Raw genomic sequence first — 144179 nt, 5'->3', positions numbered from 1 at the left:
GAGTGAGATGTCACACGTCCGATGCCAGTGATTAGGATTCGGATTGTTAGGTTCTGAACAAACAGAGTAAAAACTAAAACGGACGACTAGGAAAAGCTCAAATGAACTTTATTCAACCCACTGGGTCATACAGCTGCGAAGACAAGGTATGATTACACAAGCACATATATTTATAACCTCCTACTAGGAGGAGTAAACTCCTTACACATCTCGACAGCCAATACATCTCTGTTGCTAGGCAGGAACTTAATTGGTTCCTCTCACTGGTGTAGTCATGGCCCTGCCTGATGCTAGAATCTTCGTGGGCCTAGAAATGTATGTGTGTGAGATAGGACTGTAGTAGGAGGGTCATTGTGGGGGGTCCCTCTGGCCCCCTTCCCAGAGGTTTCTTCTCACTTCATCTGTTGACTTGACCTCGAGCCGAATTCCTCGCTCCTCCCTAGTTCCGCAGTCTGGCCTGCCTTATCAGAGACTAACTATTGCCCTTCGCCTCCCTCCTTAGAAACATGGAAAAGAATATGAACTTTCTGCACTTCCCCTTTTCTCACTCAGTAACTTTCCATACACCTAGTTCCTATCCACCCTTCATTGACCCCAACATATGCATTCCTTATACATGTAAAGTAAGCAATAAGTTCTAGTATGGTAGCATGAATAAGTATATTTCAAGCTAGAATCCAACAGGATCTGTGTGTAATGAATGTGTTTCATTTGTCAATGGGACTTAGACAGAGATAGCCCTGTGAAGCTGAGTATCTGGACACAGCTGCATCTGCCAACAAGAGCCCAGGATTTATTTGGACACACACGTGCAGGCACGTGCCTGATGCACGCACACACACACACACACACACACACACACACACACACACACACACACACACACACACACACACATACACCTACACCTACACCTACACCTACACACACACACACACACACACACACACCTACACACACACACACGCACGCACGCACGCATGCACGCATGCTTTTCCTGATTTACCACAGATGTTACTTAGATGTTTCCTAATAAATAGAGCCTGCAGGAAGGAGCCTGTTATAGGAGTTCAGCCCTGTCCTAATAAAAAGCCTGCAGGAGCCTGTTATAGGAGTTTAACCCTGTGCTAATAAATAGAGCCTGAATGGGCCTATTATAGGAGTTCAGCCCTGTCGTAATAAATAGAGCCTGCAGGAAGGAGCCTGTTATAGGAGTTCAGCCCTGTCCTAATAAAAAGCCTGCAGGAGCCTGTTATAGGAGTTTAACCCTGTGCTAATAAATAGAGCCTGAAGGAGCCTATTATAGGAGTTCAGCCCTGTCCTAATAAATAGAGCCTGAAGGAGCCTGTTATAGGAGTTCAGCCCTGTCCTAACAAATAGAGCCTGCAGGAAGGAGCCTGTTATAGGAGTTCAGCCCTGTCCTAATAAATAGAGCCTGCAGGAAGGAGCCTGTTATAGGAGTTCAGCCCTGTCCTAATAAATAGAGCCTGCAGGAAGGAGCCTGTTATAGGAGTTCAGCCCTGTCCTAATAAATAGAGCCTGCAGGAAGGAGCCTGTTATAGGAGTTCAGCCCTGCCCTAATCCTATTCTGCCTCAACGTTCCACCTCATTAATACTACTGAATTAATCATGTATTCAGCTCAACACTATTAAACACTCATTTAAGGTCTAATTGCTTTGTAATCAATCACTCAAGACCCTCAAACTTCCCTATCTTTTGTTTATAGATGAATGTGTGTGTCTGTGTGTCTGTGTGTGTGTCTGTGTGTATATTTCCACGTGTTGGCACGTGCCAGCATTGCTGTTCACATGCCATTATATTGCTGGCTTTTGTCCGATTAAAAAGCATAAAAGCAGACAAAAGGAACACGTCCTTTCTGGACTCTGGTCGTGCTGGGGCTACATTAGACTGGGTCTGATTTGGGCCAATAAGAGGGTTTGGAGGGTCTCCAAGCTTTTTCTTGAGATCAGCCGAGCAGGAGCACAGCTGACCTTACTTTACCTCTACTGTGTCTCACAGAATAACACACCAAACTCTGACAACTCACTTCTGCCCCTTTTGCTCCCATAATATGATGTTGGGTGTAATGGTGAGAGACACGCGTGTATTGGGGGTATGATATTTCTGTGTCTGTAACTTTCTTACTCATCATCATTCACGGTTCATTCAGGACTATCCGTAATCATGGTAGCATCCACATTAATGTAGAAGTGTTTAGAAACATATTCTATTGTTATTTACAATAAAAGTAACTCCAAATGACTCAATACATTATGTACCATTCATTTCTAATGGGCACAAAATCATCTGAAACACAAAAAATAAATAAAGCAAATGCATCCAACAAGTTTGTAGAGTCACAGGCTTGATGTAATCATTGTATGCTATGAATATGGGACCAAATACTTAACTTTTTACTACTTTAATACACATATAAGTGAATTTGTCCCAATACTTTTGGTCCCCTAAAATGGGGGGGACTATGTACAAAAGGTGCTGTAATTTCTAAACGGTTCACCCAATATGGATGAAAGTGCCCTCAAATTAAAGCTGTATCATTTCAAATCCAAAGTGCTGGAGTACAGAGCCAGAACAACAAAACGTGTCACTGTCCCAATTATTTCGGAGCTCACTGTATGTGTGTGTGTGTGCTCTGAGTCTATATACATGATGTAGTAATTTTGATATGCACCTGTACTCCTACTGTCTTGAATGCCTGTGTGTGTGTCTGTGTGTGTCTGTGTGTGTGTGTGTGTCTGTGTGTGTGTGTGTGTGTGTGTGTGTGTGTGAGAGAGTGTGTGTGTGTTTAACTATCCTTGTAGGTACCAGAAGTCGTCACAAGGATAGTAAAACAAGGAACATTCGGAGAAGGAGAAATTGTATTTTAGGCTTAGGGGTTAGGGTTAGGGTTAGAATTAGGGTTATGGTTAGAATTAAGGTTAAGATTAGGGGTTAGGGTTAGGTATAGTTTTAGGGTTAGGGTTTGGGGTTAAGGATAGGGTTAAGGTTAAATATATGGTTATGGTTAGGTTAATTGTTAGGGTTAGGGAAAATAGGATTTTGAAAGGGAATACAGTTTTGGGTCCCCACAGTTGTGTGTTGGTGTGTGTGTGTCCAGGCTCGTGTCCACGCTGGTGTGATTGTTTAGCATTGGCATTAGAACCTGATCCATGCTAATTCGGCCTGACAGAGAGCTGAGGCTAACCATCTGTGTTCAGTTGATAGCTGGCATTAGAACCTGATCCATGCTAATTCGGCCTGACAGAGAGCTGAGGCTAACCATCTGTGTTCAGTTGATAGCTGGCATTAGAACCTGATCCATGCTAATTTGGCCTGACAGAGAGCTGAGGCTAACCATCTGTGTTCAGTTGATAGCTGGCATTAGGCCCTGGTTTTGGACCAAATATTCAGCATCAAAAACACAACCCAGTGGGTCAACAACTACCTACTGAGCCCTATGGGACCATCCCAAATGGTACCCTATTCCTTATAGTGCGTTACCTTTGACCAGGCTCTGGAATAGTGTGCCATTTGGGATGCAACCTACGAAAGAAGAGAAAGGAATCATAATGAATCAGTTGTTTCACACCGCAAATAAATTATCTTACAGAAATACAGCAGAAAACATCCACATTAGAGGTGTATTCAGGAGAGAGAGAAAGTTCAGATATAAATGTTTGTTTGTAGACCAGACATGCTTCTCTGTGATGGAAAATTGGAAATAGTGTCAACTCTATATATTACATTTGTATCTGCAGTGATATGATTGAACGCCATTGAATAAGCAGCCTTGAGAGTTCAATGATGGTCAAGTCATCATGTTTTCTTCAGTCACTGTGGTAAAGTCATGTTGAGGTCTCAGGCTACCCCCACCCCCACCCCCCCCCCCCACACACACACACACACACACACACACACACACACACACACACACACACACACACACACACACACACACACACAACACACACACACACACACACACACACACACACACACACACACACACACACACACACACACGCACAGAACAAGCACACACACGCAGAATGTGCTTAGTCTGTCCTGTCATGCTTGACAGCCCATCCCATGAGCGCTGTGTGTGACGAACGTTTACAGCCTACAGGATTAACCTACATTTGCCTCTGATATTAAGGTGGGTGCATGTGAACGTCAATTTGCCCGACAGTTTTGATATCCGTTCATCATGATCCACTACACCTCATGGTACAACAAGCTGATGGTACAACAAGCTGCTTAATACTAATATAGAAATATACTTTTCTTTCTTCAAACATGCATACAACATTGTGTAAAGATATCATAACATCTTAAAATGTTGAATTACCCACAATCCTCTAAAAACGGAGCCACATTTTGCAAAAACTTACAATTCTTAAGTTGGAGTAAATTAAACATAATTTCCTTTGTAGTTGTTTTTACACACAAATAATCGTGCAGTATATTAAATTGAATTTACATTTTCGAATGTCATTCTTTTTCAACACATAAAAAGTAATAAGATATTAAAATATTGAAGTGAAACCAGAAACCTGCATTTTTATGTGAAAATCATAGATGTTTTCGCACACGCACGCACACACGCACACACGCACACACGCGCACACACACACATGCGCACACACACACACACCCCCTAGGCTAGATAAGATATGATCACATTCAAGGCAAGGCAGCAGATTCCTGTGCTGTGTTCTATAAGTGATAGTGTCTGAAAAAATCTTGCATACAGTGTGTACTGTAGAAATTCCGTTAGCGCTCATGGACTCCCATAGTGTTCCATCATCGCCATAGCAACATGGCATGACTCCTGTCAGGGCTTAGTAAAACGTTATTGATTACCCTTAGCTTCCTGAAACAGTCTGAATGACTCCCTGTGGACACACACACACCTAACTGCCTTACTCACACACACATTCATGCACGCGGAGACAGAATAACAACAAAATAATCCAGAAAAACGCATGTCAAAAATGTTATAAATTGATTTGCATTTTAATGAGGGAAATAAGTATTTGACCCCCTCTCAATCAGAAATATTTCTGGCTCCCAGGTGTCTTTTATACAGGTAACGAGCTGAGATTAGGAGCACACTATTAAAGGGAGTGCTCCTGATCTCAGTTTGTTACCTGTATAAAATACACCTGTCCACAGAAGCAAACAATCAGTCAGATTCCAAACTCTCCCCCATGGCCAAGATCAAAGAGCTCTCCAAGGATGTCAGGGACAAGATTGTAGACCTACACAAGGCTGGAATGGGCTACAAGACCATCGCCAAGCAGCTTGGTGAGAAGGTGACAACAGTTGGTGCGATTATTCGCAAATGGAAGAAACACAAAATAACTGTCAAATCTCCCTCGGCCTGGGGCTCCATGCAAGATCTCACCTCGTGGAGTTGCAATGATCATGAGAACGGTGAGGAATCAGCCCAGAACTACACGGGAGGATCTTGTCAATGATCTCAAGGCAGCTGGGACCAGTCACGAAGAAAACAATTGGTAACACACTACGCCGTGAAGGACTGAAATCCTGCAGTGCCCGCAAGTTCCCCCTGCTCAAGAAAGCACATATACAGGCCCATCTGAAGTTTGCCAATGAACATCTGAATGATTCAGAGGAGAACTGGGTGAAAGTTTTGGTCAGATGAGACCAAAATCGAGCTCTTTGGCATCAACTCAACTCGCCGTGTTTGGAGGAGTAGGAATGCTGCCTATGATCCCAAGAACACCATCCCCACAGTCAAACATGGAGGTGGAAACATTATGCTTTGGGGGTGTTTTTCTGCTAAGTGGACAGGACAACTTCACCGCATCAGAGGGACGATGGACAGGGCCATGTACCGTCAAATCTTTGGTGAGAACCTCCTTCCCTCAGCCAGGGCATTGAAAATGGGTCGTGGATGGGTTTTCCAGCATGACAATGACCCAAAACACACGGCCAAGGCAACAAAGGAGTGGCTCAAGAAGAAGCACATTAAGGTCCTGGACTGGCCTAGCCAGTCTCCAGACCTTAATCCCATAGAAAATCTGTGGAGGGAGCTGAAGGTTCGAGTTGCCAAACGTCAGCCTCGAAACCTTAATGACTTGGAGAAGATCTGCAAAGAGGAGTGGGACAAAATCCCTCCTGAGATGTCTGCAAACCTGGTGGCCAACTACAAGAAACGTCTGACCTCTGTGATTGCCAACAAGGGTTTCGCCACCAAGTACTAAGTCATGTTTTGCAGAGGGGGTCAAATACTTATTTCCCTCATTAAAATGCAAATCAATTTATAACATTTTTGACATGCGTTTTTCTGGATTTTATTGTTGTTATTCTGTCTCTCACTGATCAAATAAACCTACCATTAAAATTATAGACTGATCATGTCTTTGTCAGTGGGCAAACGTACAAAATCAGCATGTGATCAAATACTTTTTTCCCTCACTGTATGTTAATATTACATTTACATTTTAGTCATTTAGCAGACACTCTTATCCAGAGCGATTTACAGTTAGTGAGTGCATACATTTTCATACTGGCCCCCCGTGGGAAACAAACCCCCAACCCTGGCGTTGCAAGTGCCATGCTCTACCAACTGAGCTACAGGGGAGCCAGTATGATTCAGATCAAATGTCCCTATTGTGTCACATCTATTTAGAGGTGGCTTTACTTTAGTACTGACCAGCCAACATCTTTTCCAACCTGAAACTGTGCCACTATGTACGGTACAGTACAACTCATCAGAGCTGCTTCCTCCAAAATACAGCTTACACCCAAAGTCCCCAAACCAACTCTGAGAGTCAGGCGTTTGAGACGAAACTGGGTCGAGAATCCTCCAGAAAACAGAATGAGGTAAATTGGGTCTTTGACATTTCTGTGCGCACACAAGCATAAGCACAAGCACATGCGCAATTATGTGCAGACACACAGGCCCCCTGTAAGGCTAAATTGATATATGATTTCATCAAAGGAGTTGCAGCGTTTCCTGTGCTGTGTTCAAGTGGGGCTTCACACATTCAGATAGAGAGAGACAGAGACAGAAAGAGAGAGAGAGAGAGAGAGAGAGAGAGAGAGGAGAGAGAGAGCGATAGAGAGAGAGAGCGATAGAGAGAGAGCGATACAGAGAGAGTACACCTATAGCTCATCTCTTGGCAGTAGTACTGTAGACTACTTTATCACTGACCTCAACCCAGAGTCTCTCAGAGCATTCACAGTCAGCCCACTGACACCCCTATCAGACCACAGCAAAATCACAGTCTACTTGAACAGAGCAATACTCAATCATGAGGCATCAAAGCCAAAGGAACTGAATAATATTAAGAAATGTTATAGATGGAAGGAAAGTAGTGTTGAAACCTACCAAAAAACAATTAGGCAACAACAAATTCAATCCATTCTAGACAACTTCCTGGACAAAACGTTCCACTGTAATAGTGAAGGTGTAAACTTGGCAGTAGAAAACCTAAACAGTATATTTGACCTCTCAGCTTCCCTATCAAATCAAAAAATCTCTAACAGAAAACCAAAGAAAAGTAACAACAGTGATAAATGGTTTGATGAAGAATGCAAAAACCTAAGAAAGAAATGGAGAAACCTATCCAACCAAAAACATAGAGACCCAGAAAACCTGAGCCTACGCCTTCACTATGGTGAATCACTAAAACAATACAGAAATACACTACGGAAAAGAAGGAACAGCATGTCAGAAATCAGCTCAATGTAATTGAAGAATCCATAGACTCTAACCACTTCTGGGAAAATTGGAAAACACTAAACAAACAACAACACGAAGAGCTATCTATCCAAAATGGAGATGTATGGGTAAACCACTTCTTCAATCAATGTTCAAATGCAAATCTTAGAATCAACTATTAAAGACTACCAGAACCCACTGGATTCTCCAATTACATTGAATGAACTACAGGACAAAATACAAACCCTCCAACCGAAAAAGGCCTGTGGTGTTGATGGTATCCTCAATGAAATGATAAAATATACAGACCACAAATTTCAATTAGCTATACTTAAACTCTTTAACATCATCCTTAGCTCTGGCATCGTCCCCAATATTTGGAACCAAGGACTGATCACCCCAATCCACAAAAGTGGAGACAAATTTGACCCCAATAACTACCGTGGGCTATGCGTTAACAGCAACCTTGGGAAAATCCTCTGCATTATCATTAACAGCAGACTAGTTCATTTCCTCAGTGAAAACAATGTACTGAGCAAATGTCAAATTGGCTTTTTACCAAATTACCATACGACAGATCACGTATTCACCCTGCACACCCTAATTGACAAACAAACAAACCAAAACAAAGGTTTGTTGATTTCAAAAAAGCTTTTGACTCAATTTGGCATGAGGGTCTGCTATACAAATTGATGGAAAGTGGGGTTGGAGGAAAAACATGCAACATTATAAAATCCATGTACACAAACAACAAGTGTGCGGTTAAAATTGGCAAAAAACACACACATTTCTTTCCACAGGGCCGTGGGGTGAGACAGGGATGCAGTTTAAGCCCCACCCTCTTCAACATATATATCAACGAATTGGCGAGGGCACTAGAACAGTCTGCAGCACCCGGCCTCACCCTACTAGAATCTGAAGTCAAATATATTCTGTTTGCTGATGATCTGGTGCTTCTGTCCCCAACCAAGGAGGGCCTACAGCAGCACCTAGATCTTCTGCACAGATTCTGTCAGACCTGGGCCCTGACAGTAAATCTCAGTAAGACAAAAATAATGGTGTTCCAAAAAAGGTCCAGTTGCCAGGACCACAAATAAAAAAAAAAATCTAGACACCGTTGCCCTAGAGCTGGTGTTCCAAAAAAGGTCCAGTTGCCAGGACCACAAATAAAAAAAAAAATCTAGACACCGTTGCCCTAGAGCACACAAAAAACTATACATACCTCGGCCTAAACATCAGCGCCACAGGTAACTTCCACAAAGCTGTGAACGATCTGAGAGACAAGGCAAGAAGGGCCTTCTATGCCATCAAAAGGAACATAAAATTTGACATACCAATTAGGATCTGGCTAAAAATACTTAAATCAGTTATAGAACCCATTGCCCTTTATGGTTGTGAGGTCTGGGGTCCGCTCACCAACCAAGAATTCACAAAATGGGACAAACACCAAATTGAGACTCTGCATACAGAATTCTGCAAAAACATCCTCCGTGTACAACGTAAAACACCAAATAATGCATGCAGAGCAGAATTAGGCCAATACCTGCTAATTATCAAAATCCAGAAAAGAGCCGTTAAATTCTATAACCACTTAAAAGGAAGCGATTCCCAAACCTTCCATAACAAAGCCATCACCTACAGAGAGATGAACTTGGAGAAGAGTCCCCTAAGTAAGCTGGTCCTGGGGCTCTGTTCACAAACACAAACAGACACCACAGAGCCCCAGGACAACAACAACAACAACACAATTAGACCCAACCAAATCATGAGAAAACAAAAAGAGAATTACTTGACACATTGGAATGAACAAACAAAAAAACAGAGCAAACTAGAATGCTATTTGGCCCTAAACAGAGAGTACACAGTGGCAGAATACCTGACCACTGTGACTGACCCAAACTTAAGGAAAGCTTTGACTATGTACAGACTCAGTGAGCATAGCCTTGCTATTGAGAAAGGCCGCCGTAGGCAGACCTGGCTCTCAAGAGAAGACAGGCTATGTGCACACTGCCCACAAAATGAGGTGGAAACTGAGCTGCACTTCCTAACCTCCTGCCAAATGTATGACCATATTAGAGACACATATTTCCCTCAGATTACAGCGATCCACAAAGAATTCGAAAACAAACCCAATTTTGATAAACTCCCTTATTTACTGGGTGAAAAACCACAGTGTGCCATCACAGCTGCAATATTTGTGACCTGTTGCCACAAGAAAAGGGCAATCAGTGAAGAACAAACACCATTGTAAATACAACCCATATTTATGTTTATTTATTTGCACATTGTTACAACACTGTATATATACATAATATGACATTTGAAATGTCTTTATTCTTTTGAAACTTCTGAGTGTAATGTTTACTGTTAATATTTATTGTTTATTTCACTTTTGTTTACTATCTACTTCACTTACTTTGGCAATGTTAACATTCGTTTCCCATGCCAATAAAGCCCTTAAATTGAATTGAATTGAATTGAGAGAGAGAGAGAGAGAGAGAGAGAGAAAGAGAGAGAAAGAGAGAGTGATACAGAGAGAGAGCGCGATACAGAGAGAGAGAGAGAGAGAGAGAGAGAGAGAGAGAGAGAGAGAGAGAGAGAGAGAGAGAGAGAGAGAGAGAGAGAGAGAGAGAGAGAGAGAGATGTTTGCCAAGACTCTAAAGTGCGTGGCACTTGGTAGACAAACACTCCATGCCGCGCTGGATAGAGGACCACCCAGAGACCCCTACCAGACCACTGCAACACCAAGGAGCCCCAGGCCCCCTCAACGCCCCACCAGACCCAATGCACCCCACTGGCCCCACCCACCCCCAGAGCATCTCCATCGGCGCAGCCAGACTGGACCGGGCCCAGCCTACTACCCCACACCAGACCACCACCTCCACCAGACCAGACAGGCAGCCCCCGGCCCAGACCTGGCCCCCCTCCCCTCCACAGGGCCCAACAGCAGGACCAGCGCAGCTATGCGGAGGCCCTCAGAGGACAGGAGAACTCTGTAGGATTGAGTGAGATTAAACATCTCCTCCAATACATCTGCACACACACACACACACACACACACACACAACTATTGTACTAAACTTGTTCAATGAACAGGAAGAAGGAAAAAAAAGAGAACAGATGTTTGCTGTTATCCTGTTCATATCACTCTGAACAACTCAGTAGTTAGTAGTTACTGTTCATCTCACTCTGAACAACTCAGTAGTTAGTAGTTACTGTTTTTGTTACTGTGCTGTTCATCTCACTCTGAACAACTCTGTAGTTAGTAGTTACTGTTTTTGTGACTGTGCTGTTCATCTCACTCTGAACAACTCAGTAGTTAGTAGTTACTGCTGTTTTTGTGACTGTGCTGTTCATCTCACTCTGAACAACTCAGTAGTTAGTAGTTACTGTTTTTGTGACTGTTCTGTTCATCTCACTCTGAACAACTCAGTAGTTAGTGGTTACTGTTTTTGTGATTGTGCTATTCTTTGTTTTTGCAACATGAAATCGCTATCAGTTAGCATGTGGAACATTCAGAGCCTAAACTCATCAACCTTTGGACTGAGGAGTTTAGCACTGGAGTAAAAAAATAATCTTAAATAATTTGACGTCATCATTCTGCTGGAGACATGGTGTAAGGTAGACATTGTCACTCACTGTCCCACAGGTTACAGAGAGGTAATTGTGCCGTCACAGAAACACAGCTCTGTCAATAGACTGGAGGATTGATCATTTGGTACAACCCAACTACAAAATCGAATCGATCCCCTCAAAACTGGTAAATATCACATTTGGTTAAAACTGAAAAAAGAACTTGTACTGACAGAAAAAGATTCCTTTGTGCAATATATATCCCCCCTTCAGAATTCCCATTTTACTCAGAGGAGATATTCCCCACTCTTGAGGAAGAGACGTGCCATTTCCAGGCCAAGGGAAATGTGCTCATCTGTGGGGACACAAATACGCGCACAGGAACACTACCTGATCTAACACGAGGGGACAGCTTTATTACAGGCCATACTGTATCTAACTGTCTTAGTCTCCCCATAGAAACAACAGTGACAGCACCATCAACAAAAACGGAAGGGATCTGTTGCAGCTCTGTCGAAGCCTGGGTCTGTACTTTGTCAATGGTAGGTTACGGGGGACTCTTTGGGGAGATTCACCTATTGCTCACCCATTGCCCACAGCACAATAGAATATGTGATTACAGACATTGACCATTTCTCTCTTAGCTCATTCACGTCAAGCCACTAACACCTCTGTCTGATCATAGCCAAATTACCTTGTTCCTCAAAAGAACAGACATGGAAACAACCATATTCACAACCCAGTAAGCTGTACAACGTCAGAAATGCATACAAATGGGCCCAAAACAGCACAGAAGAATACCAGAAAGCAACCAGTAACCAAAAAATCCAAACACTCTTAGATAACTTTCTGGATATCAAATCCATTCACAGTAAAGAAGGCATCAATCTAGCAGTACAAAACATCAACAATATATTCAGGCAAACGGCAAAAGAAGCACAACTGAAATTGATTTTAAAAAACTAACCAAAGAAGACAACTAGTTTGATGCAGATTGTAAAATTATCAAAAAAAACGTATAACACTATCAAACCAAAAGCAGCTCAAATAATGGTGAATTACGCATTCATTACAGTGAGACTTGAAAACTCTATAAACGTACACTCAGAACCAAAGAAGCACATTACAACAGCAAGTAGCTGACACTAATTGGAAAAACCTAAAGAAAAACCAAAACTAGAGAAATTAGCGATACAAAATGGTGACATATGGACAACCCATTTAAAAACCCTCTACAACACCATTCAAATTGACACAAACACAGAACAATGCCAAATTCATGAGAAGTTGAATGGATTAGAAAAAGCTATAAAGGACAATCAAAATCTATTGGACTCCCCAATTACTGACCAGGAGCTATATAAGAAACTTCAGGCCCTCAAATTTAAAAAAGCATGCAGACCTGATGGCATCCCAAATAAGACGCTCAAATTCACTAGTGCAAAATTTCAATTGGCTATATTAAAACTGTTTAATTTCATCCTGAATGTAAGTTATTTCCCTGACATCTGGAATCAAGGACTCATAACCCCAATCTTTAAGAACGGAGACAAATTTGACCCTAACAATTACAGAGGCGTTTGTGTGAACAGTAACCTGGGGAAGGTTTTCTGTAGTATTATAAATGTAAGAGTCTAAACTTCCTTAATAAGCACAATGTCTTGAGTAAAAGCCACATTGGATTTATACCAAAACATTGCACGACCGATCATATTTACACCCTACACCCTGATAGATAAACATGTCCACCAAAATAATATCAAAATGTACGCTTGCTTTATCAACTTCCAAAAAGCATTTGATTCTATTTGGCATACAGGACTGTTCTACAAAGTTATTGAAAGTGGTGTAGGGGGTCAAACTTATTACATAATTAAATCAATGTATACTGGCAATACGTGCAGCATCAAAATTGGCAAGAAAATAATACAATTCTTTAACCAGGGGCAGGGCCTTCGCCAGGGTTGCAATCTGAGCCCTGCGCTCTTCAATATTTGCATCAACGAATTGGCCACTATTCTAGAAAAATCCTCAGCCCCTGGTGTTAGTCTCCACAATTCAGATGTTAAATGCCTGATCTTCACAGATGACCTGTGCCTGCGGTCACAGCAGAGCCCGGACCTGCTAGAGCAGTACTGCCAGACCTGGGCCCTGGCAGTAAACCCCAAAAATACAAAGATAATAATTTTCCAGAGAAGATCCAGATCTCAGGGAATTAGACCAAAGTTCTCAAATCGGTAGGAAATATATGGAGTACTTCACACACTACAACTACTTAGGTTTAGAAATAAGCTCAACTGGACACCTAAATGAGATAGTGATTGAACTGAGAGAGAAAGCATGCAGGGCATTCTACGCCATTAAAAACCAAATTCAAATTGAAATACCTATTAAAATTTGGCTAAAACTAATTGAATGTGTCATTGAACAAATTGCACTTTATGGCAGTGAGGTGTGGGTACACTTGCAAAAACAAGATTTCACCCAATGGGACAAACACCCCATTGAAATCCTGCATGCAGAGTTCTGTAAGATTATTCTACATGTCCAGAGGAAAACTACAAACAATGCATGCAGGGCAGAATTAGGCCAATATCCACTAACAATAAAAACTAAAAAAATAGCAATTCAGTTTTGGAAACATAAAAAATACAGTGACCCCCTCTCATATCATTACCAAGCCCTGCAATGCCAAGAGCTGAGCAAAGAAAAGAGTCCCCTCATCCAGCTGGTCCTGGGGCTGAGTTCACGAACCTCTTCTACTAACACACTGAGGCCTCAGGACCAGAACATCCAATCAATCAAAATAAACTAAATTACAGCACAGTCAAAACAAAACTACATTACCTATTGGGATACACAAGCAGAAGAGAGAGAATGAGAGAGAAAGAAAGACATATGCAGGGGATAGACAGAGATAGGTAGGAGAGAGAGAGAGGGGGCAGAAGAGAGAAAGAGGAAGAGAGAGAGAGAGCTGAACAGCGAGGCCTGATACGCTCTGCACTATTTATGCAGTATTCTGCACTATTTATGCAGTATTCTGCACTATTTAAACACTGTCTGGGACCATATGAAGTTCACATCTAGATCAGAACAGAGTGCTTTCAAAAAGAGAGGGCACATCTCTGAGCCTGAGAACATTTGATGTCTCTGCTCTCTTCAGTACATCAGACAGATAGACATAGAACATGCTGAGGCTCTGCTTGTGTGTGTGTGTGTGTGTGACATTTCCTCTCAGCTTTAACCCTGACGAGGACAGTATTAAAAATACACGCCTCGAGGAGAGTCGCCAACCTCTGCCGGCGAATGCTGTTCAGCCTGATGAATGGAAATAAATAGCATTCCAGATATTGAAATGGAGTACCTCTGAATAATTCAATAGGGCTTCCTCATCTCTCTCCCTGTGGGTTTAGAGGAGATATTGACGTAAAATATGCACAGATTACATGTCCAGCATCTGATGGGATATGCATACATGTTTCAATGAGGCACAGGGTTGCGTCCCAAATGGCACACTATTATCTATGTAGTCCACTACTTTTGACCACAGCCCTATGGTCTAAAGTAGTGCATAACATAGGGAATAGGATGCCATTTGGGACGCAAGCCAGGCCTTCTAAGTTTCTATGATGAAGTTGGTGACAGATGAGATAATGGCCATTGGCCAAATCTCATGACACCCTAGTCATTAGTGCACTGCTTTTGGCCAGAGCCTCATGTGGCCCTATGTGGATCTGGCCAAAGGTAGTGAACAGAGAGCCACATACCTTGAGTATACCAAACATTCGGAACACCTTCCTAATATTGAGTTGCACCACCTCTTTTTGCCCTCAGAACAACCTCATTTTGTCGGGGCATGGACTCTACAAGGTGTCAAAAGCGTTCCACAGGGATGTTGGCCCATGTTGACTCCACTGCTTCCCACAGTTATGTCAAGTTGGCTGGATGTCCTTTCGGTGGCGGACCATTCTTGATACACACGGGAAAGTGTTGAGCGTGAAAAAGCAGTTCTTGACATAAACTGGTGCGCCTGGCACCTACTACCATACCCCGTTCAAAGGCACTTACATCTTTTGTCTTGCCCATTCACCCTCTGAATGGCACACATACACAATCCATGTCTCAATTGTCTCAAGGCTTAAAAATTATTATTTAACCTGTCTCCTCCCCTTCATCTACACTGATTGAAGTGGAGTTAACAAGTGACATCAATAAGGGATCATAGCTTGGCTTAGATTGTTGACAAAATGTCAACTAAAGGGCAAAACAGACTGGGTTGACTTAGACTGTTGACATGTAAACTATATTTAGTCTCCAATGTTTATTGAAAACATAAATAGATTTGCACAATTAGATACATCGTTACAGTTGTTGGTTAGCTAGCTAGCAATGTTTTGCCATATTAGCATATCAATAATCAGATAAAACTAGCTGAAATGAGCCACCTACGATTCCCCACATGGCAGCTTCTTTGTCATTGTTGCTAGCTAACTGGACATCCAGAATCACAAGAACACACAGACTTCTGCCCCATTGAAGCGTGAGCATCGTTTTGGTGACGTTGTCAGCTAACCGGTCTATAGGGGTCTGACATAGTAGTCGTGCACTATATGGGGAATAGGGAGACATTTGAGACGAAACCTCTGCAATGTTGATCATGTTTTCTCTGATTTCCTCTCTGACTGTGTGTTAAAGTATGTGTCATCTGTTACAGATGAGATGTGTTATCAAAAGGATTATAGAAACTAGGCTGTGTTCTATTCTTCCCTCAGCAGCCCTTCCTGGGTGATACTCTGCTGGATATGAAACTGTGTCTGTGTCTGTGTGTGTGTGTATATGTGTGTGTGTGTATGTGTGTTCATGCCTACACACACACACACGCACACACAAACAAACACACACGCATACACACACACACACTCAGGTATTCTACTTGATAGCAATACTCTCAGCACTGCATGAAAGAGCGCCCTTCAGTGAGATTGTTTCGGTAGTGAACCCAGTTGCTGTGAGTCACCTTCACATCTGTTGAGATGAAATAATTGACACTTGGTGTGAACTACACTCTATGGTAGTCCTGGTGATTTAGGACAATAACAGAGATATTGTATGATATCCCTTTTATGGCCATCTCTCTTTCTCTGGCACACAAACGCACATAGACATGCACACACACACAGCCATGTTGTGGCCTCTGTATCCCTATCAGTGGCTGTATGGACACATATGAACACAGCCATCAGTCCTCCCTGCATGAATACTGCACTGCCAAGAGGCTGGCTGCTAGTGTGTGTGTGTGTGTGTGTGTGTGTGTGTGTGTGTGTGTGTGTGTGTGTGTGTGTGTGTGTGTGTGTGTGTGTGTGTGTGTGTGTGTGTGTGTGTGTGTGTGTGTGTGTGTGTGTGTGTGTGTGTGTGTGTGTGTGTGTGTGTGTGAGCGAGAGAGGGGACTGAGCTGCTGTGATACCGGACTGCCAACAGAGGGACCATCTGCAGAGCTGGAGTTACTGGTGAGCAGGGAAGAGGAGGAAGGAAGGAGAGGTATGGAGGAGGAGGGATGAGGCGGAGGAAGGGATGGAGGGACAGCCTCTGCAACAGCAGGATTTTATCACACAGGTAGGAGGGAGAGATGAAAAGATGGAAGGATAGAGGGAGGAAAGGGGGAGGGAGGGATGAAGAGAGGGAGAGATGGAGAGGGAGTTAGGATTGGGAGAGGTAGAGATGGAAGGAGGGAGGTAGAGAGAGAGAGAGAGAGAGAGAGAGAGAGAGAGAGAGAGAGAGAGAGAGAGAGAGAGAGAGAGAGAGAGAGAGAGAGAGAGAGAGCTTACGCATCTGCCTCTGATTCCAAAGGTTGCAAGTTCGAATCCTTAAGCCTGACCTAAACCATTCAGAGTTAATGTCTAACCTTAAGGTTAATGCCTAAACGTAATCTTAAACACTTGAGAAACATGGATGAACGTCTAATTCTGAAGTGACTGTGAGAGCTAGTTGGAAAATGTTACAGTTTCAAAGCAAGTTTTCTGCAATTCTACACATTTTGCCATGCGGAGGAGAGAAAACTTTGCAATTGTATAAAAAATGTCATGCAATTCTGCTCATTATGCCATGGGGTGGAGAGACATTTCTGCAGTTTGATAGCTAATTTCCAGCAATTCTACACATTTTGTAATAACTTATGACATGTAAATATAATATCTGAGTGAGAATGATTAACAAAATCAAAAGGTGGCCCCCTGTAGGTTAGGGACCCTAGGCATGTGCACTGCGTGCCCGGTCGGTATTCGGCCATGATTACTACAAATTTAAATAGTTTAGCCAGCTAACTACCAATCTGAAAATTAACTGACATGGCTAATTGAGCGACTGTCAGTGACTAATATAACAAGAGAAAAAACTGCTGACGCACAACCAAATTTCGAATTTGCACCTGGTGTATTATACTATTCTTACTCTCAAATAGTAACAATAAAAAACTAGCTGCCGGTGGCCCTAAGCAGCCAGGGGCCCTAAGCAGCCAGGTGCCCTAAGCTGCCGGTGGCCCTAAGCTGCCGGTGGCCCTAAGCAGCCAGGGGCCCTAAGCTGCCGGTGGCCCTAAGCAGCCGGTGGCCCTAAGCAGCCAGGGGCCCTAAGCAGCCAGGGGCCCTAAGCAGCCGGTGGCCCTAAGCAGCCGGGGGCCCTAAGCAGCCGGGAGCCCTAAGCAGCCGGGGGCCCTAAGCAGCCGGTGGCCCTAAGCAGCCAGGGGCCCTAAGCAGCCAGGAGCCCTAAGCAGCCAGGAGCCCTAAGCAGCCAGGGGCCTTAAGCAGCCAGGGGCCCTAAGCAGCCAGGGGCCCTAAGCAGCCAGGAGCCCTAAGCAGCCAGGAGCCCTAAGCAGCCAGGAGCCCTAAGCAGCCAGGGGCCCTAAGCAGCCAGGAACCCTAAGCAGCCAGGAGCCCTAAGCAGCCAGGAGCCCTAAGCAGCCAGGAGCCCTAAGCAGCCAGGAGCCCTAAGCAGCCAGGAACCCTAAGCAGCCAGGAACCCTAAGCAGCCAGGAGCCCTAAGCAGCCAGGAGCCCTAAGCAGCCAGGGGCCCTAAGCAGCCAGGGGCCCTAAGCAGCCAGGAGCCCTAAGCAGCCAGGGGCCCTAAGCAGCCGGTGGCCCTAAGCAGCCACTTATGCCACTTATGCCTGGAACCGGCCCTGCCCACCCACACACAGTCATTCAAGACAGTAGGAGTACAGGTACAGTGGGGAGAACAAGTATTTGATACACTGCCGATTTTGCAAGTTTTCCTACTTACAAAGCATGTAGAGGTCTGTAATTTTTATCATAGGTACACTTCAACTGTGAGAGACGGAATCTAAAACAAAAATCCAGAAAATCACATTGTATGATTTTTAAGTAATTAATTTGCATTTTATTGCATGACATACGTATTTGATACATCAGAAAAGCAGACCTTAATATTTGGTACAGAAACCTTTGTTTGCAATTACAGAGATCATACGTTTCCTGTAGGTCTTGACCAGGTTTGCACACACTGCAGCAGGGATTTTGGCCCACTCCTCCATACAGACCTTCTCCAGATCCTTCAGGTTTCGGGGCTGTCGCTGGGCAATACGGACTTTCAGCTCCCTCCAAAAATGTTCTATTGGGTTCAGGTCTGGAGACTGGCTAGGCCACTCCAGGACCTTGAGATGCTTCTTACGGAGCCACTCCTTAGTTGCCCTGGCTGTGTGTTTCGGGTCGTTGTCATGCTGGAAGACCCAGCCACGACCCATCTTCAATGCTCTTACTGAGGGAAGGAGGTTGTTGGCCAAGATCTTGCGATACATGGCCCCATCCATCCTCCTCTCAATACGGTGCAGTCGTCCTGTCCCCTTTGCAGAAAAGCATCCCCAAAGAATGATGTTTCCACCTCCATGCTTCAAGGTTGGGATGGTGTTCTTGGGGTTGTACTCATCCTTCTTCTTCCTCCAAACATGGCGAGTGGAGGTTAGACCAAAAAGCTCTATTTTTGTCTCATCAGACCACATGACCTTCTCCCATTCCTCCTCTGGATCATCCAGATGGTCATTGGCAAACTTCAGACGGGCCTGGACATGCGCTGGCTTGAGCAGGGGGACCTTGCGTGCGCTGCAGGATTTTAATCCATGACAGCGTAGTGTGTTACTAATGGTTTTCTTTGAGACTGTGGTCCCAGCTCTCTTCAGGTCATTGACCAGGTCCTGCCGTGTAGTTCTGGGCTGATCCCTCACCTTCCTCATGATCATTGATGCCCCACGAGGTGAGACCTTGCATGGAGCCCCAGACCGAGGGTGATGGACCATCATCTTGAACTTCTTCCATTTTCTAATAATTGTGCCAACAGTTGTTGCCTTCTCACCAAGCTGCTTGCCTATTGTCCTGTAGCCCATCCCAGCTTTGTGCAGGTCTACAATTTTATCCCTGATGTCCTTACACAGCTCTCTGGTCTTGGCCATTGTGGAGAGGTTGGAGTCTGTTTGATTGAGTGTGTGGACAGGTGTCATTTATACAGGTAACGAGTTCAAACAGGTGCAGTTAATACAGGTAATGAGTGGAGAACAGGAGGGCTTCTTAAAGAAAAACTAACAGGTCTGTGAGAGCCGGAATTCTTACTGGTTGGTAGGTGATCAAATACTTATGTCATGCAATAAAATGCAAATTAATTACTTAAAAATCATACAATGTGATTTTCTGGATTTTTGTTTTAGATTCCGTCTCTCACAGTTGAAGTGTACCTATGATAAAAATTACAGACCTCTACATGCTTTGTAAGTAGGAAACCCTGCAAAATCGGCAGTGTATCAAATACTTGTTCTCCCCACTGTACATATCAAAATGACTACAGAATGTATATAGACTCAGAGCTGCTTCTGAATTTCAATATAAGTGGGTGGCTTTTGCTAACAGTTCAAGAAATAACCTGTTTTGTATGCAGTGCTATTGTGCTTGTATCTCACCTTTAAAAGGCTGTAATGACTGTAATTGAAATGGTATTATGTTCTGTACTGACAAGCTGTGCATTGCTGGTATATTCATCTCAGAGGTACACACTCAGGTTGTATACTGACACAATGGTTGAGAGAACGCTGTCTTTTTTATCACACATCTCTACCTCTTTCCCTCTCTTTCTCTCTTCCTTTCTTTCCCTCTCCATCTGACCTGGCTTTCATCCTACCATTCGGAGTCGGGGCACGTTCTGTCTCAGACAGAGGGTGTGTGTGTGTGTGTGTGTGTGTGTGTGTACATGCCAGTGCTGACTAGCACTCACACCCCAGATTGCTTGTAAATCATCCCTCCTCCTCCATCCACATGGCATGGCTCAGAGAGCCAACCCCACCACCCCAACCTGTCCTAGACCCTCCCCCCAAACACATCCGTCCCCTTCACGCCCCACACCACCATCAAAAGTCTCACACACACTGTCGCATCCCACTTCCTGATGAGATTTCCATGGGCCACTGCCAGGCTCTGATTACATGTATGGGCACACAGTTGCATATGTGTGTGTGTGTATTTGTACATGTGTGCATGTGTGTGTGTGAGAGAGAGAGAGAGCGAGTTAAAGAATGGGGGAGGAGTATAAAGCAGACCCTCCAGGATTATTTTTGCAAAATCAACAATACCCTGCATATTATGCGAGGGGTTGAAAATTTACCAATCACTGCACTATTTCCGCATAAAACAGTCGAATCATGTCAGAATTGCCGCAGCAAAAGCCAGGATTTTTTCCCACAAGTATTACAAAAAATCACAGCGAAATCCTGGAGGGACTGATAAAGGCTGTAAGTGCAGAAATGCTGACAATGCTCACCAGACCAATGGATATAAATGATTGTTTTCTCCTAGTTGATTGAACTGTAGGTAATTTACCAAAAGGTGGGCTGGACTTCTTTGAAGTCACGTAGACAACATCTTTTTGTTTACAAAGCCCTGCTCCACAAGCTTCCAACTTACCTAACTTCACTGTTAAGATTTAAAATTACAATTATCAATCCCGTTCACAGGGTTGGTTAACTCTAGAGACTCCTTTGGTGTCTACAGAGTTAGATATGTCAGCCTTTAGTTGTCTTGCTCCACATGTTTGGAATGATCTCCAAAATACATTTAGAATAGATGCGTTAGTGTCCCTAAGGCAGTTCAGCCAGCGGACAGAGGATTTTTATAATGAAGAATGTGTTTGTTTTAGTTGACTGGGTTTAGTGTATATTGTGTATCACAGGCGGCCGGTGGAACCTTAAATGGGGAGGGCGGGCTTATAGTAATGTGGAATGGTATCAAATACATCAATCACATGGTTTCCATGTTTTTGATGCCATTCCATTTACTCCATTCCAGCCATTATTATGAGCCGTCTTCCCCTCAGCAGCCTCCTGTGTTTTGTGTATATTGCATATATTATTGTGTGTCTGTTCAATGTGTTGTGCTGTATTTCATTAGTTTATATTGTATTTGATTGTTGATGTATTTTATGACATTGTATATGCAGGGTTCCCTCGTAAAAGAGACACTGGTCTCAATGGTGACTCCCTGATTAAATAAATAAATAAATTGGATTTTGCGCTGAAGTTGAATGCTAGCTGAATTGTTCCAATACATGCAATATTTGGCAGGCTAAAAAGTAAGCCAACCACTTACTAATCAGGACAACCGTCACAGTGAAAGTGCTCTACAATAAATGTCCTACCCATAAGAGCCAATCAGCTTCAGACACAACAGTGTAACTCACCCTTTAGTGCAAATAATTGCAATGGCATGAAAACAATCTTTGTGCGGAAGTACACTCAAGTTGGATTCCACCCTATTCAGGAGATTTGCTGCGCTCAAATAGGAGGAGAGGAGAGGAGAGGAGAGGAGAGGAGAGGAGAGGAGAGGAGAGGATTGGGGAAGAAGAGAAAGAAATGCTGTTCAAAAGCAGCAGGCCAATCATTGGGGCAGGAGGTAGGGGGGCCTTCCAAAACATCAAATTGCCCTCAATGAAATGTTGTCTTTATAAAAGTTGCATGGTGCAGATTTAGGACCTGAATGTTACCCAGGCTAATAGAAACCGCAGTCTAGTAGCCCAGCTGGCCAGTACCCAGAATCCTTCAGTTCCATCCCACAAACCAAACTCTAGTCAGCTCTCCATCTCAAGACTGTTCAGTCCGTGCTGCTCCTGTTGCAAAATGAGATGTTCAGAATTATCATGCATATTCATGTCAGATTCATTGTGAATATACATTACAAAGTTAGTGTCCACAGTTATGAATTGATGAAGGCAGTACAGTCATTACTGACAGGTTGACTGGATGTGGGCACACCCGGCTTGAGTCCCGGGTGCAATCGCACATATTAAAATTAATAATTTAACAGGGGATAAAAGTGACTATTACCTCGTGTTAAATATTCATTCATTTGTTCATTCATTCACTTTTTCATACACATACATACCTACCTGTACATACTATGCATACATACATATGCCCATTAATTCATTCATTAATTCATTCATTAATCCATTCACTACATGTCCTTTCCTCTGCCTCAGATTCCAGGTGGGGGCAGGCCTGTACCAATGATTCCAGGTGGGGGCAGGCCTGTACCAATGATTCCAGGTGGGGGCAGGCCTGTACCAATGATTCCAGTTGGGGGCAGGCCTGTACCAATGATTCAAGGTGGGGGCAGGCCTGTACCAGTGATTCCAGGTGGGGGCAGGCCTGTACCAATGATTCAAGGTGGGGGCAGGCCTGTACCAGTGATTCCAGGTGGGGGCAGGCCTGTACCAATGATTCCAGGTGGGGGCAGGCCTGTACCAATGATTCAAGGTGGGGGCAGGCCTGTACCAGTGATTCCAGGTGGGGGCAGGCCTGTACCAATGATTCCAGAATATTATAACTTTTTCTCAGACCGTTAAATCTGTTCAGCCATTTTTCTCTGCTGCTCATGGCAGAGGGTGTGTCCCAAATAGTACCCTATTCACAATGGGCCTTGGTCAATGCCATTTGGGACGCAACCAGAGAGAATGGTAGTCTGCTCATACGTAAACCCTCAGAACAAATGTGTATGTCTGTGGAACGCCACTGAAAGCTCTGCAGTTCTGTATGTCTGTGTGTGCTACATCAGCCACTTGTCATTACTCAGCTCTACAGTGTGTGTGTGTGTGTGTGTGTGTGTGTGTGTATCACCATCAGTCCATTATCATTAGTCAGCTCTACAAGCACAACGCAACTTGGAAACCTGGTTATTGGACTATTATTCCTGTCCTACACACATACACACACACAACATTACAGGATCAATATTGTCACTGACTTGTAGGTATGGCAGCATTAGTAACAGAGTGAATAAACTGATACAGGGTCAGAAAGGTTTACACCGCCCTAATGGTTACGGTTAGCATTAGGGGTAGGATAATCTGATCCTAGATCTGTGTTTGGGGGAACGTACTTGACCCCATAGAGATAGAAAGAGGGTGGATGGATGGAACCTGTTTCAGCATGTACAGTGCCATTGTGTTCTTCCACCATTACGTGGCTTTATACCTTTCAGACTATACACACTCCAGCACAGTCAGTGGTGCTACACACCTTTTCAGTTTATTTACGAATTGCCAATTCACTCATAGAAGTAGAGGAAACATAATACTTTAAAGTGGAGATAGCTGCCCATGCTGTCACAGAAGATGTCATTTGCAAGGATAGAACGTGTGCTATCTTTCCATATCTATGCTGGAGCCTATGTTTAATGCTGCGCTCGTAACCGTGTGGAAGGTGGGAATTTACCATTTGTGAAGTCGTAAATACTAGTTGGATGCATGCATGTGCTTTGAACTCGTTGAGAATTTGATTTGATTTATTAGGATCCCCATTAGCCGACGCCAATGGCGACAGCTAGCCTTACTGGGGTCCGACATATTACAAAAAATACATTACAGACAAAAAGCTTCACGATTGACGTACATTTAAAAACATAAACATGTAGTGTGTGTGTGTGTGTGTGTGTGTGTGTGTGTGTGTGTGTGTGTGCATCTAGCAGTTACACAGACATGTCAGTACATACACACAACAAATAGGTAACATGGGGGAGAGGCGTTGTGCTGTGAGGTGTTGCTTTATTTGTTTTTTTAAACCAGGTTTGCTGTTCACTTGCGCTATATAAGATGGAAGGGAGTTCCATGCACTCATGGCTCTGTATAATACTGTACGTTTCCTTGAATTTGTTCTGGACATGGGTGCTGTGAAAAGACCCCTGGTGGCATGTCTGGTGGGGTAAGTGTGTGTGTGTCAGTGCTGTGTGTAAATTGACTATGCGAACAATTTGGAATTTCCAACATGTTTCTTATAAAAACAAGAAGTGACACAGTCGGTCTTTCCTAAACTCTTAGCCAAGACAGACTGCCATGCATAGTATCAATAATATATATTGATTACAATGAAGAGCAAGACGTGCCGCTCTGTTCTGGGCCAGCTGCAGCTTAACTAGATCTTTCTTTGCAGCACTTGAGCATATGACGATAATCAAGATAAGACAAAACTAGAGCCTGCAGAACTTGCTTTTTGGAGTGTGGTGTCTCTTTATTATGGACAGACCTCTCCCCATCTCTACAACCATTGAATATATATGTTTTGACCATGACAGTTTACAATCTAAGGTGACACCAAGTAATTTAGTCTCCTCAACTTGTTCAACAGCCACACCATTCATTACCAGATTCAGCTGAGGTCTAGAACTTAGGGAATGATTTGTACCAAATACAATGCTCTTAATTTTGGAGATGTTCAAGACCAGTTTATAACTGGCCACCATTCCAAAACAGACTGCAACTCTTTGTTAAAGGTTTCAGTGACTTCATTAGCTGTGGTTGCTGATCCGTATATGGTTGAGTCATCAGCATACATGGATAAACATGCTTTGTTTAATGCCAGTGGCAGGTCATTGGTAAAAATAGAAAAGAGTAGAGGGCCTAGGGAGCTGCCCTGCGGTACACCACACTTTACATGTTTGACATTAGAGAAGCTTCCATTAAAGAAAACCATCTGAGTTATATTAGATAGATAGCTCTGAATCCACAATATGGCCGATGTTTATGGTCAATAATATCAAAGGCTGCACTGAAATCTATCAGTACAGCTCCCACAATCAATTTCTTTCAACCAATCATCATTTATGTCAGTGCAGTACATGTTGATTGCCTTTCTCTATAAGCATGCTGAAAGTCAGTTGTTAATTTGTTTACGTTGAAGTAGCATTGTATTTGGTCAAACACCAGTTTTTGCCAATGAAGTAATCATTGAAATAATTGGCAACATAAAATGGTTTTGTGATGAAGCCATCTGATTCGATGAAAGATGGAGTTGAATTTGTCATTCTGATCATAATTTCATTTAAAGTACTCTACAGTTTTTTTCCCATCATTCTTTATATCAATGATCTTGGCTTCATAATATAGTTTATTCTTCTTGTTGTTGAGTTTAATCACATAATTTCTCAATTTGAAGTAAGTCAGCCAGTCAGACGTATTAGCCACTCCTTTTGCCCCATCTCTTTCAACCATACAAATCCATGGAGCCTTAACAGTTCTAACATTTACATTTTACATTTTTAGTCATTTAGCAGACGCTCTTAACCAGAGCGACTTACAGTTAGTGAGTGCATACATTTTACAGTCAGTTTCTTAACAGGTGCATGTTTATCATTAAATTCATCAAGCGCAGCATCTGGATACTCCTTATTAATCACATCAGACCAACAAATATTTTTTAACATCATCCACATAAGAGTCACAGCAAAATATTTTGTATGATCTCTTATATACTATTTTAGTCCCAGCTTTTGGAACTTTTGCTTTCCTGGATATAGCCACTATATTGTGATCACTGCATCCAATGGGTACGTATACAAACATGTGATCAATACATGTGGATGATCTTGTTCCTCTAGTGTTTGTAAACACCCTTGTAGGTTGATTAATAACCTGAACCAGATTACAGGCACTGGTTACAGTGAGAAGCTTCCTCTTGAGCAGACAGCTTGATGAAAACCAGTCAATATTCAGGTCCCCAAGAAAGTAGACCTCTCTGTTTACATCACATACACTATCAAGCATTTCACACATATTAATTTGATACTGACTGTTACAAAAAGTGTTAAGTAAAAAATAGATAAATAAAAAAATAACAAATAATTAAAGAGCAGCAATAAAATAAAATAACAGTAGGGAGGCTATATACAGGGGGTACAGAGTCAATGCAATTAGTCCGGGTAGCCATGATTAGCTGTTCAGGAGTCTTATGGCTTGGGGGTAGAAGCTGTTAAGAAGCCTTTTGGACCTAGACTTGGCGCTCCGGTACCGCTTGCCGTGCGGTGGTAGAGAGAACAGTCTATGACTAGGGTGGCTGGAGTCTTTGACAATTTTTAGGGCCTTCCTCAAACACTGCCTGGTATAGAGGTCCTGGATGGCAGGAAGCTTGGCCCCGGTGATGTACTGGGCCGTACGCACTACCCTTTGTAGTGCCTTGTGGTCGGAGGCTGAGCAGTTGCCATACCAGGCGGTGATGCAACCAGACAGGATGCTCTCGATGGTGCAGCTGTGGAACCTTTTGAGGATCTGAAGAACCATGCCAAATCTTTTCAGTCTCCTGAGGGGGAATAGGCTTTGTCGTGCCCTCTTCAAGACTGTCTTGGTGTGTTTGGACCATGATAGTTTGTTGGTGATGTGGACACCAAGGAACTTGAAGCTCTCAACCTGTTCCACTACAGCCTCGTCGATGAGAATGGGGGCGTGCTCAGTCCTCTTTTTTTTCTTGGCACCACACGGCCAGGTCTCTGACCTCCTCCCTATAGGCTGTCTCATCGTTGTCGGTGATCAAGCCTACCACTGTTGTGTCGTCAGCAAACTTAATGATGGTGTTGGAGTCGTGCCTGGCCATGCAGTCATGGGTGAACAGGGAGTACAGGAGGGGACTGAGCACACACCCCTGAGGGGCCCCCGTGTTGAGGATCAGCGTGGCAGATGTGTTGTTACCTACCCTTACCACCTGGGGTCGGCCCGTCAGGAAGTCCAGGATCCAGTTGCAGAGGGAGGTGTTTAGTCCTAGGGTCCTTAGCTTAGTGATGAGCTTTGAGGGCACTATGGTGTTGAACGCTGAGCTGTAGTCAATGAATAGCATTCTCACGTATGTGTTCCTCTTGTCCAGGTGGGAAAGGGCAGTGTGGAGTGCAATAGAGATTGCGTCATCTGTGGATCTGTTGGGGCGGTAATCAAACTGGAGTGGGTCTAGGGTTTCTGGGACAATTGTGTTGATGTGAGCCATGACCAGCCTTTCAAAGCACTTCATGGCTACAGACGTGAGTGCTACGGGTCGGTAGTCACTTAGGAAGGTTATCTTAGTGTTCTTGGGCACAGGGCTATGGTGGTCTGCTTGAAACATGTTGGTATTACAGACTCAGTCAGGGACATGTTGAAAATGTCAGTGTAGCAGCAGTACTAGATTTTTTGCACCAGCTGTTGTTTACAAATATACACAGACCGCCACCCCTTGTCTTACCGGAGTCAGCCGTTCTATCCTGCCGATGTAGCGTATATCCCGCCAGCTGTATGTTGTCCATGTCGTCGTTTAGCCACGACTCTGTGAAACATAAGATATTATAGTTTTTAATGTCCCGTTGGTAGGATATTCTTGATCTTAGGTCGTCCATTTTGTTTTCCAATGATTGTACATTGGCTAATAGGATTGATGGAAGAGGCAGATTACTCGCTCGTCGTTGGATCCTTACAAGGCACCCCGACCTACATCCACGATATCTCAGTCTCTTTGTCATGCGAATGATGGGGTTTTGGGCCTTGTCGGGTGTCTGTAGATATCCTTCGCATCCGACTTGTCAAATAAAAAACACTCGTCCAATACGAGGTGAGTAATCGCTGTCCTGATATCCAGAAGCTCTTTTTGGTCATAAGAGACTGTGGCAGAAACATTATGTACAGAATAAATTACAAATAACGCGAAAAAACACACATAATAGCACAATAGAATGGCGTCGGAGGAGATGGCTGCCGTGTTACGGCCCTCTAACCAATTGTGCTATTATGTGTGTTTTTTCGCGTTATTTGTAATTTATTCTGTACATAATGTTTCTGCCACTGTCTCCTATGACCAAAAAAGCTTCTGGATATCAGGACAGTGATTACTCACCTCGTATTAGACAAAGATTATTGATTTCTAAGGCTACATCTACATCTATTAATATGGGCTATTTTCAGCCCTTTCCTGGGTAGCATATTGGCTAATGGCCAACAAGCTGTGTCAACCATACACTAAAAGTACAGCTATCATGCTTGTAAACAAATTATATAGTTTAAAAAATATATTAATAGATTGCTTTTTATAAATAATGGTTTTTTAACTGCTGAAAATGCTGTTATCGATGTCATTTCCTTAGTGGGTGATGTCAGAGGTCAGCATATGGTAGAAGTTGGAGCTCAGGGAAGATTTCCCAATAGTAACCAGTTGGAGGGCTGTTCAAGTGGATCTTTCCCAGTATGTGGTAAATTCCCACTTCGTTACTAACGTAGCATAAGGCTCCAGCATAGATGCCATAAAGTAATTGCCTGGGGAATCACTCCAAAACAGAATCAAACATCAAAAATACTTTAGTAGGCCAATCTCTGTAAACTGAGAATCTAGTTCATGCATGAATTTCTATTTATAATCAAGCCTCATTTAGTTGATTATTCAACTGCAAGTAACTGTTGAAAACATCTCTGGTTTAATATCTACCATATAATTTCTTCAATCAATTTACCTAAGCGAGTTGGTTTAGTGAACTATGATGAGTAACCTTGCCTGAGACCTGAAGACTTGTGTTGGCTTCCTGGGATAATCTCATCAGAACCAGTGTAATTCTGAAGATTGTTAATTAAAGAAATGAGACCTACAGGGGTGAGTGTGCGCATGTTCACTTGGGGTGTGAAATCCAAACACAAGCTCATTTTCGGCGCAGTCCCCAGAGCAGAAACACTCTTCCCGTTCTCATTTAATATTGAAGAGCCCTCACTCTTGTGGTTCATTGGGAAGAGATCAACACACACACATGCACAGGGGAGAGACAAAACACACACACACACACATACATACACAGGGGATCAACAGGTTAAACACAAGGAGACTGCCAAATGACTGTGGAAGAGGGCAGTGAGAGGCCATTGGAGACTCCAGTTATGGAGCATTGAGGAAGTGTCTAAGATTGCGTCCCAAATGGCACTGCTTTTAACCAGAGTTCTATGAACCCAGATCAAGAATAGTGCACTATAAAGGGAATAGGGTGCTATTTGGGACACAACTTAACACTTTATTTATGGGTCTGATTTTGTTAAACATCTTTCCAGTTTGTTAGAACATGTATAAGGCCTGTTGTTCATTCTTTATATATGATTACATTCAGACTTAAAATGGTTTATACTGTTCATAAATATATAAATGGTATTTATGGATAGACTTACTTGTATTTCTGGATAAAAATAGATGTATATGTCATTTGTTGTAATGATTTACTGAGTTTTCTAGACTGTTGAGATGCACCCTCTGTATGTATCAAGCGTCTCAACGTCGGAGTGCTGATCTAGGATCAGGCCCCCCCTGTCCATGTATTCTTATTCATTGTGATCTAAAAGGCTAAACTGATCCTAAATCAGCACTCCTGCTCTGAGATGCTTGATACATACGGCCCCTGATCATGCTGAACGGGTGTGACATCAGAGCTACCTGCATCATCGTAGCCAGACCTGTCACCTGGTGGCTGTGTCACCTGACACTGACAGTCCTAATTTATATGTGCCCGTCCCACCTAACCGTGTTACCTCTCTGTAATGAGCAGCCATGCTGAGTACACACACCTGTAGATCTCATTTCTTTACTAAACCATCTTCACACAGGTTCTGATGAAGCAGGCAGCTTTAGCTCTCTGGGAGAGATTGAACAAGCAGAGAAAGAAAGGATGGAGAGAGTGATGAAGAGAAGGCAGTTGTAGGTGAAAAAGTGTGTGTGTTCTGTTCTATACAGCTGGAGAAAGACTTCCTCCCCACTATGGTAATAAACCAACTGCTGAGCGGGCGGGTGGACGGACGGACAGACAGACGGACAGACGGACAGAGCCTTTGATCTTTGATAGATGCGACTGTTTGGTAATTGGGGCTTTACAACAGAAACCAATGTTAAACACACAAAACGAATGCTATTAAAAGGCATAGAGGTACTGATGTGAAACCACTTTTGCTTTCAGCAGATGAATAAACTATAAACCAGCAGGGGGTTTAATGAGTGGGCAGCCCGTGGTGGAAGTACAGCCAAAATCTAAAATAATAAGATTGAGACGAGGTCTTTTGTCATCTCTCTTTTGTAGTTTTTCCCCTCACTCCTTTCATATTTTTTTAATGGTTCTTATTGAACAGAGGACAGCAGACAGAAGCCAGGAAAGACTGGAGGAGATCGAGTCAGAGGGCCAGATTTGAACCCATGTCGACTCTGGTATACGTGTACCAGGGTCAGTGGCACTATAATCACTGGACCACACAGGTCACGTAATCTTTCTGTCAGGTGCCTTTATTTGTCTTGTTTAGATCATGGATGGATGACTGTGGTTCTTAAGGGCTACTGTAGGAGTGTACATCCTTTTGTTACAGCCCAGGAACAAAAGTTTCCTGATGGATCTGCGGTGAGCCATTCAAGCTTTCTGTGATTCATGCTGCTGCACTTGGCAATGTCATATCGCTCAGTCTCAGTTTAAAACAGGCAAAACTTTGATAAGCAAAACATAAAAAGACTACCAGAAAAGTATGGATTCATTCCCAAAGGCATCACAGCAATTAGGCAAACAAGCGAGGCAGGCACTAGGCAGTTCATTAACATTCTGCCAGTCAAACACTCATTCTCAGCGTGCTCTCAGTCTCCTGTAATAATACTGTTATTCCTTTGTTAAGACAACAGAGAGTTTTGGATCCCACTTCTAACACCAAAACTATGCTAGCTAGCTTTGGTGAGCAATAAACAAGTGTGTACTCATTCAACAGTCTTTATTCCTAACCAAACCTCCTGTGTCCCCTGATGGCAGCATAATTGTCTCATTACAGAAGACGAGAAAGAACTGAATCACAGGAATCTTGAAATGGAAACAAGGTAGTGTCATCTGTAGAGAACCTAACAGTTTATTCCTCGCCAATTCAGGCACATTCTAAGACAACTTGTTTGACCATTATGATTACTAGGGGTCTTTAGCAAGCACTTAAGAGGGCCCAAGTCGAAACTGAACCCTGGCCCCTTACCTAAGCCCTTGTTGATGCCCCCACTAGAATATTTAAATGGATTGGATCAGTATTTAAACAAAAACATTGGAGTAAGGGCTAATGATCAGTTTGGAATTGGGCCACCAGGCTCAGCTCCACCACTGTCTTGTTGACTAGTTCACAGCTTCATGTCTTATCATAATATCATCATACCAAACAATATCATCACAGCTAGCACAGAACGTTCCCTAAAGGTTCTCTTTTGGTTGTTTGAAATAACTTTCTCACAATGTTCTGGGAACCTAAATCTGTTAGCTGGGATCACATAATATGATATAATGTGCTATATAATACCATTTCATCCACAGAAGGTTGGTGGCACCTTAATTGGGGAGGACGGGCTCGTGGTAATGGCTGGAGCGGAATCAGTGGAACACATGGTTTGATGCCATTCCATATGCTCCGTTCCAGCCATTATTATGAGCCGTCCTCCCCTCAGCAGCCTCCACTGATTTCATCATCAAACCATTGAAGTCCAGTTGACTAGTCACATCACAGTTAAAGGAGAATTTTCCTATTTCTGAAGTAGATCTATATTTCTGATGTAAATGGCATGTTATAGAAGGGTCGAGACACTTTTTGTGTGATTTGTCTTGTTTTTTAAACGTTTATCCCAGCCACGATACACTTCCTCATTGCTCGTTATGCAGTAGCAGGGCACACAAAAGACATGAACAAAAGCTCCAAAAACAACCAAATATGTCCTTTTAGAAACGGACACGCTTTCAGTATAGTGATGTAGGTCTTCAGATGTTGTACACATTAAATTGTGTCATTCCGAAATGTATCCGCAATGTTATAATCCATTTTGGTCGAGTTGCACTGTTTCCCCCCTGCAGCTGTGCAGGTTGAGCGTGTCCCTATCGTACACGGACACAGCCCGCGCAGCACAGCTGGTAGAAGAAACGTCTCCAGTCGCACAAAATGTAATATAACATTGTGGATAAAGTTCGTAATGACACAATTTAATGTGTACAACATATGAAGACCTACATCACTATACTGAAAGCGTGTCTGTTTCTAAAAGGACATATTTGGGTGTTTTCTTCATGTCTTTTGCGAGCCCTGATACTGCACAACGAGCAAGGAAGTGTATCACGGCTGGGGTACGTTTTCTCAAAAACAAGCCAAATAAACAAAAAAGGTGTCTGAACCCTTCTTTCACATTACATTTACATAAAAAATAGAGATTTACTTCAGAAATAGGATGATGTATGTGCCTTTTAACTAGTCCAGGACTTCATACAGGACCTCATCTATCAGCATGTCGTTGTTGTCTACAGGTATGTCCTGACACAGCTGTTCCCTGAAGGCCAGAGCGATGGCGTACGGCTTCCCCTTGGGGTGCTTCATACAGCGTTCCAGGTATGTGTCATAGAAGCCCTTCCCTCGGCCCAGCCGGTTCCCATTCCTGTCAAAACCCAGGCCTGGCATCAAGATCAGGTCAAGACCTCCTGTATAGGAGCAGGAGGAAGACATGAAAATACATTAATGAGAAGGCTTACTAGAATACCTTAAGAACGATTTATTTTAGTTTTCAGACAGCTGATGCCAATGGCCAGATGCCATCTCCCTTATGTGAGCACAATGTTTACTTGCAATCTGGGTAAGAGGTTTTACAGCAGTGGTGTCTGATGTTCAAACTGCAACCTTAATTGAATTTCAATAAATCTTGTTAAACAGTTGACCTACCCCCGTATGGTATTCAAAGCACAACACTATGAAAGGATTGGTTGGTTCAAGAACTTGAAAGGAGCTCCTCAAAGCTATAAAACAACGCTGCTTCATCCTATTTAAAACAGAAATACACTCCACCCTACAAAATAAATTTGGCAAAAAATGCTATTGTTGCTTCGTATTAGTGAACTGCAGGCCTGCTTCAATAAATGCCAGAACTAAAACATGCATTCCCAATTTCAGTTCCAATTCCCAATTTCTCATGAAAAAGAAACTTAGCAATTTTAGCAGTCACGTTCTACAGTCTCCAGCATGATCAATTCTTTAGAATTCCATCAGACCGAACAAGCTGCAGATTCTCTGTGAGTCAAAAGATGGATGGTGTTCGCTGCAAGACTTCACAAGCCCTTGGATTCATATTTCATAACATCCTGGTGCAACCATAGCATCAAGTGCTCGCTCACAACTCAAATAAATAACAGATGAGATAATTCACAGAATGTTTCTTAGAACATCTGATATCAGAGTGCTGATCTAGGATAAGTTTAGCCTTTTCGATCAAAATGAATAAAGGTTACATGGACAGGATGAACCTGATCCTAGATCAGCACTCTAACTCAGACGCTTTATGAATGCGGCCCCAGGTTTCTGGTGATGATGTGAACCTCCCACTCCATCCTCCTGTGTGTAGCTTGAGACTCTAATATCTAAAGCTTTTCCTGTTGTCACGTAACCATGACATTCATTAATCATTTATGCAGATTAAGCAGGGACATTATGCATACACGTTCCTCAAAACAGCAGCAGGTTGCGGATGTCATACTGTTGCGTTCTCTTTTCCGGCCCTCCAGACTGCATGGTAATAACATTGATCTATTATTGATGCATGTAGCCTACTGCTGTTCAGAAAACTAATCTGGCATCACATCATCTACTTTAATGGCAGTAAGGATTTAATGCTAACAATTGAACCCTGATAGTAAAACATTTTTTAAGCCTGACGCGCACGCTCGCACACTCCCACACCCTCCCTATGTGTAAATAACACAGAGCCAATCAAATATCTCGGTTTTTTATCTACTCCAGTCTGTTCTATTCCTAGCCAATAACAAAGATCTCGGTTGAATGTTAAATCATTCCCTTTCTGAAGGACATCTACTCCTGCTGTGCCAATTTGCCATTGCCCCTTCTCTCTCTCTCTCTCTCTGCTGTGTTCTCTCTATCCCCACATGTAAGTATCTGAACAAGAGGAAAATGATTTGAAGACGACTTTCAGACGCTCAGCAGGATGGCAATCCTGGCAGGTAGCAATTTGTGTTGTGTTGTCCACACACACACACACACACACACACACACACACACACACACACACACACCTCCTGACCTTTGCCGTCTATGCACCCCAGGACAAAGATACATTCTTTATGTGGATGGAACTGCTGTTATGAAAAGAGGGAACGATATTGTGGTCTAAAACCCTTCTGTAAGTCACTGGGAATATTCAAGGTACTTGGAATAAGGTGCCCTTGTTGCTAAGTAAAAACCCTGACGCTAATCAAAGCTAATCTGGTGGCACGGCAAGAGAGACCTTTTGTTTCCACTTCACATGTATTAACATTTGCATTGCATTATGGTCTATTGGTAGTTTCCTTGACAACAGCCATGACAAGTTCATGAGAGGTATTGAAGGCTGCAGGACTGAGTCAGAGTCGAGAGAAACACATCAAACAAACTGTTCACTGTCAGAGAAAAGACATGTGATTGATTGGTATACAGTGCCTATAGAAAGTCTACACCCCTTGAACTTTTTTTCACATTTTGTTGCGTTACTAAGTGGGATTGAAATAGATTTAATTGAATTTTTTTGTCATTGATCTACACAAAATACTCAATAATGTAAAGTGAAAATATATATTTTTATTTTTCAAATTAATAACAATTAAATAACTAAAATAGTCATTGCATAAGTATTCACCCTCTTTGTTTAGGCAAGCCTAACTTAGTTCAGAAGTAACATTTGGCTTAACAATTCACATAATAAGTTACATTGACTGTAAGGTCCCTCAGTCAAATATTGCATTTCTAGCACAGATTCAACTACAAAGACCAGGGAGCTTTTCGAAAGCCTCATAAAGGAGGGCAGTGATTGGTAGATGGTTACAATAACAAATGAGACATTGAATATCTCTTTAAGCATGGTCAAGGTAATAGTTACAGTGGGGAGAACAAGTATTTGATACACTGCCGATTTTGCAGGTTTTTCTACTTACAAAGCATGTAGAGGTCTGTAATTTTTATCATATGTACACTTCAACTGTGAGAGACGGAATCTAAAACAAAAATCCAGAAAATCACATTGTATGATTTTTAAGTAATTAATTTGCATTTTATTGCATGACATAAGTATTTGATACATCAGAAAAGCGGAACTTAATATTTGGTACAGAAACCTTTGTTTGCAATTACAGAGATCATACATTTCCTGTAGGTCTTGACCAGGTTTGCACACACTGCAGCAGGGATTTTGGCCCACTCCTCCATACAGACCTTCTCCAGATCCTTCAGGTTTCGGGGCTGTCGCTGAGCAATACAGACTTTCAGCTCCCTCCAAAGATTTTCTATTGGGTTCAGTTCCGGAGACTGGCTAGGCCACTCCAGGACCTTGAGATGCTTCTTACGGAGCCACTCCTTAGTTGCCCTGGCTGTGTGTTTCGGGTCATTGTCATGCTGGAAGACCCAGTCACGACCCATCTTCAATGCTCTTACTGAGGGAAGGAGATTGTTGGCCAAGATCTCGCGATACATGGCCCCATCCATCCTCCCCTCAATACGGTGCAGTCGTCCTGTCCCCTTTGCAGAAAAGCATCCCCAAAGAATGATGTTTCCACCTCCATGCTTCACGGTTGGGATGGTGTTCTTGGGGTTGTACTCATCCCCCTTCTTCCTCCAAACACGGCGAGTGGAGTTTAGACCAAAAAGCTCTATTTTTGTCTCATCAGACCACATGACCTTCTCCTATTCCTCCTCTGGATCATCCAGATGGTCATTGGCAAACTTCAGACGGGCCTGGACATGCGCTGGCTTGAGCAGGGGGACCTTGCGTGCGCTGCAGGATTTTAATCCATGACGGTTTAGTGTGTTACTAATGGTTTTCTTTGAGACTGTGGTCCCAGCTTTCTTCAGGTCATTGACCAGGTCCTGCTGTGTAGTTCTGGGCTGATCCCTCACCTTCCTCATGATCATTGATGCCCCACGAGGTGAGATCTTGCATGGAGCCCCAGACCGAGAGTGATTGACCGTCATCTTGAACTTCTTCCATTTTCTAATAATTGCACCAACAGTTGTTGCCTTCTCACCAAGCTGCTTGCCTCTTGTCCTGTAGCCCATCCTAGCCTTGTGCAGGTCTACAATTTTATCCCTGATGTCCTTACACAGCTCTCTGGTCTTGGCCATTGTGGAGAGGTTGGAGTCTGTTTGATTGAGTGTGTGGACAGGTGTCTTTTATACAGGTAACGAGTTCAAACAGGTGCAGTTAATACAGGTAATGAGTGGAGAACAGGAGGGCTTCTTAAAGAAAAACTAACAGGTCTGTGAGAGCCGGAATTCTTACTGGTTGGTAGGTGATCAAATACTTATGTCATGCAATAAAATGCAAATTAATTACTTAAAAATCATACAATGTGATTTTCTGGATTTTTGTTTTAGATTCCGTCTCTCACAGTTGAAGTGTACCTATGATAAAAATGACAGACCTCTACATGCTTTGTAAGTAGGAAAACCTGCAAAATCGGCAGTGTATCAAATACTTGTTCTCCCCACTGTATGTTGTGGATGATGTATTAAACCACCCAAACACATCAAAGATGCAGTCTTCGTTCTGAACTGAGCTGCAGGACAGGAAGGAAACTGCTTAGGGATGTCACCATGAGCCATTGGGGATTTTAAACCAGCTACAGAGTTCAATGGCTGTGATGGGAGAAAACTGAGGATGGATCAACAACATTGTAGTGACTCCACAATAATGACCTAAATGACAGAGTGAAAAGAAAAATACAAATATACAGAATATTCCTAAATATGCATCTTGTATGCAACAAAGCACTAAAGTAATACTGCAAAACAAAACAAGGCAAAGGAATACACTTTTTGGCCTAAATGCAAAGCCTTATGTTTGGGGCAAATCCAACACAACACATCACTGAGTAACTGCCTCCTTATTTTCAAGCACGGCAGCATCATGGTATGGGTATGCTTGACATCGGCAAAGACTGGGGAGTTTTTCAGGATGAAAAGAAACGGGATGGAGCTAAGCACAGGCACAATCCTAGAGGAAAACCTGCTTCAGTCTGCTTTGCACCAGACACTGGGAAAGGAATTGACCTTTCAGCAGAACAATAACCTACAACACAAAGCCAAATCTACACTAGAGTTGCTTACCAAGAACACAGTGACTGTTCCTGTGGCCAAGTTACAGTTTTGACTTAAATCTGCTTGAAGATCTATGGCAAGACTTGAAAATTGCTGTCTAGCCATGATCCCCAACACCTTGACAGATCTTGAATCATTTTCAAAAGAATAATGGGCAAATATTGCACAATACAGGTTTGCAAAGCTCTTAGAGACTTACCCAAGAAGACTCACAGCTGTAATCGCTGCCAAAGGTGTTTCTAACATGTATTGACTCAAAGGGGTGAATATTTATCTAATCAAGGTACTGTATTTTAGTGTTTTATTTTTCAATCATCTTTAAAAAATGTTTGAATTTTTCTTCCACTTTGACAGAGTATTTTGTGTAGATCTTTGACAAAAAAATGACTATTAAATCAATTTTTATCCCACTTTGGAAAGCAACAAAATGTGAAAACATTTAAAGGGGGTCTTTCCATAGGCACCAACGCCAAAAGTGAACCTGGTGTCTTGAGGTGGCGTGAGGTGAGAGGTGAGAGGTGAGAGGCGTGAGAGGTGAGAGGTGTGAGAGGTGAGAGGCGTGAGAGGTGAGTGAGTGAGTGAGATAATTAGAATTTACACAGGTTATTGCCAGACAGGAGTGCATTCAGACATACACAATGAACGAGCGTGGTTATGACCTGTTTGGTTCCATAAATCATGATGACATTATTTGAACAGCTCAAATAGACTCAGAGAATGCACCATAAACACATTTCCTCCCCAGGCGTCGGTATTTAATATCCTATCTAAAGATGAAAACTGTGACGGTCTGGATTAAAATAGTTGAGAGGTTGACAGTGCCTAAAAAAAAGAAACACCATCCAAGAGATTACAATGCTAATAACCATTATCAATATGACTTGTCTTCTTATTCAGCAGCAGCAGAGGTGATTAGAATAGAATTATGCAACTTCACCAATTATTCACAAGTGCTTATTTGGTGCTCAGGGTAGATGTTATCAGATCTAGGATCATCTTATCCTCCCCCTACCCCATGATTAACCTTTAGGGGGGGGGGGGGGGGGGGGGGAATGCCAAACTGACCTTAGATAGTATTTCGATTAAGTGTCACATGACAGGTTTGTGGCCAGATGTAAGATTGTTATTGCAGGAGACTACAATTTTGATGTCTCGATGATGGTGCTATACCACCATCTTGTGGAGGAAACCAAAACATGAACTTTGGTCTGACGCTAATATGGTGTTATTTGGGGGGTCACACGTTGGAGACTGTGAATGCATCCCAAATGGCACCCTTTTCCCTAAATAGTGCACTACTTCTAAACAAGGCACATGGGGGAACAAAGATGACCTGTGTATAAGGGAAGAAAGATTAACTTTGCAAGGCCATGCCAGGATTTAGGTAATTCAAACACATGTAGGTCATAAGTGTGTTATGATACACACAGCTGGTAATATACAACAGACAAACTAATAGGGCACCCTGTGTGTGTGTGTGTGTGTTTTCCTACCTTATCAGGCCCACAATGTCCTGACAAGTCACCAGAATGTCCTGACAAGTCACCACAATGTCCTGACAAGTCACCAGAATGTCCTGACAAGTCACTTGAATGTCCTGACAAGTCACCACAATGTCCTGACAAGTCACCACAATGTCCTGACAAGTCACCACAATGTCCTGACAAGTCACCAGAATGTCCTGACAAGTCACCACAATGTCCTGACAAGTCACCACAATGTCCTGACAAGTCACCAGAATGTCCTGACAAGGTAGGAAAACATGAATCATTTTGAAGAGTCAGGACTTTTTTCATGTCCTGAATTTGTTAAAATGTTATTTTAGGCTTAATGGTTAGGTTTAGGAGTTAGGTTTAGGTTAGGCATTTGGGTTAGAGTTAGGGTTTGAGTTAAAGGTTATGGGTTAGGGAAAATAGGCTTTGATTGGGAATACATTTTTACTCCCCGAAAATTCACGAAAACAAAGCTGTGTGTGTCTGGCCTTGTGTGCGTACTGAAAGAAGGTACCATCACGCTTACCTGACTCAGTAGGATATAAAGGATCTTTGGTTGTTGTGTAAAACCAATAAAGAGTTCACCAAGAAATAGGATAGGTTCTCACACAAAGTGGACGGACTCCAATATCTTCTTCTTTGTAATTTTGTATGTTTTAATTTTATTTTCTTGCAGCAGCAGGGCAAAAAGCTTTTGTTTGTGTGTGTGTGTGTGTGTGTGTTTGTAGGCTAACACTGACCTGTCTCCAAGGCCTCCTCTCTGGTGTTGTCTTCATCGGCGGGCTGTCTGATGTTCCAGGAAGTCAGAGGCAGTGACATCATATCCTCCATGCTGGTGAGCTTCACCATGTCCATGTGGTTACTGGTGCCCTGGGTCAAGTACTTGGGCATAAAGCAGGTCTTACCGTGCTTAAACACGTCCTGAATGATCTCCTCTGTTCTCACCTCGTCGTGCATGCTGAGGAACACAGCGATGCGCTCACAGCTAGCATACTTGGGGTGCTTGAAGAGCTGGTTGAGAGGAGAGAGTATAAGGGGTTAGGCCTAGTTTTTTAATTTCCCTGTCATTTACGGATCAAATTACATCAAATAATGCATGTAAATTAACCATTCAAAATGTGTTGTTAGGTATTGATGAAAGTAATTAGGTATGAGGTGTCAGACTGGTAATTATATGATTACAGCATTGAAGTATTGGCAGTTTAACACGCTAGGAGGCAGTATGGCCTATCAAAACCACGCAAGGTCATCAACTGGAAACATCTGAAAAATGAATTGTTTGATTTATTTGATTATTTTAAAAGCAATATTGTCTATCTGTTAGTAAAAGACAAGTTACATATAATTGAAAGGATTCATGGCTAGGTGTCTTCTGCTTGCGGGTATTGACAATACTAAATACAAAAGTAGCTATAGAGAGCAATAGTAATGGTGTGTTTTTGTAGGCACCAACTCCACCCTGGCTCACACTAAATCCAGTTTTTGCTCCACAGGTTGTCTAGCCGTGACCAGGGGATGGCTCCAGGGGCCCTTGGGGGTGTGCTGGGGGTCCATGGCCAGGTTGGGTGAGACTCCCTAGGGGGGCCAACACCCCCCCACCTGTGACCCGCCACAAGGGAGCGCCACTGGTCGTTTTAGGCCATTTTTAACCACGGCACCTGGGAACCATTGTACAAAGCCTATGGGGAAATTAATGGAATTTTTGTAGGGTTTTGAGATAAACGCCGAAAATGAGGTATGTGGTAAACACAGGCTTAGGAGATCTTATAAGTTTTGTTCTATGATATCATCTCCATCAGCTAGAGAGCGCAGTGGCGCAGTGGTCTAAGGCACTGCAGCGCAGTGGTAGCTGTGCCACTAGAGATCCTGGTTCGAATCCAGGCTCTGTCGTAGCCGGCGCGACCGGGAGACCCATGGGGCGGCGCACAATTGGCCCAGGGTAGGGGAGGGAATGGCCGGCAGGGATGTAGCTCAGTTGATAGAGCATGGTGTTTGTAACGCCAGGGTTGTGGGTTCGATTCCCACAGGGGGTAGGAAAGAATGTATGCATTCACTAACTGTAAGTCGCTCTGGATAAGAGCGTCTGCTAAATGACTAAAATGTAAAATGTAAATGTCTAACATCAAATAATAATAATAAAATAATCAGAAAAGCTTCATAATTCATAAAGGTCATGTTAACTGACTGATATCTTCTCATAGAACAAAACATACCAGATATCCTAATGCAACATTCAGAACAACTGGGATCTCTGAAATCTCCGACGACTTCTGAGCGTTCAAGACAACCAGGAACTCAGAAAAAACTAACTCTGACTGTAAAAAGTATTTTGAAAGGTCAACTGGAATTCCATGTCCGAAACTCTGCTATCTTTCTAGAGCTACGACCTGAAGCTCACCGACATCGTGATTTCACCTAGTTTTGTTTCTAGTTCCCATTTGTCTTGAAAGCACCATAAACCTTGTTAATCCCAGACCTTATTTTCGGCATTTATCCCAAAACCCTATTCTTTCCGCATTCATTTTCCCCATAGGAATGGCTGAACGAACCAGAGGTAACTCATTTCCGGTTTTTAGGACTACAAACTGGCGAGCTCTATTGGCCACGCGACGATGACATGTATACACAAAATGAGTTTGTAGCATTGTTTTTCACGAAACGTCATCCTCCATGCACATTGTAAATGTGATGGCCACTTTTTTGCTACATGATTGTTTATATCTCACTGCAGTTACCTTCTGCGAAATGACTCGAGACTGGCGAAGTTTCTCTTGATCGTCCAACGCTGCTACTCGTTTCTTTATTTCTCTCCTCAGAGCTTGTTTGGCTGCACGCAAGGCGGCCATACTGGCTAATGTAAAACTCGTGTCCAAAGATAAAACTGTTGCAATGTGTGTGAGTTCAGGGAAGGCAGCAATTTAGGCTGGCCTTGAAATTAGCAAATTCAACATTTGGGTTGGACTCAGCTAGCCACGTAATCGATTTGCCAATCAATCATTAAACAGACTGCAATAACATAATTCTCATCTATCTCGCTATCTATCACACACACTTAACTACCCACATTATTTGACAGCCCAGTGACGTGTATCGAGTTGTCTGTGACGTCACAACCAATTTTACAGTCGGAGTTTAAGTGAAAAAAGTAACAAAACAGGCAGTGTCTGGTTGGGGGTAGGGAAGAGGCGAGAAAAGACCGACCCAACAATACCGCGTTGAGTTAGCGAGCAAGCCTACAATCATTCGTTTTTCTTAGCTAGATATTATTTTCCGAAGTCCAAAAAAGTTGTCGTGGGGTAGCTAGCTACTTACGAGCAGAAGCGTAAACAGAGAAGGTAAGCAACGTGAGTTCAAACTAGCTAGCTACTGATAGGTCTGGGTGGGTAGCTAACGGACTAGCCAGTAGATATCGCACTAACTTTTAACGATGCTTTGGATCTTTATTTAGCTACAGCATCTATGTTCTGGTACAGCTAAGTTATCGAACATTAACTAGCTAACGTTAGTGTGACTAGATATACGATGTACTATCCTGCCAGTGCTACTAGTTAGTTAGCTAACCCCGTTAGCTACTGTAACTGTATGACCTCGGTCCTTAAACTAGGTTAGTGTCCACTGTCCACTTATCGAAGGACGGCTAGCCTGCACAAAACTTTAACACTTGATGCTAGCTAGCTACCTATCATTTTTTTTTTACATTCCCTGTTTTAAACTTAGATTTCACTATAAAAGGTCAGTAGACGAGTTGGAAAGCTAGTTAACTACATCATCATGTTGATGTCAGCAACTTCTTAGACGTACAGTAGATCACATTTGCTTAACGTTACACTGATAAATGGCAGCTAGTTAAGAGGCCGCTAACGTTACAATATTTTATTGTCAGTGACAATTTGTCACTATGCTTGTTTTTTGTCACTTTTATGGCGGGTGTATACTTTCACATTCCCTGTCCAACCAGCTGTGTTTTTAAAAGGCTGTAAATGATTGACGTTTAATTTGTGAAAGACGATAATATATATGGGCGTGGTTTACTAAACAAACAGCCAATGACAGTGGATTTTGTGTAGTCAGTAGAGTACGTTACGTTGTGGCATCATTCTGCGTATGATGTCGGATGTAATCTGCTGGTGTAGAGACGAAGAAATAGAGGAGTAGAAAGAGAGAGGTGGAATTTGAGACGATTCTTGAGGTTGGTCCAATACAAAGTTACATGATTGTGAAGGACACCCATTTCAGGTTTATTCTCAATCAACGTTATTTGTCTACCTAAATTGCCTGTTACAATGATGCACTTATTTGAACATTACTGTGCACTGTTGAGGCAGGCAATGAAACGATAATACAGGCTAGGCTGGGGATTTTCAACAACCTTTTTCACACAGTTCCGTGTGATTTTAATCGCAATTTACTACACTCACTGCAAGCTACTGTAAGAGCTCCTTACTAGGTTAATTGTTGCTAGTTTATATTGTCTGATTATATGTTTGGGTAATGTTATGTAGTTGATGGCAGCATTTGTTTTCCCAATTAGATATTGTAGCTAATGTGCCTGGGAGTAGGACAAACAAATAGCTTTTATGACGTTGTCGTACAATGCCCTTCACTTTGTTGCATCACAGAGCTAATATTGGACTATTTCGAGTCACAATGGAGGTAACAGACTGGACCCAAACCATGCTTCCTCTGTTGCTGCTAGGTCCATCCTTACTAGTAGAGACCCAGTGTTGCTGTATCTGTAGCAAGACAGGCAAACTCGCAGTAGCTGTTAAGTTAAAATGATAGCTCATTAGCTAAATAAACAAAGCCAATGGCAAATCATATGTAGACTAACACGTGATGTAATGTGAATGTAGGCTAGCCTATGGCTATGGGTTCCTGTGACTTGGATAGTGTTGGGCTATTCAAACAACACTAGTAGGCTATTACCCTAGCCTATAAGAACAGTTATTTAGTTACATTGGTCCCACAAACCACATTATGCCATTGAGATAAATGAAATCAGCTGACAATGACAAGTCCCTGGCCGATACCCTCATGACATCCTTGCTAGTAGAGGAGAGAGCTCTATCCGCAGCAGAGCTCTAGGTGAATGTGTCGGCCTATCTGTGTGAGAGTCAGCATGTAGCCTATAGTCATGTGTGACTGTGTGTCAGTCTCTGTTGAACTGGTTCACTGTGGTTTGAAAACATAGTTACACAACTAGGCCAATGACATAACACTGGCCTAGCCTATGGTGTGATGTGTGCAACAAGACTTCAGCTGGAGTTCATAAATTTGTTTTCCAGATTTCAGCTAAACTGAATGTGTAGGTCTACACAAATGTTTTGGCATTTAGATAGGCCTTATGTCTCTTACCTGTTAGTATGATTAGGGAAGTTGTTCAGGCTAGCCTACATATTGGATTGGATTCCTCACCATGTTCGTTAAAGACACGTTACTGTACTGTGTAACAATGACATGCCAGACATAGTTTCAGCTCCAGGTAGGTCTAATGCTTGTTGTGTTCTCCGACTCATTCACCTCTCATCAGGGCTGGGTCCTAAATGGCACCCTATTCCTTATATAGTGCACTACTTTTGACCAGGGCCCGTAGGGAATAATAATAATAATAATATGCCATTTAGCAGACGCTTTTATCCAAAGCGACTTACAGTCATGCGTGCATAAATTTTTGTGTATGGGTGGTCCCGGGGATCGAACCCACTACCTTGGCGTTACAATGGTGCCGTTGTTTTGGGCTGGAGCATCTCTCATTTGCCTGCAGTAAAGACAGTCCACATTGTTTCTATGTTCAACCTGAGAAAGTAGCCTTCTGTGTGTCAAGTCGCCACGTTTTATTGCTTCCACGTAGCCTACTCAAGCTGTGATCTGATTTCAGTCTATATGCATCGTTGACGTGTGTGTGAGTTTCTCTCTCCCTTATGTGCGTATTGTGTGTTTGTGTGGGATTGTTACTAGTGTAGATTTTAATGGCAGATTACATAACATAATCTAGACTAGAGGAGGCCATCATAAAATCTCACTGTAATTAATCTGGAGATCACCATCAGGCGGAGCCTAGGGGGTCAGGGGGAGAGAAAGGGGGCGATGATTGGTGCAAGGAAGGGCAGCGAGGAGGGACTTTAATTAAAGTGGCAGTAATATTGAGAAGGACAGAATGGAATGGTGCTGATCTTCTGAACCTGAGATCTGAGCCTGTATTTATCAAGCGTCTCTAAGTAGGAGTGTTGATCTAGGATCAGTTTAGCCTTTTAGATCATAATGAATCACATTATTATGGACAGGCAGGATCTGATCCTAGATCAGACGCTTCATAAATACGGGCTCTGGCTATATAACGTTTCAAGTTGTATTAGTCGTATGTACGGGATACACATGGTATACACTGTCCAACTAAATTCTTATTTAGGACCCCTGCATGTCTCTTCCCCCAGTAAGCTATTTCAGATCAAAGGAGAAAAATCACACAGGCACAGCCAAAGTTTTAATCGTGGCACAGGACCTGAGCAAAAAGAGAGCCTATAGGTGGTCTATCTTTTCAGGCTGTAGCAATAGAAAGAGAGTGAATCTCAGCTCACTGTTAGCATGATCTTCATTGAGTTAACCTGCTGTTGTATCGCTAGCTTTCTTTTCACCATGGTAATCTTGGTATTTCAGCCCCTCTGTGAGTGGTTGCTATCCACCCAGATTAAAGACAGTCCCTGAGATTACCACTGGATTATGCTCTCTCTCTGACTTTCAGTCAAATCACTCTGTTTATGTAAAAGATAGAATTAGGCTGGTGAAGTCCATGTCACGATGAAGTCATATGATGTCCTCTCCGTACTACCAAGGAGCCCACTACAATGCTGACGACACTTTGGCGTCACACGTCCACACTCACTAAAGCTTGTTATGCTTTCTGTATAGTTTTCATATGCATTCTCAGGGTAGTGAAGCAGCCCTCCCTATCCTGTCTCCCACAGACAAAATGATAGTGTACTAAACCATACACCAGATGTCCAACCCAGCAAATGCACCATTACATTACTACCAACCCAGCAAATGCACCATTACATTACTACCAACCCAGCAAATGCACCACTACATTACTACTACCCAGATCACTGTTACCATATCCAGGCTTAGGTTAGACTACGTCCCAAATGGCACCCTATTCCCTATATAGTGCACTACTTTTGAGCAGGGTCTAGTATAATGTCATTTGGGATGCATCCTTATGTAGCTTATACCACATTAGCAGTGATTTCATTTATCTGTGGCTTCTTTGATGTTTTGACATAGTAGCCTAACTGTTACGAAGAGCGTAGGCTATCGACATGGCTATGGAGCAGTAGACTGTATCGAATTAGGCCTAATGCTGTTCCCCGCACAGAAAATGAGGCCGTATAGAATGGATTAGGCCCAATTATATAGCCTAGTGCAGGGATCATCAACTAGATTCAGCCACAGGCTGATTCTTTTCTTGAGAGGATGGTCGGGGAGCCAGAACATAATTACAAATAATTTGTAAACTGCAAATTGACCGCAAGAAGCCCAAACATATATAATATTTGACTAAAACAGTCATTTCAAATCTTGCTTAGATTTGTATACGATCACATCTCTCTCTATGTGTGGAAATACTTTGGAAAAGATCTCCAAAATTATTTGGTGGTGTTTTTGCATTCTTTAGTGTCCCCCCAAATAAATTCAACTGTGGGCTGCCAGTTGGGGAACCCTGGCCTAGTGTATAACATAAAAGGTGAGCTGTAATTCAACAACATAAAGTTGTTGGCCTACGCCGAGGCTATATGTTACCTGTAGTTAGTCTCTATGTATAGGTCACTCATATCCAGTTCTACTGGTGACATAAGCAGCCTCATTCCTTACCCCTCTTCTTACCCTCTTCTCTCAAGTCTGTCACTTGTTATACAGGAGAGTGACTGTGAGGCTTAGATTCCTCGTCTGATTTTAATACAGCACATTTGAACTCTGCACATAGACTATATCTTGTTTTGACTGCCTTACAAGGGCAGGCTGGCCCAGAGAGAAGCAGAAGTGAGAGGGACATCATACACACTCAGCAGTCGGTTGGTCAGAGATTAGTGGTAGCTTTTATTATTACTTGTATTATCTGCTTTCAGCAATTCATCTACATAGGAGAGCTATGTGTTAATATCAGATAGCCTAAGTACCAGTGATTACACATTTTCAGCGCTTAGGTCATTGTGTTGCCATAGAATGCTCGGGCATTGTGATGCAACAAACAACTTCTAGAATTTTCTAGGGAATTATGACCAACTTGCTTAGGCTTACACCACGTTGAATGCTACAGCCAGCTGGCTAGAGATTAGAAGAGTAGAATCTTCTGGTCCTGTGTGTCTCATTTGGTAAGAGTATGGCACTAGCAACACCACAGTTGTGTGTTCAATTACCACAAGGATCACATACTTATTCTAAAAATGTACACTCTCACGGTACTAAAACTCACTTTGGATAAAAGTGTCTGCTAAGTGGCATAGCCTAGCCTATAGCCTTTTGCAACAGCACACTTGGCATCTCTCTTTTTTCAAGAAACTACCCTTTGGCTTTCACCAATACCTAAGCATGTTTTAGACCTAGGCAGCGTCCAATCCTGAAACGGCGTGATAGCCATATTGACCTTTGAACTCTCACCTCTTGACCTCAACAGGAGGGACATGGCCCAGGAGACCAACCAGAGCCAGGGGCCGCTGCTCTGCACCACGGGCTGTGGTTTCTACAGCAACCCGCGAAACAATGGCATGTGTTCGATGTGCTACAAGGACTTCCTCCAGAGACAAAACAACAATGGACGAGTCAGTCCACCAGGTGAGTAGGGAGGAAATACCACAGAGCTTTCAAATATCTTATTAATGATAATTGAGTTCATCAATCCAACAAGTCCTCTTAGACGAAAATATTGACACTGACCCATTTGACTTTTGACTGAGTGAGCACGATTGCTGATGTTTGGGACTTACTATTTCACAATGAAGAAGTCAGTTTACAAAAAAAAGGACTTAAGTTTGTTTGAAAGACTAATGATGATGACAGTAACTCCAGACAGTGACTGTAACTTTAGACAATGTCTCATTTGAGTGAGTGACTTTTGGCACAGATTATCCGTTATATTGAGCAGATACTCAATGAAAATAAATGTCTTTAAAAATGGAAGGCAGTCGGGAGGAGGCAAGATCAGATTGGACCATTCTATCCAATGAGAGGGCAGATACAGTGAGGGGAAAAAAGTATTTGATCCCCTGCTGATTTTGTACGTTTGCCCACTGACAAAGAAATTATCAGTCTATAATTTTAATGGTAGGTTTATTTGAACAATGAGAGACAGAATAACAATGAAAAAATCCAGAAAGAAAGCATGTCAAAAATGTTATAAATTGATTTGCATTTTAATGAGGGAAATAAGTATTTGACCCCCTCTCAATCAGAGATTTCTGGCTCCCAGGTGTCTTTTATACAGGTAACGAGCTGAGATTAGGAGCACACACTAAAGGGAGTGCTCCTAATCTCAGTTTGTTACCTGTATAAAAGACACCTGTCCACAGAAGCAATCAATCAATCAGATTCCAAACTCTCCACTATGGCCAAGACCAAAGAGCTCTCCAAGGATGTCAGGGGGAAGATTGTAGACCTACACAAGGCTGGAATGGACTACAAGACCATCGCCAAGCAGCTTGGTGAGAAGGTGACAATAGTTGGTGCGATTATTCGCAAATGGGAGAAACACAAAATAACTGTCAATCTCCCTCGGCCTGGGGCTCCATGCAAGATCTCACCTCGTGGAGTTGCAATGATCATGAGAATGGTGAGGAATCAGCCCAGAACTACACGGGAGGATCTTGTCAATGATCTCAAGGCAGCTGGGACCATAGTCACCAAGAAAACAATTGGTAACACACTACACCGTGAAGGACTGAAATCCTGCAGCGCCCGCAAGGTCCCCCTGCTCAAGAAAGCACATATACAGGGCCGTCTGAGGAGGAGGAGGAATGCTGCCTATGACCCCAAGAACACCACCCCCACCGTCAAACATGGAGGTGGAAACATTATGCTTTGGGGGTGTTTTTCTGCTAAGGGGACAGGGCAACTTCACTGCATCAAAGGGACGATGGACGGGGCCATGTGCCGTCAAATCTTGTGTGAGAACCTCCTTCCCTCAGCCAGGGCATTGGAAAGTGGGTCGTGGATGGGAATTCCAGCATGACAATGACCCAAAACACACGGCCAAGGCAACAAAGGAGTGGCTCAAGAAGAAGCACATTAAGGTCCTGGAGTGGCCTAGCCAGTCTCCAGACCTTAATCCCATAGAAAATCTGTGGAGGGAGCTGAAGGTTCAAGTTGCCAAACGTCAGCCTCGAAACCTTAATGACTTGGAGAAGATCTGCAAAGAGGAGTGGAACAAAATCCCTCCTGAGATGTGTGCAAACCTGGTGGCCAACTACAAGAAACGTCTGACCTCTGTGATTGCCAACAAGGGTTTTTTGCCACCAAGTACTAAGTCATGTTTTGCAGAGCGGTCAAATACTTATTTCCCTCATTAAAATGCAAATCAGTTTATAACATTTTTGACATGTGTTTTTCTGGATTTTTTTGTTGTTATTCTGTCTCTCACTGTTCAAATAAACCTACCATTAAAATTATAGACTGATCATGTCTTTGTCAGTGGGCAAACGTACAAAATCAGCAGGGGATCAAATACTTTTTTCCCTCACTGTACCTGTGTGAACAACAGGCACAACTCCGATATAAAGTTGTTTTTTTTCTCCCAAGTTTCCAGGATGTCCTACTTATATCAGTACACTCGTAACAACCTAAGCATTATAAAACGTATATTCGATCAAATAAGCCATCATATTTTTGGTTAATCAAATTCTACAATCATTGACCTAAATACAAAAACTCCTTGCTTGGTGAGCAAAATAAAAGAGGAAAACAACGCCACCTGCTGGCGAAGACAGATTTTGTGTCTAGTTATCACTCTCTGGCTTTGCCTCTTCCTCTCTGCTTTTGGGCTGCTCTGATTGAAGCGTGTGTTGTCGTTGCAGTGTCGTCCTCGGCGGCGGTTAGCAGCCTGGGAGAGTCCCTCCTAGCCCAGTGCTCAGAGAGCAGTACTGTAGACGTGCCGTCAGCCATGACCCACACAGACACAGCCACCGGGATGAACAGGTACAGTAGGTATACAGCTACTCTTCTCTGAAACACGCTATCGGCATGACCACACCACCACCACCACCACCATGTCAAGCCAGCCATACAACATACAGTATATGATACACAGCCCATGTGGAAATTAATTTAATAAACTAGCCTATGTGAAACGTAGGTACTCCAGATATACATACCCCTTTCTATAAAGACACATTTATGGCAACAAAAAACCCCAGCTAAATGGCGATCCTGCACACGTCTGTATTTTTGCTACGTAACTACGTTGAATCATTTTGCACCACTATTTGTAGTTCTTGCATTGCTTACTACGTAGGGTCAAGGCTAGTATTACAGTGGATTCCCAGGGTTTCATTATTATTTTAAACCTGGGTAATTTATTTCCTGTTACAAAATTAAAAGATGTTGTGTCATTTTAAAAAAGCGTGTCAATCGTTAAGGGGTTTCTCTGAGGAAGGGAAGGTTATTTTTGCACCATGGTCTTCCTGTACCCCATTGGAGTACAGTACAAGGAAGTCTATCATCTCTGGTTCTGTGTCTGAATAGTGTGATGTCATCTCCCTGGACGCTTCTGTCTCTTCTATGAGACAGATTCCACTTGACATGCCATGTCCGTTTCCCCAGCGTGTGCGTTAAGACAGACGAGACCTTCTGTGGTTATCTAATGAGCTCTCTTTGTCTATCTATCTGTACCATACCTAGCCCCGACCAAATCTACAGGGACACTGTTTTCTCAAACCCACAGAAAATATTTGAAATAAAAAAGAATTGTAAAATCACTGTATGTAATTTGAGTACTGCTCAATTCTATATAGTCGTTGCAGTTTTATCGATTTAATACACTTTTTATTGCTTCAACAGCTGCCACTAACTGTACGTCTCTCTGGATAAGATTGTCTGCTAAGTGACTCAAATGTAAATGTCAATGCCAATCATTCTGACTGTGTCTGACAGTGAGGTGAAATGCTTTGTAATATGATTGCCATAGTTGATGACAATGAGTCCCATGTCATTGGATTTTACAGTCTGTTTTCTTCCGTTCGGTGCATTTTCAGAAAAATTCCTGAATGGGATTACATTTGAAATCTTCAAGTGTATCATTTTCATAATACTGTATATAGCTAGTCTTCTAATCAAGACTACCAACTGATGGATCATGCTTTAGGCTAATTGAACACTTTTATTTATGTTTTTCAGTGTTGTATCTAGCCAGTCACTCTTAACGGCAGCACCAGCTACTCATTCAGAAGAGAAGAGTACAGCCACGTCTGAAGAAGACCTGAAAACAGAAGAGATACAGGGTGTGTATTACCAGCGTGTTTCCCACAAACCTTTTCTCATAGGGACGAGTCAATCCTCATTTGAGATCTGCGTGTGTAACTCACATTTCTGTGCAAAAATGTCATTGACATGAATGCACAATTTACACGTTGTGGTCTCATTGACATCAATGCATGGTTTACGTAAAATACTTGAGTTATGCAGGCAAATCTCAAGTTAGGATTCACACAATAGTGCTGTTGCCGTGCTACCCTTTCATGTTCCTGTGAATAGCCTGAGAGGCTGTGAGGTCTCTCTCTCACACACACACACACACACACACTGACCAACGCTGGCTCACTACCATGGAAACCCTTCACCTCATACCCTCTTGCAGTCAATCTCAGTCCGAGGGGTGGTTCTACACACAGACACACATTGTTGTCCCATCTCTGTTTGCTTAGAGATCGGTAGTAGAGAAAGCCCAAAGTTCAGCCTAGGAATTTCAGGAAGGATTTCAGACACAATCCTCTCCTGCTGGATTACAGTTACACTGGTTCTCTAGTGTTTCTGTCTACTGTCTTCTAGAACTGTTACACTGGTTCTCTAGTGTTTCTGTCTACTGTCTTCTAGAACTGTTACACTGGTTCTCTAGTGTTTCTGTCTACTGTCTTCTAGAACAGTTACACTGGTTCTCTAGTGTTTCTGTCTACTGTCTTCTAGAACAGTTACACTGGTTCTCTAGTGTTTCTGTCTACTGTCTTCTAGAACTGTTACACTGGTTCTCTAGTGTTTCTGTCTACTGTCTTCTAGAACTGTTACACTGGTTCTCTAGTGTTTCTGTCTACTGTCTTCTAGAACTGTTACACTGGTTCTCTAGTGTTTCTGTCTACTGTCTTCTAGAACAGTTACACTGGTTCTCTAGTGTTTCTGTCTACTGTCTTCTAGAACTGTTACACTGGTTCTCTAGTGTTTCTGTCTACTGTCTTCTAGAACAGTTACACTGGTTCTCTAGTGTTTCTGTCTACTGTCTTCTAGAACTGTTACACTGGTTCTCTAGTGTTTCTGTCTACTGTCTTCTAGAACTGTTACACTGGTTCTCTAGTGTTTCTGTCTACTGTCTTCTAGAACTGTTACACTGGTTCTCTAGTGTTTCTCTCTACTGTCTTCTAGAACTGTTACACTGGTTCTCTAGTGTTTCTGTCTACTGTCTTCTAGAACAGTTACACTGGTTCTCTAGTGTTTCTGTCTACTGTCTTCTAGAACAGTTACACTGGTTCTCTAGTGTTTCTGTCTACTGTCTTCTAGAACAGTTACACTGGTTCTCTAGTGTTTCTGTCTACTGTCTTCTAGAACAGTTACACTGGTTCTCTAGTGTTTCTGTCTACTGTCTTCTAGAACAGTTACACTGGTTCTCTAGTGTTTCTGTCTACTGTCTTCTAGAACTGTTACACTGGTTCTCTAGTGTTTCTGTCTACTGTCTTCTAGAACTGTTACACTGGTTCTCTAGTGTTTCTGTCTACTGTCTTCTAGAACTGTTACACTGGTTCTCTAGTGTTTCTGTCTACTGTCTTCTAGAACTGTTACACTGGTTCTCTAGTGTTTCTGTCTACTGTCTTCTAGAACTGTTACACTGGTTCTCTAGTGTTTCTGTCTACTGTCTTCTAGAACAGTTACACTGGTTCTCTAGTGTTTCTGTCTACTGTCTTCTAGAACAGTTACACTGGTTCTCTAGTGTTTCTGTCTACTGTCTTCTAGAACAGTTACACTGGTTCTCTAGTGTTTCTGTCTACTGTCTTCTAGAACAGTTACACTGGTTCTCTAGTGTTTCTGTCTACTGTCTTCTAGAACAGTTACAGTACATACACCCAATTCAACATTTGTTAAAGAGGAACATAGTTTTAGAATGGTAGAAAATACCCAAAAGTGTTTTAAGCTTTTAGTTTTGAATGACAAACCAGTTGCTAAAGTGTGTGTCTGTGTGTATGTCTATGTGTGCAGAGCGAGCACCATGTAGAGCAGCTGTAGATAGTGAACAGCAGGAGCCCAGCACAGCAGGTAGCTCAGGGACTCGCCCTGATAGACAGGCCAGTCAGCCAATGAGAAGCCAGGATGGCCAGGACAGGAAGTCAGTCAGTCGCAAGAGGAAGCTAGAGGAGCCAGATGGAGAGAAGGGTCAGTGAGGACAATCGAGACAAATGTCACCCTATTCCCTATGTAGTGCACTATTTCTGACCAAGGCCCATAGTGCTCTGGTCAAAAGTAGTGCACTTTATAGCACTATTTCTGACCATGGCCCACAGGGCTCTAGTCAAAAGTAGTGCACTGCTGTGTGTGCATATAGGGTGCCTTTTGGGACGCACACAGACAGAACAGACGGCTGTCAATGGTTAGGTCATCATGGCTTATAAGCTTTTACAGAGAGGGTTGAGTGAGTTCTAGAGATGGTGAGAGTCTGGACAGCTGCTAGCTGCTTCCCCTACAACAAGGGTGGCCAAAGCCTGGGTCGTATTCATAAGTGCACACCGTAGCAAAACAAGCATTTCTTAGTGGACAAGTTCAGGTACTCCCTCCCTGTTTCGGTCCATTTCCTTCCGTTTGGTTTCTACTGAATCCCAATGGCTACCTTGTCTCCTTTCCTCTACGACCGCTGGTCTTCCATGTCATGGTAGGTGAAAGGGGGTTGTAGAAACCCCATCCAGTACTGTACATAGGTAATGAAGGATAGGTCATGAAGAAAGGAGTACCGTATTTGAGAGTACCGGGACACAGTCCCAATCTTCAGGCACCTTCTAAAAATCGTCCCTTCATACATACCCATTTGGTCAAGACTGTACAACATGGGTTTTGTAAAAAACGTAAAAAGGACACGTATATAAAAATGTTTACTTTGTTAATAGGAGGAAAAAATATCAAGAAACGAACAATAAAGGAACTGGTTAGTATTTTAACACTTAATTCTTACAGTTCAATGTTTACTGTGTGTATACATTTACCCAAAGGCAAGTACGACTGGCATCCTGCAATAACCCAGTCACTTCTGTTCTGTTGTTTTCTGACTTATTTTCACCATTACTGGGAAAGGGCGCTGTATTTGTGCCAGATAAACTAAGCGTTTCTACCCATTATGGTCAAAAGGTGAATAAAAACCAAAGAAAAGCAAATGCGTCGTAAAAATGTCTGCATACTTTTTTCATCCCTTTTTATTTCCTACTGAAAATATGTTAAAAACAGTGGGAACAAGCATAGTAGGCCTAGTCTGTAGCACAGTGAAATGTAGTGCCATCACCTGAAAAGCATGGGTATTGGGGATTCCTATAAAGCTGCAGTAGTATTGATGCGCTGAGAAGGCGATACGGTAAAGTTGTTGTTCTGTGTGATCCCTCCAGTGTCTGTATCGGTATCCGAGGACACGGACCAGGCCTCTGTAGACGGACAGGACAAACCCTTGGACTCAGACAAACCCAAAGCCACCAAGAAGAATCGCTGCTTCTCCTGCCGCAAGAAAGTGGGCCTCACGGGTAAGGTTCTGACACACATTCTCCTGTTGGCTCAGTGCAGTGACTTAGTTGTTGCCCATTTTCTCTGTCTGTGTGTGTGTGTGTGTACTTGATATCCAGGAGACACATTTGGCGATCAGCCATTTTAATTTCTTTTACCTTCAAACTCTGCCTTCTGTGTACCCAGGCTTCGACTGCCGATGCGGCAACGTGTTTTGCAGCATGCACCGGTACTCAGACATTCACAACTGCACCTTCAACTACAAGGCCGACGCAGCGGAGAAGATCAGGAAAGCAAACCCTGTCTGCGTCGGGGAGAAGATCCAAAAAATCTGAAAACGGGATTGCCGCGAATCGGATCTCACCCGAAAGCCTGCGGTTTTAGATGAACCATCGACCACCTTTTCGTTTCTCTCTCTGTTTCCTCTTTGATTTGAAGTTGTTTGTGTGGACAACGCTCCGTTCCTATTGGACCCTTTTAAAATCATGCATGCCAGCTACAAAAAATGTCTTTGGAAATGTATTTTTACTTCCTTTGTAGTTTTAATTATTTTATCCCTTAAATGTTGTGGTTTGTGAAAAATCTGAAGATTTAAACTATGTTACAATATTTAGATTTTGATTAATTACCATACTAATAGGGCTATAATTACTTTGAGATGGGTACTACTGGAAGGGCTGTGCTTTGCTGGTGTCAAAAAGAAAAGAAAAAAAAACATGTTAAAACGCATCAAGGATCTTTCCATTCCTCCTTTTGGACTGTATGTAGCCTGACGACAGAACAGATTTTGTTTTACATTATCAGCGAGAGAGAAGAAACCAGGATTGTGGCATACGTTTGCTCCTTTGCTCCCAGACCTTTTTGTATAATTGAGTCATTTAAAGACTGTGTGTGTGATCTGCTGTGTAAAAGAGTTTATGTTTATCACATGATTATGAATAGCCTGTATGCATGTTGTTGCCGGTTGTGAGTTTATATGATATGAGGATTATATAGTTCATTTATGGGTGCACAGAAGTATGACCTGAATCTATTGTTCTGTATTTATGTTAGTTTATTCACTGTCTAAACTTTGATCTGAATAAAGCTTTAACACATTTTTGAAAATTTGAAACATTGTGCATTTGGTACAATTTTCTCACATAGAAACCAAATGAAGCAAGGTCCAAAAAGTGGTTTTGGATATTAATGAGGACTGTCATATAATGCCTTTACACAGGCAGCCCAATTCTGATATTTTGTTCACTAATTGGTCTTTTGACCTGTCAGATCAGCTCTGAAAAATATCTGACGTGAAAAGATCTGATGTGATTGGTGAAAATACCAATGAGTGGAAAAAAGATCAGAATTGTTCTGCCGGTGTAAACGCAGCCTTAGACCTAACGCAGTCTACTTCATTGATATCACAAAACAATAACTTCACTGTAGCAACTTTTTTAGTTGAGTAATATTTGTCACAACCCAAATTATAAAGGTTAATCAATTCTAGACCGCATAATTTTTGCTGAGTCATTTTCAAACCGTTTTGGATTATTTACAGTTCTTGAAAAGGGTGGATATAAAAGAGCGTTTCCTATTGGTCGTTGGTTCATTCTGTGGGAGGCGGGCTGTCCTATGGCTGCGGTCAACATCTGGAACAGGTTACTCACGCTGTTGCTTACCTTGGAGAGTATACCGGAATACAACTGCAATTTAAAAATGTCTTTCGTAAAAGTAGACGAAAAGTCCGACTTCTCCTATCACAATTTACCATATGGCGTGTTCTCGACACCGGATAATGTGAGTATGACGATACATTTGTTGTACTTTTAGTTGAATCGGTTTTCCTACACATCGTCTCCTGTGCCATGAAACTATGGAATGTAAATTGATTTTCTTAGGACAAAATGTTACAAACGACCGTGGAAACGTGAAGTTCTCTTGGATGAAACATTGTAGTTTACAAAGTAGCTTCTCCAATATCGTTCCACTTTATTGTTTCATTCCTGTTCTGCTGTATTTACAAATGTCTCGTGTAACTCTCAGTCCAGGCACCGGATTGGGGTCGCTATTGGAGATCAGATTTTGGACCTGAGCGTTATAAAGTCACTCTTCAGAGGTCCTGTGCTCTCCACTCACCAGGATGTGTTTGACCAGGTAAGGCCATCAAAATGTGTTGTGCTCCTCAATGTCTCAAATTTATGGTTGATATTTCTTATCGGCACTGATGGCAATATTGTGCATTCACCTGGTAATGTAACATGGCACGTTTACTATGCATCTCCACTAGTTTACTTATACATGGGCCTACCTTATGTAGCCAAAGTGCAGTATACTAGGTGGGTAGGTCTAGTCAATGGGCACGATGCACTGCTTTTCTTCCTTGAGAAAATCCACACCGGTGTCATAATCGAGTCATCAACTATGATGTATGCTTCATATATTGTGGACTATACAGTACATTAAATCTACAAGTGAGTAGTTGGAATTGGTTTGGAGTGTCTTCTCTCGCCCCCTGCCTGTGAATGGGTCCCTAATAACCCTATTGTCTGGAGGCCATGTGTGCCGCTGCCTCCCAACTGACTCCTCCCCTTCAGCTCGGTGCTGCTCTGACATAACAGGATCGGTTAAAGCACAATGGTGGATTCCTACTGGGAATTGGCTTTCACCTTTCCAGTTTTGTCACATTAGTGCTGATAGGGGAATGAGACAAGGAGTGAAAGCCACATCATGCTAATGAAATCACATGAGGTGTCAACAGGGTTGAAATGATGAAGAAGACAACTTTTCTGTCATGATTTCAATCCCTGAATTCAATGTTAAATGCACAGGTTCCCCCTATGATATTTCCACCCCTGGGCGTCAAGGAAGAGACCTGCTTTCATGAGTGAGAGCCGCCCGAACACCAACGTCAAAACTGACTTACAAACATGCCTGTTTTTAAAAAAAGTTTCTTCCTTTTAGGGAGTTTTCCCTTGCCACTGTGCTGTTGCTTGCTCCTTGGGGGCCAGACTGGGTTACTTGTTATGAGGGCTATATACAGTATACAAAGAAAAAAAGCTTTCGATTTTTATGCGTTTCCTCATAATATGTTCCGACCTCTCAACTAGCCGACCCTGAATGCGTTCATGGGTCTGGGGTACGAGGCATGGAGGGAGGCCAGGAAGAGTCTACAGCAGCTGCTGTCTGCCAACGAGACAACACTCAGAGACGACGTCAGCCTCAGGAGCAGGTCAGCCTCCAGCACTTCTATAGCACTTTTTTACAATTATTTATTGGATTTTGCAGTATGTAATAAGCACTTCTATATTCTATAACACTTCTATACAGTATAGCACTTCAATAGTACTTCTATAGCACTTCTATATTCTATAACACTTCTATACTCTGTAGCACTTCTATATTCTATAACACTTCTATACTCTGTAGCACTTCTATATTCTATAACACTTCTAAACTCTGTAGCACTTCTATATTCTATAACACTTCTATATTTTATAGCACTTCTATATTCAATAACACTTCTATACTCTACAGCACTTCTATATTCTGTAACACTTCTATACTTTATAGCACTTCTATATTCAATAACACTTCTAAACTCTATAGCACTTCTATAACACTTCAGGAGTTCGGCAAAGTAGGATCATGTCAAATATATTGAATTATTATATTAATTGTTTAGGATATGGTTTTTGACTGCAATCAAAATCATATTATTTTCTGGTATTCCCTTATCTTTTTATTTTCTATCATGGTTTGTAGCATGTTTACGTTTCTATAATGTGTGTGTGTCTCCTCAGAGCATTTTTCCATCAGAGTTCAGCCATGATGCATCTGCCTGCTGAGATAGGTGAGTTGTTACACAGTAGGAGAGGAAGCCGATTTAGACTATTGACATGCACCTCATATTTCACCCCTCCTGTCTCTGCACCGAGCTTGAGGTATAGTACAAGTTGTCCCTAAGCACAGATCTAGGATCAGATTACACCTCCGCCGTTACTAACTTTAACTCTCAGGGGTATAAAACAAAATCTGACCCTGTATCAGATGTTAGAGGTGACTTATAGCTACTTTCAGAGAAGCAATCCCAGTCAGCATTGCAGCATCAGTCACCAATGCACTACCTACTATCCCTCATCGGCTGTGTTTTGAGAACGTCAATTCAAGACTGACATAATCTATAAATCATAATGACTAGTTATTTAGGATGCAAGGTAATTTGTAGATCAGTCAGTCTGTGATCACCGTCTGAGCAGAATTCATGCTCCTAAAGGAGCAACATGTCACATTTTAGCCATAATTTTCAATTTCTTCATGTTTTTTGAAGGACACTGCTTAGAAATACCTATGAATGGCTTAGTACTGCTTCTTACCTGATCATAATCCAATCCATAATCGGTAAAAAAATCATTTGCAGTGTCACGCGGCATTCTAAAAAGTATGTTTTACTCTCCTGAATTTCTATTCCTTTGCTACTACACGAACAGTATGCAATTCATATTTGATGCTAGCTGCAGCTAATGTTACATGTATAACCTTTAAGCATGGAAATCCTCTCAACTAATGATATGCTAAATCCAGAGTTACCATGGAGATGTTACTTTTTTTCTCTTTGCTGATCCAATGGTGCGTTTCTGAAATTGATGTAACTTTCTAAATTATTTATCTGGTCTTCAGTCATGTTAATGCTACCTCAGGTAATTCAAGAAGCAAGCTTGACTTTTCGGTCACGTTTGGCTGTGCATGTCATATGTCTTTACACAATCTAAATCCACTTTCATATGGCTACATTGAAATTCTATGATGGAATGCCAGTGTGAACCAACTCAGGGGGAGAATCTCAATTGCATTTAGTTTATTCCTTGTGGATGAGAAGGTCATCCAATGGGTTTTGAGAAGGAGGCGAGGAGAAAGGATGCGAGGAATCAAGGAAATGCAATTGAGGTGTTTGTATGATGCTTGAACAAGAGGTGGCGCTGTTAACCAATATAAATATACTAGTGTAGTAAGATGAGTGATTGAGAGATTTGTTTGCTATCTAAATGTTGATATAAAAAAAGGTTCTAAAGGCTAACCATTGGTTCACTGTACATATTTAACAGTGTCACTTAACTACCCTCTTTCTCTCTCCATCTATCTCTCTCACACACAACCACACACACACACACAGGTGACTACACTGACTTCTACTCATCCAGGGACCATGCCACCAACGTTGGCATTATGTTCCGAGGGAAGGAGAATGCCCTGATGCCCAACTGGTATGATATGACAACCAGCACCTCATCTGTGTCCCGAATGGCTTCCTATTGCCTTTATAGTGAGGGAGGCCAGAAGGAGTCTACAGGGCTATATACAGTAACTGTAACTGAGCTACGTCGTCCCCTGTAGCTCAGTTGGTAGAGCAAGGCGCTTGCAACGCCAGGGTTGTGGGTTCGTTTCCCACGGGGGGCCAGTATGAAAATGTATGCACTCACCAACTGTAAGTCGCTCTGGATAAGAGCGTCTGCTAAATGACTAAAATGTAATAGTGCACTACTTTTGACAAGGGCCCAAATAGCTCTGGTCAAAAGTAGTAAACTACAAAGGGAATAGGGTGCCATTTGGGACACTGAGTGTAGAAAACATTAAGAACGCCTGCTCTTTCCATGACATAGACTGACCAGCTGAATCCAGGTGAAAGCTATGATCCCTTATTGATGCCACTTGTTAAATCCACTTCAATCAGTGTAGATGAAGGGGAGGAGACACGTTAAAGAATGATTTTTAAGCCTTGAGACAATTGAGACACAGAGGGTGCATGTGTGCCATTCAAAGGGTGAATGGGCAAGACACAATATTTAAGTGCATTTGAACAGGGTATGGTAGTAGATGCCAGGCGCACCGGTTTGTGTCGTGAACTGCAACGCTGCTGAGTTTTTCACACTCAACAGTTTCCCATGTGAATCAAGAATGGTCCACCACCCAAAGGACATCCAGCCAACTTGACACAAATGTGGGAGGCATTGGAGTCAATATGGGCCAGCATCCCTGTGGACTTCGACATCTTGTAGAGTCCATGCCCAGACGAGGCTGTTCATTCACCACTTACTAACTCACTAACTGACTATATTATTAGATGTAGACAGAGTAACTCACTAACTGACCATATTATTAGATGTAGACAGAGTAACTCACTAACTGACCATATTATTAGATGTAGACAGAGTAACTCACTAACTGACCATATTATTAGATGTAGACAGAGTAACTCACTAACTGACCATATTATTAGATGTAGACAGAGTAACTCACTAACTGACCATATTATTAGATGTAGACAGAGTAACTCACTAACTGACCATATTATTAGATGTAGACAGAGTAACTCACTAACTGACCATATTATTAGATGTAGACAGAGTAACTCACTAACTGACCATATTATTAGATGTAGACAGAGTAACTCACTAACTGACCATATTATTAGATGTAGACAGAGTAACTCACTAACTGACCATATTATTAGATGTAGACAGAGTAACTCACTAACTGACCATATTATTAGATGTAGACAGATGAATCATATTGGTCAAACTGTCTGAAAACCATCCACTAGAAGTCCAAATCCTCAGATAACAATGTAGCTTTTCTTGTTTGAGTTGTTTTTATCGCTTCTCGTTGTTATTTGGAGAGAGACACAGCGAGAACAAGAAGGATAAAAGAGAGATAGAAAAGAAGGTGACGGAGAAGAGGAGAGAATAAAAGAGAGGGAAAAATAAGAAAAAAGAGAGAATGAGAGAAAGGATAAAATAAGAAGAAAAAGTGAGAGAGGTAGAAAGAGAGAGAAATGTACTAAGGCCTTGTGCTGTGCTGTGAGCTATGATGTGTGAGGGACACAATTCGTTTTCTCTAATTGACTGGAGCACTCGGACAGTTTCAGTGTTTTCACAAACTGCACCTTCCTTCAGTCAGTCAGTGAGTCTGCAGTCCATCACTGCACCATCCTTCAGTCAGTCAGTCAGTGAGTCTGCAGTCCATCACTGCACCATCCTTCAGTCAGTGAGTCTGCAGTCCATCACTGCACCATCCTTCAGTCAGTCAGTGAGTCTGCAGTCCATCACTGCACCATCCTTCAGTCAGTGAGTCTGCAGTCCATCACTGCACCATCCTTCAGTCAGTCAGTCAGTGAGTCTGCAGTCCATCACTGCACCATCCTTCAGTCAGTCAGGCAGTGAGTCTGCAGTCCATCACTGCACCATCCTTCAGTCAGTCAGTGAGTCTGCAGTCCATCACTGCACCATCCTTCAGTCAGTCAGTCAGTGAGTCAGTGAGTCTGCAGTCCATCACTGCACCATCCTTCAGTCAGTCAGTCAGTGAGTCTGCAGTCCATCACTGCACCATCCTTCAGTCAGTGAGTCTGCAGTCCATCACTGCACCATCCTTCAGTCAGTCAGTCAGTGAGTCTGCAGTCCATCACTGCACCATCCTTCAGTCAGTCAGTGAGTCTGCAGTCCATCACTGCACCATCCTTCAGTCAGTCAGTCAGTGAGTCTGCAGTCCAACACTGCACCATCCTTCCTTCAGTCAGTCAGTGAGTCTGCAGTCCATCACTGCACCATCCTTCAGTCAGTCAGTCAGTGAGTCTGCAGTCCATCACTGCACCATCCGTCAGTCAGTCAGTGAGTCTGCAGTCCATCACTGCACCATCCTTCAGTCAGTCAGTCAGTGAGTCTACAGTCCATCACTGCACCATCCGTCAGTCAGTCAGTCAGTGAGTCTGCAGTCCATCACTGCACCATCCTTCAGTCAGTCAGTCAGTGAGTCTGCAGTCCAACACTGCACCATCCTTCAGTCAGTCAGTCAGTGAGTCTGCAGTCCATCACTGCACCATTCCTGGCTTCAGACACCACAGCTGCTGAACCTCTTAGTGTAGAACCTCTCTTCTTTCTCTTTCTGTCTCTCTTTCTCTCTTTCCATTTTTCTTCCTTGCTCTCTCTCTTTCTCTCTGTATCCGTATCTCTATCTCTGTAGCTGTATAATGCTGACCGATTGGCTGACTGTTTATTTGACTGACTGTTTATTTTACTGACTGACTGACTGATTGTTTGACTGACTGTTTATTTGACTGACTAACTGACTGACTGTTTGACTGGCTGTCTGTCTGACTGACTGTTTGACTGCCTGGCTGGCTGACTAATTTACTGTTTATTCGACTGACTGACTGAATAATTGATTGGTAGTCTTGAGGTTAGATCGTTGGGCCAGTAACCGAAAGCTTGCTGGTTCCAATCCCAGAGCTGATAAGGTGAGAAAAACCTGTCGCTGTGCCCTTGAGCAAGGCACTTAACCCCAATGGCTCTAGGGACGCTTGACAATGGTGATCCCACTCCCTGCGGGTGTCTTAGGGGCAGTTGGGATATGCAAAAAACACATTTTCATTACACACTTGTTTGTAACAGGACAAGTATAAGCATCCCCCCAAATTATTATTATGTTTGTTTGACTGACTGATTGTGTCCCTCAGGTTGAGGCTGCCCGTGGGGTATCATGGCAGGGCTTCTTCCATAGTGGTGTCTGGGACCCCCATACGCAGACCCTCTGGACAGATGAGACCCGACCAATGTAATGAAACACAACACCTAGTCTGAAAATCAACACGGACTCTGAAAACAAAGAGAAACACACACACCACACAAAACCTCTCAGACTAGTGTCACTATCTTTTTGTGTCCCTCACTAACACTCTTCCATTGTGTTCTCTCTTAGCTAAGCCTCCTGTGTTTGGCCAGTCTAAGCAGCTGGACATTGAGCTGGAGATGGTCAGTATACACTTTATATAGCTACACTTTATTACAACCAAGGAGATGGTTCATATCAATGGCATCACAAAAAAAGTATCTCTCTCTTTCTCTTTCTCTCTCTCTCTCTCTCTCTCTCTCTCTCTCTCTCTCTCTCTCTCTCTCTCTCTCTCTCTCTCTCTCTCTCTCTCTCTCTCTCTCTCTCTCTCTGTCGCTCTCGCTCTCGCTCTCGCTCTCTCTCTCTCTCTCTCTCTCTCTCTCTCTCTCTCTCCCTCTCTCTCTCTCTCTCTCTCTGTCGCTCTCGCTCTCGCTCTCTCTCTCTCTCTCCCTCTCCCTCTCCCTCTCTCTCCCTCTCCCTCTCCCTCTCCCTCTCCCTCTCCCTCTCTCTCTCTCTCTCTCTCTCTCTCTCTCTCTCTCTCTCTCTCTCTCTCTCTCTCTCTCTCTCTCTCTCTCTCTGCTTTTTATCTCCTTTCTCTCTGTCTTTCTCTCTCAGGCATTCTTTGTAGGTGGAGGTAATCGTCTTGGTGAGCCCATTCCCATAGAGAAAGCCCACCAACACATCTTTGGCATGGTGCTGATGAACGACTGGAGTGGTAAGGTCTCACACACACACTTATACTCACTCACTCACACAGGCTCATGCACGAGCACACACACACACACACACACACACGAGTACACATACAGTCACTAACGAATAAACACACACACACACTTACACGCTTGCTCAATTATGTACACACTCATATGTGCATACACACACACCTACACAGCCCACATCACTGGAAGACAGAAATGAATAATCACCATACAGTATATCTTAATTTTCAAATGAATGCAGCCAATAGTAGAATCATTAGCCAAAAACAATATATCAGTAAATGAAAAATCCTAACGTCAATAACACTAATTGAAAAGCATCCACTTTCCCTGATAACACTAACTTAAGTTCCTTAATTTAGTTCTGCATTATAAATGTTGATGTGATCATTTCATATTTCATCACTGGGAGCAGGGTAAACTACTCAGGAAAACATGACAGGCTATGGATTATTAATAAGGCATAAGGATCTTGGGAGGAGAAGTGGTATCGACTGTAGCCTTGAGATTTCAAGATAGTCTTCTCTCCATCTCTCTCTTTCTGTCGCGATCTGTCTCTGTCACCGTCTGTTTTTCTCTGTCTCTTTCTCCATGTTTTTTCCTCTTTCTGTCTCTCTCTGTCTCTCTGCTTCCTTCGTTCTCTCTCTTTAGGTTAAGCTCCCACTGTATACTGTCTATCCTGTATTCTCCTCCTGGGAAAATGGAGAACTAACTGTTCGACAAATACATTTTACAAAATTGTATGTGTTTGTCAAGCACATAACCACTATTATTTCGTAGTTAGCTCCCTAGCTAAGCCGTCATTACGACGAAGGTAGTTAGCTACAGCGTTGTTAGTCAACTAAGCGAGAACACTTTCTTGCCCGCACATGTTTTGATCTCAACGGTAGTAGGCGTGAGCGTATTGACGAGCAAGGAAACGTGCAGTGTTGCAGTAGTTCATGGCAGAGAGAGCTGTTCCACTAAAACTGTCCGTCAGGGTAAGTTATGTTAGACTGTTAAAGATTAGTAGGCCTATGTTAATGAATCAGTTGTTGATCTGTCCTCTTGATATCGCTGTATGTCAACAGTATGATGTGATAATAGTCAGTTGAATGACAACAAGGCATGTTGAATGAATGGCAGCCTAGTAGTCAGACTTAACTGGATGGATGAGGTCAGGGATGGAGATCTGAAACAAGCTTATATAGGCCTAGATCAGTTGTTTCATATTCCAAATAGCCTGTACTGAACTAGACAACTACATTGCATCCAGTAATTTAATAATTCAGAATACGCCCCCCCCCCCCCCCCCCATTTACATTTTAATTAGACTATCCACATAAAGACACCTATTAATTAGAATAATCATTACCCCTAAAGTTAAACTAGTGTGAGTGTCATTGAGACCACCTCAATTTCATTTCGAATCAAACACCAGACTTCTGTGTTGGCTACATTGTTTGATATAATTAAAGACTCCAAGTACCATAACAGTCTATAGCCTACCATTCCTACTGAGGCAGTCTTCTGCCAACATCATTATTAGGCAAAAAAAATTGCATTTGCCTATGATTTGAGCAGTGTGGGTGTCACACGTGCGCCGCCAGGGGTGCCAGTTATGCGCTGAAGTGGTACTCATTAAAAATCCTTCAAGGTTGGCAGGGCTTAGTGTAGAACCCATAGACAGACATATACAATACTGTATTCACTTTATTCAAACAAGTTGTTTTCTTCCCACTGGCTTCAGTCACTCCGATTGAATGAAATCCAATTAAAAGAAATGCAAGTTTTTGCCATGAGGGAACTCCTTATGAGAAATGTTACATTTGTGTGTGTGTGTATGCGTGTGTGTGCATGGAAGCATGTGCTAGCAAGAAAAATGTGTGTGTATCCACTCTGTGTGTGATGGCAATGTGCCAACCGTTAAAAGAGATACACAGTCAGGGACCAACTGATATCAAACTGACTCTCTCTCTCAGCCCCGCCTCCCCCTCTTATCTTATTTAAATATTGAAGATATCTCATCTTTGCAAAGCTGTTGTCACCTCTTAATGCGGTCGGGACATCTCAGCTTGACTTGCTGAGTTGCTGTGATTTAGTGAGACTTTCAAGGCAGAGCAAGTGGCATTTCAGCACATTGACTAGGGCTGTGTCCCAAATGGCACCCTATTCCCTATATAGTGCACATTCCCTATATAGTGCACTACAGAAGGAGTGCACGGTAGGGAATCAGTGACATAAAGTACTTAAGTAAAAAATACTTTAAAGTACTACTTAAGTCATTTTTTGGGGTATCTGTACATTACTTTACTATTTATCTTTTTTTAAATGTGTACTTTTACTCCACTAACTACATTCTTAAAGAAAAGAATGTACTTTTTACTCCATACATTTTGCATGACACCCAAAAGTACTCAGTACATTTTGAATGCTTAGCAGGACAGGAAAATGGTCCAATTCACGCACTTATCAAGAGAACATCCTTGGTCATCCCTACTGCCTCTGATCTGGCGGACTCACTAAACACAAATGCTTTGTTTGTAAATTATGCCTGAGTGTTGGAGTGTGCCCCTGGCTATCCGTAAATAAAAAATGGTGCCGTCTGGTTTGGTTAATATAAGGAATATTTAGTAATTACATTTACTTTTGATACTTAAGTTTATTTAAAACCAAATACTTTTAGACTTTTACTCAAGTATTATATTGCTGGGTGACTTTTGGAAGGCAGACTACTAGGCTTCACCTTATTTTTCAATTGCCAGAGCCCATGTTGACTCCAATGCTTCCCACAGTTGTGTCAAGTTGTCTGGATGTCCTTTGGGTGGTGGGCCATTCTTGATACACACAGGAAACTGTTAAGCGTGAAAAACCCAGCAGCGTTACAGTTTTTGACACAAACCAGTGCGCCTGGCACCTACTACCATACCCCGTTCAAAGGCACTTAAATCTTTTGTCTTGCCCATTCACCCTCTGAATGGCACACATACACAATCCATGTCTCAATTGTCTCAAGGCTTCAAAATCCTTCTTTAACCTGTCTCCTCCCCTTCATCTACACTGATTGAAGTGGGTTTAAAAAGTGACATAAATAAGGGATCATAGCTTTCACCTGGATTCAGCTTGGTCAGTCTATGTCATGGAAAGATGTTACGTACACTCAGTGTATAGAGCTCTAAGGGCTTTGGCCAAAAGTAGTGCACTATATAGGGAATAGGGTGCCATTTGGGAAGTGGCCTCCACCCCTGCGGCTACTGCTGACCAGTCCTTTACAGTAAAATACAGTGAGGCTGATTGACTGACTGATGGATGTCATATCATATCTGTCAGTTGTGAGAAGTCATTTCTCAGACAGATGTATGGGAGTCTGAGCCAGGTTACACCTGGGTTGGTATGTAGAGGAGAGTGGTACTGATAGTTGAAATGGCTTTTTCTGCTGACTGCAGTACATTATCATTTATCACATCCCTCAAAACAATATTTCATAGAATAGTTCCTGGGTTGTCAATAGTCAAAAAGACCAGTAGTTCAAATGAGGTCCTCCAGTAGTTCAAATGTGGTCCTCTGTAGCTCAGCTGGTAGAGCATGGCGCTTGGAACACCAGGGTAGTGGGTTCGATCCCCGGGACCACCCATACGTAAACATGTATGCGCACATGACTAAGTCGCTTTGGATAAAAGCGTCTGCTAAATGGCATATTATTATTATTATTAACATAGCACAACTTACCAAGGTTTTGTAGCTATGCCTATGCACAAGTACAGTGGTAGTACAGGTACTGTAGCTATCTTGGTGAACTATCATCCAAACAACATAGCATGGACTCACCACTGGGCAGGTTGCATACTATTCAAACCTACCTGTAATATGTGTGTCCACTGAGGAATATTCAGTAAATACCAGTTCAATATCTAATGGTAAAATAAAGGGTAACCACTCTTCCTGTGTGGGTTCCAGCCAGGGATATCCAGGCGTGGGAGTACGTTCCTCTGGGTCCCTTTCTGGGGAAGAACTTTGGGACAACCATCTCACCCTGGGTGGTACCTATGGAGGCCCTACTGCCCTTCGCTGAGCCCAACACTGTCCAGGTGAGGAACACAAACAGTATAGTATAGTAGTGTAATATAGGATAGACCTGGTGGTCCTACTGCCCTATAGTATACTACGGGTGGTCTGGATGTATTTTACATTACATTATGCTACGGGTGGTCTGGATGTATTTTACATTACATTATGCTACGGGTGGTCTGGATGTATTTTACATTACATTATACTACGGGTGGTCTGGATGTATTTGACATTACCGCATGACTGTAAGTCGCTTTGGATAAAAGCGTCTGCTAAATGGCATATTATTATTATTATTTATTATTACTATAGGTGGTCTGGATGTATTTTACATACATTATACTATGGGTGGTCTGGATGTATTTTACATTACATTATACTATGGGTGGTCTGGATGTATTTTACATTACATTATACTACAGGTGGTCTGGATGTATTTTACATTACATTATACTATGGGTGGTCTGGATGTATTTTACATTACAATATTGCTACGGGTGGTCTGGATGTATTTTACATTACATTATGCTATGGGTGGTCTGGATGTATTTTACATTACATTATGCTACGGGTGGTCTGGATGTATTTTACATTACATTATACTACAGGTGGTCTGGATGTATTTTACATTACATTATACTACGGGTGGTCTGGATGTATTTTACATTACATTATACTACAGGTGGTCTGGATGTATTTTACATTACATTATACTACGGGTGGTCTGGATGTATTTTACATTACATTAACACTTTTACATCTTCACCATTCAGGTAAGCCTTTAGTAATGAGAGCCAGTATCCATACCATCTTAGAAAAAAAGGTGCCATCTATAACCTAAAAGGGTTCTTCGGCTGTCCCCATAGGAGAACCCTTTGAAGAACCCTTTTTGGTTCCAGGTAGAACCCTTTTAGAACCCTTTTTTCTAAGAGTGTAGTGGCTCTTCATGCTCTTCTATTTCCACTTCCTGTTTCAGGATCCAAAGCCCCTCCCTTATCTACACCATGACGATGCCTTCACCTTCAACATTAATCTGTTTGTGTCAGTGAAAGGTATGTAGGGTTTTACATACACACACACACACACACACACGTACGTGCACAGACACACAGTAAAAAGGAATTGTTGTTGAATGAGTGCCATGCCTTGGTAATTAAGCACACACATTCAAGGGAGGTAATGATTTACCATTAAGAGCTTTGTATTCCTAATGTATTCATTCTCTCTCTCCTGACTCTCTCTCCACTGACTCTCTCTCCGCTGACTCTCTCTCCTGACTCTCTCTCTCCTGACTCTCTCTCCACTGACTCTCTCTCCACTGACTCTCTCTCTCCTGACTCTCTCTCTCCTGACTCTCTCTCTCCTGACTCTCTCTCCACTGACTCTCTCTCTCCTGACTCTCTCTCTCCTGACTCTCTCTCCACTGACTCTCTCTCTCCTGACTCTCTCTCTCCTGACTCTCTCTCTCCTGACTCTCTCTCTCCTGACTCTCTCTCCACTGACTCTCTCTCTCCTGACTCTCTCTCTCCACTGACTCGCTCTCTCCTGACTCGCTCGCTCCTGACTCTCTCGCTCCTGACTCTCTCTCCTGACTCTCTCTCCACTGACTCTCTCTCCACTGACTCTCTCCACTGACTCTCTCTCTCCTGACTCTCTCTCCACTGACTCGCTCTCTCCTGACTCTCTCTCTCCTGACTCTCTCTCTCCTGACTCTCTCTCCACTGACTCTCTCTCTCCTGACTCTCTCTCTCCACTGACTCGCTCTCTCCTGACTCGCTCGCTCCTGACTCTCTCTCCTGACTCTCTCTCCACTGACTCACTCGCTCCACTGACTCACTCTCTCCACTGACTCTCTCTCCACTGACTCTCTCTCTCCACTGACTCTCTCTCTTCACTGACTCTCTCTCTCCACTGACCCTCTCTCTCCACTGACTCTCTCTCTCCACTGACTCTCTCTCTCCACTGACTCTCTCTCTCCACTGACTCTTTCTCTTCGCTGACTCTCTCTCCGCTGACTCTCTCTCTCCGCTGACTCTCTCTCCTGGGTCTCTCTCTCCTGACTCTCTCTCTCCTGACTCTCTCCACTGATTCTCTCTCTACTGAATCTCTCTTCACTGACTCTCTCTCTCCGCTGACTCTCTCGCTCCACTGACTTTCTCTTCACTGACTCTCTCTCTTCACTGACTCTCTCTCTCCTGACTCTCTCCACTGAATCTCTCTCCACTGAATCTCTCTCTTCGCTGACTCTCTCTCCACTGACTCTCTCTCTTCACTGACTCTCTCTCTCCTGACTCTCCAATGACTCTCTCTCCTGACTCTCTCTCCACTGACTCTCTGTCCTGACACTCCATTGACTCTCTCTCCTGACTCTCTGTCCTGACTCTCTCTCCACTGAGTCTCTGTCCTGACTCTCTGTCCTGACTCTCTCTCCACTGACTCTGTCCTGACTCTCTCTGTCCTGACTCTCTCTCCTGACTGTCTCTCTCCTGACTCTCTGTCCTGACTCTCTCTCTTGACTCTCCACTGACTTTCTATCCTGACTCTCCACTGCTCTTCCTATGTATTTTCTGAGGTGTTATTGAGGGGGTATTTCGGGTGTTGATATCCAGTCTCAATCAACTATTGTGGGTTGTTTTTTTCAGGAGAGGCAATGAAGGAAGCAGCCACTATATGCAAGTCCAACTTCAAGGTAAGTAATTGGTAAAGTTGACTTGTCTAAACATTGGATAGCTTACTACAGTTGCATCAATGTGCAGAGTTGTGGACTCGAATCACATGACTTGGACTCGAGTCTGACTTGAGTCACAAATTTGATGACTTGAGACTCAACTTATATAACTTGAGGCTTGACTTTGACTTGGAGCCTCAAGACTTGGGACTCAACTTTTACTTGAGACTAATGACTTGAAATGATCTTGTTCTCTTTGTCACTCATTTTGTGGCACAGAGTCTCAGTGCATTGCTTTCCACTATCCAGAGACAGTAGCCGCAGCATCGCACATTGCAAAAAAAAAAGGTGCTAGTGAAACGCACACTTGGCCCTCTGATTGGACCAGCAAACTGTCAATTAATACAGGTCAGGTGAGCTAGCGCAGTGGTTCTCAAAGTGTAGAAGGATTTGGGGGGTCGTGAGCAAAATAAAATGCATTATTATTCCCATACCATTATTACAGAGAATCAGACAAATTATGCTACCCTCTGCCTATTGGCTACTTCATTTATCAGTGGAGAGAGATTCAGTGGAGAGAGATTCAGTGGAGAGAGAGTCAGGAGAGAGAGAGCCAGGAGAGAGAGAGCCAGGAGAGAGAGAGCCAGGAGAGAGAGAGCCAGGAGAGAGAGAGCCAGGAGAGAGAGAGCCAGGAAAGAGAGAGCCAGGAGAGAGAGAGCCAGGAGAGAGAGAGTCAGGAGAGAGAGAGACAGGAGACAGAGAGACAGGAGACAGAGAGCCAGGAGACAGAGAGCCAGGAGAGAGAGAGCCAGAAGAGAGAGAGTCAGGAAAGAGAGAGCCAGGAGAAATTATATATAACTGGGCTAATAACTCGCTAACTAGCAAAGGATATGAACAAAATGACTTATGAGGTACCGGATGTCTTTCTGACTGACTCACTGTCTCTTTTTTATCTGTCTTTCTGTGTGTGTGTGTGTGTGTGTGTGTGCGCGCATCTGTGTATGTGTGTTAAAGTTACGTTTTATTAGTCGTATGTACAGGATACAAATGGTATACACCGTCCAACGAAATGCTTACTAGCAGGCTCCTTCTGGACAATGCAACAACAACAATAAGAAATAATAAAAGATAAGACTATGAACATAAAGTAAATGGCTCAGTAGAATAGAATAAACATTTTAGCATCAGTATAATACAGGAAGCACAATTTATATTAAAATTTTTTCATATGTTCTGGGCAAGGGGGGATTGGGGGTTTAAATTGTGCAGCATTGTATATACATAGTGTGTGTGTGTCTCTCTTTCCCTCTCACTTCTCTCTATCTCTCTCTCCATCTCTCTAGTATATGTACTGGACTATGAAGCAGCAGTTAGCCCATCACACAGTCAATGGCTGTAACGTCAGACCTGGAGACCTGCTGGCCTCAGGAACCATCAGTGGACCGGTGAGGTTGTGTTTGGTTGCGTGTGTGTGTCTGTGAGCATTTTGTATCTGAATCAGTGTTTACATGTGTGCACATTTTACTGTATATGTTCTGATGAGTTGTTGTTGATTCACTATTGACCTATCTCTCGCTCTCTGTCACTCTCTCTTTCTCTGTCTCTCTTTCGCTCTCTCTTTCTGTCTCTCTCTCTCTCTTTCACTCTCTCTGTCTCTCTCTGTCTCTCTCTCTCTCTCTCTGTGTGTATGTGTAGGAGCCAGACAGTTTTGGTTCTATGTTGGAGTTGTCATGGAAGGGTTCTAAGACCGTGGACTTGGGAGGAGGAGAGACAAGAACCTTCCTAAAGGATGGAGACGAGGTCACTCTTACAGGTGGGTGGAACCCTATTATACAGAGACTATTACAGACAGAACCACTACAGAAACCATGATATATCCTTACTGAGCTCTCTACAAACACTATTACAGACAGAACCACTACAGAAACCATGATACACCCTTACTGAGCTCACTACAAACACTGTTACAGACAGAACCACTACAGAAACCATGATATATCCTTACTGAGCTCTCTACAAACACTGTTACAGACAGAACCACTACAGAAACCATGATATATCCTTACTGAGCTCTCTACAAACACTGTTACAGACAGAACCACTACAGAAACCATGATATATCCTTACTGAGCTCTCTACAAACACTATTACAGACAGAACCACTACAGAAACCATGATATATCCTTACTGAGCTCTCTACAAACACTGTTACAGACAGAACCACTACAGAAACCATGATATATCCTTACTGAGCTCTCTACAAACACTGTTACAGACAGAACCACTACAGAAACCATGATATATCCTTACTGAGCTCACTACAAACACTGTTACAGACAGAACCACTACAGAAAACATGATATATCCTTACTGAGCTCTCTACAAACACTATTACAGACAGAACCACTACAGAAAACAAGAGACAACTATCATTTAGCAGACAATCAGTGCATTCAACAATTAAACTGTATTGCTCAGTTGGAAGAGCATGGAGATTCCCGGTACCACCCTTATGTAAAATATATGCACGCATGACTGTAAGTGGCTTATGATAAAAGCATCTTCTAAATGACATACTATTATTATTATTATTATTTTAGCTTCAGGTAGCTAGGTTAGACAACCACATATCACAGTCATTGTAAGTAGAGCTTTCCTCAATAAAGCAGCTATCAGCTAAATCAGTCCTGGTAAGAAATGAGGAAGTGTTAGGGAAGTCAGGTGCAAACCACACCCATCAGGATGTTCAGGCACGTTCAAGCAAACGCTCAACATTTTATTATCCTATTTAAACTTCGGTCTGTCACCTACGTGTTAGTGACCACAGCTTCTATTAGCCATCGTTCACACACACAACCAAGCCAATTCAACACCCTACAGCTATCTCATACAGACGATTGAGACTCAGAGAAAGCAAATCTGTTTGAGAGCTGCTGACCCTCATCTGAATATAATACAGCAGAAACCTTTTGGGATTTCAGGTTAACAGCTATTGAATGTTATTCCTATCATATTGGCGTCTCTCAGTCACAGTGTGTTAAGGACAAAACAGACCATGCTGACGATTCTACATGTTGAATCTACCATCCGTTGACACCCAGCAGGTAATCTACTGTGCATGGACGACGTTCCTGTTGGTCTGTGTTGTCCTTTAATTTCTTTCTCCCACTCTGTCTCTAGGTTACTGTGAGGGGAGTGGGTATAGGGTGGGTTTCGGACCGTGTGTGGGGACCATTCTACCAGCCCTGTAACCCTGAGAATCATCCACCCTCAATGTCTCTTCCATCCAGTGGGGGAGAGGCTGTAAAGTTACCCTTTCCCAACATTGTTACTGAAGTCCTTTAAAGGGACGATCTGGGATTTTAAAAACAACAAAGCAGTCGTATGGATGTACGTACCAATCCAGGATTGACCCTTTAAATGTTCATTTTAATGAAGGATTCTTGTTTATCATTCCAAAGTATTGTTGCCAGAAACAGTGTTATATTCCATAATGTTGTAACTATGTGGTTTGGGACCTGACATGTAAAAGAAACGGATGAATCTTTTAACCCTTTGTCTGGGTTTTGTTTTCATCCTGTTGACTTACTGGGTGATACAGTCAGAAGTTTACATACACCTCAGCCAAGTAAATGTAGACTCAGTTTTTCACAATTCTTGACATTTAATCCTAGTAAAAATTCCCTGTCTTAAGTCAGTTAGGATCACCACTTTATTTTAAGAATGTGAAATGTCAGAATAATAGTAGAGAGAATTATTTGTTTCAGCTTTTATTTCTTTCATCACATTTCCAGTGGGTCAGAAGTTTACATACACTCAATTAGTATTTGGTAGCATTGCCTTTAAATTGTTTAACTTGGGTCAAATGTTTTGGGTAGCTTTCCACAAGCTTCCCACAATAAGTTGGGTGAATTTTGGCCCATTCCTCCTGACAGAGCTGGTGTAACTGTGTCAGGTTTGTAGGCCTCCTTGCTCGCACACGCTTTTTCAGTTCTGCCCACAAACTTTCTATAGGATTGAGGTTGGGGCTTTGCGATGCCACTCCAATACCTTGACTTTGTTGTCCTTAAGCCATTTTGCCACAACTTTGGAAGTATGCTTGGGGTCATTGTCCATTTGGAAGACCCATTTGCGACCATGCTTTAATGTCCTGACTGATGTCTTGAGATGTTGCTTCAATATATCCACATAATCTTCCTTCCTCATGATGCCATCTATTTTGTGAAGTGCACCAGTCCCTCCTGCAGCAAGGTACCCCCACAGCATGATGCTGCCACCCCCGTGCTTCACGGTTGGGATGGTGTTCTTCGGCTTGCAAGATCCCCCTTTTTCCTCCAAACATAACGATGGTCATTATGGCCAAACAGTTCTATTTTTGTTTAATCAGACCAGAGGACATTTCTCCAAAAAGTACGATCTTTGTCCCCATGTGCAGTTGCAAACCGTAGTCTGGCTTTTTTATGGTGGTTTTGGAGCAGTGGCTTCTTCCTTGCTGAGCGGCCTTTCAGGTTATGTCGATATAGGACTTGTTTTACTGTGGATATAGATACTTTTGTACCTGTTTCCTCCAGCATCTTCATAAGGTCTTTTGCTGTTGTTCTGGGATTGATTTGCACTTTTCGCACCAAAGTACGTTCATCTCTAGGAGACAGAACACGTCTCCTTCCTGTGCGGTATGACGGCTGTGTGGTCCCATGGTGTTTATACTTGCGTACTATTGTTTGTACAGATGAACGCGTTACCTTCAGGCGTTTGGAAATTGCTCCCAAGGATGAACCAGACATGTGGAGGTCTACGATTTTTTTTCTGATGTCTTGGCTGATTTCTTTTGATTTTCCCAAGTTGTCAAGCAAAGAGGCACTGAGTTTGAAGGTAGGCCTTGAAATACATCCACAGGTACACCTCCAATTGACTCAAATTATGTCAATTAGCCTATTATCCACAATATAGCAGGGGGTGTAAAGCCATAACACATACGTTTTTCCAGCAACAGACTATGATCGATAATGTCAAAAGTCGCACTGAAGTCTAACAAAACAGTGTAAGTGCTGTGCTTGTTGAATGTCCTTCCCTATAAGCGTGCTGAAAGTCTGTTGTCAATTTGTTTACTGTGAAATAGCATTCTATCTGGTCAAACACCATTCTTTCCAAAAGTTTACTAAGGGGTGGTAACAGGCTGATTGGTCGGCTAGTTGAGCCAGTTAAGGGGGCTTTACTATTCTTAGGTAGGGGAATAACTTTTGCTTCCCTCCAGGCCTGAGGGCACACACTTTCTAGTAGGCTTAAATTGAAGATATGGCAAATAGGAGTGACAATATCGTCCGCTATTATCCTCAGTAATTTTCCATCCAAGTTGTCAGACCCCGGTGGCTTGTCATTGTTGATCGACAATAATAATTTCTTCACCTCTTCCACACTTAATTTACGGAATTCAAAATTACAACGCTTGTCTTTCATAATTTGGTCAGATATACTTGGATGTGTAGTGTCAGCGTTTGTTGCTGGCATGTCATGCCTAAGTTTGCTAATCTTGCCAATTAAAAAATAATTAAAGTAGTTGGCAATATCAGTGGGGTTTGTGATGAATGAGCCATCTGATTCAATGAATGATGGAGCGGAGTTCATTTAAGGTGCTCCAAAGCTTTTTACTATCATTCTTTATGTCATTTATCTTTGTTTCAGTGTGTAGTTTCTTTTTCTTTTTATTCAGTTTAGTCACATGATTTCTCAATTTGCAGTACGTTTGCCAATCGGTTGTACAGCCAGACCTATTTGCCATCTCTTTTGCCTCATCCCTCTCAACCATACCATTTTTCAATTCCTCATCAATCCATGGGGATTTAACCATTTTTACAGTCATTTTCTTAATGGGTGCATGCTTATTAGTAACTGGGATAAGCAATTTCATAATTGTGTCAAGTGCAGCGTCTGGTTGCTCGTCATTACACACCACAGATCAACAAATATTCTTCACATCAACAACATAGGAATCACTACAGAACTTCTTGTATGACCCATATCAGATTTGTGCATTCATGATTTAGCCTCTGAAGTAGCACACAGATGCAATGCTCATTTCCTGTCACTGTTCCCTAACATTTTGTGGGTGGTTGTCATGGTAATGGCAGGTCATGTGCAAACACTTCAGAGCAAATAAAATGTGATTTTTGCTTCCAGACTGAGGTCACATGTGGAGCCGAATTGTATCAGGATTGAGATCCAAATAATTGGCAAAAGAGGGGGAATCAGCTAATTTCCTACATTTCAAAACATTTTGCCATGGTGCAGTGAGAAAAATTAGATTAAATTAAAAATACCATTCAGTGTTCAATACAAAATAACAGTTAATTCAACTAGATCTTATATTCAAAAGCTACGTTTTATGTTGTGGTCCAGCCTTGAAGTGGAAATGTAAGCCTGAATATTTGACTGGGGAAAAGTAACACTAAACAAATGATGTTTAGAACAAGCGGTGTGCTACTGTAAAATAGAAAAGGACTTTTCATGGCACTGACTACAATCGAACAGATTCATTCTCTACTAAAGGCATTCTATGATAAAACTGTTTAATTGTTTATAATGCATACAGCATTCACTTTAGTTGAATACTCATGCCAGTCTTAAACTGGAATGATACAGTGATAAACAAGTTCCTGAGAGAAATTAAGGTATACTTGACATTGCTTTAATTAATGTCGTAGTTAAAATGAATCAATGCATTAATCGATTAAGCTACATTTTATTGTCTGTAATAAAGGGTATTATTGTGCAGCTAGGATGAACATACACTACATACAATACAAAACAGATATACTGTAAAGGCATTCCAATAATAAACAGACCTCATACACATGATCACATGATTCTCCTTCTGGTTAAGATACTGGATATCAGCTAATACAGCACAGATAGAATTGTGAAATGAATGAATAGTCATGATTAGAAATTACAGATGACATAACAGAAATAACTACCAGATTACCTTTTTTAATGCTCAGGTTGCCAAACCAGCCTATAAAATATATGAATTCAGATCTGTCTTAATAATGCGCAGATATTTGTTATTGTCAACAGTCTACCCAAACTGATCCTTTACAGTCCTTTGTTGAGGGGAAGGGAAGATTGACCGACAATAACAGAATCTTTTGCACATTTTGTGTCTGCCCTCATAGGTGCTCTGGCAGTTATATTTTCATTGTGAATTGAGCTGAATTGACAAAGTTGCATCAGTGTCCCAAAAATATATTAGGTCTCAGAATCTGAAGAAAGATTAATTTCCTCTGACACTTTTGCATCAATGTTGGAAAATTTGGACTGGGAGGCAATACATCTCCACCTCCTTTTGACACAAATGAAAATGCCCAATAGAACAACAATCAGAACCATCACCAGTAGACCTGAGAGTGTGGATAGGTGTACTCTCTCTGCCCCAGACTCCCAACTGACATCCAGCTTGTTGTCCAGACTGAGGTGAGAGGCAGTACAGGTGTAGTTGTGTCTCTTCTTTAGCTCCTCAGTACTGACCTCCAGACTCTTCCTCAGCTGGTAGGTCCCATCTCCACTAGGCAGCACCTCCCCACCTGCCAGCTCCTGTTCTGCCACTGGCTGGCCGTCTCTCAGCAGGGTCAGGTTGATGTGGCGGGGGTAGAAACCAAACGCCAGGCAGCTCACCTGGAGCCCTCCAGAAACCTCTTTCTTTATCAACCTCAGTCTGGGAGGCACTTTACGCATCACAAAGTGTTTGTCTCTCTTCAGGATTCTCTTCAGTGATTTGATGCAAATGGGAAAGTAAACCTTCTCACAAAGTCCTCTTTTGTATGCGTGTATCATCCCATCCCATCCTGGTAGTATTTTACCAGCATTATATGTTGAATATGTTATGTTGTAATATACCGCATAATCTTCATAAATGCCATTGAAAATGTTCTTCAACATGGCCAAGGCCGGTTCACCATTGTCAAACATCTCACAGCCAGTCCATCTTTGCTGAACTTGAACACCTTCCGTGAGATTAAAGTGGTGCTTTAGTTCAACTGATCTGTCTTTCATCCCCTGGTATATATCTCCAAATACATTAGCTGCGTCCTGAGCTTCATCATCCTCGGTTTTGTCTTTGAATACAGTCATGTTGGAGTCATAGTAACCCACTTGAACATCATCCAACATCACCACAACCGTAAACTCAGGGAAAGGCGTCTCTCCGCTTATATATGTTCCAAGTACCCACAGAGAATGTGATCCTGAACCTGGGAGAGGAGTGATATTATACAGTTATGGACATTTGATATTTTATAACATAAAATGGAAATATAGATTTGCCAAATTGTTTAACCTGAGCATAACCCACTAATTAGCCTAATCTGTTATTTTTGATTTTGTTGTGATGGAGGACTGAATGGGCTCATTGCTTCGAGTTGAAAAATTTAAACGAGATGGTAATTTTCCATTTAGAAAATAAAAGCCCCACTCGTGGTCTTCTTAAATTAAACTAGTTTATGACCGTATGGAGCACAATACCACAGGGGAGCTTAGAAGGGAGGAACTCAAACTTTTATTCCATAGGCTGTGATCCGCAGGCAGCTGTTGCAAGAACGCATTTTCACTGGCTGTCCACTGGGGCGTATTCATTACGTCGATTCTGTTGCAAAAAGTATCTTAAACTGAACGAAACGGGAGGGACCTGCCTGCATTTGTCCAATAGAAACTCTTGTTTTTCTCTGTTAGCTTCCGTTTGGTTCTTAAATGATAAACGGTTTCTGTAATGAATACACCCCTGGTTGCAAAAACAATGATTGATAGGCAGCTTAAACGTCTTCAATTAAATGATTATTGGGTTAAAATATACATATAGATTTGTGAACAGCCAACCACAACAACCGCACCCTTCTGAATCAGAGAGGTTGGTTGTTGTGGATGGCTGTTCACAACCTCTCCCTCAACGTGATCAAGACAAAGGAGATGATTGTGGACTACAGGAAAAAGAAGAGGACCGAGCACGCCCCCATTCTCATCGACGGGGCTGTAGTGGAGCAGGTTGAGAGCTTCAAGTTCCTTGGTGTCCACATCACCAACAAACTAACATGGTCCAAGCACACCAAGGCAGTCGTGAAGAGGGCACGACAAAACCTATTCCCCCTAAGGAGACTGAAAAGATTTGGCATGGGTCCTCAGATCCTCAAAAGGTTCTACAGCTGCACCATCGAGAGCATCCTGACTGGTTGCATCACTGCCTGGTATGGCAACTGCTTGGCCTCCGACCGCAAGGCACTACAGAGGGTAGTGCGTACGGCCCAGTACATCACTGGGGTCAAGCTTCCTGCCATCCAGGACCTCTATACCAGGCGGTGTCAGAGGAAGGCCCTAAAAATTGTCTAAGACTCCAGCCACCCATAGACTGTTCTCTCTGCTACTGCACGGCAAGTGGTACCGGAGTGCCATGTCTAGGTTCAAGAGGCTTCTAAACAGCTTCTACCCCCAAGCCATAAGACTGCTGAACAGTTAATCAAATGGCTAGCCAGACTATTTGCAGTGGTACCGGAGTGCCATGTCTAGGTTCAAGAGGCTTCTAAACAGCTAATCTGATTACATTCCGTTACTTTTAGATTACTTTCCCTTTAAGAAGAAGACAAAAATGTATGTTACCAATTGAACGACATCTATTGCAGGATAAATCAATGTTAAAGTTTACATAGCTGGCCATACATGGAAGTTACATTTAACTTTATGGCTTGGTTATTTAGACTTCTTCTAATCCATCGCTTTCTACTACATATAATAATAAGATTAAATTATATACACTGCTCAAAAAAATAAAGGGAACACTTAAACAACACAATGTAACTCCAAGTCAATCACACTTCTGTGAAATCAAACTGTCCACTTAGGAAGCAACACTGATTGACAATACATTTCACATGCTGTTGTGCAAATGGAATAGACAACAGGTGGAAAATATAGGCAATTAGCAAGACACCCCCAATAAAGGAGTGGTTCTGCAGGTGGTGACCACAGACCACTTCTCAGTTCCTATGCTTCCTGGCTGATGTTTTGGTCACTTTTGAATGCTGGCGGTGCTTTCACTCTAGTGGTAGCATGAGACGGAGTCTACAACCCACACAAGTGGCTCAGGTAGTGCAGCTCATCCAGGATGGCACATCAATGCAAGCTGTGGCAAGAAGGTTTGCTGTGTCTGTCAGCGTAGTGTCCAGAGCATGGAGGCGCTACCAGGAGACAGGCCAGTACATCAGGAGACGTGGAGGAGGCCGTAGGAGGGCAACAACCCAGCAGCAGGACCGCTACCTCCGCCTTTGTGCAAGGAGGAGCAGGAGGAGCACTGCCAGAGCCCTGCAAAATGACCTCCAGCAGGCCACAAATGTGCATGTGTCTGCTCAAACGGTCAGAAACAGACTCCTTGAGGGTGGTATGAGGGCCCGACGTCCACAGGTGGGGGTTGTGCTTACAGCCCAACACCGTGCAGGACGTTTGGCATTTGCCAGAGAACACCAAGATTGGCAAATTCGCCACTGGCGCCCTGTGCTCTTCACAGATGAAAGCAGGTTCACACTGAGCACATGTGACAGACGTGACAGAGTCTGGAGACTCCGTGGAGAACGTTCTGCTGCCTGCAACATCCTCCAGCATGACCGGTTTGGCAGTGGGTCAGTCATGGTGTGGGGTGGCATTTCTTTGGGGGGCCGCACAGCCCTCCATGTGCTCGCCAGAGGAAGCCTGACTGCCATTAGGTCCCGAGATGAGATCCTCAGACCCCTTGTGAGACCATATGCTGGTGCGGTTGGCCCTGGGTTCCTCCTAATGCAAGACAATGCTAGACCTCATGTGGCTGGAGTGTGTCAGCAGTTCCTGCAAGAGGAAGGCATTGATGCTATGGACTGACCCGCCCGTTCCCCAGACCTGAATCCAATTGAGCACATCTGGGACATCATGTCTCGCTCCATCCACCAACGCCACGTTGCACCACAGACTGTCCAGGAGTTGGCGGATGCTTTAGTCCAGGTCTGGGAGGAGATCCCTCAGGAGACCATCCACCACCTCATCAGGAGCATGCCCAGGCGTTGTAGGGAGGTCATACAGGCACGTGGAGGCCACACACACTACTGAGCCTCATTTTGACTTGTTTTAAGGACATTACATCAAAGTTGGATCAGCCTGTTGTGTGGTTTTCCACTTTAATTTTGAGTGTGACTCCAAATCCAGACCTCCATGGGTTGATAAATTTGATTTCCATTGATAATTTTTGTGTGATTTTGTTGTCAGCACATTCAACTATGTAAATAAAAAAGTATTTAATAAGATTATTTCATTCATTCAGATCTTGGATGTGTTATTTTAGTGTTCCCTTTATTTTTTTGAGCAGTGTATTTCCCTTTATTACTTTCCAACCCCACCACCCCTTTAGTGTGGCTCTTGATGAGGGTGTGGATGTGAATGACATTCCACGTCTGGCAGTTGTTGCAAGATACTGTGACTCAGAGCAGGTACAGTTGAAGTCGGAAGTTTACATACACTTAGGTTGGAGTCATTAAAACTCGTTTTTCAACCACTCCACAAATTTCTTGTTAACAAACTATAGTTTTGGCAAGTCGGTTAGGACATCTACTTTGTGCATGACACACTTAATTTTTCCAACAATTGTTTACAGACAGATTATTTCACTTATAATTCACTGTATCACAATTCCAGTGGTTCAGAAGTTTACATACACTAAGTTGACTGTGCCTTTAAACAGCTTGGAAAATTCCAGAAAATCATGTTATGGCTTTAGAAGCATCTGGTAGGCTAATTGACATCATTTGAGTCAATTGGAGGTGTACTTGTGGATGTATTTCAAGGCCTACCTTCAAACTCAGTGCCTCTTTGCTTGACAACTTGGGAAAATCAAAAGAAATCAGTCAAGACCTCAGAAAAAAGAATTGTAGACCTCCACACGTCTGGTTCATCCTTGGGAGCAATTTCCAAACGCCTGAAGGTACCACGTTCATCTGTACAAACAATAGTACGCAAGTATAAACACCATGGGACCACGCAGCCGTCATACCGCTCAGGAAGGAGACGCATTCTGTCTCCTAGAGATGAACGTACTTTGGTTCGAAAAGTGCAAATCAATCCCAGAACAACAGCAAAGGACCTTGTGAAGATGCTGGAGGAAACAGGTACAAAAGTATCTATATCCACAGTAAAACGAGTCCTATATCGATATAACCTGAAAGGCCGCTCAGCAAGGAAGAAGCCACTGCTCCAAAACCGCCATAAAAAAGCCAAACTACGGTTTGCAACTGCACATGGGGACAAAGATCGTACTTTTTGGAGAAATGTCCTCTGGTCTGATGAAACAAAAATGGAACTGTTTGGCCATAATGACCATCGTTATGTTTGGAGGAAAAAGGGGGTCTTGCAAGCCGAAGAACACCATCCCAACCGTGAAGCACGGGGGTGGCAGCATCATGCTGTGGGGGTGCTTTGCTGCAGGAGGGACTGGTGCATTTCACAAAATAGATGGCATCATGAGGAAGGAAAATGATGTGGATATATTGAAGCAACATCTCAAGACATCAGTCAGGAAGTTAAAGCTTGGTCGCAAATGGGTCTTCCAAATGGACAATGACCCCAAGCATACTTCCAAAGTTGTGGCAAAATGGCTTAAGGACAACAAAGTCAAGGTATTGGAGTAGCCATCACAAAGCCCTGACCTCATTCCTATAGAACATTTGTGGGCAGAACTGAAAAAGTGTGTGCGAGCAAGGAGGCCTACAAACCTGACTCAGTTACACCAGCTCTGTCAGGAGGAATGGCCCAAAATTCACCCAACTTATTGTGGGAAGTTTGTGGAAGGCTACCCGAAATGTTTGACCCAAGTTAAACAATTTAAAGGCAATGCTACCAAATACTAATTGAGTGTATGTAAACTTCCGACTTCAACTGAAAATGAGGAGCTGCTTTGTCTAAAACCCACGCATGGTACTACTAAAGGGGAAGATGTAGCAAAACCATTCACTGATCATTTTGAGGAGAGAGGTGTCGATATTATAAACATATTCGCTATTACAACTGACGGTGCCCCCGCTATGGTGGAGAAACATAAAGGATTCGCAAAGTTGATTGAAGATAAGATTGGCCACCCCATGGTTAAATTTCACTATCATTCACCAAGAGAATCTGTGTTCCAAGATTTCAAATTCCGATTTAGGTACTGTGATGGCTACTGTAGTTAAAATTGTGAATTTAAATCGCTCATCTTTGACACAGACACTTTTGGTCACTGCTGGAAGAGATGGAACAAATCCACAAAGACTTGCCTCTTCACTGCAGTGTCAGGTGGTTAAGTGGAGGGAAGGTTCTGGAATGGTTCGTGGAGGCTTAAAGCCTTTCTGGCTGAAAAGGGCCAAAACTACCCAGAGCTTGAGGACGAGGATTGGCTTGTAAAAATGATGTTTCTCACTGACATAACAGGTCATCTCAATGAGCTCAACCTGCGCCTGCAGGGTGCAGGCCAAACAGTGCTGGATCTGTACGATGCATGGAAGGCATTCGTTGCCATGCTAGAAGTCTACTCGAGGGATTTTCAAAGGGGAACGTTCCGCTACTTCAAGCAACTCAAAGGGCTGTCAACGCGACACACTGTCAGTACTGACGTTATCGGTGTGTACATGGGGGAGCTGAAGTCTGAGTTCTCTGTCATATTTCAAGAGTTCAAGCAACATGGCCCAATGTTTTCTTTTTTGATCAAGCCAGACAACTTTGAGGAGAGCAACTTGGATCTGTCTGTGTTTCAGTGGATGGGAATCGAGGACTTTGAAATGCAGCTGATCGAGCTAAAGGCATCCTCCCTTTGGTCATCAAAATTCACATAGCTGCGCAAAGAACTGGAAGGGACTGAGAGAGATCAGGGGGCCTCCATTATCCACTGTTGGGAGAGTCTGCCAGTGAAATTTGACAGTCTGAAGAAGGTTGCATGTGCAATGCTTTCAGCAGATCTGCATGGACCTCAGGGCCATTAACAAAGCAATTATCCCGACAAGTACCCGCTACCAACCGCTGAGGAGCTCACAACTCATTTCTATGAGTCCACCGAGACCTGAGGCAGGGATACCTCCACAGTCGAGATCTCACTGAGTTCATATAACGCACATGGGCTGTTCAAGTACAAACGCATGCCATTTGGACTCACCTCTGCCCCCAGCTGTTTCCAGAAGATTATGACACTTCTCCTGGTAGGCATCCCTGGAGTATCAATCTATCTGGATGACATTGTGGTGCACGGGGCATCACAGGTAGAGCACGATTAGTGTTTGCAGCAGGTGTTTTGTCAACTCTCTGAAAATGGGGCCACACTCAACACTGAAAAGTGTATGTTCAAGGTGTCAGACATCAACTTCTTTGGCTAAAGGCTCTCCAGCCAGGGCATGACCCCAACCTATCTCATGTGGATGCCATTGTTACCTTACCTGAGCCTCAAGCCTCGGCATGGCAACATACTACATAGGGTTCCTCCCAAACTACGTGGAGACGACCTCTCCTCTTCGTTGACCTCTCCTCTTCGTCGACCTCTCCTCTTTGTTGACTTCTGAAAAAATATGCACCATGGACATGGATTTAGGACTGCCGGGATGCTGTGCAGGAGCTCAAAGTGCAGCTCACATGAGGGCCATTTTTAGAATTTGAAGAAATTGGGGGCTTAGCCCAAAGCCAGTAGGGGTCCGGGAATTTCAACAGCTAAATGCATGAATTTGGTGCACTTTAAGATGGACATTGGGAGATTAGAACATTGAGAGATTAGATATTTTTCAGGTAACTTGCACCTTCCCACCAGCCACAGCAGACACTGCCAGTACTCAATTCCAGTTGCTACTGTGGGTCTCTCTACTCTGGAACACTCTCTACTCTGGAACACTCTCTACTCTGGAACACTCTCTACTCTCTACTCTGGAACACTCTCTACTCTGGAACACTCTCTACTCTGGAACACTCTCTACTCTCTACTCTGGAACACTCTGTACTCTGGAACACTCTCTACTCTGGAACACTCTCTACTCTCTACTCTGGAACACTCTCTACTCTGGAACACTCTCTACTCTGGAACACTCTCTACTCTCTACTCTGGAACACTCTCTACTCTGGAACACTCTCTACTCTGGAACACTCTCTACTCTCTACTCTGGAACACTCTGTACTCTGGAACACTCTCTACTCTGGAACACTCTCTACTCTGGAACACTCTCTACTCTCTACTCTGGAACACTCTCTACTCTGGAACACTCTCTACTCTGGAACACTCTCTACTCTCTACTCTGGAACACTCTCTACTCTGGAACACTCTCTACTCTGGAACACTCTCTACTCTCTACTCTGGAACACTCTCTACTCTGGAACACTCTCTACTCTGGAACACTCTCTACTCTCTACTCTGGAACACTCTCTACTCTGGAACACTCTCTACTCTGGAACACTCTCTACTCTCTACTCTGGAACACTCTCTACTCTACTCTGGAACACTCTCTACTCTGGAACACATACATCTACAGTGTATTGCCAAAAACCACTCAACAACTTCAAACATAGACTCTGACCTGTCCAATGAGCCAAACTGATTATCTCTCTCTCTCTCTCTCTCTCTCTCTCTCTCTCTCTCTCTCTCTCTCTCTCTCTCTCTCTCTCTCTCTCTCTCTCTCTCTCTCTCTCTCTCTCTCTCTCTCTCTCTCTCTCTCTCTCTCTCTCTCTCTCTCTCTCTCTCTCTCTCTCTCTCTCTCTCTCTCTCTCTCTCTCTCTCTCTCTCTCTCTCTCTCTCTCTCTCTCTCTCTCTCTCTCTCTCTCTCTCTCCGTGAGCTCACCATTCCAATGCCTCTCTTCAGTGCTTTCTCTGTGTCGTCTGTTGCTGTCTCTCTTGTCTGCCCTCTTCTCTTGCTGTCTCTCGTCTGCCCTCTTCTCTTGCTGTCTCTCTTGTCTGCCCTCTTCTGTTGATGTCTCTATTGTCTGCCCTCTTCTCTTGCTGTCTCTCTTGTCTGCCCTCTTCTCTTGCTGTCTCTCTTGTCTGCCCTCTTCTGTTGCTGTCTCTCTTGTGTGCCCTCTTCTGTTGCTGTCTCTCTTGTCTGCCCTCTTCTGTTGCTGTCTCTCTTGTCTGCCCTCTTCTGTTGCTGTCTCTCTTGTCTGCCCTCTTCTCTTGCTGTCTCTCTTGTCTGCCCTCTTCTCTTGCTGTCTCTCTTGTCTGCCCTCTTCTGTTGCTGTCTCTCTTGTCTGCCCTCTTCTCTTGCTGTCTCTCTCGTCTGCCCTCTTCTCTTGCTGTCTCTCTTGTCTGCCCTCTTCTGTTGCTGTCTCTCTTGTCTGCCCTCTTCTGTTCTGTCTCTCTTGTCTGCCCTCTTCTCTTGCTGTCTCTCTTGTCTGCCCTCTTCTCTTGCTGTCTCTCTTGTCTGCCCTCTTCTCTTGCTGTCTCTCTTGTCTGCCCTCTTCTCTTGCTGTCTCTATTGTCTGCCCTCTTCTCTTGCTGTCTCTATTGTCTGCCCTCTTCTCTTGCTGTCTCTCTTGTCTGCCCTCTTCTCTTGCTGTCTCTCTTGTCTGCCCTCTTCTCTTGCTGTCTCTCTTGTCTGCCCTCTTCTCTTGCTGTCTCTCTTGTCTGCCCTCTTCTGTTGCTGTCTCTTAGTATTGTATATGTTGCTGTCTCTTGTTCTCTCTCCTCTCTCGTCCTGTCCTGGTTATAAACAATTGTTTAAATATTAATTTCACAGGCCTTTTCACCTCACCTGCAAATTATTTGTAAACCATGTTTTACTTTTTCACTGTCTGTATTTCACCTGTTATAATTTGTGCAAATAAATCAAACTAATTAGAATCTATAGAGGAGCTTGAAGTGACACAGTCTAGTCTGTGCTCATCCCACCTCTGTTCTCTCTCCATCTGCCATCTTCTGTCACTTTCTCTGTGTCTTGTCTGTTGCTGTTTGTGTCTTGTCTGTCTCAGGTTCTTGTTTGTTACTGTCTCCATTGTCTTTCCTCTTCTGTTATTGCCTGTTCTGTTCTTCTGGTGTCTCTCTCCATCATATCCTATTCTTCTGTTGCTGTCTGTTTATCTTGTCTGGTGTGTCTCTTTAGTTTTGCAATCCAAAACGGTCAAGGGGATACTGGGGTAGTTTAACTTGTTTTGGGCCTGTGTCTGGGTCACCTAAATCATCCTCTTCCCTACCATTTGCCCCTGGCTGCTGCTGTTCTAAGTGCTCTACTGGCCTGCTGTTCTCATCTGTCCTCCTCCTCGGCTCATCTGAAAGGTAGCAAGGTAGAGGTGCAACATGTCATTAGTTTGTTTTAAAGGATGACTGCACTTCCTGATTTGGCCTCGTTTTAGATTTGGTTAATGAAGAAATGCTAGCGGCCATGACTGAATTCAACCGTGAGTTGGTTTCAGGGTGTGGTTTGATGTGGGAAGAGTTAGCCAAATTATTTTGCCAATTAGCTTCAGCCGGCTAGTGTGCGACCTGACTTTGGATAGCCTATCTCCAGGGCTAGTTAGGGACCGTCAATAAATTACACAAAGTAAATAAGACAATATTTTCATGTTGCATACCTTTTAGTTTTCTCATTAAATGCTTTCAATATTTGTATATGCATTTCTACAATTTATAGTTGGTTTGAGGTTTTGAAGTCATTGAAATGTGAAGCTATTGGAATTTTAACATATTGTCCCATGTACATTGTGAAATTTACCGATGGTCCCTAACTAGCCCATAGGGATATTCAAAGTCAACCCAAATTGACCTGTGTGCTGCCAGCCGTGTGCAGGATTGAAACAAACCCAACCTATATTTATGTTGTGATGCAGTCACGACCACAAGTCTAACAAAACTCAGTTTTGGTCGAGACTGACTTTATGACCAAAATGATCCTATTTAAACTTTGTAGTCAATTTTGACAGTACAATAAATGTTTCTGACTTATATCGATGCCACATAGGCCATTTTCTAAATGAGAAGTTGTTTCTTATGAAGCCATCTGTGGAAGTGTACCTGGTATCTCACAGATGGCTTCATTGTCAATTCCCCTGTCCAGTAGAAGGAACGTTACAGAGAGGAGGAGATTCCTGTGAAGAAGAGGACTGTGATACATGGACAGTGAACTGGCTCATGCAATCCGCTGAAAGCGATGAACGAGATTTACCAGATGATTTAACTGATGCAGTTGAGAATACTCCTCATCCAGATGAAGAACTGGCCAGCAACCTCAGTTTTCCATGTGGGTTTTATGATCTGATGTCAACTTTATACAATGTTCAACTCACCCACAGCAATTCTCCATAAATCTGCTCTGGATTACCCAGAATCCCATACCTTTATTACTGAGTGTATTAGACAATGTAAACACACTAATCTACCAGGAGGTGGCAAAATACCCATTTTATGCAGGAATGTAACAATTTTATTACACCGTTACACTCCTACTATAGCACATTTTGTTAGCCCATGATGATGTTATTCAGAGTTATTGACCTCACAGTAAGCCAGATTCGAGTAACTTAAATTTCAACATGTTGACTCAAAAGCTGCACTGACAGATAACGTTAAGCTAACTAACTAACGTGAGGGACTACCCAGTCTAGCTAGCAGTGCTGCTTCATTAGCAAGCTAGCAAATTTTATGAGCAGGGTTTTGACAGTACAATTATTGATTAGCTATCTGGACACTGAATCCAACAGCTGGAACTCCTTTCACCACCCGACAAAGTATCACTAACTAACCAATTACTGTCTAATCAAGTACTGTCCAAATATGCTAAAAATGACTAATTAAGATAGCTAGCTAACTTAAGGCTAACATGACGTTAGCTACTTTTGGTAACGTCAGCTCAATTAGCTAGCTAATGTGAAGTTATCTGTTGAAAAAACAAAGCTGCATAGCTGTTAGTTTTTTTCTCCAATTCATAGAAGATGGACATACGGAATTGAAGATGCAGCTCAGCAAACACAGAGACTGTTGTATTTGTAGGAGTAAGTGAATAGATTGTGTGTGTGTGTTTACAATACAATTATTTAGCATCTAGCTACATAGATGGGTTGGCTGACAACGTCACGAAAACGATGTGCGCGCTTCCATGGGGCATAAATCAGCCTGTTGTGATTCTGGATGGCCAGATTGCTAGCAAGAATGACACTGCCAAGTGGCTTATTTCAGCATGTTTCATCATGTTATTGATACCATGTCTTGTTTTGAGGTGTTTTGACTGATTTCATGTCAATGCAAATAAGGCTACAATTCGCTAGCTAGCTAACCAACAACTGTAACGCTGTATTTGAAATAACAAGTGGTCATTGTGCGAATGTCTTTGTTTTCAATAAACATTGGATACAAAATATAGTTTACATGTTAACAATCTAAGCCAACATCCTGTTTTGCCCACATGGTGGCACGCATTTCGATTTTGTTGCTAAAGCCACGGAGGGAGAACACAGGTATTGTGGTTAGTGAAGTAAAGTACAGACACCCCCAAAAACTACTTAAGTAGTACTTTCAAGTATTTTTACTTAAGTACTTTACACCACTTATTAAAAGGTATTTCAATATTTGGAAAATAAATACAAATATTAAAGTTAGCTGATGATACAACTCTGTTTCCAAAAGACAAGGATCAAGTTACTATTGCACTTAATATTATCAAATCATTCTCTTCAGCTTCTGGTCTGGAACTTAACTTAAATAAATGTGAAATATTGTCCCTCTGTAACTCAAATTACCAATCTATTGAGAATATTCCAGTGAAAATGTAATGTGAAATATTTACGGGTGCATATGGCGAAAAACTATATTGTCTGTCAACATCTCAATTTCTCTTAGAGATTAAAGAAAACTAAATCCATCTTTAATAACTGGCTCCAGTGTGACCTCTCTATTATTGGAAGGGTTTTATTGTCCAAATCAGAGGGTCTGTAACGTCGTCTACCCTGCTCTATCCCTATTTGTAGCTGATCCAACCAGCAAGGATATCAACAAAACTTTCCTGGACTTTATATGGAAAAATAAACAACACAAACTTAAGAAATCTGTAATTTCAAACTAAAGAGCTGGTGGTGGGCTTGAAGTACTGGATTTCATTGATATCAACAATACCTTTAAACTAAACCATATGGTACTTTATTCCTTGTCATATTTGTAAGAAATTGGGTGGTCTTCAATTTTTTTGTGGAATTGCAACTATTCTCCAGCAAAATTACCCAACAAACTGTCCAAATTTCCCGAACAAGCCCTTTTAGCCTGGAAACTATGTTATGACCACAACTTCTCCCCACACAAAACACTTCTGTGGAACAACAAAGATAATGTTGTTAAAAACGAGTCTTTATTCTTCCCTAAGCGGTTTGATATAAATATTATATCGGTGCTTAATTTATTTGATAAAGAAGGGAATATACTCTTTTATAGAAAGTTATTAGAAACATATAACTTCCCAATACATTATAAAGAACTGTATTCTATATGCAAAGCAATTCCTTCAGGACTTACTCAATTAATGAAATCTCATTTGTGTTTTGGAGAGCATGTCAAGATACTGTAGATGCACAACTTTTGTTAGAAGGATTCCCCCTGCTGGATAAGAAATGTAATAATACATTCTAAAGGGATTTTGTAATTATTCTTTTTACTCTAAGAACATTCTTCTGGAACGCACATGTAACTGACATTGAATGGAAGAAAGCTTGGTTGCTCCCTCACGAATTTTGTATATCAAATATATATTTTTTAAATCACTTTAAAATCTTGCACAAAATATACCCTTGTAATAACTTGTTGCCTAAATTCATGAACTTAGAGGACACATGACTTTTCTGTGATAACGAAGGGGAAACTATTATACACATTTTTTATGAATGTGACTGTTATTTTGGATGTGTTCAGTAATGTGGGGTTCTAGCTCAGTTGAGTATTGAATGCTGTTGCTTTAAGAATGTATTACATGCAGTGTGTGTGCAAGGATGTGAGGTCCTACTAATCAGTCCAAACAACCACAAACAACCACAAACAGGTACCCCAAACAACCACAAACAGGTACCCCAAACAACCACAAACAGGTACCACAAACAAGCACAAACAGGTACCCCAAACAACCACAAACAGGTACCCCAAACAACCACAAACAGGTACCACAAACAACCACAAACAGGTATCCCAAACAACCACATACAGGTACCCCAAACAACCACAAACAACTACAAACAACCACAAACAGGTACCCCAAACAACCACAAACAGGTACCACAAACAACCACAAACAGGTATCCCAAACAACCACATACAGGTACCCCAAACAACCACAAACAACCACAAACAACCACAAACAGGTACCACAAACAACCACAAACAGGTACCCCAAACAACCACAAACAGGTACCACAAACAACCACAAACAGGTATCCCAAACAACCACATACAGGTACCCCAAACAACCACAAACAACTACAAACAACCACAAACAGGTACCACAAACAACCACAAACAGGTATCCCAAACAACCACAAAAAAATTACAAACAACCACAAACAGGTCCCCCAAACAACCACAAACAATTACAAGCAAACCCCAAGCAACCCTCCCCCCACAAAATTACAAACAACACCAAACAACTACAAACATCCTCAAACAGGTATCCCAAACAACTGCAAAAAATTACAAACAACCCCAACCAACCACATACAGGTACCCCAAACAACTACATACAGGTACCCCAAACAATCACAAACAGGTACCCCAAACAACTACAAAAAATTACAAACAACCCCAACCAACCACATACAGGTACCCCAAACAACTACATACAGGTACCCCAACCAACCACATACAGGTACCCCAAACAACTACATACAGGTACCCCAAACAACCACAAACAGGTACCCCAAACAACCACAAACAGATACCCCAAACTACCTTAAACAACCACAAACAATACCGACAGTCATCAAAATTGTTAAAAGGTTCTAAAAAGAATTCTAATAAATGCAACAGTTGGACAATGGATGAAGATGCTCCAAACTTACTCTTTAAAATCCATCAGGTATTGACTGAATTATACAGATTTGCATCTTAATTTGAGCCAGTTTGCTACAGCAGGAAAATAATCCTGCAGCAACAGGAAATGTCAATTATTATGTGGATTATAAATAATGACATTTTTTTTATAGGCGTTGATATTTTTTGTTAGGGCAGGTCAAGTCTGATATTTTAAAGTGTGAATTACAAACTTTAGAAGCCTTTTTAAACCTAAAATACAAGTTTGCACTTCCTGTTGTGCAGACAAATTCTCAGTGACAAAAACTTGATCAAATTAAGTAAGATCTGTAGCACATAAAACATTTTACTGGCACGGACAAATAATGCATGGAGTTCAGGGATTTTGGTGGGAATTCAATTATATATATTTAATTTGTATTTTTTGTTCAAATAAAGAAAATATTTGAATTATTTGCATAAATACACTGTGGAACAGGGCTGCCAAACAACCACAAACAACCCCAAACAGGATCCCTAAACAACTCCAAACAACCACAAACAACCCCAAACAATGACAAAAAGGTACACCAAACAACCATAAACAACCCCAAACAACGAAAAGCATCCAGCTGCAGATTATGCGCGCTGAGGCCACCTGGTCTGCGAACCTCAAAGTGCATGCGCTTGCGTTTCAGATGGTATCTTCTATGTCTCAGTTAGTATGTGTGCATGCAGTGTTCTAACACCCTGGACCAGAGCTATAATCTGTCACTAGTTCTGGTCCAGGGTATGGATAGTAGCTAGCTAGCTCTGGTCCACACCAGCTCTGGTGTAGCTCTGGTCCGCACTAACTAGTTCTTGTCCAGGGTGTAGCTAGTGGCTAGCTAACGCTGGTCCGCATTAACTAGTTCTGGTCCAGGGTGTAGCTAGTGGCTAGCTAACGCTGGTCCGCATTAACTAGTTCTGGTCCAGGGTGTAGCTAGTGGCTAGCTAACTCTGGTCCGCATTAACTAGTTCTGGTCCAGGGTGTAGCTAGTGGCTAGCTAACTCTGGTCCGCATTAACTCTGGTCTAGCTTTGGCCGCATTAACTAGCTCTGGTCCAGGGCTTAGCTTGTAGCTAGTTTGGTTGTTTGAGGTATCTGTTTGAGGTATCTGTTTGGGGATTTTGGTTGTTTGTGGCTCGTTTGGGTACCTGTTTATGGTTGTTTGGGGTCGTTTGTGGTTGGTTGTTTGTGTTTGTTTGGAATTGTTTGGGGAGATCAGTAGGACCCTCGGAGGTGTGAGGGTCACAAAAGTTTGTATGAGTTGCTAACATGGGGATCTGAAGTAAAGACGTTCAGTTTAATTGCACAACAAGCCCCAGTGTGTTTGTAACAGGATGGAATGAGGAAGAGGGGGTGCTTTCACTCTGGTGTCAGTCTGGAAATGACTTCACCCACCTTAATCTGGAAACTGGGGCTGCCCAGATTATTTATTCAGTGCAACTTTAACATGTTTACTGCCATTGGATTTAGCTTGGTGTCTTGATTGTCTAACCACAGTCATTTTGCGCGTGCAGCCATAGACCAGTTAGATGACACTATTAAAACTTTCATTGGAAACTGTGTGTGTGTGTGTGTGTGTGTGTGTGTGTGTGTGTGTGTGTGTGTGTGTGTGTGTGTGTGTGTGTGTGTGTGTGTGTGTGTGTGTGTGTGTGCATACATCAGTCCCTGCTTGTGTGTGTGACTGTGCCAGTGTGTCCCCTAGAGACTACCATGTTTGGAGTTTCCTTCCCTACACTAGTCACTGTAGCCTTCTGCAACAGTGTTAATCGATGGTGTAGTCTGGGTTGTGGCTGGTAGAATACAAGATCCACTGTTTCGTTACACTCAGAAGGACAGAACTGCTGAGGCAGGATCTGGTTAGAAATGCCAGATAATTAAGAAGACTTGATTCATTAATTAAATATAGCATGGGGAGATATGACAGAGCAGCCCTGTGTGTGTGTGTGTGTGTGTGTGTGTGTGTGTGTGTGTGTGTGTGTGCATGTTTTCGAAAGCATATACAGTATTTGTGCCATAATAATATTTGCTCTCAAGCAGCACTAGCTCTGACTCATTTCAGATTGACAAATGACATTTACTCTTTATGAGGCATTAGTCTCCAAGACAAATACAATTCTGCCTTTTCTCTACCTTTAGGATGTTGAATGGGAAAACACTGGAGTGTGCAGACCTGGGGAACTTAATTGACTGAAGCCAATGATTATAGCGGCAACCCAAATGGCACTCTTTTGTCTTTGTAGGACACTACTTTTGACCAGGGCTCGTAGTGCACTATGTAGGGAATAGGGTGCCATTTGGAACACAGTCTATGAGCACCTGCCCTTTACATTGGTAATGAAATGTAGGTAAGTTATGTTTATGGCTTTTCCATGGAAAAATGCACCAAGCAGGTTTAGGAAATCTAATGTTGCCAGTGGTTCTAGGCTTTAGCTCAGAAGGCTAACACAGTAATGTGGTGTGCAGGAGACTTAGGTTCGAACCTATCTGATCTTATTAAGAAGCAGGTAACATGGAAGGATACTTATTTCAAAATGTGGACTGGAGACATTGGCTTTGCAGCCTTTTGATATACCATTCGGTGTTCATCATAAAATAACAGTTGTACTAGATCTTATAATCAAACGCATATTTTTCTATGTTGTGGTCGATCCTTGAAGTGGAAATATATGCCTGAATATTTGACTGGGGAAAAGTAACACTAAAGGACTGTTCATGGCACTGACTACAGATATAAAGTGCATTGTGAAATTAATGAATAGTCATGATTATAAATGACAGATTACAGAAATAATTAAAAGATTATCTTTGTTAATGAGCAGGATGCCAAACCAGCGTATACAATATATAAATGCAGATCTGGACTAATGCCCAGATATTTGTTATTCTCAACAGTCTCCCCAAACTGATCCTTTACAGTCCTTTGTTGAGGGGAAGGGAAGATTGACCGACAATAACAGAATATTTTGCACATTTTGTGTCTGCCCTCATAGGTGCTCAGTCATATTTTCATTATAAATTGAGCTGAATTGACAAAGTTGCATAAGTGTCCTAACATTTTATTAGGTCTCAGAATCTGAAGAAAGGTTAATTTCCTCTGACACGTTTGCCTCAACATTGGCAAGTTTACACTGGGAGGCAGTGCATCTCCACCTCCTTTTGACGCAAATGAAAATGCCCAACAGAATAACAATCAGCAGCATCACCAGTAGAGCTGAGAGGGTGGATAGGTGTACTCTCTCTGCCCCAGACTCCCAACTGACATCCAGCTTGTTGTCAAGACTGAGGTGAGAGGCAGTACAGGTGTAGTTGTGTCTCTTCTTTAGCTCCTCAGTACTGACCTCCAGACTCTTCCTCAGACTTTGACCCATTTAGTTTCGGCTGTTTGTGCTTTTGGATGGATATTACAGTAGCCGTCTTTTGTTTTAAAATGGCAGGGTGACATTAAATTATGTATTAATTATTTTGCCATACAACGTTTTAAAACAGTAGCTGCTCATATAAAAGTTATTTGTCTATTTAATAGTACAAACAAACAGACATAGTTGTTGCTTATGTTCAGTTCCTATAACTGTTCAACCCTAGACTTTTATAATAGAATTCTGAAAGACTAACTAAGGAGTGCCTTATTCTTGTAATAACTATCACAGAATTCCCAGGTTTTCCTAGGTATTCCCTCCTGATTCCGGAAAACTCCAACCTGGATTACTGGAAAACCTGGGAACTTTGGGAAAGTTACCAGGATGTTTCAACCCTAAGCAGAGCCAAGACAAGATAATATAAATCATTTCAATGCCAGGGAAACTATTATCTGACTGCAGCAGAAGCCTTGTTTATCATTCCAAAGTATTGTTGCAAGATGCAGTGTTATATTCCATAATGTTGTAACTATGTGGTTTGGGACCTGAAATTTAAAAAACAATTACTTTTTAAACCCTCCTGTGTCTGTGTTTTGGTTTCGTCCTATTGACTTACTGGGTGACATCTTTATGTAGTTCTAATCTGTGCAAAAGTACTGTAAAATGCATTATAATCTGGCAGTATAATTTAATTTGACACTTTTCTTGAACAATGTGCGTTATAAAAAGGTGATTATTTAACTAGAGTTTAATCAGCTGAGCGATGCATAAATAGTGGCCTTTTTATTTTGCACATTGCTGAAGAAGTGTGAAATTAAACCACACTGCCTGATAATGTTTTTGCACAGATCTACAGTATAGTATCTGTCCAGTCATATGGTCCATCACATTAGATATTCTCTAGTATCTGTCCAGTCATATGGTCCATCACATTAGATGTTCTATAGTATCTGTCCAGTCATATGGTCCATCACATTAGATATTCTCTAGTATCTGTCCAGTCATATGGTCCATCACATTAGATGTTCTATAGTATCTGTCCAGTCATATGGTCCATCACATTAGATGTTCTCTAGTATCTGTCCAGTCATATGGTCCATCACATTAGATGTTCTATAGCATCTGTCCAGTCATATGGTCCATCACATTAGATGTTCTCTAGTATCTGTCCAGTCATATGGTCCATCACATTAGATGTTCTATAGTATCTGTCCAGTCATATGGTCCATCACATTAGATGTTCTATAGTATCTGTCCAGTCATATGGTCCATCACATTAGATTTTCTCTAGTATCTGTCCAGTCATATGGTCCATCACATTAGATGTTCTCTAGTTTCTATTTTACCTGTCAAAGCAACAAAATAACTAAGTCTTTCAATGATGGTAAAAATTAGGAGACATTTTGGGACTAAGTGGGTTGGAATCTTCCTAGAAGTGACACATGGTTGACGGAGGGATATGTCAAAATGCTGAATTTTAGCACTTTAGCAAGCCGTTATTTATATTTTTAAAAATCGGATTTATTGCATTCGCCATGGCTATGTTTACACAACCACCTGAAGAACCCAATTATGCTATTTCCCCCATATCCAATCTTTATTTCTGACTGTCAACACTCAGTTTTACATGTGACCCATATCAGATTTGCGCATTCATGATGTAGCCTCTGAAGTAGCACTCAGATGCAATGCTCATTTCCTGTCACTGTTCCTTAACATTTTGGGGGTGGTTGTCATGGTAATGGCAGGTCATGTGCAAACATGTGCAAAAGGTGATTTGTGCTTCCAGACTGAGGTCACATGTGGAGCCGAATTGTATCAGGCTTGAGATCCAAATAATTGGTGAAAGGGGGGGGAATCAGCTAACTTCCTACATTTCAACATATTTTGCCATGGTGCAGAAAGAAAAGTTAGCAATTTTATAATGCTATTCTATACATTTTGTCGTGAGACTAAAAGCAAATGTTGCAGTTTTAAAGCTAATTTCCTACAATTCTACACTTTTGCTATCACATGCATTCTGGGGGCCCCCAACCTCCAAGTCTGTCCGTCCCTGCTTGTGTGTGTGACTGTGTGGCTGTGTGTGTGTCAGATATGGACATTGTTGGTTATTTTGTGCCCCAGTGCAATTTCAGGAAGGATGAACGACAACCAGGCAAGGTTCACAATGAACAATACTTTATTTGGAAAATGGAAGGCAGCACTAACTCTGACTCATTTCAGATTGACAAATGATATCTACCCTTTATGAGGCATTAGTCTCCAAGACAAATACAATTCAGCCTTTTTTCTTACTTTAGGTAAAACACTGGGGCGTGCAGAACTGGGGAACTTAATTGACTAAGGCCAGTAAATATGGCGACGTCCCAAATGCCACCCTATTCCCTACATAGTGCACTACTTTTAACCAGGGCCCATAGTGCACTATGGAGGGAATAGGGTGCCATTTGGAGCACCGCCTTTGTACATGCCCTTTATGTCAGTAATGAAATGTAGATAAGATATTGATGTTTGTTTTATATGTAAAATAGCAGCAGGTTTAGGAATGTCGCCAGTGGTTCTAGGATTTAGCTCAGAGGGCTACCACAGTATTGTGGTGCGCAGGAGACCTAGGTTTGAACCTAGCTGGTTTCATTAGGAAGCAGGTAACATGGAAGGATACTTATTTCTAAATGTGGAATGGAGACATTGGCTTTGCAGCCTTTTGATATACCATTCAGTGTTCAATACAAAATAACAGTTAATTCAACTAGATCTTATATTCAAAAGCTATGTTTTATGTTGTGGTCCAGCCTTGAAGTGGAAATGTAGGCCTGAATATTTGACTGGGGAAAAGTAACACTAAACAAATGATGTTTAGAATGAGCGGTGTGCTACTGTAAAATAGAAAAGGACTTTCATGGCACTGACTACAATCGAACAGATTCATTCTCTACTAAAGGCATTCTATGACAAAACTGTTTAATTGTTTATAATGCATACAACATTCACTTTAGTTGAATACTCATGCCAGTCTTAAACTGGAATGATATAGTGTCAGATTTCTCTCCCTTCCACAGTGATAAACAAGTTCCTGAGAGAAATTAAGGTATACTTGACATTGCTTTAATTAATGTCTTAGTTAAAATGAATCAATGCATTAATCGATTAGGCTACATTTCATTGTCTGTAATACAGGTATTATTGTGCAGCTAGGATGAACATACACTACATACAATACAAAACAGATACACTGTAAAGTCATTCCAATAATAAACAGACCTCATTCACATGATCACATGATTCTCCTACTGGTTAAGATACTGGCTATCAGCTAATACAGCACAGATATAGAGTGCATTGTACAATTAATGAATAGTCATGATTATAAATTACAGATTACATAATAGAAATAACTACCAGATTACCTTTTTTAATGCTCAGGTTGCCAAACCAGCATATACAATTTATGAATTCAGATCTGTACTAATAATGCGCAGATATTTTTATTGTCAACAGTCTACCCAAACTGATCATTTACAGTCCTTTGTTGAAGGGAAGGGAAGATTGACCGACAATAACTAAATATTTTGCACATTTTGTGTATGCCCTCATTAGGTGCTCTGGCCGTCATATTTTCATTGTGAATTGAGCTGAATTGACAAAGTTGCATCAGTGTCCAAAAAACATATTAGGTCTCAGAATCTGAAGAAAGGTTAGTTTCCTCTGACACTTTTTCATCAACGTTGGCAAGTTTCGACTGGGAGGCAATGCATCTCCACCTCCTTTTGACGCAAATGAAAATGCCCAACAGAATAACAATCAGCAGCATCACCAGTAGAGCTGAGAGGGTGGATAGGTGTACTCTCTCTGCCCCAGACTCCCAACTGACATCCAGCTTGTTGTCCAGACTGAGGTGAGAGGCAGTACAGGTGTAGTTGTGTCTCTTCTTTAGCTCCTCAGTACTGACCTCCAGACTCTTCCTCAGCTGGTAGGTCCCATCTCCACTAGGCAGCACCTCCCCCCCTGCCAGCTCCTGTTCTGCCACTGGCTGGCCGTCTCTCAGCAGGGTCAGGTTGATGTGGCGGGGGTAGAAACCAAACGCCAGGCAGCTCACCTGGAGCCCTCCAGAAACCTCTTTCTTTATCAACCTGAGTCTGGGAGGCACTTTACGCATCACAACATTCTTCTCTCTCTTCAGGAATCTCTTCAGTGATCTGATGCAAATGGGAAGCCAAGCATTCTCCCAAAGTGTTCTTTCATATGCTAGCATCATCCCATCCCATCCTAGTAGTAGTTTCCCAGCATCATATGCAAAATGTGTCATGTTATAATACACCGCATAATCTGCAAAAATGCCATTGAAAGTGTCCTTAAACATGACAAAGGCCGGTTCACCATTGTCCAACATCTCACAGCCAGACAATTTTTGCTGAACTTGAACACATTCCGTGAGATTAAAGTGGTGCTTTAGTTTAAATAATCTGTTTTTCATGGCCTGGTATATATCTCCAAATACATGAGCGCCGTCCTGAGCTTCATCATCCTCGATTTTGTCTGTGATATGTTGTCCCCTGTAGATAAAGTGATTCATATTGGAGTCATAGTAAGCCACTTGAACATCATCCAACATCACCACAACCGTAAACTCAGGGAAAGGCGTCTCTCCGATGATGTGTGTTGCAAGTACCCACAGAGAATGTGATCCTGAACCTGGGAGAGGAGTGATATTATAAACAATTATGGACATTTGATAAGATAAAATGTTAACATAGATTAGTCATCGATTAGTACATCGATTATGTTGCAAAAAGTGGAACGGAACGAAACGGGAAAGACCTTCAAGAATTTGTCCAATAAAAACTCTCGTTTTGCTCTGTTAGCTTCCGTTTGGTTCTTAAACGGTACACGGTTTCCGTATTGAATACACTCCTGGTCGCAAAAACAATGATTGATAGGCAGTTTAAACTCATTAAATTAAACCATTTTGGTTAAAATATATATATATATAGATCTGAATCAGAGAGGTGCGGTTGGCTGTTCACAAATCGGAATACAGAAGATACATTTCAGTTGAATGCATTCAGTTGTGCAATTGACTAGATATGTCCTTTCCCTTCACAATCCGTAAAGCGCAAATAAATTAGAGAGCAGCAGTGTGATTCACATCATCAATGCGCCATGTAGCCTAGATATCAATAATAAGTGATATCAGTATAGCCCGTAGGCTACTCCCCAACCCTGTACACAGTTATGGACATTTTACATTTTATGACATAATAAATCATTAAATGAGTTAGAGAGAAAGTTAAGTCCATCTTACCTGCGTTAACAATGGTGTAAAATGAATGAAGAAATAAAAAGACAGACAGTTTGTCCATGATTTAGAAAGTGTAGCGTCAAGTAGCTGGTTTCTAAACTCTCAAGTGAGTCTAACAGACTTCCCCTTTCAAATAGCTTTGAAACAAAATATACTACGCAGTTGGCTACGTAGCTTTTTGCGCGACCTGATCAAATTCACGTAGCTAGAAATATGAGTTATAGATATTTAATTCTCGTTGAAAGCAAGTCTGAACAGCGGTATATCTGTTCTATGTCTGCTATTTCTATGCTTCCTGTTATTAAAGCGCGACTGCACCTGAAAAGTTACTTCTCTTTTAGAAAATGGCCTGTGTGGCATCGATATGAGTCAGAAACATTTATTCTAGTGTCAGAATTGACTACAAAGTGTAAATAGGATAAATTTGGTCATAAAGTCAGTCTCGCCCAAAACGGAGATTTGCGAGATGATAGGAAAAAAGTGTATGTCACGGGAATTACTAAAGCCAATGATAATGGTTACATCCCAAATGGCACCCTATTTTCTATATAGTACACTACTTTTGACCAGGGCCCATAGTGCACTATGTAGGGAATAGGGTGCCATTTGGAACGTATCCTCTGAGCACCTGCCCTTTACGTCATTAATAAAATGTAGGTTAGATATAGATGTTTATAGCTTTTACATTAAAAAATGCACAAAGCAGGTTTAGGGAATCTAATATGGCCAGTGGTCCTAGGCTTTAGCTCAAAGGGCTAACCTAGTTGGTTTCATTAGGAAGCAGGTAATATGGAAGAATACTTATTTCAACATGTGGAATGGAGACATTGGCTTTGCAGCCTTTTGAAATACCATTCAGTGTTCATCATAAAATAACAGTTTTACGAAATCTTATATTCAAAATCATATGTTTTAGGTTGTGTTCCGGCCTTGAAGTGGAAATGTAAGCCTGAATATTTGACTGGGGAAAAGTAACACAACAAATAAAGTTTAGAATGAGCGGTGTGCTACTGTGAAATAAAAAATGACTTTTCATGGCACTGACTACAATCGAACAGATTCATTCCCCAATAAAGGCTTTCTATTTACATTTACATTTTAGTCACTTAGCACACACTCCCATCCAGAGCGACTTACAGTAGTGAGTGAATACATGTTCATACTATGATAAAAACCGTTTCATTGTTTTATAATGCATACAACATTCACCTTAGTTTAATACTCATGACAGTCTTAAAATGGAGTGAAATTGTGTCAGATTTTCTCCCTTCCACAGTGATAAACAAGTTCCTGAGAGAAGTTACCGTATACTTGACATTGCTTTAATTACATGAATGAATGTTGTAGTTAACATGAATCAATACATGAATCAATTAGGTTACATTTTATTGTCTGTAATAAAGGTATTATTGTGCAGCTAGGGTGAACATACACTACATACAATACAAAGCATAGAGACAATGTAAAGCCATTCCAATAATAAACAGAACTCATAAACATTATCAATGTTCCCTCTAAACCTAGCCCAGAGAATGCCGCGCAGCTCCCCCGGGACTGCTGCGCAGAAATATCAGCCCACAGAGAGAAGCACAAGATTGAATTTCACTCAACTTTCTAGACCAGTGGTCACCAACCAGTCAAGTAAGATCTACTGCTCGATCTCCAAGGCATTCCTAGTCGATCGCCAAACATTTCTGTAATATACCCAACGATATAGTCTTGTGTTCCTATGTTTTGTATTAGTCTCGGGCTGTTAACGGTAGGTGCACCTGATTCAGCTGCCCTGCGCGCCGGGTAGCCGAACTGATGCCATTTTGAACTATTGTAAGGGATCGGGGGTTGGCAGGGTCTAGACAGAGTCTGACACTTCCCCGATCTACAGAGAGGGGGAGTCATCAGACTCGATCTGGTTCACCTGAGTTCTGAGCACACCTGTCAGTAATTAGTGTAGGATTTAAGGTGTGCTCAGAAGCTCAGTCGGCGCGAGGTATTGTTCCATTGTGACTTGCTAAGCGTTTTGTTCCGAGAGAGAGAGATATTGTTGTTTTTGATTACCCGTGTATCCGACCTGTGCCTTGTTGTTTGACTCCCCGAATTGCTTAATCCTCTGCTTGTCTACCCCAGTGATTACCGTCCTCTGATCCTGTGCCTGTGCCCTCGACTACGACTAAGCCCGCTCCATTGGTACCTCTGCCTGTCTATGCCTGGCCCGATTTTGACCACAGCCCGCCCGACCACGATTAAGCTATTCCCTTGTCTGTACTCTAATAAAGCATCGCTATTCTGCGATTGGATCTTACCACTCTGTCCGAGTATTCATTACAGAATACCAAGCCAGGGGTGCGCATCGTCAGCCCGGTCCGGCCCGTTCCTGCTCCACGCACCAAGCCAGGGGTGCACATCGTCAGCCCGGTACGGCCCGTTCCGGCTCCACGCACCAAGCCAGGGGTGCACATCGTCAGCCCGGTCCGGCCCGTAGCTGCTCCACGCACCAAGCCAGGGGTGCGCATCGTCAGCCCGGTCCGGCTCGTCCCTGCTCCACGCACCAGGCCAGGGGTGTGCGTCGTCAGTCTGGCACAACCCGTGCCTGGGTCACCGGTGCCTGGTCAGGTACCGGTCAGCTGCTCCACACCGGAGCTGAAGCAATCCGCTTCTACGATGTCCAGTCCAGCTCCGGTCAGCGGGGCCAGACCGGACCAGGGGCGCCACGGGGGGACGGAACCGCCTCCGAGGAGGAATGCCCACCCAGCCCTCCCCTGGGTTGTTGATGTTTAGGCGCGGTCGCAGTCCGCGCCTTTAGGGGGGGGTACTGTCACACCCTGGCTCTGGGGACTCTATATGTTGAGCCAGGGTGTGTATATTCTATGTATTGTATTTCTGTGTTGGCTGAGTGGTTCCCAATCAGAGGCAACGAGTGTCAGCTGTTGCTGGTTGTCTCTGATTGGGAGCCATATTTATAGAGGCTGTTTTCCCACAATAGTTGTGGGGATCTTGTTCCAGTTGGTTTGTTCCTTTTGGTCTGTACCGTAGGACTGCACGTATCGTTTGTTGTTTTGTTCGAGTGTTTACTCTCTTTAAATAAATATGTTTGCCTGCAACCCTGCGCCTTGGTCCACTCACTCTAACGATCGTGACACCGATTGTCTCTAACTAGCCCCATTGGTATATACAAAGTCAACCCAAATTGAATTGTGTGCTGCCAGCAGTTGGCAGGATTGAAACAAACCTAACCTTCATTTATAATGTGATGCAGTCACGACCACAAGTCTAACAAAACTCAGTTTTGGTAGAGACTGACTTTATGACCAAAATTATCCTATTTAAACTTTGTAGTCAATTTTGACAGTAGAATAAATGTTTCTGACTTATATCGATGCCACATAGGCCATTTTCTAAATTAGAAGTTTTTTAGGGGCAGTTGCTCTTTAAAGTTACTGTATACTGACACAACCAGGGCAACTCAACTGTAAAGAACATTTCAAGTGTCCACATAACAGCACAACATAACTCCAAACATGACAGATAAGAATCTACATAGCCCATAGGCTATATGAGAATAAAGAGACATGAGACAAACAAATTGACCTGTAGAATGGATGAAGTTATAAGACCTCGTCAGTTCTACCAGCTAATGTGAGATTTATAGATTACATAACAATTGAAGACACATAATTTAAGGGCCTCTGTATTTTCAATGTTTTGTTCACCTACAATCTAACCACAAAGCTGGCCATCTTTTCCCCTCTCTTTCTGGCTGCCCTCCCCCTTCCCTTCTAAGTTCAAGTTTGTTTATTTGTCATATACACATGATATACATGGAGTACACAGTGCAATGAAATGCTTACTTGCAGGTTAACCTTTCGACAATGCAACAACAATAGAAAAAGTAAGTAGCTAAATGAATAAAAATAGTCATCAAAATAAAAGCATAATGAAATAATTTCACCCTTTAAAGCTGCAATATGTGACTTTTTGGGCGACCAGACCAAATTCAGAACATACAAAAAACATGGATAGCATACGATCATAGATACAACTTGGCTACATACAGTCGTGGTCAAAAGTTTTGAGAATGACACAAGTATTGGTCTTCACAAAGTTCGCTGCTTCAGTGTTATGATATATTTTTGTCAGATGTTACTATGGTATACTGAAGTATAATTACAAGCATTCCATGAGTGTCAAAGGCTTTTATTGACAATTACATTAAGTTTATGCAACAAGTCAATATTTGCAGTGTTGACCCTTCTTTTTCAAGACCTCTGCAATCCGCCCTGGCATGCTGTCAATTAACTTCTGGGCCACATCCTGACTGATGGCAGCCCATTCTTGCATAATCAATGCTTGGAGTTTGTCAGAATTTGTGGGTTTTTGTTTGTCCACCCGCCTCTTGAGGATCGACCACAAGTTCTCAATGGGATTAAGGTCTGGGGAGTTTCCTGGCCATGGACCCAAAATGTTGATGTTTTGTTCCCCGAGCCACTTAGTTATCACTTTTGCCTTATTGCAAGGTGCTCCATCATGCTGGAAAAGGCATTGGTCGTCACCAAACTGTTCTTGGATGGTTGGGAGAAGTTGCTCTCGGAGGATGTGTTGGTACCATTCTTTATTCATGGCTGTGTTCTTAGGCAAAAATGTGAGTGAGCCCACTCCCTTGGCTGAGAAGCAACCCCACACATGAATGGTCTCAGGATGCTTTACTGTTGGCATGACACAGGACTGATGGTAGCGCTCACCTTGTCTTCTCCGGACAAGCTTTTTTCCGGATGCCCCAAACAATCGGAAAGGGGATTCATCAGAGAAAATTACTTTACCCCAGTCCTCAGCAGTCCAATCCCTGTACCTTTTGCAGAATATCAGTCTGTCCCGGATGTTTTTCCTGGAGAGAAGTGGCTTCTTTGCTGCCCTTCTTGACACCAGGCCATCCTCCAAAAGTCTTCGCTGTCACGCCCTGGCTCTGGGGACACTGTTATGTTGAGCCAGGGTGTGTAATTCTATGTTTGTATTTCTATGTTGGCCTGAGTGACTCCCAATCAGAGGCAACGAGTGTCAGCTGGTTGTCTCTGATTGGGAGCCATATTTAACTGTCTGTCTTTCACTTTGTGTTTGTGGTTTCTTGTTCCGTGTTGGTTGGTGTATGTAACCAGGGACGTCACGGTTTCGTTTTGTTGTTTTGATCGTGTGATCATTTATTAAATAAAGAAGATGTTTGCCTTCAACGCTGCGCCTTGGTCCTCCTCCGTAGACGAGCGTGACAGAAGAAACCACCAAGATGTGACCAAGCAGCGTGTCCAGGAGCCATCGCCAGGGAGATCTCTAACAGATCTCCTTCGCCTCCTCGACTGGGTCAAGCCGGATGAGGAGGAGAGGGGCTTGACATTGTGGCAGAAGGGCGAACGGCTGGCGAGGGACATGGAGACCTTGGCCACGGGTAGGAGTGAAGCCCATAATTTTTTTAGGGGGAGGCTAACGCCGTGGACGACGGGCCAGCAGGTGACCGCGGCAGAGCGGCCCAGCGGATTGGCAGAGGAGGCCGCCGGGTTACGGGGGCCACTGGTCAAAGAGGGGGTGGAAGATGTAGAGGCACGACGAGAGGTACTGGCGTGTGTTGCCAGTCCGGTCCGGCCTGTTCCTGATCCCCACGTAGGGCCAGTGGTGTGTGTTCCCAGTACGGTCCGGCCTGTTCCTGCCACTCGCACCAAGTCTACGGTGCGCATCGCCAGCTCGGCCCGGCCCATTCCTGCTCCCCTCACCAAGTCAGTGGTGCGTTTCGTCAGCCCTGTCCGGCCCGTTCCTGCTCTCCGCACCAAGTCTGTGGTGCGCGTCGCCAGCCCAGTCCGGCCCATTCCTGCTCCCCGCACCAAGTCTGTGGTGCGTTTCGTCAGCCCTGTCCGGCCCGTTCCTGCTCTCCGCACCAAGTCTGTGGTGCGCGTCGCCAGCCCAGTCCGGCCCATTCCTGCTCCCCGCACCAAGTCTGTGGTGCGTTTCGTCAGCCCTGTCCGGCCCGTTCCTGCTCCCCGCACCAAGTCAGTGGTGCGCGTCGTCAGCCCGGCACGGCCCGTTCCTGCTCCCCACACCAAGTCAGTGGTGAGCTTCGTCAGCCCGGTCCGGCCCGCTCCTGCTCCCCACACCAAGCCAGTGGTGTGCGTCGTCAGTCCGGCACGGCCCGTGTCTGTTCCACCGGTGGCGGGTCCGGCACCGGTCAGGTGCTGCGTCACGCCGGAGCTAGAGCAATCCACTCCACCAGTGTTCAGTTCAGCTCTGGTCAGCAGGGCCAGATCGGACCAGGGGTACTTTGGGGGGTTAGAGAAGGAGTGGGGATCATGCCCGGAGCCGGATCCGCCGCCTAGGCGGAGTGCCCACCCGGTCCCTCCCCTGTGGTATTTAGTTGGCGCGGTCGGAGTCCGCGCCTTTAGGGGGGGGTACTGTCACGCCCTGGCTCTGGGGACACTGTTATGTTGAGCCAGGGTGTGTAATTCTATGTTTGTATTTCTATGTTGGCCTGAGTGACTCCCAATCAGAGGCAACGAGTGTCAGCTGGTTGTCTCTGATTGGGAGCCATATTTAACTGTCTGTCTTTCACTTTGTGTTTGTGGTTTCTTGTTCCGTGTTGGTTGGTGTATGTAACCAGGGACGTCACGGTTTCGTTTTGTTGTTTTGATCGTGTGATCATTTATTAAATAAAGAAGATGTTTGCCTTCAACGCTGCGCCTTGGTTCTCCTCCGTAGACGAGCGTGACATTCGCCTCACTGTGCGTGCAGATGCACTCACACCTGCCTGCTGCCATTCCTGAGCAAGCTCTGCACTGGTGGTGCCCCAATTCCGCAGCTGAATCAACTTTAGGAGATGGTCCTGGCGCTTGCTGGACTTTCCTGGGCGCCCTGACGCCTTCTTCACAACAATTGAACCTCTCTCCTTGAAGTTCTTGATGATCCGATAAATGGTTGATTTAGGTGCAATCTTACTAGCAGCAATATCCTTGCCTGTGAAGCCTTTTTTGTGCAAAGCAATGATGACAGCATGTGTTTCCTTGCAGGTAACCATGGTTAACAGAGGAAGAACAATGATTTCAAGCACCACCCTCCTTTTAAAGCTTCCAGTCTGTTATTCTAACTCAATCAGCATGACAGAGTGATCTCCAGCCCTGTCCACGTCAACACTCTCACCTGTGTTAACGAGAGAATCACTGACATGAAATGCAGTGGAAATGTTTTTGGGGGATTAAGTTCATTTTCATGGCAAAGAGGGACTTTGCAATTAATTGCAATTAATCTGATCACTCTTCATGACATTCTGGAGTATATGCAAATTGCCAACATCAAAACTGATCTTTAAATTAAAGATCCAGGCAGCCTCTCGTTTTAACAATAAGTTGTCGAGGTCACCCCCTCTCCTAGGGAGGGTGACATGTTCGATGCCGATATAAAGTAGGGACGAAATCGAGTGGTTCGCTTCCAAAAAGTGGGCAGCGACTGGGTATGTCGAGTTTTTGCACCTAATGGTGCTACGATGCTCCGAGATTCATACTTTTAATTCGCGCTTTGTTTTACCCACATAATGTTTACCACAAGGACAAGTTATAAGATAAATAACTGCCTTAGTGGAGCACGTAATAACACCTTTGATTGGGATCTGTTTCCCTGTTTGGGGGTGTTTGAAGGATCTACATTTGTAAGTGCCATTGCATTGAGCGCAGCCGTTACACTTGTAGTTTCCATCCGGTAGAGGCGCAAATAGATGTTGTGCAGGGATATTTATGGGTGGTAAATCCGAGTTTACCAATTGATCTCTGAGGTTTCTGCCCCGCGAGAATACAACCAAGGGAGGGTCCGAAAACACATTACCAATACTGTCATCGGATCTTAGAATGCGCCAATGTGTGTGAACGATTCCCTTAATTTGTTCAGAGCACTTTGAATAGCGTGTAGTTAGAACGCAAGAAAGCTTATTTTTGCGAGACTGTCCCTGAAAGAGGTCAAGTCTCGATTTGTTTTGAATTTTCTCAATGGCAGTATTAATCTGACCATTTTTGTACCCCCTCTTTTTCCTACCTTTAGGATTTTGAATGGGAAAACACTGGAGTGTGCAGATATGGGGAACTTAATTGACTGAAGCCAGTGATTATAGCTGCATCCCAAATGGCACCCTTTATCTATGTAGGGCACTACTTTTGACCAGGGCTCGTAGTGCACTATGTAGGGATAGGGTGCCATTTGGAGCATAGGCTTTGTACAACTGCCCTTTATGTCAGTAATGAAATGTAAATAAGATATTGATGTTTGTTTTATATTTAAAATAGCAGCAAGACAGCAGGTTTAGGAATATCGCCAGTGGTTCTAGGATTTAGCTCAAAGGGCTAACACAGTATCGTGGTGCGCAGGAGACCTAGGTTTGAACCTAGCTGGTTTCATTAGGAAGCAGGTAACATGGAAGGATACTTATTTCTAAATGTGGAATGGAGACATTGGCTTTGCAGCCTTTTGATATACCATTCACTGTTCAATACAAAATAACAGTTAATTAAACTAGATCTTATATTCAAAAGCTATGTTTTATGTTGTGGTCCAGCCTTGAAGTGGAAATGTAGGCCTGAATATTTGACTGGGGAAAAGTAACACTAAACAAATAATGTTTAGAACAAGCGGTGTGCTACTGTAAAATAGAAAAGGACATTCATGGCACTGACTACAATCGAACAGATTCATTCTCTACTAAAGGCATTCTATGATAAAACTGTTTAATTGTTTATAATGCATACAACATTCATTTTAGTTGAATACTCATGCCAGTCTTAAACTGGAGTGAAATAGAGTGTCCGATTTCTCTCCCTTCCACAGTGATAAACAAGTTCCTGAGAGAAATTAAGGTATACTTGACATTGCTTTAATGAATGTCCTAATTAAAATGAATAAATGCATTGATCGAATAGGCTACATTTTATTGTCCGTAATAAAGGGTATTATTGTGCAGGTAGGATGAACATACATTACATACAATACAAAACAGAGACACTGTAAAGTAATTTCAATAATAAACAGACCTCATACACATGATCACATGATTCTCCTACTGGTTAAGATACTGGCTATCAGCTAATACAGCACATATATAGAGTGCATTGTACAATGAATGAATAGTCATGATTAGAAATTACATTACAGAAATAACTACCAGATTACCTTTTTTAATGCTCAGGTTGCCAAACCAGCCTATAAAATATATGAATTCAGATCTGTACTAATAATGCGCAGATATTTGTTATTGTCAACAGTCTCCCCAAACTGATCATTTACAGTCCTTTGTTGAGGGGAAGGGAAGATTGACCAACAATAACAGAATCTTTTGCACATTTTGTGTCTGCCCTCATAGGTGCTCTGGCAGTTATATTTTCATTGTGAATTGAGCTGAATTGACAAAGCTGCATCAGTGTCCCAAAAACATATTAGGTCTCAGAATCTGAAGAAATGTTAATTTCCTCTGGCACGTTTGCATCAAAGTTGGCAAGTTTAGACATGGAGGCAGTGCATCTCCACCTCCTTTTGACACAACTGAAAATGCCCAATAGAGTAACAATCAGCAGCATCACCAGTAGAGCTGAGAGGATGGATAGGTCTACTCTCTCTGCCCCAGACTCCCAACTGACATCCAGCTTGTTGTCCAGACTGAGGTGAGAGGCAGTACAGGTGTAGTTGTGTCTCTTCTTTAGCTCCTCAGTACTGACCTCCAGACTCTTCCTCAGCTGGTAGGTCCCATCTCCACTAGGCAGCACCTCCCCCCCTGCCAGCTCCTGTTCTGCCACTGGCTGGCCGTCTCTCAGCAGGGTCAGGTTGATGTGGCGGGGGTAGAAACCAAACGCCAGGCAGCTCACCTGGAGTCCTCCAGAAACCCCTTTCTTTATCAACCTGAGTCTGGGAGGCACTTTACGCATCACAAAGTGTTTGTCTCTTTTCAGGAATCTCTTAAGTGATTTGATGCAAATGGGAAAGTAAACATTCTCCCAAAGTGTACTTTTGTATACGTGTATCATCCCATCCCATCCTGGTAGTAGTTTATCAGCATTATATGTTGAATGTGTTATGTTGTAATATACCCCATAATCTTCATAAATGCCATTGAAAATGTTCTTAAATATGGCCACGGCCGGTTCACCATTGTCAAACATCTCACAGCCAGTCCATCTTTGCTGAACTTGAACACCTTCCGTGAGATTAAAGTGGTGATTTAGTTTGAGTTTGAGTTTATTTATTTTTTACAGAGACAGTGCACATTAATCAACGTTTCAGTAAAAGTGCCGGTTTTAGCCAGCCGGCTAATTTTCAACCGCAGTCCCTGGGCAGGTTATTAAAAACAATTACAATATAGACAATAACAACACATAGAACAAGACATAGCATACAGACATAGCAACATAGGACAAGCAAGACGTAGCGTACAGACAGAGCAACATATAACAAAAAGCAGCAAAACAAAATTCATAAAAGCAACAAAGTGTTTCCACACCTCACAAGTTACAGACAACAGACATGGAAAGCGGCAACACACAGCTAGGGACCATGTTCACAAATCTGATTGACCTTTAGCCATGTCTTCAAGCATTTTGTGAAAGTGTGATATGTGATGCAGTTGTGTGTGTCTGATGGCAGTGTATTCCAGACATGGGAAGCTCTCACAGAAAAAGCAGATTTACTAAAGGTGCTTTTCCTTAGGGGAACTACACAGTCACCTCTCATGGCAGACCTTGTGGATCTGCTGCCATATGTTTGGGTTTTCTGTTTAACAAAAATACTGAGTGGAGGGGGAGCCAAGCCATTTAGGATCTTGAATACAAGACATGCATCGGTGTATTGCACAAGATTTTCCCAACTCAGGAGCTCATGCTTTCTGAGGATGTGACAGTGATGATGGCTATTGGGCTTCCTATCAAGCACTTTGAGAGCCTGTTTGTAGACAGACTGAATAGGTCTTACTGTTGTACAGCAAGCTTGGGCCCAACTAGTCAAGCAGTATGTTAAGTGGGGGAGTATCATAGATTTGAAGTACAGTTTTGCTACCTCTGTAGTCAAACAATTTCGTATAAATCGGAAATTAGCTAGGTTGAATTTGGTTATTTGAATTACCTTTTTCACATGCTTTTTAAAAGAGAGGTTGGAATCAAGTATGATGCCAAGGTACTTAAAATCAGATACCCCCTGGAGCTTCTCCCCTGACACATAGACTTCTGGCTCAGTAGCATCTGTTGCCCTCTTTGTGAAGAACATGCAAACAGTTTTTTTCACATTGAGATGCAAACACGAGTCACTGAGCCATTTTGTAACCTGGACCATTACAGTAGTGAGTTCTTGTGCAGCTTGTTGTTTGCTCTTTGCATGCACATATATCACTGTATCATCTGCATACATTTGAACTTCAGACCCAGTACAGACAGAAGGCAGATCATTAATGTACAGGCTGAACAGGAGGGGCCCCAGTATTGACCCTTGGGGCACACCCACATCATAGCTAAGAGTGGGCGACAGCTCATTGCTCACTCTGACACACTGAGTTCTGCCTTCAAGGTATGATTTCATCCATCTCAAGGCATCGGGGGAAAAGTTGAACTTGGACAATTTTGTGATGAGAATCTCATGGTTAACAGTATCAAAAGCCTTCCTTAGGTCCAGAAACACAGCCCCAACAACGCCCCCTTTGTCCATCTTGGACTTCACATTTTCCAGAAAAAAGCAGTTGGCCATTTCTGTGGAGTGTTTCGCTCTGAAGCCAAACTGCATGGAATGTAATGTGAAGGGGCTGTTGTTGAGGTGGGCAATCAGTTGTTCTGCTACACACTTTTCAACAACCTTTGACACCACAGGTAGTATACTAATGGGCCTGTAGTTACTCACGTCAGCAGGGTCGCCAGATTTAAAGATGGCCGTTATTATGGCCGACTTCCATACCCTTGGAAACACCCCGAGACCAATAGATGTGTTGGTGACCTTAGTAATGGGGCCAATGAGTGACTCTTTGTAGTTTTTAAGAAAGGTAGAGTCCATCCCAAACACATCTTTGGCTTTAGAGTTCTTTAGTGAGCTAATCACCTTGTCTACCTTTGACTCAGAAACCTCCCTTATGATGAAGACAGGTTGAGCATCATTTACTAGCACTGAGCCCAAGAAACCAGTGGAGGGGTTCTGTGTCAGTACCCTGACAGAGTCAATAAAGTAGGAATTGAAGGCTATTGCTATTTCGACTGCATCCTGTGTTAGATTGTTATTCACCATGATTTCTAGTCTTTTTGCAGTGTTACTATGGTCTTTCCCTGTTAACTTTTTTAGATTCTCCCAGATCAGTTTAGAATTTCCATTTGCTTCACCAATTATGTTAATAAAAAAGTTTGCCTTGGCCTGTCTGATTTCTTTCATCACCTTATTTCTCAACATGGTAAACCTACGTCTGTCATGCTCTAATTTGGATCTTAGGGCTATTTTTAGATAATAATCTCGTTCTTTCATCAATTTCCAGATTTCTCCATTTAGCCAAGGAAGAGTGCTCTTTTGGCCAGGTTTGGATTTGATTTTCTTTAGGAAACCGTTTAATGTAGTCTGGATTGTGGATAGAAAAACTTGACTATCAGCTTCCACGTCTGCATAGGACAAGAGATCATTCCAGTTAATTCCCTTAATTGCATTTTCAAAATAGCTTAATTCACTCTTAGGTATTCTTAGTTGATCAGGCTTTCTAACAGTAGAGAGGTTAAACCTGCTCTTAGACAGCTTTCTGGCTATAAGTGTCAGATTATGATCAGATAGCCCAGTAACCATATTGAATGATTTAGTCACTCTCTCTGGTTTATTACTGAACACCAAATCAATCTGTGTTTTAGAGCAACAAGTCACCCTAGTTGGCCCTTTAACTAGCTGTGTAAGGTCAAAGGTATTAGTGATCCGTTTGAGGGTTTTCCTACAACACTTGTCTTCATAATTAATGTTAAAATCTCCCATTAAGATGACCTCTTTCCCAAAATCACATTCCCTAAGCATGTTATTAAACTGATCAAAAAACACACTTTTGGTGGAAGGTGGCCTATACATTCCAATGAGGGTAAAAGACATTTGGGGAGACAGTGTAATGTTCAGGCCAATACATTCTAGTTCATTATCACATGACCACTCAATTTGTTTACATCGGTTATGTTCTTTAATATAAATCATCACACCCCCTCCTCTTCCTTCAGTCCTGTCTCTCCTGAAAACATTGTAGCCAGGCACAATCAAAGCAGCAGATGGAGAGTTTCTATGGAGCCATGTCTCTGAGAGGCAGAGAAAGTCAAGGTTGGAGTCTGTGAGTAGATGTTGAATTTGATCACTTTTTGGAATGACACTACGAATGTTCAAGTGCCCCCCTAGTAGTCCCTTGGGCTTAGCTCGTGGGTCCCAGATGACTCGAGAGTGATTGACACATTGAAAAAAGTTAAATTTTCTGTGTTTTCTGACGGCTGGGTTTAGGCCGTTTTGTTTCGTTTTGATTAGGGGCAGTTCGGTAGCGCAATTAACAATCCCTCCCGCCTGCATTGGATGCTGGAAACTAATTAAAACAGCCCGCACACCAGAAGCAGAGTCAGGGACCGCACACAGCGACCCCGGTATGCCCGAAGAGTCAAAATCCATCCCGGAGCCGGGTGAGCCGAGAGAAACCACAGGACCATAGCACTCACCCACCTCCACAGCGGCGACGATCAGTGGACGAGGCCATCCACCACCCTCCACTCCGGTGCGTATCGCTGGCTCGGTGATGTTGGGCCCAGGATTGAGTTGCACATCCCCGGAGAGCAGGAGGGTAGTGAACAGGTAGTTTAACAGTTTCCGATAAATGTTGGACTTGTGTTTGTTGCGCCTAAGCGGTTCAGTAGAATAAGGAGCGAGGTAGACTTGGCCATTATTCAGAACATTATGGTATGCTGTGTACTGTCCGCTCCCGTGGAACGGTGAACCAATGTGTTTGTGTTTGGTGTTAATATTCTCCGGTAGTAGACTGATTGTGTCATCCCAGCAAGGACGCACTGAGATTATCAGTAGAGCAGCTACATAACTGACAATCATGGCAGAGTACTGGAGATAAAACACATAATTGCGCTTTAACTCTTTGCATGAGTTACTTAGCTGGGGTCGGCGTACACCTGATGGTTTAGATAAAATTACAGCATTCGAATGAGAAGCGGCACCTGCCGCACCACCCTGTCTTCCGTCCGCCATTTTGTCATTTTGTAGTTCAACTGATCTGTGTTTCATCCCCTGGTATATATCTTCAAATATAAAAGCTGCGTCCTGAGCTTCATCATCCTCGGTTTTGTCTTTGAATACAGTCTGTTTATCGTTGGAGTCATAGTAAGCCACTTGAACATCATCCAACATCACCACAACCATAAACTCAGGGAAAGGCGTTTCTCCGGTGATGTATGTTGCAAGTGCCCACAGAGAATGTGATCCTGGACCTGGGAGAGGAGTGATATTATACACAATTATGGACATTTTACATTTTATAACATAAAATGGAAATATAGATTTGCCAAATTGTTTAACCTGAGCATAACCCACTAATTAGCCTAATCTGTTATTTTTAAATTTTGTTGTGATGGAGGACTGAATGGGCTCATTGCTTCGAGTTGAAAAAATAAAAGCCCCACTCGTGGTCTTCTTAAATTAAACTAGTTTATGACCGTATGGAGCACAATACCTCAGGGGAGCTTAGAAGGGAGGAACTCAAACTTTTGATGAAGAAAAGATGAAAAGTTGAAAAGATGAAACTGCTTTTGTGACCTATTGAATTGATAAATGAGAGAGATATATGTTGACTGATTAAAATAAATAAAATAAAATGACGGATTAAAATAAAATACAAATGTTATTGAGCTATCTATATTTATTCCTGAGTTAATTCTTAGAGCGAATGTGACTGGAGTAATATTGAATGGTTGAAGTGACTCAGTGATTGCATAAACTGCTAAAATCTTTTTCTGTTTCTATGCTCTTTTGTCATATGAGAGGCGATAGGACGAGAGGAGAGAGAGAGGAGGGGCTGGCGTGTACGTCACGTGACAGAGGATCGAGTCAAAAGGTTTTGAGGCTGGTTCTGTTTACAAAATTTTCCCCTACAGGATATTTGATGTTATGACAATTTCACAGAGGCTTGGCAAAGACTGATCATTTGAATAAAATTTGCATTTTGGAGTCTCTGTGCATCACTTGGCTTGATTAGGGTTGTGTTGGAAATCAAGTACTGACATTATTCTGTAAAATTAAGATAATTAGGTGATTATAGAGCAAGGGGGTTTATGGGTATTGTAGTGATTGTAGGGTTAGAGGGCTTTGGTTTTAGGATTGCTGTGAAGGTGACTACTTGCATTTACTTTCCGGATGGGTTGTGGTAAGATAGCCACTAATTGATACATTGGTAAGATAGGATATAGAAATAAAAAATTGGTTTTAATTATTCATAATTTTTAATTGGTTTTTTAATTGATTTTTTATTTTAATTAAAAATATTTTTTGATAAAATTTTAAATATAATTTTTTAAATATTCATATTTTGATTGATTGATGTAAAAAAAAATGGGGTTGTTTAGTTTATATTAATAATTAAAGGGGGGAAGCCATAGGCTATATAGTCTAAAATAAAATAATTCACAATAAAGGAATATAAAAGAGTAGTTACAATGGGGAGAAAGGACAGCAAGGCTATGAAAGTCATTACACCGGTTGATATAGTTGAAAATAGTAATCCTTTAGTTAAGGGTATTGCGAGGTTATCTGGCAAATGGAACAAACGTTGGCCTGACATTGAACAACCATGGCCAGTGGAAGGGACTCTTAACCCTGACGTCATCAACATCATGAAGGTGCTTCTGTCAATTTACAAGGCAGATCAAAAGAAGGGGAAAAAAGGGAACGACGTAAAGAAAAGAGACAAAGGGAGCTGGGTGTTCTTAAGCTGTTTGAAGATGAAGGACAAAAACTGATGAAAGATACCAACGATAAGAGAAACAAAGGTATAGAGAAAATGCTAAAGGAAGAGAAGGCGACAGAAAAACTAAGGGCAGAAGTCAGTATACCTTTCTCACATACAGATTCAGCGAAAAGACCCCCACCTTATGAGAAGGAAGTAGAGCTTAGGGATGTTTATCCTCAGCTTCCAGTGATCCTCCAGCAGGGTGATTATTGCATCAGAGATGAAGATGAACGAACAATAGAGAGAGGACAAGCAGAAACGACCATAAAAATGCATCCAAACTCCAAAAGTAAAAAGAAAACGAGATGTCTGGAAACTAAGGGTGGAATGAGGTTAAGTAGGATGAAACTGGATGAGGACGATGATGATCAGAGTGATTCAGAGGAGATCATGGGTGGATATGATCCTGTGATCAAACGGAGGTTGGCCAGAACGGAGAGAAGGGGTGAGGAAGGTTTGAAGAAGAAGGATACAAGATATTCTAGTTCTGATGAAAGCAAAGATGAAGACAGCGATAAAGAGGAGACTAAAGGTGCTGTGTATTCAAAAGGAGTTTATCCTACAAGGACTGGCACAGAAGAAATAGAAGAAGATATAGACCGATGCTTTTCAGGCCTGGATAAAGCGAGGACTTTGGAAGAGGTAAAAGAGCTAGAGGAACAACTCAAGACGCTGAAGATACAGAGGGAGAAACTGCGGGAAAAAGAATCCAAAGAAGTTGAGGGAAAATATGCATTGAGGCCAAGGAAAGAGGCCACGAGTAAAATGATGCCAGTTATCATTCGAGGTCAAAACATAGAATATAAGCCGTTGCAAAATACCGATATGTCAAATATACTTGAGAAGCTGCCTATTCTTCAAGATGGGGCCTGTCCTTGGATTTCGAAATTGGAAGAAATTACGGTGGGAACACAGTCAGACATAGGAGACGTTAAGAGACTTTTGGCTAATCTCATTGGGATTCCAGATATGTAAGAAGTCTTTCAGAGAGCTGGACTCATTAGATATGTAGGGACTGCAGTGAACGATCCTGAATTGTTGGCTGCAAGTAGGAATCGTCTGTGGAGAGCATTGAAGGATACATTTCCAACAAATGTGCATCCTGATAATATTCTGATTGACCCACTAGGACAACAAGAAAATCCGAGAGCCTATGTGTCAAGAGTTCATCAAGTGTGGAGAAATATTACTGGAAATGATCCAGATGTGAGTCAAATTGAGCAGTCAATTTTGAGAGCTAAACTGCAAATGGGACTGCCCTCACCAGTAAGGAGCAAACTGGCAGAGGTGGTTGGACTTGGAAGCATGACAAAAGGCGTCTATACCGATCATATAGCCCATCAAGTGGATCTGTACGGGAAAAAGGAACACAACCAGAAAGAACAGGACGAAGAAACTCTCAGAAAACTCAATCAACTACAACTGGGGGAGAGTAAGAAGGAGAAGAAACAAGCTTTGGTTATGCAGAATCAGTGTGCACCAAATCAACAATCACTGCCACAGCTTCAACCAGAACAGTTCCAACCGCAATTGTACCAGCCACCAATGGCGGTACCAGTTGTTTCATATCCACAGCCAATTTCTGGACAGACACAGAATTGGAGAGGAAGAGGACGAGAAGGCTTCGAAGGAAGATGAAGATTTCAGCCACACTTCCAGCAACTTTCAGAAGAGTGTTATAATTGTGGACAGGTTGGTCACTTTACCTGTGACTGCAAGGCGCCAGGAGGAAACAACAGAGGAAATTTCTGAGGAAGATAAAGGAGCAAGTGAAGATCACCTGTTCTCTAGGTGAACCCTTCAAGGATTCTAGAGTGCCTAGAAGATACGAAGGGGGGTGTCAGCTGATAGCACCGATTTAGAGAAGAAGAGAAAATATCTAACAATTGAAGTAAAAACAAAGGACTAGGAGAGGTGAATAGTGGAAAAGCTTTTATCTGTGTTCAGCCTAAAGAGGTTAAACATCTCACTATGTAAAATTAACTAATTGGGATAGGATTTGAGGGAGTAAAACAGCTAATTACTCTTAAGGAACCAATTGAGCTCTGCTATAAAAAATCAAAGAGAAATTAAAATAGACATACTAATATTAGAACATATACCTATTGCATTGTTGGAAAGAGATGCATTGTGTAAATTGAACTGTACAATAAGATGTACACTAGACGACTGTCTGGTAGAGGATTTTTAAAAAAGTAGGGTTTTTGGGAATCATATTTACTTAAAAAGATAATATCATAGGAAGGATGATAATCTATTGTGTAAAGAAGTCAGAAGCAGGTGGGGACTTCCCAATCACATATTCTAAAAATTTGTGGTAAAGGATTTTGTGAATAAATCAGTGTAAAAAGGTTTTTAAAGGTTAGGAGAAAAGATTAGATTAAAAAAGTTAGGAGAACTAGGGTTGAAGGAACTCTAAGACAGTAAGCTAAGTTTCAATGTTAGTTAGTAGTAAGAGAGAGAGAACAGTGGTGAAGGGCATTTTAGAGTTTAGTGGGAAGATAGATATGGTAGGAGTTTAGATCTGTTAGGAGCAGATGCATTGAGAAAGTATGCGTTGCTGAATGATAAGAGAAGATTGAGGGTGATTGAGTATCTATATTTACAATTCCCAGCAGGAAGATCAAGGTAATTGTAGGTGTATTTTTTATAATCAAAAGTTTGAAAGTGAGGGTTTAGAGTAGGAAGAGAGAGTGAATGTAAGTTACATTTACGTCATTTGACACTAGTGGTGATAGATGGAAGTACAAGCAAAGAGTTCAAAGCTTTGGGGAAACTAGATGAAGTAACAATAAGGACATTAACACGTCAGTATATTAAAACAACAGTGAGAAGCAATTTAACTCTTTCAACATTGATAGTTATTAAAGCCATCAATATATCGCATTTGATTATAAGGGAACCAATAGCTCCAGCACCAATTTTAGGGGGAAAAAGACTGTTATTAGGGTTAGGATGGGGACGTTCCTCCCACATGGAGAGATAATTATGGAGAATAAGTATTGTTATCAGGACCAGAAGTAGAAGCTGTTGCACCTAGTCAAAGGAGGTATAGTTTGTACAACGATATGAAGTGGAAGAGGGTTATGAGTGATTGTTCATTTATTTTGCGTAATGTTACAGAGAAAGATCAGGGAGAATATATGTGTACTTATCTAGTGCAAGCATTAAAATTTGTTCCGGTTAAGAATTATTGGTTAAAAGGCTATGTAATTCGTAAAGTGACGCTTATAATGGAAGATTTGAAATCTGTTGAAGCTTCCACAGTCACCAAAGGAGTTCAGGAGAAGTATATTACAGTAGCCACTCCAACAGTAAATAATACACATAGGATATCGGTAGCTTTCCCACTAGAAGTAGTTAAGGGTGTTAATACATCAACTAAATCAACTACTTTAATGGTAACTTTGGAAAGGATTAATGGTACGACGGCAATAGCAAATGTAGGAAGTATGACACAGACATCAACAACAACTTTTCGGAAATTAAAGCAGGTAGCAAGAGTGACTCAGGGGTTTATGTTACGGATGGAGAGTGCTGTCAATGGTAGTAAGGATAGGGTTAAAATAGGAGAGCAGATAGTGGTAGAGAACAATATAGATTCATCTGAAATAGTGAAGGATACCATCATGGAGGTACAGGATGAGGTCTTTGATTTTAATGACAGACAAGGAGAGGTATCTGATCAGTACCGCTCGTTAGGGAAGAGAGAAACTAAATGCATATGGGTTTGATTCTTCTGTTGTGAAAATTAAAGATGGATGGGCAGGTAGGAATCTTTGGTTCCAGCAGCTAGATCATTCTGTAAGATCAGTGAGGAATCTTGAGGGTCCATGTCTGTTGAGAATTGCAGAACAGATAAAATTATGTCGTTGTCAAAACATTTGTTTAAGCCTAGGTTTAGGTGTTCTTGGTTAAATGAATTACCCTATGTGAATTTGTTAGATGGTAAGGAAAATCAGGTAACAGCGAACCCTGAAGCATTGGAGGTGAAAGCAGTGAGGGCTAAAATTTGTTTTTGTTCTAATAAAACATATGATGGAAAGGGTATGTTCATGGAAATATCAGATTGTGATGATTATATGATGACTTTGGAAAAGCATGAACATAAGGTTAGAGATGACAAATATAATGTAACTTTTTATGTACCAGTTAGTAAGAAGAGCAGGACTTTGATGGTGAAAGATCAGCTTTTGCCTGGCAATGTGACTATTGGGAATTTTAGAGATATTTGGAGGGTTTGTGGTGATAAAGCATATATATTCTTACCCTATGTATGGACAGGATGTTGTTACATGTCAACGTTGAAGCTTCCATATGAGGTTTTTACCATTAAAAGAGGGGTATCACCGGACACAGATAAATCTGAATCTAGGTTTGGAAGTAGGGTGAAAAGGGACATGGCGACATGTCATAGTCTTGAAGCCTATCATTGGAGGATAAGTCTAAGAGAGAAGGGGGGACTTTTTCCATGGTATGGTGTAACATTTTTGGCAGATCATATTGATAATATTAGCTATACTTTGATTCCAGATAGTTATAGATGCATTGAAGAATATAAGGGATGCGTTTGGTAGATCTGAAGGAGCTGGATGGTCAGTGAAGTCTTGGTTGCAAGATCAGTTAGGCCCAGTAGGAGCAGTGATGGATTAGATTTTAATGGCAGGTTTGATAGCACTGTGTGTGATGTTTGTAATTTGTTACTGACCTTTGAGAAAGCTATGATATTGAGATAGGTTGGAGTTGTGATGCCTGGAGACAACGCTCAGATGCCGTTGTTGACTGTTCCTGATCTGGATGAAGAGGGACAAGTGGGACTGGATGGAGTATTGATGATAAATATTCTTTTTGAATATTTGATCATTTTTCAATTTTTTGTTTCAATATTAGGGTGATTTTAGTATGATGTTATGAATCAAAGGGGGGGAAGTGTATGAATGAATCACATTATCCTATTTCATTATTCTATCATTTATATTGATTCATACATCATTTATATATCATTTTAAAATTCTTAGTTGATATTGATGTTTTAATTTGAAAGTGTTTGTTTTGCAAAAGATACTGTTTGGTCTTTTCTTTTCTTCCAGAAGCATTTGGGGGAATATGTAGAGATTGAAATACTCAAACAAGGACAATATGAAAGGAGAATGACTGGAGGAGATGGAACAAGGAAGGGGTGGAAAGGTTCCCATTCCATCATCAACAATGCATTGGAAGAGGAGCCTACGGGGGAGATGAAGTGTAGTGGACTACATTCCAGTGTCTGCAATGAAATATAGACATATTTGCATGGGTAATACATAATGTGTGTCATTTTCTTAGGTATTAATTTTTGTAGATGATATTTGATGTTATTGGATACTTATGGGGAACTTAGATGTTTTTGTTTATTTCGTGAATGCTTAGGGACAGGGAGTCTAGGCAGGGATAGAGGTCCACTATAGGGTCCGATGGGTTGACCAGCCTTAGAGTGGACATTTTTTGGATAGTATTTTGTTTGCAGGGGCTTACATGTGTATTTAATTGCATCATAGTTTCAAATGCATTGATAAAGATTTATGAATTCATCGGGAGTACCTAGGTGGTTGCCTGGGGCAGAGGAACCGTGAGAGAATTTTAGTGTCTTGATTGATGGATGGATATCTGAAAAGATGGCTGCCGGTGTCACGTTCGTCGAGGAGTGAAGGAGACCAAGGCGCAGCGAGTGAAAAGAACATGTTGACTTTATTACTTAAAGCAACCAAAAACAACAAACCAAAGCGACGAATGTGAAGTCCAATAGTGACAATGACTACACAGGAACAAGGAAACAAAAACCCACAAAACCAAGGAGAAACCACACAGTATAAATATGGCTCCCAATCAGAGATAACGAGCCGACAGCTGACACTCGTTACCTCCGATTGGGAGTCATATGACTAATCAAGCACAATAACCAAACATAGAAATCAACAACCTAGACACCCCAACATAGAAATACACCCAAACAAATGAAAATGAACAACCCTGGCTCAAATATCAAAGTCCATGGAGCCAGAGTGTCACAGTACCCCCCCCTAAAGGTGCGAACTCCGGGTGCACCAACATAAGGACTAGGGGAGGGTCTGGGTGGGCGTCTGTCCACGGTGGCGGCTCTGGCCCCGGTCGTGATCCCCACCCCACCACAGTCACAACCTGCTCCAGTAGCCTCCTCCCAATGACCACCCTCCAACTAACCCCACCTGGACTAAGGGGCAACACCGGACTAAGGGGCAGCACCAGACTAAGGGGCAGCACCGGGATAAGGGGCAGCACCGGGATAAGGGGCAGCACCGGGCTAAGGGGCAGCACCGGACTAAGGGGCAGCACCGGGCTAAGGGACAGTACCTGACTAAGGGGCAGCACCGGACTAAGGGGCAGCACCGGGCTAAGGGACAGTACCTGACTAAGGGGCAGCACCGGACTGAGGGGCAGCTCCGGACTGAATGGCGGATCCTGGCTGGCTGGCTGGCGGATCCGGGCTGGACGGCTCTGGCGGATCCTGGCTGGACGGCTCTGGCGGATCCTGGCTGGACGGCTCTGGCGGATCCTGGCTGGACGGCTCATGGCTGGCTGACGGATCTGGCTGCTCATGGCTGGCTGACGGATCTGGCTGCTCATGGCTGGCTGACGGATCTGGCTGTTCATGGCTGGCTGACGGATCTGGCTGCTCATGGCTGGCGGAAGGCTCTGGCTGATCCTGTCTGGCGGACGGCTCTGGCTGATCCTGTCTGGCGGAAGGCTCTGGCTGATCCTGTCTGGCGGAAGGCTCTGGCTGATCCTGTCTGGCGGAAGGCTCTGGCTGATCCTGTCTGGCGGAAGGCTCTGGCTGATCCTGTCTGGCGGAAGGCTCTGGCTGCTCCTGTCTGGCGGAGAGCTCTAGCGGCTCCGGTCTGGCGGACGGCTCTGAAGGCTCATGGCAGACGGGCGGCTTTGCAGGCTCAGTACAGACGGGCAGTTCAGACGGCGTTGGGCAGACGGACAGTTCAGACGGCGTTGGGCAGACGGGCAGTTCAGGCGCCGTTGGGCAGACGGGCAGTTCAGACGGCGTTGGGCAGACGGACAGTTCAGGCCCCGTTGGGCAGACGGCAGACTCTGGCCGTCTGAGGCGCACCGTAGGCCTGGTGCGTGGTGCCGGAACTGGAGGTACCGGGCTGAGGACACGCATCTCAGGGCTAGTGCGGGGAGAAGCAACAGGGCATGCTTGGCCCTGGGGACGCACCGTAGGCCTGATGCGTGGTGCCGGAACTGGAGGTACCGGGCTGAGGACACGCATCTCAGGGCTAGTGCGGGGAGAAGCAACAGGGCATGCTTGGCCCTGGGGACGCACCGTAGGCCTGATGCGTGGTGCCGGAACTGGAGGTACCGGGCTGAGGACACGCATCTCAGGGCTAGTGCGGGAAGCAGCAACAGGGCATGCTTGGCCCTGGGGACGCACATAAGGCCTAGTGCGGAGAGCAGGAACAGGCCGGGCTGGGCTGGCGACGCGCACCGTATCTCTGGTGCGAGAGGCCGGAACAGGCCGGGCCGGGCTGGCGAAGCGCACCGTATCCCTGGTGCGTGGAGTAGGAACAGGCCGGGCTGGGCTGGCGACGCGCACCGTATCCCTGGTGCGAGTGGCCGGAACAGGCCGGGCCGGGCTGGCGAAGCGCACCGTATCCCTGGTGCGTGGAGTAGGAACAGGCCGGGCTGAGCTGGCGACGCGCACCGTATCCCTGGTGCGAGTGGCCGGAACAGGCCGGGCCGGGCTGGCGAAGCGCACCGTATCCCTGGTGCGAGTGGCCGGAACAGGCCGGGCTGGGCTGGCGACGCGCACCGTAGGCTTCGTATGAGGCTCAGGAACAGGCCGGGCTGGGCTGGCGACGCGCACCGTATCCCTGGTGCGAGTGGCCGGAACAGGCCGGGCCGGGCTGGCGAAGCGCACCGTATCCCTGGTGCGTGGAGTAGGAACAGGCCGGGCTGGGCTGGCGACGCGCACCGTATCCCTGGTGCGAGTGGCCGGAACAGGCCGGGCTGGGCTGGCGACGCGCACCGTAGGCTTCGTATGAGGCTCAGGAACAGGCCGGGCTGGGCTGGCGACGCGCACCGTACACTTAGTGCGAGGGGCCGGAACAGGCCGTACCGTACTGGGGACACACACTACTGGCTGTACCTCGGGATTAGGAACGGGCCGGACCGGACTGGTTACACACCCCAGTACCTCTCGCCGTGCCTCTACACCTTCCTTCCCTGCCTTTCCCAGTCGCCCCCTTAACCTGGTAGCCTCCTGAATCCGTCCCTTCTCTGCCTCCGTCAGCCCCCTTAACCTGGTAGCCTTCTGAATCTGCCTTGTGGCAGCCTCCTGCTGCTCAGTCGCCCAAGCCATGTGCCCCCCCCCAAAAACTTTTTGGGGTTGCCTCTCGTCCTTCCGACGATGGCCCTGCCGATGCCGTTGCTCCTCTCGCCGTCGCCTCTCCACCGTCTCGTTCCATGGTCGGCGATCCATACCATCCAGGATCTCCTCCCAAGTCCAGGACCCTTTACCGTCCAACAGTTCCATCCATGTCCAGACCCTTTGCTCCTGGACGCGCTGCTTGGTCCTTTTATGGTGGGTTTTTCTGTCACGTTCGTCGAGGAGTGAAGGAGACCAAGGCGCAGCGAGTGAAAAGAACATGTTGACTTTATTACTTAAAGCAACCAAAAACAACAAACCAAAGCGACGAATGTGAAGTCCAATAGTGACAATGACTACACAGGAACAAGGAAACAAAAACCCACAAAACCAAGGAGAAACCACACAGTATAAATATGGCTCCCAATCAGAGATAACGAGCCGACAGCTGACACTCGTTACCTCCGATTGGGAGTCATATGACTAATCAAGCACAATAACCAAACATAGAAATACACCCAAACAAATGAAAATGAACAACCCTGGCTCAAATATCAAAGTCCATGGAGCCAGAGTGTCACAGCCGGACAGTTTTTCGCTCTTACACTCCATAAAGATTTGTTCATATTTCATAGTAATGTATTCACACTTCATAAACATTTATTCATATTTCATGGAAAGGTATTTACACTCTAGAGAAGAATGTTTTTTGGTTTAATGTTAAAGATACTCAATAAGATAAATTGTTACTTGTCATAATCCTGTTTTGTTTGTTTTCGAGACTTTTAGTTCGTCTCGAAGGGGGGAATGTAGTGTATTAGGATTATGTCTTTGTTAATGTTTTTCATGTGGAACTGAACGGATGTTTATCTTAGTTCAGAAGTAGCCATTTGTAGGGTGACGCCCCAGGGGAGACAGGTGATTGGACAGCAGAGAGAGCAACCCATATTTTTGCATTGTTTATAAGTATATGCTGGACGAAGAAGAGGTTAGAGCAGACATTACAATTCGAGGACACTGCTCTCCTGGTGATCTTGACACCTGTAACTCATGCTGAAAGCTTGTGATATGAATAAAACTTATGATCAAAGGTTCAGTATGAGCGGACTCCTTTGTTTGACAGCAATGAGCACCAGCAGCGACAAGATACACGACATTAGCCTGCTAATTCTGCCCCTCTCTGTTTTCCACCTGTCCAGCTGTCCTCATACATACACACAAACACAATCCTCCCATCCCGTCTCCTCTCGGAGTGTGTGTGCAGGAATGTGAATTTTTAATGACACCTTCTGAACACAGTTTACAATCCAAACAAACTTGGATAAGAGGCTAAATAAGATGTGGACCACTTTGCCAAGAAAATGACTGACTGTTGCCTTTAAATCAATGAAACAGGAAAAGGAAGGGAAAGTTTTGGGGCAACTCTTGACTTGAATCGACTTGTGGAAAATATCAGTTTCCCAGCAATACAGCTGGCCAAATATTAACCACTGCCGAAGAAGTGTGAAATTTATCCACACTGCCTGATAATGTTTTTGCACAGATCTACAGTATAGTATCTGTCGAGTCATATGGTACATCACATTAGATGTTCTCTAGTATCTGTACAGTCACATGGTCCATCACATTAGATGTTCTCTAGTATCTGTACAGTCATATGGTCCATCACATTAGATATTCTATAGTATCTGTCCAGTCATATGGTCCATCACATTAGATGTTCTCTAGTATCTATTTGACTTTGTCAAAGCAACAAAATAGCTAGGGCTTTACAATGATGGTAAAAATTGGGAGACATTTTGGGATTAAGTGGGTTGAAATCTTCCTAGAAGTGACACATTGTTGACGGAGGGACATGTCAAAATGCTGAATTTTAGCACATTAGCTAGCCATTATTTATATAAAAAAATCTGATTTATTGAATTCTCCACCTGAAGAACCCAATTATGTTTTTTCCCCTACATCCAATCTTTTTTTCTGACTGTCCACACGCAGTTTTACATGTGACCCAAATCAGATTTACGCATTTACACTGATGTAGCCTCTGAAGTAGCACACAGATGCAATGCTCATTTATAACATAACAAATCATTAAATGAGTTTGATAGAAAGTAAATAGTCCATCTTACCTGCGTTGACATTGGTGTAAAAGGAAAGAAAGAACAAGAAGACAGACAGTTTGTCCATGATTTTGAGTGTTCACTATTTTCCAATAGCCTCGTGTAGCAGGTTTCTAGCTCTCAAGTGAAGTGACAGACTTTTCTTTTCACTTATCAAAACAAGGTCTTTTAATGTTTTTGAACGAGTCAAACAAGTGGAGTTGGGAATTCAAAACAAAGAAAACTGAGGGTGGAATGAGGAATAGAGGGTGAGTCATGTTGCATGTTGCGCGCACAGCCAAACACCAGACATATGACACTCTAAATGAATTACAAAAATCGTTCAGTGAAATCCTTAGACCTGAATGTGTGTGTGTGATCATGTTCATTTTCTGTCTGTCTGTCTGTCTGTGATACACATTTGTGCTAGAGTGTGCAGCATGTGTGCGGCTTGGTTCACTTGTGCGTGTTTATGTGTGCATTAGCCTGCTAATTCTGCCCCTCTCTGTTTTCCACCTGTCCAGCTGTCCTCATACATACACACAAACACAATCCTCCCATCCCGTCTCCTCTCGGAGTGTGTGTGCAGGAATGTGAATTTTTAATGACACCTTCTGAACACAGTTTACAATCCAAACAAACTTGTATAAGAGGCTAAATAAGATGTGGACCACGTTGCTTATGTTTAGTTCCTATAACTGTTCAACTCTAGACTTTTATAATAGAATTCTGAATGACTAACTAAGGAGTGCCTTATTCTTATATTTTTATTTCAGGATGTGGAGTGGTAGAAAACACAGTTTAGCAGAGTTAGTGTTGCAAAATTCCAATAACTATCACAGAATTCCCAGGTTTTCCTAGGTATTCCCTCCTGATTCCGTAAACCTCCAACCTGGATTACTGGAAAACCTGGGAACTTTGGGAAAGTTACCAGGATGTTTCAACCCTAAGCAGAGCCAAGACAAGATAATATAAATCATTTCAATGCCAGGGAAACTATTATCTGACTGCAGCAGAAGCCTTGTTTATCATTCCAAAGTATTGTTGCAAGATGCAGTGTTATATTCCATAATGTTGTAACTATGTGGTTTGGGACCTGAAATTTAAAAAACAATTACTTTTTAAACCCTCCTGTGTCTGTGTTTTGGTTTCGTCCTATTGACTTACTGGGTGACATCTTTATGTAGTTCTAATCTGTGCAAAAGTACTGTAAAATGCATTATAATCTGGCAGTATAATTTAATTTGACACTTTTCTTGAACAATGTGCGTTATAAAAAGGTGATTATTTAACTAGAGTTTAATCAGCTGAGCGATGCATAAATAGTGGCCTTTTTATTTTGCACATTGCTGAAGAAGTGTGAAATTAAACCACACTGCCTGATAATGTTTTTGCACAGATCTACAGTATAGTATCTGTCCAGTCATATGGTCCATCACATTAGATATTCTCTAGTATCTGTCCAGTCATATGGTCCATCACATTAGATGTTCTCTAGTATCTGTCCAGTCATATGGTCCATCACATTAGATGTTCTATAGTATCTGTCCAGTCATATGGTCCATCACATTAGATGTTCTATAGCATCTGTCCAGTCATATGGTCCATCACATTAGATGTTCTATAGTATCTGTCCAGTCATATGGTACATCACATTAGATGTTCTCTAGTATCTGTCCAGTCATATGGTACATCACATTAGATGTTCTATAGCATCTGTCCAGTCATATGGTCCATCACATTAGATGTTCTATAGTATCTGTCCAGTCATATGGTCCATCACATTAGATGTTGTCTAGTATCTGTCCAGTCATATGGTCCATCACATTAGATGTTGTCTAGTATCTGTCCAGTCATATGGTCCATCACATTAGATGTTGTCTAGTATCTGTCCAGTCATATAGTCCATCACATTAGATGTTCTCTAGTATCTGTCCAGTCATATGGTCCATCACATTAGATGTTGTCTAGTATCTGTCCAGTCATATGGTCCATCACATTAGATGTTGTCTAGTATCTGTCCAGTCATATGGTCCATCACATTAGATGTTCTCTAGTAATTGTCCAGTCATATGGTCCATCACATTAGATGTTCTCTAGTATCTGTCCAGTCATATGGTCCATCACATTAGATGTTCTCTAGTATCTGTCCAGTCATATGGTCCATCACATTAGATGTTCTCTAGTATCTGTCCAGTCATATGGTCCATCACATTAGATGTTCTCTAGTATCTATTTGATTTTGTCAAAGCAACAAAATAGCTAGGGCTTTACAATGATGGTAAAAATTGGGAAACATTTTGGGATTAAGTGGGTTGATATCTTCCTAGAGGTGACACATTGTTGACGGAGGGACATGTCAAAATGCTGAATTTTAGCACTTTAGCAAGTCATTATTTATATAACAAAATCGGATTTATTGAATTCTCCACCTGAAGAACCCAATTCTGTTTTTTCCCCTACATCCAATCTTTTTTTTTTTACTGTCCACATGCAGTTTTACATGTGACCCATATCAGATTTATTCATTCACACTGATGTAGCCTCTGAAGTAGCACACAGATGCAATGCTCATTTCCTGTCACTGTTCCTTAACATTTTGGGGGTGGCTGTCATGGTAATGGCAGGTCATGTGTAAACACTTCAGAGCCCAAAAAAATCTGATTTGAGCGTCCAGACTGGTCACATGTGGAGCCGAATTAGCTAACTTCCTACATTTCAACGCATTTTGTCATGGTTCGGAGAGAAAAATCAACAGTTTTATAATGCTATTCTACACATTTTGTCATGAGGCTAAAAAATTGACATTTACAATGCTAATTTCCTGCAATTCTACACTTTTTGCTATCACATGATATCTGGGGGCCCCGACCACCAAGTCTGTCCGTCCCTGCTTGTGTGTGTGACTGTGTGGCTGTGTGTGTGTCAGATATGGACATTGTTGGTTATTTTGTGCCCCAGTGCAATTTCAGGAAGGATGAACGACAACCAGGCAAGGTTCACAATGAACAATACTTTATTTGGAAAAGGGTGGACAGCACTAACTCTTGACTCATTTCAGATTGACAAATTATATTTCTCTTTATTAGGCATTAGTCTACAAGACAAATACAATTCAGCCTTTTTTCTTCCTTTAGGTAAAACACTGGAGCGTGCAGACCTGGGGAACTTAATTGACTTAAGCCAGTAAATATGGCTACATCCCAAATGGCACCCTATTCCCTACATAGTGCACTACTTTTAACCAGGGCCCATAGTGCACTATGGAGGGAATAGGGTGCTATTTGGAACACTGCCTTTGTACACACTCTTTATGTCAGTAATGAAATGTAGATAAGATATTGATGTTTGTTTTATTTGTAAAATAGCAGCAAGACAGCAGGTTTAGGAATGTCGCCAGTGGTTCTAGGATTTAGCTCAGAGGGCTAACACAGTATTGTGGTGCGCAGGAGAACTAGGTTAGAACCTAGCTGGTTTCATTAGGAAGCAGGTAACATGGAAGGATACTTATTTCTAAATGTGGAATGGAGACATTGGCTTTGCAGCCTTTTGATATACCATTCAGTGTTCAATACAAAATAACAGTTAATTAAACTAGATCTTATATTCAAAAGCTATGTTTTATGTTGTGGTCCAGCCTTGAAGTGGAAATGTAGGCCTGAATATTTGACTGGGGAAAAGTAACACTAAACAAATTATATTTAGAACGAGCGGTGTGCTACTGTAAAATAGAAAAGGACTTTTCATGGCACTGACTACAATCGAACAGATTCATTCTCTACTAAAGGCATTCTATGATAAAACTGTTTAATTGTTTATAATGCATACAGCATTCACTTTAGTTGAATACTCATGCCAGTCTTAAACTGGAGTGAAATAGAGTGTCAGATTTCTCTCCCTTCCACAGTGATAAACAAGTTCCTGAGAGAAATTAAGGTATACTTGACATTGCTTTAATTAATGTCGTAGTTAAAATTAATCGATGCATTAATCGATTAGGCTACATTTTATTGTCTGTAATAAAGGGTATTATTGTGCAGGTAGGATGAACATACACTACATACAATACAAAACAGATACACTGTAAAGTAATTCCAATAATAAACAGACCTCATACACATGATCACATGATTCTCCTTCTGGTTAAGATACTGGCTATCAGCTAATACAGCACATATATAGAGTGCATTGTACAATGAATGAATAGTCATGATTAGAAATTACATTACAGAAATAACTACCAGATTACCTTTTTTAATGCTCAGGTTGCCAAACCAGCCTATAAAATATATGAATTCAGATCTGTACTAATAATGCGCAGATATTTGTTATTGTCAACAGTCTACCCAAACTGATCCGTTACAGTCCTTTGTTGAGGGGAAGGGAAGATTGACTGACAATAACAGAATATTTTGCACATTTTGTGTCTGCCCTCATAGGTGCTCTGGCAGTTATATTTTCATTGTGAATTGAGCTGAATTGACAAAGTTGCATCAGTGTCCCAAAAATATATTAGGACTCAGAATCTGAAGAAAGGTTAATTTCCTCTGACACTTTTTCATCAACATTGGCAAGTTTACACTGGGAGGCAGTGCATCTCCACCTCCTTTTGACGCAAATGAAAATGCCCAACAGAATAACTATCAGAACCATTACCAGTAGAGCTGAGAGGGTGGATAGGTGTACTCTCTCTGCCCCAGACTCCCAACTGACATCCAGCTTGTTGTCCAGACTGAGGTGAGAGGCAGTACAGGTGTAGTTGTGTCTCTTCTTTAGCTCCTCAGTACTGACCTCCAGACTCTTCCTCAGCTGGTAGGTCCCATCTCCACTAGGCAGCACCTCCCCCCCTGTCAGCTCCTGTTCTGCCACTGGCTGGCCGTCTCTCAGCAGGGTCAGGTTGATGTGGCGGGGGTAGAAACCAAACGCCAGGCAGCTCACCTGGAGCCCTCCAGAAACCTCTTTCTTTATCAACCTGAGTCTGGGAGGTACTTTACGCATCACAAAGTTCTTCTCTCTCTTCAGGATTGTCTTCAGTGTTCTGATGCAAATGGGAAGCCAAGCATTCTCAAATAGTACTCTTTCATATGCTTGCCTCATCCCATAATATCCTGGTAGTAGTTTCCCAGCATCGTATGTCAAATGTGTAATGTTGAAATATGCTGCATAATCTGTATAAATGGCATTAAAAATCTCCTTAAACATGAACATGGCCGGTTCACCATTGTCCAACATCTCACAGCCAGTCATTCTTTGCTGAACTTGAACACCTTCTGTGAGGTTTAAGTGGTGCTTTAGGTTAAATGATCTCTCTTTCATGTGGTGGTACATAATTCCAAATACATAAGCTCCGTCCTGAACTTCGTTATCATGTATTTTGTTAGGGGTGTTATGTACCCAGTAGATAAAGTGTTTCATGTTGGAGTCATAGTAAGCCACTTGAACGTCATCCAACATCACCACAACCGTAAACTCAGGGAAAGGCGTCTCTCCGCTTATAGAGTATATGTTCCAAGTGCCCACAGAGAATGTGATCCTGAACCAGGGAGAGGAGTGATATTATACAGTTATGGAAAATGACATTTCATAACATAAAAAATCATTAATTGAGTTTGAGAGAAAGTCCATCTTACCTGCATTGACAATGTTGTAAAACGATTGAACAAACAAAAAGACAGACAGTTTGTCCATGATTTAGAAAGTGTAGCGTCGAGTAGCAGGTTTCTAAGCTCTCAAGTGAGTCTAACAGACTTCCCCTTTCAATTAGCTTTGAAACAAAATATACTACGCAGTTGGCTATGTAGCTTTTTGCGCGACCTGACCAAATTCAAGTAGAAATTTGAGTTATAGATCTGTCATTCTCATTGAAAGCAAGTCTAAGAAGCCAGTGTCTAAGAAGCCATCTAATATGGCCAGTGGCTCTAGGCTTTAGCTCAGAGGGCTAACACAGTATTGTGGTGCGCAGTAGACCTAGTTTGTCCATGATTTAGAACGTGTTTTCCAGCAGCTTCATGTAGCAGGTTTCTAGCTCTCAAGTGAGTCTGACAGACTTTAGCTGATTAAAAACCAGGTAGGATAATTTAATGTTGTTGAAAGAGTCAAAACAAGTAGAGGTGGGAATTTTATTTCAAGCCTTTTAACACTGAGGGTGGAATGAGAACAGAGGGTGGGTGAATCATGTTGCATGTTGCATGTTGCATGTGCAGCCAAACACCAGTCAGATGACACAAAAAAACATTCAATGGAATAGGCGTCTCCATGCCTCCCAGCCGAAACAGTTCGGAAGAGTTTGTGAAGACATTATGATGACATTTTGTGACGTTTATGTTCGTTTTGGACTTCGCTAAGAGTTTTTCGGTTGTTCGGGCACACAACATTTTTTCTCGAGGCGAGCCGAAATCGGTAGCTGAAGTCTGCGCCCCTTCGTCGTTGATTGGTCAACAAATTAATGAAAGATTTCTTGAGTTATTTTGAGGAAGTGTGAACTGTCTATGGCGTCTCAAAATGGACAAAAGTACTATTGCTGCTTTTTTCTCGTGTTTTAAGCGAAGGTCTTTTAAAGCAGGCCCCCGTCCAGCATTGGGGAACATCCCACGCCAATATGCTAGATGTAGTTTGAGGAGAGAAGAGTTGGAGAGACTTTCACTTTGTCTTGAGCTATTTTTATAACCTACCTTTTAGGAGTGGGACGATTTTCAGACAGAGACATATGGGTGATCAATATTTATTTCTAGGCAATGTAAAAAAAAACTATAGCCTAATCATATTTAGGAAGTAGATTTCCTTGGAAAGATAACTGCCCCGTGCTTCTCTGCCCATGCATAGAGTATAGACTACTCTATTTAATTGAGACAACATCTCGCAGGTATGGCTACTGAACTTGAAGCAGCAAGAAGGATGACAGTGACACTTGGTACATTTTTCATATAGTACACTGCTCAAAAAAATAAAGGGAACACTTAAACAACACAATGTAACTCCAAGTCAATCACATTTCTGTGAAATCAAACTGTCCACTTAGGAAGCAACACTGATTGACAATACATTTCACATGCTGTTGTGCAAATGGAATAGACAACAGGTGGAAATTATAGGCAATTAGCAAGACACCCCCAATAAAGGAGTGGTTCTGCAGGTGGTGACCACAGACCACTTCTCAGTTCCTATGCTTCCTGGCTGATGTTTTGGTCACTTTTGAATGCTGGCGGTGCTTTCACTCTAGTGGTAGCATGAGACAGAGTCTACAACCCACACAAGTGGCTCAGGTAGTGCAGCTCATCCAGGATGGCACATCAATGCGAGCTGTGGCAAGAAGGTTTGCTGTATCTGTCAGCGTAGTGTCCAGAGCATGGAGGCGCTACCAGGAGACAGGCCAGTACATCAGGAGACGTGGAGGAGGCCGTAGGAGGGTAACAACCCAGCAGCAGGACTGCTACCTCCACCTTTGTGCAAGGAGGAGCAGGAGGAGCACTGCCAGAGCCCTGCAAAATGACCTCCAGCAGGCCACAAATGTGCATGTGTCTGCTCAAACGGTCAGAAACAGACTCCATGAGGGCCCGACCTCCACAGGTGGGGGTTGTGCTTACAGCCCAACACCGTGCAGGACGTTTGGCATTTGCCAGAGAACACCAAGATTGGCAAATTCGCCACTGGCGCCCTGTGCTCTTCACAGATGCATGCAGGTTCACACTGACCACATGTGACAGACGTGACAGAGTCTGGAGACGCTGTGGAGAATGTTCTGCTGCCTGCAACATCCTCCAGCATGACCGGTTTGGCGGTGGGTCAGTCATGGTGTGGGGTGGCATTACTTTGGGGGTCCGCACAGCCCTCCATGTGCTCGCCAGAGGTAGCCTTACTGCCATTAGGTACCGAGATGAGATCCTCAGACCCCTTGTGAGACCATATGCTGGTGCGGTTGGCCCTGGGTTCCTCCTAATGCAAGACAATGCTAGACCTCATGTGGCTGGAGTGTGTCAGCAGTTCCTGCAAGAGGAAGGCATTGATGCTATGGACTGGCCCGCCCGTTCCCCAGACCTGAATCCAATTGAGCACATCTGGGACATCATGTCTCGCTCCATCCACCAACGCCACGTTGCACCACAGACTGTCCAGGAGTTGGTGGATGCTTTAGTCCAGGTCTGGGAGGAGATCCCTCAGGAGACCATCCACCACCTCATCAGGAGCATGCCCAGGCGTTGTAGGGAGGTCATACAGGCACGTGGAGGCCACACACACTACTGAGCCTCATTTTTACTTGTTTTAAGGACATTACATCAAAGTTGGATCAGCCTGTAGTGTAGTTTTCCACTTTAATTTTGAGGGTGACTCCAAATCCAGACCTCCATGGGTTGATACATTTGATTTCCATTGATAATTTTTGTGTGATTTTGTTGTCAGCACATTCAACTATGTATAGAAAAAAGTATTTAATAAGATTATTTCATTCATTCAGATCTAGGATGTGTTATTTTAGTGTTCCCTTTATTTTTTTGAGCAGTGTATATAGCCTACGTTTTAGGAGGACGATTTGCAGGCAGAGACAAATAAATTGTCAATTTTCGCTCACCATTGTTTTGTTTTTTTGTCATTTAGCAGACGCTCTTATCAAGAGTGACTGGAGTGCACACATTATTATTGTTTTATATATTTTTTTCATACTGGCCCCCCTTGGGAATCGAACCCACAACCTTGGCGTTGCAAACGCCATGCTCTACCAACTGAGCTACATCCCTGCCGGCCAAGTTAATTTCATATTTAAGTATTCTCCGCCGATGTAGGCAGCCTCCTCTATTTCAAGGAGACAACACATACTAGGAGCACTTGAACTCGCACGCCCAGCTAGGAGTGGAGAGAGGCTACTGAATTTGAAGCAGCGAATTCTGTGTGAATAATGCGAAACATATGTGCTTTTAATACAATATGTAGGCTAACGCATACAAACAGAAAGACGACTTTTCCAAATAATCTGCGGGACAACAACAAAAGTCGTCTGTCTGACTGCCTGCTCCGGCCCACAGCATGAAAAATGCAGACCGCGCTGCAATGATCTCTGTCGGGACCGTGGGCATCCCGCGGGAATGCAGCCCTCGATTTTAAAGCCCAAATCAAACGAAAAGTTACTTTTTTTACGCGCGTGAACGCATGGTGGTGATTGAGAGAAAACAGACGGGCTGGAAGCATCAACAGCGTCATAGCGCGTCAAATTAGAAAGCAAGGCTATTAGAAAGCAAGTCTACTCAAAGCAATGCTGTGTAAAAGGTGCCCGAAAATAGACTGATGTTATGTTAAATGGACTGTTGTGTTAAAATAGACTGTTGCATTGTTATGTCTGGAATTGTGATATGTATAGTTAAAAAGTGTCTATTTAGTGTTGATAAGTTTAACTGCCAGTGCCAATAATACATACTATTTGAAAACATGTATGCTGGCTCCCATAGGAAAATCTCTGAAGCTGGAGACTCTTATCTCCCTCACTAACTTTAAGCATCAGTTGTCAGAGCACCTTACCGATCACTGCACCTGTACACAGCCCATCTGAAATTAGCCCACCCAACTACCTCATCCCTATATTGTTATTTATTTTGCTCTTTTGCACCCCAGTATCTCTATTTGCACATAATCTCTTGCACATCTAGCATTCCAGTGTTAATACTAATTGTAATTATTTTGCACTATAGCCTATTTATTGCCTTACCTCCACAACTTGCTACATTTGCACACACTGTATATATATTTTCTGTTGTATTTTTTTGACTTTATGTTTTTTACCCCATATGTAACTCTGTGTTGTTGTTTTTATCGCACTGCTTTGCTTTATCTTGGCCAGGTCGCAGTTGTAAATGAGAACTTGTTCTCAACTGGCTTACCTGGTTAAATAAAGGTGAAATAAAAAAATAAAAAAATAGGACATATAAAGTTAGTTAACAGGAACACACAACAATAATTCACAAGGACTACATAGCGAACATAACAAATACAACTGTTTATTATGGATTCTCATGAAAATTAAGATGGTATATGCTACCCTGTGTATGTGAATTGACGCGCTCTACTCTCCCACACAAATGTTGATGACGCTGTCTCTCTGTGTGGTTTCATCTTAAGGGAGTATGCAAGCAGACGTTCTGTTCACACTCATTCAGTTCACCTAGCCGAGTACTGTAGCATGCTGATGCTGACCTGAATATGTGTGTGTGTGTGTGTTCATGTTCATGTCTGTTTGTCTGTCTGTCTGTCTGTCTGTCTGTCTGTCTGTCTGTCTGTCTGTCTGTCTGTCTGTCTGTCTGTCTGTCTGTCTGTCTGTCTGTCTGTCTGTCTGTCTGTCTGTGACAAATATTTGTGCTAGTGTCTGTGTGCATGCAGCATGTGTCCATTTGTGCATTTGTATGTGGGACCAATATCTTTTAGGCTTATTCAGTGTGTAATTGCAGTGGACTTACCCCATTCGGACACTTTGTAGCTGTTGAAGGAACACTTGGATGTCCCCTGGATGTCCCCTGGATGTCCCCTGGATGTCCCCTGGATGTCCCCTGACACCACCACAATGTTTGAGAGAGGCTGATATTGTAGAAATTGTGTTTTTATCGTGACTAATAACTGTTAGGCATATTCAATGTGTAATAGCAGTGGAATGACCTAATTTACACACTTAGGACACTTTGGAGAGGTTGAGGGGACACTTGGAGATGTCCCGTGACCGCACCTGACACCCCTTATTACACGTCTGTAAAGTTCTAGCTGTTATGTCTATCAATCCCAATCAATCTACATTTCTGCCATTACATTTAAGAGGTACATTTAAGAGGTTAAATCAAAGAAACAGGATAAGGAAGGCAACGTTTTGGGGCCACTCTTGACTTGAATAGACTTCTGGAAAAGAGTAGTTACCCAGCAATACTTCTGGCCAAATATGAACCACCATTAGGCAATGTATTCACTCTGACTCAGCCGGAACATGCTTTGGAATGGAAACTTTGACCCATTTAGTTTCGGCTGTTTGTACTTTTGGATGGATATTACAGTAGCCACCTTTTGTTTTAAAATGGCAGGGTGACATTAAATTATGTATGAATTATATTGCCATACAAAGTTTTAAAACAGCAGCTGTTCATATAAAAGCTCTTTGTCTGGGCCTCCCGAGTGGCGTCACTACAGACCCGGGTTCGATCCCGGGCTGTATCACAGCCAGCCGTGATCGGGAGTCCCATAGGGCGGCTCACAATTGGCCCAGTGTCGTCCGGGTTAGGGGAGGGTTAGGCCGGGTGGGCTTTACTTGGCTCATCATGCTCTAGCGACTCCTTGTGGTGGGCCGGGTTCCTGCAGGCTGACCGCAGTAGTCAGTTGAACAGTGTTTACTGACACATTGATGCGGCTGGCTTCCAGGTTAAGCAGGCGAGTATTAAGAAGCACGGTTTGGCGGGTCATGTTTCGGAGGACGCATGACTTGACCTTCGCCTCCCACACCTGTTGGGGAGTTGCAGCGATGAGACAAGATCGAAATTGTGGGTAAAAAATGAACTCTGTCTGTTTAAAAGTACAACCAAATACAGTATATTGTAGGTCTTGCTTATGTTTAGTTCTTATAACTGTTTAACCCTAGACTTTTATAATATCATTCTAAAAGACTAACTAAGGAGTGCCTTATTCTTGTATTTTTTTTTCAGGATGTGGAGTGGTAGTAGACAGTCTAGCAGAGTTAGGGTTGCAAAATTCCACTAACTTTCCCAGAATTCCTAGGTTTTCTCTCCTGATTGCAGAAATCTTCCAACATGGATTTCTGGAAAACCTGGGAATTTTGGGAAGGTTCCCAGAATTTTGCAACCCTAAGCCGAGCCAAGCCAAGCTAATAAAAACAATTTCAATGTCAGGGAAACTCTTCTCTGACTGTAGCAGAAGCCTAGTGGCGGGTTCAAGTGGAGTCATTTCCCTGGGCGGCTGAACCGACACGCTCCTGTTTAGGAGCCATTTAATTAGCTAAACTTATTCCTCATTCCTCCTTGCTTGGAAAACCACAGGGATTTCAAACGTCAGATCTCTCCTCCTTCCCCCAGCCATTTGATAGGATTTGATTTTGTCTTTGTTTTTGAGGGCAATTTCACACCCGAGTGTGAGATATGGGGGAGATAGGAGGGAGATTCAGCCCTAAGGCGATGGTGTCTGTGTGTGTGTCGTGAAATGTCACTAGTTTGCCTTCGTATAAAAGGGGATCGCGCATAGTGTGTGCTAGATTGAAGGCTCATGAGATTTGATAGGCAAGCATTGCTTAACATTCAGCTGGCGGGTGTGACTGTATGTGTGTGTGTGTGTGTGTGTCAAGTTTCAAGTTATATTGTCACGTGCACAAATACAGTGAAATGCCTTTCTTGCGAGCTCTATTGGCCATATATCACAAACCCCTGAGGTGCCTCATTGTTATAATAAAGTGTTTACCAATGTAATTAGAGCAGTAAAAATAACTGTTTTGTCATACCCGTGGTATACGGGCTGATATACCACTGCTGTCAGCCAATCAGCATTCAGGGCTCAAACCACCCAGTTTATAAAATAAAGTAAAGTAGAACAAAAACACATGAGTAAGGAAGAAAGCTACTGTATATACAGGGTCAGTTCCAGGGTCAGTGGCTATATACAGGGTCAGTTCCAGGGTCAGTAGCTATATACAGGGTCAGTTCCAGGGTCAGTGGCTATATACAGGGTCAGTTCCAGGGTCAGTAGCTATATACAGGGTCTGTTCCAGGGTCAGTGGCTATATACAGGGTCAGTTCCAGGGTCAGTGGCTATATACAGGGTCAGTTCCAGGGTCAGTAGCTATATACAGGGTCAGTTCCAGGGTCAGTGGCTATATACAGGGTCAGTTCCAGGGTCAGTAGCTATATACAGGGTCAGTTCCAGGGTCAGTGGCTATATACAGGGTCAGTTCCAGGGTCAGTAGCTATATACAGGGTCAGTTCCAGGGTCAGTAGCTATATACAGGGTCAGTTCCAGGGTCAGTGGCTATATACAGGGTCAGTTCCAGGGTCAGTGGCTATATACAGGGTCAGTTCCAGGGTCAGTGGCTATATACAGGGTCAGTTCCAGGGTCAGTAGCTATATACAGGGTCAGTTCCAGGGTCAGTAGCTATATACAGTGTCAGTTCCAGGGTCAGTGGCTATATACAGGGTCAGTTCCAGGGTCAGTGGCTATATACAGGGTCAGTTCCAGGGTCAGTGGCTATATACAGGGTCAGTTCCAGGGTCAGTAGCTATATACAGGGTCAGTTCCAGGGTCAGTAGCTATATACAGGGTCAGTTCCAGGGTCAGTAGCTATATACAGGGTCAGTTCCAGGGTCAGTAGCTATATACAGGGTCAGTTCCAGGGTCAGTAGCTATATACAGGGTCAGTTCCAGGGTCAGTGGCTATATACAGGGTCAGTTCCAGGGTCAGTGGCTATATACAGGGTCAGTTCCAGGGTCAGTGGCTATATACAGGGTCAGTTCCAGGGTCAGTAGCTATATACAGGGACAGTTCCAGGGTCAGTGGCTATATACAGGGTCAGTTCCAGGGTCAGTGGCTATATACAGGGTCAGTTCCAGGGTCATATTTACAATGTGCAGGTATACTAGAGTGGTAGGGGTAGATACTGTATGTATAGGGGTAAGCCTATATGATGATTGTATGTGAGTGTTATGTGTGTGTGTGTGTGTGCGTGTGTGTGCTGGAGTGTGAGTGTGTGTGAGTAAGTGTGTAGAGTCCTGTGAGTGTGCATAGAGTCAGTGCAAAAATAAGATAAAAGGGTCAATGCTGATAGTCCACGTAGCCATTTTATTAGATATTTAGCAGTCTTACCTACAGAAGGGGAGGAGAGGAGGAGGGGAGGAGAGGAGGGGAGGAGAAGGGAGAGTCAAAGGAGGAGGAGGAAGGTGTGAAATGTCCATTCATACCCTCAGCAGACTGTAAGCATCAGACATGATGATGGAGTAACACACACCTGCTGAATGTTATGAATGTTGTCCTTGTGCCCCTGAAACATGAGAACAACTCCGACCTTTACCACACAGTGAGTGTCAGAGCTGGAGGCCTCATTCTGCTGTGGAGAGAAACAGGGTTAGAAAAACAGAGGGAGAGAGGAAGGGAGAGAGGGAGGGAGGGAGGGGAAACTGAGAGAGACAGAAAAGGGAGATATATTCATCATAAAAAGGAGTTAGACCCATCTACATGACAGCCTGTCTCCCTGAGAAACATTTATTTCCTCAAACTTTGTTTTATTCTAATGTAACCTGATTAGCATAATGCTAATACGCATTAGCTGGTCTGTTTGCAGACAGTGGACCTAACCTTGAAACCTCAAGATTGTGAAGAGTTTACATCAAGCCTTCGTCCCAAATGGCACCATATTCTCTTTTTAGTACACTTGACCATAGGGCTCTTATAAAAGTAGTGCACTATATAGGGAATAGGGTGCCATTTGGGACGCATACCAAGAGTGTGGTGAGTTGGACTCAAGCTGTAACACAGACTTCAAAATGGTAGCTGCACACCAACTATTTCTAAGTCTTCTATATGAAATAGGGGTTGATGAGAATGGCCCTTAGGGAACTTAGAGAGTTACCCATGGGTGACCACTGAGCTAAATCTTATCAGGCTTTCCACATGACCCAATTACGTGTCGGAGATCATGCAAGATTAGACTCCGTTAGGTTTTCATTTACAGATAATTACAATCTCACACAAAGACAACTCGCTCCTCCAAAAGAGGGTTTTTGTAATTCATTATCATCTTTATTATAGACAGGCTAAATGTAGCACAATCTGGGTTTATATCAAATCGTCACCTGCATCTAATTTGCCGGTTAATGCTTGTCAATAATCTGCTAAAATCCAAACCGACCGTAGTCCCTAACCCCTCTACCCCCCTATGCACCGATGAAAGTATCGGACAGGTTAAATCATGTATAATGGTGATTGCATTGCTTCATCTTGCCTTTTGATAGGCTAGGAGGAATATTCACCCTATTGCTCACACCTATCCATAGAATAGAGGGGAGGGGTTGATTTGGAATTCAGCCAAGCTTGGCTATTCTGTGGTGTCAGCTGAGGCACTTCATAACATGCAAGTCAGACAATCGTTTCACAATTAATACATGCACTGGCTATAGACATAAGTCAACATAACAGAACATAGAAATACTAGACCAACATATCCGTTTTGTGCTCAATCTAATGGGCAGACAGCAGCCACAAATAAGGATGATTTATGAATGGAAGAGGACAAGGCTGGGGATGAGAGTTCATTGCCATAAGCGAAGTGCCTGCTCTGCAGTTTGGTGGGGAGTGTATTGTGTGTGTATGTGTAGACTGTAACAGATGACATTATTTCCCCACTGCTTTGTCATACTGTTGCCTGACACACATTTTCAGACATGACACATGGATAAAGTTGCTCTGAGCCTTATTAGTCGATAAGCACAAAAACACAGGCCCTGTTTCATTAGCAATACTATTATGTAGCCAAAGTCATTGTAAATGTTCCTTATAAAATGTACAAAACTTGAGATGCTTTTGTAAGATCAATAAGAATTAACAGAAAAAAAGTCCTAATAAACTAAATAAAGTATTCCTCTTCATGACCAGTCTTGCCTAGTATGTACCGGAAGCAGTTTGCAGGGTGAAGGTGTAGACTCAGACTGTAACGTGTCCAGATCATGGTTGATTGTCACCCAGTCCACTGCAGTACTTCTCAAGTACTGACTGATACCAGACAATGGATGTGTTGACAGGCAGCGTTACTATTTGGGACCATAACTCTCCTCTCCTCTCCTCTCCTCTCCTCTCCTCTCCTCTCCT

The 144179-nt window shown here is 42.8% G+C and overlaps 6 protein-coding genes and 1 pseudogene across 10 annotated transcripts; 2 read left to right on the top strand and 5 right to left on the bottom strand.

Moving 5' to 3' along the window:
* Nucleotides 1-31293: 31293 nt before the first annotated feature.
* Nucleotides 31294-42282, bottom strand: mthfs (5,10-methenyltetrahydrofolate synthetase (5-formyltetrahydrofolate cyclo-ligase)). The gene is made up of 3 exons (XM_084154375.1): nucleotides 41914-42282; nucleotides 39919-40189; nucleotides 31294-33034 (listed from the first exon to the last, which is right to left on the bottom strand). The coding sequence occupies exons 1-3, from the start codon at nucleotides 42022-42024 to the stop codon at nucleotides 32808-32810; spliced, it is 609 nt and encodes a 202-aa protein (XP_084010501.1). The 5' UTR covers nucleotides 42025-42282; the 3' UTR covers nucleotides 31294-32807.
* Nucleotides 42283-42317: 35 nt separating this feature from the next.
* Nucleotides 42318-56240, top strand: zfand6 (zinc finger, AN1-type domain 6). Of its 4 annotated transcripts, none has more exons than XM_084154371.1 (6): nucleotides 42318-42513; nucleotides 47853-48010; nucleotides 50245-50365; nucleotides 51563-51666; nucleotides 55015-55146; nucleotides 55313-56240. In XM_084154371.1, the coding sequence occupies exons 2-6, from the start codon at nucleotides 47860-47862 to the stop codon at nucleotides 55459-55461; spliced, it is 657 nt and encodes a 218-aa protein (XP_084010497.1). In that variant the 5' UTR covers nucleotides 42318-42513; nucleotides 47853-47859; the 3' UTR covers nucleotides 55462-56240. The 4 variants fall into 4 exon arrangements, with proteins under 4 accessions (XP_084010497.1, XP_084010495.1, XP_084010498.1 ...); XM_084154369.1 differs by having other exon boundaries at nucleotides 50245-50374; XM_084154372.1 differs by lacking the exon at nucleotides 42318-42513 and adding an exon at nucleotides 43265-43367.
* A 479-nt stretch (nucleotides 56241-56719) lies between these two features.
* On the top strand, nucleotides 56720-74754 carry fah (fumarylacetoacetate hydrolase (fumarylacetoacetase)). Its single transcript, XM_084154357.1, has 14 exons — nucleotides 56720-56905; nucleotides 57152-57262; nucleotides 58216-58337; nucleotides 58909-58958; nucleotides 60279-60369; nucleotides 63615-63712; nucleotides 63857-63909; nucleotides 64382-64481; nucleotides 68425-68555; nucleotides 69512-69587; nucleotides 71178-71224; nucleotides 72547-72648; nucleotides 72899-73016; nucleotides 74384-74754. Exons 1-14 carry the CDS (start codon nucleotides 56741-56743, stop codon nucleotides 74452-74454), a joined length of 1335 nt encoding a protein of 444 aa, XP_084010483.1. The 5' UTR covers nucleotides 56720-56740; the 3' UTR covers nucleotides 74455-74754.
* A 3405-nt stretch (nucleotides 74755-78159) lies between these two features.
* Nucleotides 78160-96592, bottom strand: LOC311111408 (major histocompatibility complex class I-related gene protein-like; the record flags this gene model as incomplete). The annotated part of the gene is made up of 2 exons (XM_084154120.1): nucleotides 78160-79449; nucleotides 96523-96592. 2 exons carry the CDS (start codon nucleotides 96590-96592, stop codon nucleotides 78449-78451), a joined length of 1071 nt encoding a protein of 356 aa, XP_084010246.1. The 3' UTR covers nucleotides 78160-78448.
* A 2932-nt stretch (nucleotides 96593-99524) lies between these two features.
* On the bottom strand, nucleotides 99525-101979 carry LOC311111594 (major histocompatibility complex class I-related gene protein-like). Its single transcript, XM_084154361.1, has 2 exons — nucleotides 101883-101979; nucleotides 99525-101272 (listed from the first exon to the last, which is right to left on the bottom strand). The coding sequence occupies exons 1-2, from the start codon at nucleotides 101938-101940 to the stop codon at nucleotides 100251-100253; spliced, it is 1080 nt and encodes a 359-aa protein (XP_084010487.1). The 5' UTR covers nucleotides 101941-101979; the 3' UTR covers nucleotides 99525-100250.
* Nucleotides 101980-110386: 8407 nt separating this feature from the next.
* LOC311111597 (major histocompatibility complex class I-related gene protein-like) lies at nucleotides 110387-128443 on the bottom strand (the record flags this gene model as incomplete). Its single annotated transcript, XM_084154364.1, has 3 exons — nucleotides 110387-112111; nucleotides 116133-116350; nucleotides 128386-128443. 3 exons carry the CDS (start codon nucleotides 128441-128443, stop codon nucleotides 111323-111325), a joined length of 1065 nt encoding a protein of 354 aa, XP_084010490.1. The 3' UTR covers nucleotides 110387-111322.
* Nucleotides 128444-131348: 2905 nt separating this feature from the next.
* LOC311111611 (major histocompatibility complex class I-related gene protein-like) lies at nucleotides 131349-134043 on the bottom strand (annotated as a pseudogene). The gene is made up of 2 exons: nucleotides 133986-134043; nucleotides 131349-133888 (listed from the first exon to the last, which is right to left on the bottom strand). The product of its transcript is annotated as a major histocompatibility complex class I-related gene protein-like (transcript).
* Between the last annotated feature and the right edge of the window lie 10136 nt (nucleotides 134044-144179).

This window comes from Coregonus lavaretus, assembly GCF_964263955.1.
Source record: "Coregonus lavaretus genome assembly, chromosome: 37".
Classification (NCBI taxonomy): domain Eukaryota; kingdom Metazoa; phylum Chordata; class Actinopteri; order Salmoniformes; family Salmonidae; genus Coregonus; species Coregonus lavaretus.
This window is presented reverse-complemented; position numbering and strand designations above follow the sequence as displayed.

Bases quoted from the DNA above. Each gene is read 5' to 3' on its own strand.
- mthfs (XM_084154375.1), bottom strand. From the start codon at position 42,024: ATGGCCGCCTTGCGTGCAGCCAAACAAGCTCTGAGGAGAGAAATAAAG. The intron at 40,190-41,913 runs GTAACTGCAGTG...CCTCTCAACCAG, and splicing joins CTCGAGTCATTTCGCAGAAG to CTCTTCAAGCACCCCAAGTA. The intron at 33,035-39,918 runs GTCAGTGTTAGC...GCTCCTATACAG, and splicing joins AGAGGAGGCCTTGGAGACAG to GAGGTCTTGACCTGATCTTG.
- zfand6 (XM_084154369.1), top strand. From the start codon at position 47,860: ATGGCCCAGGAGACCAACCAGAGCCAGGGGCCGCTGCTCTGCACCACG. The intron at 50,375-51,562 runs GTATACAGCTAC...TATGTTTTTCAG, and splicing joins GGGATGAACAGGTACAGTAG to TGTTGTATCTAGCCAGTCAC. The intron at 55,147-55,312 runs GTAAGGTTCTGA...CTGTGTACCCAG, and splicing joins CAAGAAAGTGGGCCTCACGG to GCTTCGACTGCCGATGCGGC.
- fah (XM_084154357.1), top strand. From the start codon at position 56,741: ATGGCTGCGGTCAACATCTGGAACAGGTTACTCACGCTGTTGCTTACC. The intron at 58,338-58,908 runs GTCAGCCTCCAG...GTGTCTCCTCAG, and splicing joins GACGTCAGCCTCAGGAGCAG to AGCATTTTTCCATCAGAGTT. The intron at 69,588-71,177 runs GTATGTAGGGTT...TGTTTTTTTCAG, and splicing joins TCTGTTTGTGTCAGTGAAAG to GAGAGGCAATGAAGGAAGCA.
- LOC311111594 (XM_084154361.1), bottom strand. From the start codon at position 101,940: ATGGACAAACTGTCTGTCTTTTTATTTCTTCATTCATTTTACACCATT. The intron at 101,273-101,882 runs GTAAGATGGACT...CTCCTCTCCCAG, and splicing joins TTACACCATTGTTAACGCAG to GTTCAGGATCACATTCTCTG.